The following is a 144,179-nucleotide window of genomic DNA, read 5'->3' on the forward strand; positions in this document are numbered from 1 at the left end:
AGCACTAAAAGCTAGAATAGTAATTCTACCTCTTTCCTGTTTTTATTTTCTCAAACTGAAAAAGGTGTTGGAGTTAGAATAGTGAATATGAAAACACAATTAATGGCACTTTTCCAAACTTAAAGTAAGTTTGGAAATAGAATACAAAATGTGACCCTAAACCTGATTATTTGCACTTCCTCCAAATAAGAGTGGCCTTGGAGTTAGAATAGCAAATCTCCCCCCTATATTTTATGTACTTTACCTAAATAAAAGTGGGCTTTAGAGCTAGAATAGTATGTGTAGCACTTATAATTTTCACTATTTTGTTAAATATACATTATATAATATTATATTATATCATATATTATATTTTCATAAAATATGTATGAATGTATGCAGTCCTTACACTTTTTTTAATTATTCCATTATATTTGGTGTATGCGAATCATGTCTAATAATCATGTCTAATAAATAATATAGTTTGATAAAAATGTATAAAGAGAGAAAGTTGTTTTGTAAATTTTTAAAAATATATACATTTTTAAAATAAACATAAACATTTATTTTTAAACATGTTATTTCAATAGTACTAAATAAAGTTTTAAATCAATTAAACACTTTCAAACAGGTATTATTTCACTGAACATTAAAAAAATAAAAACACATTTTGTAAACAACATAATATTAATAACCTGTTTCAAATAAGTGTCAACAAAATATACTATGAAATAATAATGTTATACATTTTGAAAATCAGTGGATCATCATTTTTAGCAGTCTTTGAAAAAAATGTATAAACATTTGTTTAAAAAAGTCAAACAGTATTTTTCTTTGTAAATTTTTAAAATAAACATCTTTAAAAAGAACATAAACATTTATTTTTAAACATGTTATTTCAATAGTACTAAATAAAGTTTTAAATCAATGAAACACTTTCAAACAGGTATTATTTCACTGAACATTAAAAAAATAAAAACACATTTTATAAATAACATAATATTAATAACCTGTTTTCAAATAAGTGTCAACAAAATATACTATGAAATAATGATGTTATACATTTTGAAAATCAGTGGATCATCATTTTTAGCAGTCTTTGAAAAAAATGTATAAACATTTGTTTAAAAAATTCAAACAGTATTTTTCTTTGTATTTCTGTACATTCTAAATATTTTATTCAAAGTTTAACCACTTACTTCATCAATGTAACAAAAGTATTTTTTATGTAGCAATTTTTTTTCCCTGTGAAGATCATTTCTTTGTCTTTTCTCAACTTTATTTTATAACAGTGATCAACAATCATGGTGACTTCAGGGATACAGCTCTAAATTTCAGGTAAGGAGACATTATTTTCTAAAGCTAACTTCTAGTAAGGTTAGTTTAGCTCACTGTCTTTAGATTTGGAAATGTTGTTCGTTGAAATTAGTAAAGTTGCTAGTGGTTCTAATATACGTCTGTTGAGTCCTCCTCTTGATGATTTTTAATAGTGCTCTCCTTTTCTGCTAGTCTGTTGGTTATATGATTGTATTGTGTACTTCTATGCTAATATATTTCCAATGAAGTTTGCGATAGTTCATAATCTTAGAATTGACTCTTGTAAAAAACAAGGGATATAGAGTTCGGAATTCTTATGGATGCCGCTTTATAAACAAACAAGTGCTATAGAGTTTGCAATCTATATGAATGACTCTATTCTTGCATCATACTTCTCTGATTTCCATTTGTAATTATCAACTTCAAATAAGATTAGATAACAATGTTCCAACTAGACCTGTGCGCGGTTCGCAGAGTTCTACTACACAAAACTCAACAAAGTGCCGGAAAAGCTCCGTAGTGTTCTGTGGAATTCCACCAGCGGCAGAATCTCTTAAGTCATGCGGCTCGCACAGAGTTTTATCAGCAGGATTTTATCCAGGGAGAATGGACTAAGCGCCACATCAGAGAGCCCTGCTGCTTTCTACACCTTGAGTAGATATTCTACTTCGGCAGTAGCTTCCTCAATGTGAGGGGCAGATTTCTCATCAAAAGCAATGGCCACCTGCTGCGACTGCCTATATTGAAACATCTTGCCGGAAGGAGGTCTAGCATGCAATTTTTCTTGCAAGTGCTAGCCAAGTAAACGTTGGCGTGCCAGTAGAGAAAAAATCTCTGCATTGCATCACTTCACACAGTTTTGTGGAACTCCATGTGGAGCGCACAGTGCACAAAACTCTGCAAACTTCACTGGCAGAGTGGAGTTCTTCACCCACCCCTAATTCCAACAAGTCCTAGCTGCAGCAACTATGTAGCATGATTATCTCTCAAGTGCATATGACCATGAGGAACTTACAATCTGGGATTTAGTGTGCCTGTCATCTTCGACGAGTTAAATGATATTATTATTCACAACATTCACTAGATGGAAAGAAAAGCATTCTTCAAATTACTAATGAGTATTGCAATTCCCCCAAAACAATGTAAGGAAAAAATAAGCAATGGAGTTGGGGAATGAGTGGGTGATGGAGGTGCAAGTTATAGTTTGTTGACTAAAATTTAACTGGTGAATTTCATTGGTTTGGGGTTTTTTCGTGTCAGTTCTGCCTCATTTCAACATCTAAGTATAAGTTCACTGCAATGTTTGCTTTTTCAGTAAATTTATATAGGTGTGTGTGTGAGTTCCAGCAATGACAATGAAAATAAATATGGACTAATACTGCATACTATTCGGAGCAAGTGTATTAAATTCACACAACCACTCTTTTTCTACTACAGTGCAAAGATAATTTTCCATGTTATTTCCACAGTATAAAATAATTGAACTGAGAACACAAACTGTATTATCTCGCAAATTCCATTCCAGAATCAGTTCATTAAACACAAAAACTATAACCATATCCACAAAGAATAGCTATTGCAATTGATCTCATTGCCTGGATTTTACCTTGTGATCTGGATATAGTTATAGACTTTTGATTAGAATTACAGCACATGACAAAGCAGCATGGCGTAGACCACACAGAGAGATCTGCAGTATAATATGCTTTTCATCATCATCATTATTAACTTTATTTTGATTTAAGATATTAAACCATAAAACTAAAGAATCATCATGCATATACAATATATGCTATTCCTTATTATTGATTGAAGCTGAGGCATCGTGTCCCTCTCCAAACTTCACTTCTGAAGATTCATGGACCTTCTCGACACCCAACAATGGTACAAATAGTATAATAAAGTCTTCACACACAACACTCACTCAAAAAGTAAGTAAACCTATATTCATATGTGTCTCATGAATGATCGAGTGGTTCTTCTATAGAGCACAGCTATTTGAAAGATTGTGCCGGCATGTGCCGGTGTTTTAGGCAACCAGAGACTGAAAAGAAACATGAAGTAGCACAGGAGTTTTACCATCACTAAAGTTTGAATAAAAATGTTTTCAGTTCTTTCTTAAATTTTGTTTCCTCTAATGAATCTCAGATGGCCAGGCATGTGATTTTAGATACTCATTGTTTCAACTGTAAAAGAGGAGCCTTCTCTGCCTTGTTTTTTAAATCAAGGAGCTAAAATTAAACCATCACTGCTGGAATGCAGGGACCTCCCTGGTCTATATTTCTTGATCTTCTCATTTAGGTACATAGGCCGTTTGTGGTGAAGAGCTTAATGTGATAATGTCAGAGGCTTGTACATTATGAGTTGCCGGACTGGCAGCCAGTGTAGTCTCTCCAGTAATAGAGATACTGATGTGTAATTTGATAAAGTAGCCAGCCTGCCATGTTATTAATTATTTGTAGACGCTGGACCAGATATTCAAGAAGACCAAAGTACAGAACATTGGCATAGTCCATCCTAGAGAGAATCAATACCCTGACCACAGTGACATGTGCATCATATGGAAAGAGGTTAAGAAACTTCCTCAGCTTGCAATAAATCTAAAAACATGATCTCACAACTGCTGACACCTGCGCACGAAAGATAGTTGAGAGTCAAACATAATACCCAGATCTCTGGCCACCTCCAATGGAAGGGTTGCGGGAGAAAGCTGTTAGGACATGCTCCAGCCCATCCTGGGAGGGGATTCAATTTGAACAATAAGATCTCAATTTTTCTGTGCTGCCCTGCAATTTATTGGCTGCCAGCCACTCAAGCAGCACTTTCGTGCAACGCACAAATACATCTATAGTGCTATTGCTAATGTGATAAGTATTCTGACCTGTAATATTGAATATATATTTTGTAAATGTATCAGTCAGTTTATTTGCTGTACAGTTACTGGTTTGGATGGCTGTGTGCACGTTATGTATTATGGAGCTAAGCATAACTTGCAAATGTCAGTGGTTTTATAGCTTTAATTTGTAACAATAACTGTACTTGGCGTTTTTCAAATGAATTTTATTGGTTCTTAACATATGTTAAGGTGTTATAATCACAGCAAACTATAAGTTAAATTTAACCTTGATTTGATCACCACATAGATAAATAGATAGATAGATAGATAGATAGATAGATAGATAGATAGATAGATAGATAGATAGATAGATAGATAGATAGATACAAAGATAGTTTGATAGACAATTTCTTAGAGATCTTTACAGCATGGGTAAAGTGGGCAAGTGCCCAGGGCCTCCACCTTCTAAGAGCCCCCCTTGTTAAGTGATCATTCTCAGTTTCAATCCCTCTGTCTCACGTCTATTCATTTATTAGCAAATCCTTTCTCTTCCTGCCTATACCTATGACTACATCTCTCTCTACCCAGTGCCATTTTAAGGATTTGTTGGACCTTGGGAAAGACATATTTCAGCTGTTTGTATGTGAAAGTTTGAGGTTACTATTGTTTAATCGGGATCATGTGGCCTTGTTTTATCAGAAAATAGGTAGGAAAATTCGAAATTGCTCTGGACAGGGGGCACCAAACTATGGGCCTCAGTTTGATGTCGGTGGGACTGCCATCGACACGCCGTCAGTGGCGGTCCCACTAACATCCAGGCCATTAGTTCAACCACCACATTAAAATGTGGACAGTCAGACTGCAGCTGTCCGGGAGTCAGATCCCCACCTTCGATAGGCTCAAGGAACCCATTGGGGCAGTGGTCAGACACTAATCCCTACAATGGAGACGGTGCCTGCGCAGGCACATCTGTAGGGAGTTTGGGGGCCCCAAGCAGGGTCCCCCATGGGTCACTACTATGTGGCCTAGGGGCACATGTGATGCCCCCCAAACATCCATGTACCGTGTGCCAGGCACCACATGATGACACCGCCATCGTCCATAAAAACACCATTCGCATCACGACCAGTTCCGATGACAACCTTGCAACCGCCGAACACCTTCACTTCCAGATTCACACCGACCCTAAGACCACACTCAGAGGCACCCTCATCTACAGACCCCCAGGACCCCCCCACACAATTCAGCGAAGACATTGCAGACTTCATCAGCCCACACGCCCTCCCCTCCGAGGACTACATTCTACTAGGAGACCTCAACTTCCACCTGGAAAAGAACAACGACAGCAACACCACCACCCTTCTGGACAATCTCGCCAATCTCGGACTCAAATAACTGGTAAACACCCCCACCCACTACGCCGGACACACGCTCGACCCAATCTTCTCCTCCAGCAAGTACATCTCCTTCAATCACGCCACAGGACTCCATTGGACGGACCACAGCTGCGTTCACTTCAACTACAAAAAAACCACGACCCACCACCACCCACAACCAATCCCCCGCAGAAACTGGTACAAAATTACCACCGACCAGCTCTTCACATCGCTTTACAAAAACCCTCCTGCCAAATCATTGGACCCAAATCAAGCAGCCATCAACCTCACACAATGGATCACTCACAGCTCAGATGAATTAGCACCCTTGAAAAACCATCTAACCAAGCAAGGTAGCAAAAAAGCCCCCTGGTTCAATGACGACCTTAAAAAATCCAAAAAGATCTGCCACACCCTCGAGAAAGCCTGGCGAAAAAACCCAACCACTGACAACATGACCACCTTCAAGAATGCCACCCGCAAACACCACCAGCTGATCCGATCCACCAAGAAATCAGCATTTAAGGATCGACTCGACAACAACGCCCACAACAGCAAGGAACTATTCAACATCGTCAAAGAATTTACCAACCCCACGGCCGACACCAACGACATCACTCCCTCTCAAGACCTCTGCGACTCTCTAGCCTCGTTCTTCCACAACAAAATCACTGACATACATAACAGCTTTGGCGACCAGTCCACCCCCCTCACCTCCGAACCAAAGCCCCCCTCCGACATCCTTTGCACCTAGAACCCAATCAGCACTGAAGACACCATCCGCTTGATGAACTCCATCCACTCAGGATCGCCAACCGACCCATGTCCCCACCACATCTTCAACAAAGCAGACTCCATCATCGCACCCCATCTCCGAGATGTCATCAACTGCTCCCTCAACACTGCTACCTTGCCGGAAAGCTGGAAACATGCCGAACTAAGCGCTCTCCTGAAGAAACCCACAGCAGACCCCACCAAACTTAAGAACTACCGCCCCATTTCGCTCCTCCCATTCCCTGCCAAAGTCATTGAGAAAACCGTCAACAGTCAGCTCGCCGCCTTCCTCGAATCTAACGGCTCCCTCGACCCATCACAGTCCAGCTTCCGAGCCAAACACAGCACCGAGACCGCCCTCATCGCAGCCACAGACGACATTCGATCACTACTTGACAACGGAGAAACAGCTGCCCTCATCCTACTGGACCTCTCCGCAGCCTTCGACACAGTCTGCCATAGCACCCTGATTCAACGCCTCAGCAACGTCGGAATACAAGGAAAAGCACTGGACTGGATCATCGCGTTCCTCGCAGGAAGAATCCAGAAAGTCCACCTCCCCCTTTCAGATCGGAGGCCACTGAAGTCATCTGCGGCGTACCACAAGGATCTTCACTCAGTCCCACCCTCTTCAACGTATACATGAGTCCCCTCGCATCCAGCGCACGCCAACACAACCTCAACATCATCTCCTACGCAGACAACACCCAGCTGATCCTCTCTCTCACCAAAGACCCAAACACCACCAAAACCAACCTACACGAAGGGATGCAAGAAGTAGCCGAGTGGATGAAGAACAGCCGTTTAAAACTGAATTCAGACAAAACAGAAGTCCTCATCTTAGGATAATCCCCCTCCACTTGGGATGACTCATGGTGGCCACCGGCCCTGGGCATCGCACCCAAACCAACGGACCACGCACTTAACCTGGGCTTCATCCTGGACTCCTCCCTCTCGATGACCAGACAAATCAACGCCATCTCATCATCATGCTTTAACATCCTACGTACGCTCAAAAAAATCTTCCGCTGGATCCCCACCGAAACAAGAAAGACGGTCACCCAAGCACTTGTCACAAGCCGACTGGACTACGGAAACACCCTTTACGCCGGAACAACAGCCAAATTACAGAAAAAACTCCAACGCATTCAGAACGCCCCAGCCAGACGTATCCTAGACATCCCCCGCCAAGCTCACATATCCGGTCACCTGAGAGACCTCCACTGGCTCCCCGTCAACAAGAGAATAACGTTCCGTCTACTCACCCACGCACACAAAGCCCTCTACGACCTACGACCCAAATACCTCAACACGCGCCTGACCTTCTACACCCCCACCCGCCAACTACGATCGTCCAATCAAGCCCTCGCCGCAATTCCACGTATCCAAAGATCCACCATGGGAGGAAGATCCTTCTCCTACTTAGCGGCCAAGACCTGGAACTCTCTCCCCACCCACCTCCGCCTTACACAGAACCACCTCTCCTTCAGAAAACAACTCAAAACGTGGATATTTGATAAGTAACGTTACCCCCCCCCCCCTCCCTCAAGTGCCTTGAGACCCTCTGGGTGAGTAGTGCGCTATACAAATTCTAACTTGTCTTGACTTGACATGGTGTGAATTGTGGTTTGTGCTGCAGCACTTTCCCTGGGCCACAGCGCAAAGTGCAGTACAAAATGGCACATACCAACCGGCGTTCTGGCAGTCCTATCCTAATTGAGCAGGTGGGACAGCAGACTCATTGTCGGATAGACCTGCCCACAGGGATGGTGGTTGGACCCCGTACGACTGCCATCGTAATGAGATCCTATGTCTTGCTCGGGACCCCAAAAAGCCGTAAGATGAGACTGCGTAACACCGTAGCATCATATCATGACATGGAAATCCTGAGGTGTAAAGCGATACAGGGACATGTGCCCTGTTAGTCTAAATGTGAAGTATGCTAATGTGAGCAGCCAAAGACTGGGTCACAAAAAATGGGAAGTCATGGTATGGCTGCTTCTAGTACCCTTTCTTGTCTATGTTGCTATGCAGCCTGGTATACCACTCTGCAACTACGCCTTCTGTGTCTTGAGAAAGAACAGTTGCAAAACGAAGGAGGTGACAGCATTCATTAGCTTTAGTGCCAAAAAAGCATCAAACTTTTTACATGGTGGCTGGGAGGGAAATCAAAACAACATGACTGCAAAAATAAAATCATAAACTGGAAACATTTTGAGAACCTTGTGTGTTGAAGGTCTCTTGATAATAACTTACATTTACATGGGAGAAATTCAATACTTTCTCAGTTTGTAAACAAACAACTCTTAAATCAACGCCAGGTTTCGAAGAGAAAACACAGACCTAAATTGTGCATTTTTATAGAGTTTGTCTAGATCAGCAAAGTCCTTTGCCAACCACCTCCACCGTATGTATTTAAACCATACATTCCTGATGGGCAGCACAATAGTTGTAATCAACAAGTGCAAACATATCGGAGATTTCCCAACATGAAGGCCTCCATTGTCTATTGATCAGGTATCTGATGTTGGTTCTAAATAGCCGACTTTTTTAAGTTATCCTAGATACATATTTAATCTAACTGATCCAAATGGGAGTCATTCACAGGTTACTTTAGCAGAGTATATGTCTGCATTCCAGCTTCTGTGCAGTCAACTCTGAACTCAATCACTTTGGAGAAATTGACTTTTTTTGTAGATCGCTGTACAACTTAGAGCACTATGGTATAGACCATAGTGTTTGAAACATTATTTTAGGGGCACAATTTGATGCCATGTTTATGGACAGTGCAACCTTGAACTTTTTTCAAACTTTCTAATTAGTTTCTGTCAGGTCTTATATGGCAAACTTCAGATTTACAACCCTACTTGTCAGCACATTTTTTAATTTTTGGAAAACACTGTTTTTAAATAATGATTAACTCTTGTCAATTAAGCTATAATTTCACTGATTGAAACTATAACCTCTGATTAGTTCGCAGGAATGCTATGGATCGGATATTTTTAACTTTAAGTCAGGTATGTATTTATAACCTTCATAATGTACCTACTTGATGTTTCTATGTGTGCATAGTCCAGCCGCATGCAATGGAAAATGGACTACACATTTTTTATTAGAGATATTTTAAATTTTGACACAAAGAAAGAAATCAGTAATAAAAAATATCCTGAAATGTGAGGTAAGGGACAGGGAGTGTCTGGTGCTGGATGAAAGAGGCATGAGGTGAAAACAAGATTACATAACCTTGATATTCGGCACCCCAGTTATTCAATATTGCCTGCCATTCTGAGCAGAATGTTGGTCCTGGAATTTATTCTTTTACAAATTAAGCATTGGGTCATCCACATTTCCAGCAAGGCAATATTGATTCTACTGTTGGTTATGTAAGTAAGGTTACTTTTGGTGGTGCTTGTGATGGTGGTTTAGTTTGTGATTGCTACGGTAGAGGTGTTGGGTTTGTGGATTTCGCAAAGGATTCAAATCAAGGTTTGTAGGTGATCTGGACCTTTATAGGTTGTTGTGCCTCAGTTGAAACCGTTTCCTGCCTTAGGCATATAAAATTGACACTGGCACTTTTTTGTTTTTGCCTCTATTATCTTCATGGTCAAAGCATGTTTCCTTACTCTCTTTCCTTTTGCCATGACTTGTTATTATTTCACAAAGCTATCCAATGCACCGACCAGTCTGCTTGCTAACCTGCTGAGGGAGTACTTTAATGTGGAACCAAAGGTCTCACATAGAGTCATCCCCATGTCACTGAGGTTCCCCATACAGTGGACTACTCTTAAAAAAACGAACCATGCCAAACGACAAGATTTGGCCAATGCCAACCCCCCATCCACCAACATGCATGGCCATCAGACATGGCCAGCATGTTTTCCACCACAGAGAGGGTTGTTATCTGGGCTATAGATTGATCAAGCAGGAGGGATCCTCCTCACCTGCCTCAGATGAAGGCAAGAGGACAAGAGATGCACGACTGGAGTGTATAGGGGAGTCACATCTGGTACCATTAGGTTAAGGGCTGTGTGGAAGTGAGTCTGTGGCTTCATGCTGGGGGGTAGGAACAAGCAATCTTCAGGAAAAGATTTGGAGGAAAGCTGCTGGCTGGCTGTGAGGGGGTCTAGGCTGATGGTGTCTGTTTCATGGCTTCTCCACTTTTTCTTCCTTCTCTCCTGCTCCACCATCTCCTGCTCTTCCTACTCTTCTTCTTCTGCAGTGGCGGTGCTAAGATAGCTGCTTGGAGGAGGATGATTATCTCCTGCAGTTTGCCCACAGTCTTCTTCTTGTGTTTGGAGCAGAATCATTGTCAGACTTAGGGCCTGATTCCGATCTTGTAAGGAAGGAGTCCGAGTCGTGTACGTAATTGCCAAACCATGACAGAGCCCTTGTCCCCGACTGAATCATCCCCCATTCCGAACAACCAAGTACGATGCAAATATCACTTCCGCTTTGACTGAATCGTTTACGAACCCGATCCAGTCTGTACGACTCATGCGGAGTTGATTCATACAGCTCTTCGGACTCTGTTTACAAGCAAGCAAGTACAAGGAAGGATTCGGACAGTCTTCACAATATGGAATCGTTCTTTGGGGGCCCGTATCAGGCACCCCTTCACCTGGACCCATTGGTTCCCCCGATCCAAGCATACACAGTGTGGCGGGTGGGTGTGCGCTTTTCCCCAACCACCCCTTTTTCCTATGGGAGCCTGTGTAGGCGTCTAGTATACAGGCTCCAATAGAGTTCAATGGGAGTCCGAGCGAATCGAATCCATTAGCTTGCGGATGCATTGTACTTGCTCGGTCGGACTCCAGCACACTGAATTGTCTGGAAAGCATTCCAGATCCGATTCGGTGGGGATGCTTTCCCTAGGATATTGGACTCGGTCCCTTAGTTTCCAAATACATGCAAGAGCATGAAGCTTGTACTTCAGCATGCTTGATTAACAATAGATTTCAGAAAGAAGTATTATTTTAACTTAAACTTAGTGGCATGGAGAGAATACTGGAATATATGAACTTAAGGGTGATCTGTGCACATATATACTATATATATGATATGGCAACTCACTGCACCTGCTACAAATATTTACTTTGTAAATAGACGTCTTGACATCCACCACTGAGCTAGTGCCCTTGAAGACTGTGTTATTAAGGTATCTTCCCATCCAATCTAAGTAAAAGAGTTATGAATCAAAGGATAAAGGTGGCCCTTGTCACAAATTATGGTTTTGCAGAGAGGCATACATGAAAGACAACCAACAATCCACAGCAAATAAATAAAACATGAAAAGCAGATATTTGAAACAACATATGCTAAGGAAGCACAAATGATGAGACATAGTATATGTTAGACGTTGAGAGACTTACCTGATTGACAGATGGTAGAGGGCCAAATTGCTGCTGCCAGGTTGAACTCTGAAGTCATCTGCTGTGTTGGTTGTAGTCATCTGTTGTGTTGGTTGCAATACAACAGGTTTTGTAGACTCACTGTAGCTGACAGGAGAGGCAAAAAGAGAGTAATAGGCCATACAAAATATTCTTTCTCATGTTATAGCAATCTAATGGACACACAGTAAAGCAAACATAAGGGGTCCTCAGCTGGATGTTACCAACAGGGCTCAAAAAAATTGTGCTGTAATATTAAGACCATTGTCAAAGGGCATCACAGTCAATAAATAAATAAAATGGGAAGAGGGTGGATATAAACATGTGTTACAGTAGACATACACCTATTCCGTTACTTTTCAAGAGAGATATATGACTGACCCAAAACCAGAAAGGCAGACTATATACTTATCATTCTCTACTATCTATCGGCTGTGCGTAGCCAGGGCCAGTTTTTGTGCAGAAGTTGAGGTGATGACAGGTGGTGAATATAAAATCAACACAGGCTTTTAAATGTGGATTAAAATAGGAAGAGGGAAAGCATATTTGTGTTAAAAACCATGACAAAATAAATTATAGTTAAATTAAATTGTTCAGCAAAATGAAACAGTAAAAAATTAGTAATGGTTTGACAAACAAAGGTATCCAAATCCCGTATAGTGAGTTAGAGACAATGATAGGCGAGTGACATATCTTTGTGTGTTGTAGGAATGCTTTGGTTAGAGGCATCACACTGTTGCATTAGACATTACTACTGCCCCAGTTGTCGCAACCAAATTATTTGTAATTGTGATTGCCTTAGAAGAAGCCTAAAATGTAAACACTAGAGTATTTAAGGGTGAGTGTTAGGGTCTGTGTATGATGGATATGTGTTTGAAGTCTGCATAACAGTGCAGATTGGGGCAAGGATATAGTTGCATGTGTGGTTGCAGGATAATTCATAGGAAAATAATTTAGTTCTTAAACTGCCTTACTTTAGGGTTGTCTGCACCAGGTAGGCTATATTGCAGGTCATAAGTGGTACAAAAGGGGGTGCTCATGGACGGATCATCTGAATCAATCGAACACTCACACCCAGTCAAAAGATCTGGGTTTAATCCATCACCGTTCTTTAGCCCACTCTGCCACCCCAGTTCAGACATGGCTATATGCAAATCAGTCTGACCCTGTGCCTCATGGGAACAGTCCAGCCCGAACTGCCAAGCCATGTCTTCCCTGGACTGGAAACAAGCTTCCGAGGACCGGTTTCTGGCATTCCAGCCCTCTTCAGTATGGCTTGCTTGAATCCAGTGGCAAAGTGAGCAAGGGACTCATGTCTGAGCATACCCTGCCACACTTATGGCGGCCAAAAGCTGTACAAGAGGGGGTGGTGATAGCAACTCTGGTCGCATGCCATACACTTGAGACTTATGTCACTGCCTCAGCAACAAGGTTCTGTATAACATCACTCCCTGACGATGACAGCATGTGCACTGCGCACGTAGAGTCACTTCACTTATTCTTGTATGTATTCTGTTTCTAAAGTATATTTTTATCTTTTTCTTCATAGGCAAAATTGAGGTTTAATGTAAAGGCAAAGTATTTAATTGTCCTGATGATGGTTTCTATGATTTTTTGATGAAACCGAAACGCCGTCGACTTGCTTATGCACCCGATACAAATCTGATTACTTGATTTTATGTAATGGTGCATTTTGTTATTTTCTGTACAAATTTATATGTAAACAGAAAAACGTTTGTTTTGCCTTGAACCTTTCCTACTATCTTCACTTGTGTTCACCCCGTCAGTGTCGGGCACAGGCTTGTGTACCACACAGGGGTATTGTGGAAGGTATTCCTGAGATCTTATTTGTTGAAGAACTGTGTTTATTAAGTAAACCTGGAAGACCTCTGTCCGGCTGGACATGTCCTTCTGAAAATATAGAAACGATTTCGTCTATATTTATTTGTTCTGTTGTATCATATAAGCATGGGACCACTGTTGTTTCAATAAAACTGTTCCCCGAGGTCCCTGTTTGACTTGATTGGGGTCCCTTGTTGTTTAAGAATTGGACTGTTCCCATGAGGCACAGGGTCAGACTGATTTGCATATAGCCATGTCTGAACTGGGGTGGCAGAGTGGGCTAAAGAACAGTGGTGGAGTAAACCCAGATCTTTTGACTGGGTGTGAGTGAAACAAGAACTTAGAAACCGTGAGCTTAACTATTCTATGCTCTTTTCAGCAAAATTCAGGGTGGAGGCAGATGAAAAGGCATGTTTTTTTACCACTCCAGAGGAGCCACAAGATTGGCTGGAGGGATGGCGCCTGGTCCTACATCTGGTAAGACCCGGTCGGAACAATGTGTGAGATCACTCAACACAGCGATCCATAACTAAGACAGCGGACTCGTCAGAAGCGGAACACCGGCCAGAGGAGGACTGACCTACTCCTGCTGAACACTTACTTTGGGACAGGTTCTGCATGATCCATTATTCATTAAAGCCTATCCAACGTTAAGGGAGGGGGGAGGGAGTTGGGATGTTCTGGGACAGTTCATATTTCTTCATTGTGTTTGTTTTTATTCTCTCTTTGGCACATGATCTGACCATGCCTACCATTCATGCAATGTTTGACTGCAATCTAAGAGAAACTGTGCAAGCGACACAAGGGCCCCATGCCGCAGTCACGTGAACCCATAATCCCCATGACATTCTCCAACAAGCCTTTACCGCTCATCTCCTGGAATGTCAATGGTCTTCAGGAAAAACTAGAGAGGGGCTAGTTCTACAATATCTGAAACGTAAGGCGCCAGCGATTACCCTACTTCAGGGTAGGGTAATCGCTGGCGTGAATTTAACGTCTAGTTTGAGGGGTGTGGGAATCCTCCTAAAGAAACAATAGCCGATCATAGTCCAGCACACATACACAGACGACCAAGGCCGCTTTGCGATTTCGTATCAATGGGAAGGACGAATAATCAACATAGTCTATGTATACATTCCGCCTGTGCTCCACTCCTCAGCTTTGGCAGCACTTAGCGATTTCCTTCTATGCCTCCCACATGGCTCTTTAATAATAGGTGGCGACTTCAACGCCACTTTGAATGACACTCTAGATCGCACACCCCCACGGCAACAACACCGCTCAAACTCAGCACTGACTGATTTCCTAGACACAATAGGTATGGTGGACATTTGGCACACCCATTTCCCCTCGATGAAACGATACACTTACTACTCAGGGGCCCACAACAGCCTCTTTAGAATCGACTGCTTACTGGCACCTGCAGCTCAACTTGGGAACTTCCAATCAGCAACACACTTGCCAAGAGGCATCTCTGACCACTCCCCGATTAGCACTCTCTACACTTGGCACTGCACAGCATAGAACCATATATTCCCCATTTATCCAGGCTATTTCAAGTCTCCAGAGATAGGGAAGGTGCTAACTGACACTACAGAGTACTACTTCACTGAAAACGTACCCTCCATCTCCACGCCAATCGTTCTCTGGGAGGCATACAAAACAGTGCTTCACGGGCAAGCCACCTCACTAATCATCCACCATAAGAGGGAGAAAGTCAAAACTATAGAGACACTGGAAAAGGAAGCGGAAGACCTAGAGAGATCCGACAGTCATGATCCCTCTGACGCAAATGCCCACCTACTGCAGCTAAAGAAACAGGAGTAGAGGGAATTTATTTGGGAAGCAGCAAGAACACGACTCTCCAGAACCCAACATACCATTTATGAAAATGTGGACAAGGCCGGAAAACTCCAGGCCTGGCTCAATAAAAAAGAAAAGGCGGATAGGTGGGGACAGAACTCCAGCTCCCCACAGGTGGTTCAATTCGAGATCCCTAGTGCATACTTGACTTGCTAGCCGACCATTTTGAACAGGTTCATGTTTCCGCGATAACGCTCATGCAAACGGACGCGGAAGAGTTCCTCCGAGACATTAAGCTTCCTCAACTGGAGGAAGCAGAGGCTCAGACCTTAGAGGTAGAACTATCCATGGAAGAAATCATGCTGGCAATCGGCAAATTACAGTATGGTAAAGCGTTGGGACCCAACAGTATTCCCATCGAGTGGTATAGGCATAACAAGACAACACTCACATCATATATGGCGGCAATGTATAAGGACTGTTTGGAAAACGGGGAATTGCCCCATGACCAGAGGATGGCGATGATAGTGTCCTGCGGTAAACCCAGAAAACCAGCGGAAGACTGTTCCTCCTACAGACCAATATCGCTGATCAACACTGAGGCCAAGATATTGGCAAAGGCCTTGGCTAACAGACTTACAACGCAGCTAGCAAAAATGATGAAACCGGATCTATCCAAATTTATGCCAGGGAGAAACACAACAATAAATCTTCAGCGCCTTCATAATGTGCTTGGCCGTAGTCATACTATTCAGATAGAGGCTATAGTGCTGTCTCAAGATGCCTGCATGGCTTTCGACACAGTCGAGTGGCCGTTCCTTTTCACTGTTCACCACAAACTAGGCTTCAGACCCAAATTTTGCTCCTGGGTCCATTTAATATACACTGATCCAGTGGCCCAGGTAGTGCCAAATGGGCGTAGATCAAGGGATATTTCACTACAGCGTGGCACAAGACAGGGCTGCCTCCTATCGCCCCTCCTCTTCGTCTTAGTTCTGGAACCTCTGGTGGCCTGGGTACATCAAGAACCGGTCATCTGGGGACTTAAATGGACTGAGGACCAGGAGGACCGCATATCACTATATGCGGACGATATCCTCTTATACATGGCCTCCCCGAGAAGCTCACTGGCTTGTCTTTTAGATATTTGTAGCTCCAATGGCCGTTATTTGAGGGTATATGATTAACTGGGCAAAGTCAGGGCTATACATCCTGAAGGGACCTCCTCCACTTCTCCTGACTGGCTGCGCAGTAAAAATGGTGGTTGACACTTTTAAATACCTGGGGATCCACATCACCCGAAACCCGGAATTATTCATGACTCTAAATCTTCAGGCTCCTTTGAAACGAATGCAAAAAGATACAAAGCACTGGCAATCACTGCCTTTATCGCTCCTAGGGAAAGCGGCCCTTTTTTAAATGATGGCACTCCCCCAGTTCCTTTATGCCCTCCAAAACACGGCCTTCCTAGTCCCACAAACATACTTTTGGGCCATTGAGGCAGAAGTAACTAAACTCTTATGGGACAAAAAAACCAGCTCGAATAGCTATGTTAAAATTATATGGCTCCTGGTACAATGGGAGCATTGCACTCCCTAACATACATTATTACTATTGGGCCGCCCAACAAATAGTGGTGAACCAATGGATTCACATCCCCTACACGGACCCTGCCTATGCCCTCAATGGGCTACAGCTAGGACCAATGGGGCTACATCGAGCACTTTACAACAAACCCTGTTCAATGATGTGCCCGACAAACCATAAACTCCAGACTTGGAAACCAGTCTACAAAAAGCTGGGGTGGCTCGACACACTTACATGGGCGACACCCCTAAGGGTTACAGACAGGCTGGGAAGACTGGAAAAAAGTAAGGGCTTCCACAACTGGGAACTTATCGGGATATCGAAGGTGGGTGACCTCTGGGTTAAGGGAAAAATTATCACTTTTACACAACTCCGGATACAATGAAAATTGTGACCAACTGAACACTTTCGCTACCAACAGATTAAACACGCTCTTGAAGCGGTAATCCCCCCAGACACCACCCTGCCAGAAGACTCCCCGCTGGAGGACAGATTACCAACTGACTACTTGGACAAACGAGCAATCTCCTTAACATATAAAAAAAAATTAATAACATGTCAGACGCAATGATGAAGCTTAAAGACAAGTGGCAGACAGACGTGGGCATGGTGGATGACTCACATTGGCAGGAGGCACTCGCATCTGCCAGAGAGGTAGTGCCAAAGTCAAATGTAACTTTATTTGGTTAGATTAAAACCATCAAAGTGCATAACACAGAGCATTATGATTCAACAGTACATTAATACATAATTTGGTAGTACAATTCTTCACACCTCAGCAAAATATTTAATAAACCATCATATGTTAAGCACTCCTACCCAACACAATATTTCCTCAGGGATTAAATAAATAGATAGAATAAAAATCTACACTAATCAAGAATTTACTATCTATATAGCATACTATTAAAAAACACATAATAACATCATTTAAAAGCATAGTCCACTCTATAGTACCATGAGCCTATTCCTAGTCCTGATTACACCTATGATGTGGCTTGCAACCCCTAAACACTACATGTGAAGCCAACATTTGTAGGTATGCCAGGGCTGGTCGAAATTTCTCAAAATGTTGGCCTTTTAGGAGGGGGATAATACATTTCCTACGTAACAAAACAGAAAAATCACAGAAAAATATCATGTGAAGAGTGTTCTGTTCAGAGAAGTTGCCACAAGGACATGGACTTAACGATCCTTCTTTAAAAAACCCTTTCGGGAAAGCTAGTAGCCAGGGAACCATATTGTGCTTGAATCTGATTAAAATAAATAAGTGATAAGAATTATTTATATATGTTAAATATGGTTGCAACTCTCTACCTAAGCTCAATGTGACAAAACTTCTCACACTAGGTTTAACTAATTCCTTTTCCTCCCTAATCAGCATTGATCTATCCAAAAACTACCGCTTCAGGCTGATTTGCCCAGAGCTCTGGGGCTCGAGAATAACTCAGGACAGTCATAAGAATCCATCTGAGACTTGATATAACTTATCCATGATATGTCTAGACCCTTGTCTAGCGAAATGGAGTGTTGTATAATCAGCTGATTTAAATTGGGGGACGATTGGGCCCAAATTCTCAGCCAGCGCACTATGGGGGCAACAGCAATCTGGTCCGAAATAAAGCCAGCTCCAAGATCCTCGTGAATGTTAAAAACAGGGGTAGAGACCGGAACCGACAGTAATCTACGAAAAAAGCTATTTTCAACCGCCTGGATTTCACTCTTCTCTATATATACCCATATATCACTCCTGTAAGTCATAATTGGGAGACACTTGGCATTGTAAATTTTCATGAGTGCCGGGAGCGGTTTGGAGCCGATTCTTTTCGTGAATTCAACAATAGCCCCCAAGGCTTGAGCTAAAGTGTTCCTTTTATGCACACGCTGCGTAACCCACGAGCGTCTGTCATCAAAAAGAACCCCTAAGTAAGGGAAACGGCGACCTTTGTTAATTCCATATTCTTACAATAGAATTTGGGCTTCCTTGCTCTACCTGAGCCAATAGACTTAGAGTGGGACTTTTAAAAATTTGTGACCAAATCCAGAGAGTCCATAAAATCAATAAAACAATTTAAGAGAGTTTCAGCCATCTTGAAGTCCTTGCCAGCAAAACCGCATCATCTGCGTAAAGCAGTGCAGGAATCATTTTAGTGCCGGCTCTTGGGATGTCTTTGCAACTGGAAGTCAGGGCGGCCCCAAGGTTATTAATGTAGAGTGTAAACAACAGGGGTGCTAAAATGCACCCCTGTCTCACCCCTCGTTTGACGGCCCAGGAATCTGTGAGGCTACCATCTTTATTGTAGCGCACTACGGCTGTGGAGTTCTCATGCATGGCCGACAAGAAGGAAATCAAATTTGCATCTAAACTCATGCTATGCAGGGTCGCCCATAACTTTGATCGATTGACAAGATCAAAGGCCAAGGTTAAGCCCATACAGGCCATGTGAAGATCCCCGTGCTTTGCAACCGTATTATTTCCAGTTATTAAGTGGAGATTAAGACATTGACCCACGGTACTTTTACCCAGCCTAAAACGATATTGGAGATCTGAAATAATACTATTTTGATCTAACCAATTCGTTAGGTAGGCAAGGAAACCTTTCCCCAAAATGTTGGCCAAGTCCAAGAGTGAAATTGGCTTATAACAGGCTGGATCATCTCTGGCTCCATTTTTAAAGATTGGAATAATAACTGCTTTGGCCCATGACAGGGGAAAGCCGACCTGGGCAGCTGCATTAAAAACCTGTGTTAAGATTTTAGACATAAGATAGGATCTGCTTTATAAAGGTCAGCCGGTACGCCATCGGGCCTTGTCCCAATCGCCTCAATGACTTTGTCCTCAGTAAAGGACAAAGGATTCGAAACATAGCCACTGTCCACTGTCCAAAGCAAAGATCCATGACTAACATCACTATATATGCCACCAAAATGTTAAACCCATTTCTCAGGGGGAATGAGACAATCTTGGACGGAGTTGGATAATTCATCAAAAGTGGGACTATTCACCACACTCCAAAATCTAGTACTTTTTGATGAGACACTTACTTGGCTAAGCTCTTCCCATGCCATTTCTCTTAAGTGTTTCTTCCTACTTCCCGTGGCGGCTTCATATACCTTCCTGGCATCCTTAACCCTGTCTGCAGATCTTGGTTTCCCATTGAGCTCATCCATGAGCGTTTTATGGGCACTTATGCAGGTATCATCGAACCATTTTTTTATGTTTTAAAGGCCTAGATTTACAGGGTACTGTCAGGTTAGCCGCAAATTGTATTGCGATTCGATCAAACGCACCCAGGACTAATGATGGGTTGGAGTCCTGATCCGTACAGATACCAAACTCCTCTGCACATGCTCCGATTAGATTTTTACTAAAGCTGTTGGGGGTAATTAGGTCCTGCGTGCTTGATCTTTTGGGGCAATATTAGTATTACCTATGTGAACTATGGGTCTAGTTTTGTCAGTAGCACAAATATTAAGATCCAGTATCAGTGGGTTATGATCGCTTGGCCTTGAACAATATATGTGGGTATGGGAGATGGGATGTACCGCTTAGTTGGGCAGATCAAGTTATGGTCTGATAAAAGACTCTCTAGAAAGGTCCCCGAAGGGGTATGTTCAAAGTGCATTAGCCCCTGCGGGCCAAAATCCTCATCTATTTTTTATAAACAATTAGTGGGACAAACATGAATATTATAATCTCCGAGGACTAGTATGTGGTAGTGCATGTCAACCTTAGACTCATAATCAGTCAAAAAGGTAGTGAGGGATCTTAAGTGATCTAAATCATCACCTCTCATAAAGAATTATAAAAGTTAATCACTAACAGGGCCGGTAAATTCTTCCCTGTTAGTTCAACTGCCAAAATGTTGGGTGAGCATGAGTCTATTTGCTTAACTTATATGTTAACTTGAGGTTAAGTAACAACAAGAGCCCCCCACTAGCTCTCCACATACGAGATGATGTGGCATGTTTGCAAAACGTTAAAAATACATCCAGGAAATTGAATTCTTTTGAATCCCATGTTTCCTGGACGGCTATAATATGAAAGCCAGCGAGAAACTACTTCCAATTACTATCTCCCCTTTTGTTCTTGACACCTGCTATATTCCAAGATAAAACTTTTGAAAAAGCATCCTTGGATATGCACCTGAAGGAATGAGGTTGAGGGGGTCAAGTAAAATGGGACTAGGCTCCGGAGCCGGGGGTTGGGGGGGACTACAGGTGATACGCTATGGACAGAAATTGAAATAGCTTCCTCTGCCATTGCCTCTAAGTTTAATGTATCCACTAAAGCTGTATTAGTGGTAGTTAGTCAGTCTTGGGTGTCTAGACCGGACAAAGCCTCAAACCTGGTATAAATGAGACTGTCTCATTCAAGATTCTCGGGGAGGGTTTGTAAAAATAGCCGAGTGGCAGTGCCCAAATAGAAGTAGCAGATAATGGACAATGATCCTCGGCCTTTAGGATCATTTGAGCAACAGATGGACACCGAAAATTAACAACTACACAATCCCCCCCTATATTTTTTGGGGACTACCCCACCCACGCAACTCTACTCACCATTATAATGTTGTTAAACATGGCTGTCCTAAAACCTTTGTGTCTAGTTAACCAATCAGCTGTTTTATTCCACAATTGTGCCCAAGATTCAGTTTTGTCAGTTCTTAACGAAGGAACACCAGCCAGGACCACAACGAAGGGACAAGCCGCCAGTGGTAAAACTAAAGTATCACAGGCTGGCTTGGTAACCACAAGATGTGAGGGTCTGGAGCCGTCTCTATGTTGCAACAAAAAAGGGGGTTTGTTCCTTTCTGTGGTTCCTAAATCAAAGCGCGAAATACTTTATGGAATAAGACACCAAAAAAACTTTTCTGAACTCAATGGTATATATCCTAACGTGTCCCAAAATTATTTCAAAAAAGCATAATTTTCATTAAAATCACATTTATCAAAAACTTAATCAAAAGCAGCATGATATAAGCAACAGTTTTGCATATAAAAACACAATCACATTATATTGATATTCAACACATTTACATTTACACAATAATTAAAAGTAGCCAAATTGTCGACGCGTTTCGGTGTTTAAGATCGATGGTACACCTTCCTCAGGACTACAGTGAATTTCTTCAATCTAAAAATTATATGGAACAATCAATTAGTATACATTCATTGAGGGATTTCATTTACAGAAAGTTTTTAGTCTAATGGTGTCTAAACTATAAATAGAAGATTCCTTACACAATTCGCAGTATTCAATTTGCGGTGCCAGTCTAAATCCTGGGGATAGATAAATCTTATCCACTGTTATAATTCTGGTTTGTTCCTTTGAGTAACCTGTGTACACACAATCATATTTGGTGTACAGTTAGTGTGTTAATTTAAGACACAAAGCTATCACTCAGCCCCTTACAAAATTAGATGATCTTATGCTTACTCTGTACTTTGTAGTGGGAGCATTGGGTTTTAGTTCTTTAAGTTGGTTTGAAAGATTTGAAAGACTCTTATCCACTGTTGTAATTCAGGTTTGTTCCTTAGAGTAACCTGTGTACACACAATGATATTTGGTGTACAGTTAGTGTGTTAATTTAAGACACAAAAAATACCAATAAGCCCCTTACAGAACTAGATGGTCATATGCTTACTCAGTACTTTGTAGTGGGAGCGTTGGGTTTCGTTCTTTATGTTGATTTGGATGACTCAGGGTATTCATCAGATAAGGCGTCTTTCCACTCCTCGCCCTTGCATTAGCGTAATTGAGACGGAGCACTTCTTTTTTTATAATTGAGGAAAGTTCCTTTTATCTGAATAAACAATAGTTGTGGAGTACAAGTATTACACATTACTGTATTCCATTAAGCCTGGTGATAAGGGTGGTAGTATTGTAGTCCTTAACACCAAAGACTACGACCAAAAAATGTACACCCTACTTAACAATAAGGCCCATTACAAAAAGTCTAACCTTGGGGAATGGAGTAGACTTAAAAAGAAGGTCCAAAATATAGTTACTCTGGCCAAGGAAGACTGCATCATCTGTGAAGATGAATACAAATATCTATTCAATAGTCATCCTAAAATACCGGCTCTGTACGGGCTCCCTAAAGTCCATAAGGACATTAGGGACCCACCCATGCGACCCATAGTTTCAGGCATTGAGTCAATAACGGAGCCACTCAGCAAGTACGCTGATTGTTTCATTCGCCCCTTAGTAGAGAGACTACCATCCTATATAAGGGATACTAAAGACATGATCTCTAAGATAGAAGGCATTAGCTTTAATAGCGAAACTCAGTGGTTGGTGTGCTTGGACATTGAGTCCTTGTACACCAACATACCCCAACAGGATACTATTGCAATGATGAGGGACATCTTGAGTGATGCAGAAGGTTATCTTTCTGCACACAATACCTTTATTGTAGAATGCATAGAAACTGTTCTCCTGAACAATATCTTTTTGTTCAATAGTGACTTTTTCTGCCAAATAAAAGGCACCAGCCTGGGGGCCACCTGTGCGCCGAGCCTAGCCTGTTTATATGTGGGCAACTTTGAAAAACTCCACATATATAATGAGCTTAGTCCCTTCTATGAGAACATCAAACATTGGTCTAGGTTCATAGACGATGTTTTCTTCATATGGGAAGGGACAGAGGAAGATCTGGATAAATTCTTGGAGTGGCTCAACTCTGGGGATGTGAACCTCAGATTTACAGCCAATAAGAGTCAGGTGGCAGTTGACTTCCTAGATATTAAGATTAAGGCTGATAACGGAAAGCTATGTGTTGAACTGTATGTTAAACCTTCAGACCGGAACACCTTGCTCCACCATGAGAGTTACCATCCTAAAAATCAGAAGGATGGCATCCCTTATAGTCAGTTTGTCAGAATAAGAAGGAACTGCACTAATAAAAACTCTTTCGAGAAACATGCTGAAAACCTAAAATTTAAATTACTACAACGAGGCTACCCCAAGAGGTTAATAAGAGACAGCTACAAAAGAGCCAAGTACCAAAGCAGAGAATCCCTTTTTGAAATTGGCAATAAAAAGAAAGAACCTGAAAATAATATTGTCATGGTCTCAAATTTCAATGGTTTAAACTGTAAGGTAAAAAACCTCATTGCTAAGAATTGGTCAATTTTAAACAGAGAAGGTAAAATTCCCCTACCCAAACCTATTTTCTCCTACAGGAGGAATAGGACTATTCGAAACTGCTTAGTTCAGACCTACAGAGAGCCCAAAAAGAGGAAACAACTAAGCATTGATCAGGGTAAGCCCATTAGAGGCAACCAACCATGTGGATCATGCACTCACTGTAAGTCTATCATCCAATCTGACAAAATTGAACTGAGAGGTACATCACATTGGGTGAACGAACATGTCAACTGCAGAACCCCTAATGTGATCTACCTAATAATCTGTCCATGCCAAAAGGGGTATATTGGCGAAACTGGGCGTGAAATCAGATTACGCTTATCTGAACACAGATCTGCCCTGAAAAACCATAAGAAAAATGCCCCATTGGTAGATCACTGGATCACAGAGAAACATAAAGAGGATGAAATAAAATGGTGCATAGTAGAAAAAATAAAAACCACTATGAGAGGAGGAAATTTGGACGTTAAACGTAAACAAAGAGAACAATTTTTCATGTCCAAATTTTGCACCTATACCCATGGTCTCAATAGCAGAGAAGAATGGGAAAGACTGGTTAGATAACTAGCCCAGTACCACTGTAAGCTTCCTTAGGTGTACTATGCTCAGTGTAGAGATGTTTTGTATACAATTAGTACCATATTCATTGTTTAAATAAATTAAATGACAAGGTATATAAAATGAATATATGCATGTGTAAACACCTGTCTGCATAAATAGATGAATCAATGGTATCTGAAAAAACCAGATACACAAAATGTGAATTCCTTACTATAATAGAATATTTGATCTAAGTCTGTGATTTGTCCAAGAACTGAACATTGATCAATAGAAAATGTGATTTTATTTCTAAAGTAGAATGTCAAGTCTGTGTCTTTGATTCGTCTATGATTTGAATAATAATTAAAAATGAATACCTTTGTGGTTAAATGAGAATGTAAAAGGACGTCTTGTGGTGATAACCCGGAGCATTTTCTCTTATCCATCAATTTTTCTCTAATCCATCATTTATTTCTTCATACAACAAATTGGGCGTAATAAATTGTAGTCCTTTACCTTAAATTCGTAAATTTCATTCAAAATGCTCCGAGTTGCATACACAAGTGAGCCTTAGGTACAATTACGTGTATTTGATGTGGACTATACTCCTTGTATTGTAACAACAACTAACAATAACATGATCTAATCTTGGGTGTATTCAGGTGTATCATTATGAATTGAATATGGGGCTTGGTGCCAAAGTATAGTAAACACAAGCCCTATACAACATACATCCACGTAGAGACGCCCAAAAAACTACCAAAATAAACTACCAAAATGGCGGCTCAATTTATCGGTTTCAGAACGGCAGCATGCCCCGATACATATCCACATAAGTCTGGGCTTGAATGTTACATAAAAAATGTTTATGTGGTGTAAACTCCGTAAAAGTCAATATACTGTGTTAACTAACTAAAAGCGAGTGTCTCGTAAAAGTAAAATGCAATTCCGCTTCGTAATCAGTCCCTTTTCGCGATTAGTCCCTCGTCGTTTGTAGGCACTATTATGCAAGGATATGTATAAAAACTACCAAAATGGCGAACACACCATGTTTATCTTAACGACCGGCACAGGTGTAGTAAGGTAATCAATTAGACAATATCGCCGCATAACATAAAAAGACCCGTCTCATTCCAGCTCAATAACTGACGCTGGAGACCGGGTTACCAGGCAGGCGGCGTGTAGCTCCGACTAAGGAGGTAAGAGACAGGGGACGACCGGGCGCGGTGCACTCTCAGACGTTAGCCCGAACCGAGATATTAAGACTGACTTGGCGGAAACTGTCTGGGCTTAGTATATCTCGAGTCCTGGCAAGCATGTACCCTAGTATAACTGCGCGAACCCGGCCCATCAGCCTAACTTTAAGCGGGTTTTGAACATTATATCATGCTTTGTTCCAAATAAAGCACGCCAGATTTTTTCATGCATTTTAACGCAGTTTAACATGCTTTGTTCCAAACAAAACACGCTTTAATTTTCTCTGCAATTTAAATGCATTATGAATACCTAATAGTTTTATCCACACAAAACGGAATACAGTAATGTGTAATACTTGTACTCCACAACTATTGTTTATTCAGATAAAAGGAACTTTCTTCAATTATAAAAAAAGAAGCGCTCCGTCTCAATTACGCTAATGCAAGGGCGAGGAGTGGAAAGACGCCTTATCTGATGAATACCCTGAGTCATCCAAATCAACATAAAGAACGAAACCCAACGCTCCCACTACAAAGTACTGAGTAAGCATATGACCATCTAGTTCTGTAAGGGGCTTATTGGTATTTTTTGTGTCTTAAATTAACACACTAACTGTACACCAAATATCATTGTGTGTACACAGGTTACTCTAAGGAACAAACCTGAATTACAACAGTGGATAAGAGTCTTTCAAATCTTTCAAACCAACTTAAAGAACTAAAACCCAACGCTCCCACTACAAAGTACAGAGTAAGCATAAGATCATCTAATTTTGTAAGGGGCTGAGTGATAGCTTTGTGTCTTAAATTAACACACTAACTGTACACCAAATATGATTGTGTGTACACAGGTTACTCAAAGGAACAAACCAGAATTATAACAGTGGATAAGATTTATCTATCCCCAGGATTTAGACTGGCACCGCAAATTGAATACTGCGAATTGTGTAAGGAATCTTCTATTTATAGTTTAGACACCATTAGACTAAAAACTTTCTGTAAATGAAATCCCTCAATGAATGTATACTAATTGATTGTTCCATATAATTTTTAGATTGAAGAAATTCACTGTAGTTCTGAGGAAGGTGTACCATCGATCTTAAACACCGAAACGCGTCGACAATTTGGCTACTTTTAATTATTGTGTAAATGTAAATGTCTTGAATATCAATATAATGTGATTGTGTTTTTATATGCAAAACTGTTGCTTATATCATGCTGCTTTTGATTAAGTTTTTAATAAATGTGATTTTAATGAAAATTATGCTTTTTTGAAATAATTTTGGGACACGTTAGGATATATACCATTGAGTTCAGAAAAGTTTTTTTGGTGTCTTATTCCATAAAGTATTTCGCGGTTTGATTTAGGAACCACAGAAAGGAACAAACCCCCTTTTTTGTTGCTATATTTCCCAGTCCTTTCTAGGTTTGTTTGGGAAAACTCTCTCTTTTGTCCAAGCCGTCTCTATGTTGGACTCGTTCGGTGAATTGGTATCCTTTGTGGGAGCTCTGGGAAAGGAGGAATCTGGACACCTGGCTGGACCACATTTTCCGGCCCACCCATTCCTTGGGAGCCTATACTTGGTTGCGGAGTAGACCCCCCTAGACCTGACGGAGGATGAGGGACTTGCAGATGGTCAATGCGCGCATAACCAGCACAATGTTTGGCCACTTCCTGGGCCATATCCCTACTTCGAGTTTCATCAAGCCCAGTGGCACTTATCCGGGAAGGTGCCGCCAATCCCACCCCCCCCACTAGAGGCAGTGATCACATCCAAACTGCGTTTAATACAACTAAATTTCTTCATAGAATTTACTACAATAGAACTACCCTCTGCAAAATTGGTAAAATCAACAACCCGCTATGTTAAGATACTGTGGGAAGGTCGGCACATTCTTTCATACTATCTGGGCGTATCCCATGGTGGTAGTGCACAGGGAGTCAGTCATGTCCCTGATCATGAGAGTGAGTGGAAACTTTGTTCCCAGGGACCCCAAATGCTGTCTACTTTATAGCCGAGATACCCGCCACCCCCTCTCAACACAATCCCCAAAAGGAGTGAAACCGGAAACAGTTCTTGAAGTTTTTGGAAGTGGGATGGAGTGACCATCCCGGCCGTATTTATTAAAACAAAATTAAAACATTAAACGTTTCATGTTATGTACAATTTCATTACCATATTGCGATGTTTGGCTAACCTTAACAGATTCTCTAATACAGAGGTTCTCCTAGCCGAACTAGCAACCTACAAAACATTTCTTGACATATTGAAATTGTACAACCTAACGTTTAAGGGCCAACGGCAAGGTCATAACCGGTGTCAAGATCCCTAACCGGACTTACCCCTCCCACTTGGGATGGGCGACAGCACGGAGGCGTACCTCAAGTGCAACTACTACCAATTTCCCTTGACTTGACGGGGGCACCTAAAACTCGACGCCAGTTAAAGGTCGTTCGAATACTCGTGTGAGGTATCTAGAAGGTATCGTGGCCCTTATCCCAACCCCACACAACTTACCGCATCTGCCGTCGCAGATGTCACTGGCCCCGGGAAATTCCCCAGGAGGGGGCTGTAACCCCTCCTACAAAGGAAGGGGCCTTGACCGCCTTTCCTTTACTTCCGGCGACCCATCCTTAGAAGGGACCGCCTCCCCATTGAGGGGCCAATGGCCACCTCTCCCGAGCGCTCCCATCCGTGTTGGGTGACGCCCACTCATAGGGATCTACTAATTAGTGCTCACCGATCATGACCTTACCGCCTACCAAAATAAATACGACAGTGCAAATTAACCTAAGAATACATTGGCCACTATGACCGAAAGAGCATAGATCAAAATTCGACACTAACTGAATATCTTTAATGGCAAACATACTCAAAACGAACATTCTTTATTAACTCAAAATCAACATGGCACTACAACCTGGAAACGAAAACAAAAACAAAATTAATCAACTTTATTATACACAACTGGCTGTCTTCAGGGGCTGGTGGGTGGGTCAAAATTGGCTCTTCGTTCTGTCCCGAGCTCACGTGCAGCGAGGAGGTGCAGCTTCAGAGCACAAGAACAAGAGGATGTCTTCTGGTCTTGCGTCCCTTTTTATCCGTCTTCAGGGCGGGCGTATACCCGCCCCTGCCTGCCCCTGAGGGCGTGGCTGGCTGCGTCGGTGTCTAGGCCAGCCCACTCTAGGGCGGGAACGAGCGCGCCCCAGCTACGCCGCTTCGGGCATACCAGCTGAGACGCGCCTCCCGCCCAAAATGGCTTCCCGGGGGGATCGAGGCACTCGGCCATAAGTTCGGGGGGACCGATTCGGTCGCCCCTTTCCATATAGCCGAGATACCCGCCACCCCCTCTCAACACAATCCCCAAAAGGAGTGAAACCGGAAACAGTTCTTGAAGTTTTTGGAAGTGGGATGGAGTGACCATCCCGGCCGTATTTATTAAAACAAAATTAAAACATTAAACGTTTCATGTTATGTACAATTTCATTACCATATTGCGATGTTTGGCTAACCTTAACAGATTCTCTAATACAGAGGTTCTCCTAGCCGAACTAGCAACCTACAAAACATTTCTTGACATATTGAAATTGTACAACCTAACGTTTAAGGGCCAACGGCAAGGTCATAACCGGTGTCAAGATCCCTAACCGGACTTACCCCTCCCACTTGGGATGGGCGACAGCACGGAGGCGTACCTCAAGTGCAACTACTACCAATTTCCCTTGACTTGACGGGGGCACCTAAAACTCGACGCCAGTTAAAGGTCGTTCGAATACTCGTGTGAGGTATCTAGAAGGTATCGTGGCCCTTATCCCAACCCCACACAACTTACCGCATCTGCCGTCGCAGATGTCACTGGCCCCGGGAAATTCCCCAGGAGGGGGCTGTAACCCCTCCTACAAAGGAAGGGGCCTTGACCGCCTTTCCCTTACTTCCGGCGACCCATCCTTAGAAGGGACCGCCTCCCCATTGAGGGGCCAATGGCCACCTCTCCCGAGCGCTCCCATCCGTGTTGGGTGACGCCCACTCATAGGGATCTACTAATTAGTGCTCACCGATCATGACCTTACCGCCACAGGCCCGGATAGTTGACCGGCTATCCGGGCCCCCCACCAAAACTCCTAGCTAAAGGTCATGTTCCAACGTTTTTAACCATGCTAAGAAGTCTCCTATGAGTAACTCATTTCCCACCCGAGACAAATGCACACCATCCCCCATATACATGCTGTCATCATTAATACAACCGTGCGAGATAGAATGCAATGTCCTGGAACGGAACAACCCACTCATTTTGTTATTAAGTTTCCTCACAGAATGGTTCAAAGCAGGGATCGAAATAGCCCCCCGCCACACTTTTCGTGGGATCATATGAGACCACGCAATTATACACCCCGGAACTTTCCTCGCCAACCAACTTACGGTGGAAAGCATTGCCTCCAGGAGAAGTCGTCTACCGGTGGTGACCAAATCATTGCCCCCTAAATGTACTATGATTATAGACGGCGGTGACCTCATCCGCCCTAACAAACCCTCAAAGTAAGCTTGAAACTGGTCAATACAGAGACCGCCCCTTCCGTAGAAGGACATCCTGTACCCGTATTCCCCAGCTACGTGAATCATGTCACCTGCTTTGAATACGTCTGCGGCACGCCTCACGTATGAGTGGCCCACGACCCACACCTCCTTTCTCACAGCCGGTGATGTCTGACCGCTGGCCCGGTGTTGGGTCGACTGCATAGTCCGCCCCGCCTCGAAGGCTTGCGTAACTGAAAACCAAACAAAAGACAAGAAGCGTGAGTACATTGTTACAGCTTCACAACATGTGCAACCGCACATACCTCTTATAACAATTGGAGGACCAACGCCCCACTCGTTTTACTTGTTCCACATTAAGACCCCTGGCTGCAGCTTCAGTGGCAGCCCCTATCCGAAAGGAATGGGTCCCAAACTCACCCGGGTCCAAGCCCGCTGCGGTAATTGACATCGCGAGCACCCGCTGAAACTGAAACCTTGTCAGTGGGGTGGCGTCCGCGTGTCTCAACATTGTCCCCCCCCATGATGCCACCCTTTGTGCTAGGTAATCCTCTAAACACCTCACCGGACACATGGAGGACCCTGGAATCCTGCGAATGACTATGCAGTCTCCCACCCCACTTTGATCGGTTTTTGACTTGACAAAGGATACCGTCATAGTCTCACCCCTGATCTGAACGTGTTCCCGGCACAAACCCCCCGCCACATCCCGCTTGCTCCTCGCCACCAGCTCACTTATCCTCATAGCCCCGTGAAATGCAAGCGTAAAAGCGGCTCGGAACAAACAGGCCTCGAACTGAGACGAGCATGTGTCGGGGAGTGTGGCCAGCAACTGGGACAACCTATCCAGACCTATCGGGCGCCTCTCATCTACTCTGCGACCCTCAAGGCGTTGCCACCCACGCAGCGCTTTCTGTACAGCAAAAGACGCTGTCGGGTCCTGGATATTATGAGCCCTGGCAACAAAGGAGATGGCAGCACGATGCCTCTGGGCTGTAGCCACCGACTTCCCAGCCTTACGCAAGGACATCAGAAAATGTACTACCCAATCCTCGTGCCCCCAAAGTCCCCCTCTCTCAGTCCCCAAAAAGGCCAAATAAGCCCGAAACGCCCCTTCGTATGCCTTCCTCGTCCTTGGTGCTAGACTCTCTCCCACGAGGTAACGAAGTTCGGGGCACCGAGAGACCAGAGAGCTTCGGGAAAGGGTGCTGGCTCGGGGTCCGCTGAGGGAAGGAAACCCGAGAAAGCCTGCATTTGAAAACGAGACAGTGCATCAGCAGCCTGATTCATCACCCCCGGGACATGTTTTGCTCTGAATACCACGTTCAGTTGCATACACAGTAAGACAATTTCTTTAAGCAGCCTCAAAATCATTTTACAACGTGCTGCCTGACTATTAATGCATTCTACAACGGTCATATTGTCAGACCAAAATATGACAGAATGATTTTTGAAACCATCGGGCCAGGATCTGAGGGCCACCAAAATAGGAAACAGCTCAAGGAAAGCAATATTACTCGTCAGCCCCTCATCGTGCCACCATGTTGGCCACTTTTGTGCCGACCATTTTGTGCCGAAGATGGCGCCGAAACCCATGCTTCCCGCTGAATCCGTCCATAGACCCAGCTCTTCAGAGGACAAGGCCGGTTTGTTCCAGACGACTCGACCATTGAAATCCGCCAAAAATGCTAACCAAATACGCATGTCTTGGCGGACCTCGGCCGATAACCTCGTGCGATGGTAACCCTCCTTTAGGCCGACCATCGCCTGTGCAATCGAACGGGAGAAGGGGCGGGCCATCGGGATCACCCTCAAGGCAAAATTCAACTTCCCCACCAATTGCTGCAATTGATGCAGCGTAACTTTAGATGCAGTGATACACATTTGCAGGGCTGTCTTGAATTTCGATACTTTGGAAGCTGGTAAACGAAAACAACCCTCACTAGAGTCCAACTCGATCCCGAGGAACTCGAGGCAAGTCGTGGGACCCACAGTTTTACCTGGTGCCAACGGCACGCCAAATTGACTCATTAAAACACAAAATTCAGTCAAGGCCCGGGCACATTCATCATCCCCAGCGGCCCCAAGGAACAGAAAGTCATCGAGGTAATGCATCACATTCCGAAAACCTGTTTTCTTCGTGTAAACCCATTGCAGAAAACTACTGAATTTCTCGAAATAAGCACAAGATATCGAGCACCCCATTGGCATACACCTGTCCATGTAATACAAACCTTGAAACATGAATCCCAACAAACGTTGGTCATCTGGGTATACCGGGAGCAAACGGAACGCTGACTCGATATCTGATTTCGCCATCAGCGTCCCGGGCCCCAGGCGATTCAAGATGGCTACGGCCTCATCGAAGGATGCGTACCGCACCGAACACATTTCTGGATTAATTGCATCGTTTACAGAAAGGCCATGAGGGGCTGATAAATTGTGAATCAATCGAAACTCACCCGGGTCCTTCTTGGGGACCACCCCTAAAGGAGAACAAACAAAGTTCGGTACCGGGGGGACAGGAAACGGGCCGGCAACCCGACCTCGGCTAACCTCTTTCCGGATCTTATCCTGTACTACAGTAGTATGCTGCAAGACGGAAAGTTGATTTTTGCACGTCCCGACACCCTGAAAGCTACCCACCGGGATGCGGAAACCATATGAAAAACCGTTTCGTAGCACCCCAGCAGAAGTACGATCTGGGTATTCGCTGAGCCAGGGAATCATCGCCAGGGTATCAATCGGGGTTGGTAAAGGCGCCCCTCGGACTATATTAGACCTGTTTGGCGCCTCCTCTACCCCCATTCTCACCCGATTTGGCTCTGCACGAGGACTCAGGATGGGGTGCCCCACAACCACTACATTCGTGTTTGAACTTACAAGATCCCGGGGGCCTAGTACATTTGCTTCTGTTGAAATTGAAACAGAACCCCCTCTTCCCTGTATTGCCGGCGGGTCTCGGGTAATCGTCTGTACCCGTACCCGACCGAAAGGGCGTCCCCCCATTTTGGCGGGAGGACTCACTAACAGCACTCCCCACCAATGGCACTTTCAACATTCCCGACTCTTTCATCTTATTCCATGTTAAAGAATCGTAACAGTCCCAGGTTAAACTTTTGTTATGCTCCATCGCTTTCCTGAAAAGGTTGTCATAACAGAACCATTGGTTACCTTGGTGTGATGTCGAGTACCCCATAATTCGTGACTGATATACTGGAAATTCAGGGAGCAAATCAGGCCTACGTTCCCCCAAAATTGCCGTGAAAATTCCCCAAGCATTACCCCAGTTACCAATATTTTCATTCACTTTAAAGGCGGCCATTTTTGCGCGCCAAACACTCGGATGCATCAGATCCTTTTGACCTTTAACAGTTTCGACCTCATAGTGATCAACGAGCAGGGAGAAAATGTTAACGTATTCCCCCGCCCAAATCTTTTCCTTTATTGGCAAAGGAACATGTTGCCCCAATCTTTCTCTACGAGAGGGTGTTGACTCATCCCTTGCAATCGGCAATGGCCGCTTACCTGCACCGGACGCTGCTTCCGTCCCTCGTGGCTTGTCTATCGCCGCATCCGGCGCGGGCACCTTGGCTGTATCACGTTTCTCGCGCAACTGCTTTATGAGAGCTTGCGCTTCGGTAGCCATGGCGCCCCCATTACTGTCCCCCAACCTTGCTGCTAACTGTGCCGCCAACTCGGGAGGCATATCTCCGGCAGACGTCGGGGTGACTATCACGGGAATCGGATTCCCCTCATCCGGTACCGGGGCCGGTACCGGGGCTGGCGCTTCGAGCGGAGAACAGGGAACCGGGACGTCTCCCCCGACCGGCCCCCTTCTTGGCCTCTTTGGCCTCCCTCCGGCCGGTGGACGCCCCGATCCCTCCTCGCCGTCTCGCTCCGCCAACCGCTTCTTAATTTCGGACATGTCCTTCATGAGTGCCCGAACCAACTGGTCAGTCGACATTCTCTTTGCTCCTTTCTTGGGCATCCTTTCGACGAAGTATCTAAAAGACAAAGAGAGAGATTAAAACGCTCAAAATTGGCTCTTCGTTCTGTCCCGAGCTCACGTGCAGCGAGGAGGTGCAGCTTCAGAGCACAAGAACAAGAGGATGTCTTCTGGTCTTGCGTCCCTTTTTATCCGTCTTCAGGGCGGGCGTATACCCGCCCCTGCCTGCCCCTGAGGGCGTGGCTGGCTGCGTCGGTGTCTAGGCCAGCCCACTCTAGGGCGGGAACGAGCGCGCCCCAGCTACGCCGCTTCGGGCATACCAGCTGAGACGCGCCTCCCGCCCAAAATGGCTTCCCGGGGGGATCGAGGCACTCGGCCATAAGTTCGGGGGGACCGATTCGGTCGCCCCTTTCCAAATACCTGGGACGCAACACATTTAAATTTAATACAACAGACCTGGGCCACTTTGGGTATCCTGATTGCTAAGAGAAACATCACCAGCCACTGGGGTGTAACAGCCACCCCTACCCTAGCAGAATGGTTTAAAGATATGGATAGAGTTATGGTGGCGGAGAAGGCGGTGTATGTGCATAGGGGATGCCCCCAAAGTGGATAAAAAATGGGGAAAAGGGAATACCTATTGGGAAGATATTTGCGAACTGCCATCAATACCTCGAGAATGTGAATCATTAGAGGGGTTCAATACTGCTGAAGGTAATGCTGTATAAACCAAAACTCGAGCAGAATGTTTTTTTGTGCTGTATATATATCAGATATATAACAGTGAATGAGTATAAATGGAACAGATCATTCAATTATAATGTGTATTGAGATACATTGATTGTGACTTTCAACATAAGAATAATTTTTTAAAAAACATTGTCTACAGAACTATTCACCCTCCCAAGTGTTTTCCCAATTAATTTTCCTAAGTTAAACTTCCCAACGTTGCTAAAAGTTTCGATATTTGTGAAGTTCTGTGAGGAAAAAGTTTGAAATTGTCAGAGTCTTAACAAGTACAAAGATCTTTCAGTGATTGTAGGACAAAATGCAAAAAATGAATCAATTTTCACTGAAATCAACATGCGATTGTAGTCATTTCTAAGAATCTTACAGTAAACAGGAGAAGCAATATACGAAGACGTACTTGAGCCCATTTGTTTCAGTCATCATAAAAAAAGTGAACGTAGAAAAAATTGATGCAGAAAATAACTAATATCAAAACCCAGCAAGTGCCAAGATAGCAACAGCGAAATCCATTGGATAGGAATGCCAAGGCTCATGCCCTGTGTAATAGCATTGCCATAAAGTGAATGCACATGTAAGACTGGTGTTTCATTTCTAACAAACTCAGCAGCCAAAAGCCATTTAACTGTGATGACTAAAACTACACTAGACATTTCGCTTTCTACCTCTGAATCATGCCAAACCACTATCCAGCTCATCAAAGTCTCATGTGAATAGCACGTCTCCAATTTTTCTCCCAGGGTATGACCCTCCCTTAATCAAAAAAACCTGCTCCAGCCCAGAGGTGCATAACGTATTTCACTGCCATTTTGCCATTGATCAATACTCTTGTTGCTATGAGCAGCCACCACTTGTGGTTCCTCTTTAAGTGGGAAGTTTGGCTAAGATCTTTCTACTGAGACTCTTTGACATGTGTATAGCATGGTCAGCGAAGGGCAAGTTTTAAAATGTGTCAGTCAACTCCCTTCACTTGGGGTAGGCGTTTATGGGATTACAAAGAACAAATTATTATGCCAGAAAGTTTAGGCAAGTCTTGGATTCTTGGAGTACTGCCATGCATTTCATTTGCGCATGAGTGTTTTCCACTAAGTGAAAAATTCTGCATGAGTAAACGATGCAGAAAAGTGCAGCTGCATGATGAAACAAAATTGTTTTATCCTTGTGAAGACCTCCCTGACTACATGACAAATGATTCCACATTTTAGAAATGCGCTTGTGCTTGCGGTGTGTTCCTGGCCATAACCTGACTCCCATTGCAAGGACAACCTGCTGCCTGCATACAACGCTGACCTTTCGCGACACCCGCTTCGCGGGTGCCGCTCATCACCTGCCTGCCTCCGTTCTCCCTGGTGTGAGCGCCAACAGTCGGTGGTAAGCCATCTTCGCTCCCAGGTTGAGTACAGCGGAGGTCAAGAGAGCGGCAAGCCTACCGGGGGACTGCGAGTACCAGCAGCCTTAGCTCACCACAGCTGCTGCCTCTTCCCCCGGCGGCCACGCCCCCAGCCTTCGGCCTCTTGAAGCGCTGAGCTGCGCACACAGAGTGGTGTGTTCCTGGCCATAACCTGACTCCCATTGCAAGGACAACCTGCTGCCTGCATACAACGCTGACCTTTCGCGACACCCGCTTCGCGGGTGCCGCTCATCACCTGCCTGCCTCCGTTCTCCCTGGTGTGAGCGCCCACAGTCGGTGGTAAGCCATCTTCGCTCCCAGGTTGAGTACAGCGGAGGTCAAGAGAGCGGCAAGCCTACCGGGGGACTGCGAGTACCAGCAGCCTTAGCTCACCACAGCTGCTGCCTCTTCCCCCGGCGGCCACGCCCCCAGCCTTCGGCCTCTTGAAGCGCTGAGCTGCGCACACAGAGTGGTGTGTTCCTGGCCATAACCTGACTCCCATTGCAAGGACAACCTGCTGCCTGCATACAACGCTGACCTTTCGCGACACCCGCTTCGCGGGTGCCGCTCATCACCTGCCTGCCTCCGTTCTCCCTGGTGTGAGCGCCCACAGTCGGTGGTAAGCCATCTTCGCTCCCAGGTTGAGTACAGCGGAGGTCAAGAGAGCGGCAAGCCTACCGGGGGACTGCGAGTACCAGCAGCCTTAGCTCACCACAGCTGCTGCCTCTTCCCCCGGCGGCCACGCCCCCAGCCTTCTAGCGCAAAGGAAGAGGGGCCCATCCCGCAACGCGGGACGCACGCGGGACGCAGGCCGGGGCGAAGACCGGGCAAAGAGCGGGCCGTTTGAGGCCGTTCGAGATCGTGAGAGTCCGGTCCGGCCCATATCCCTAAGCACTACACACTGGTCATCCCGACACAGATAACCATCATCTCTTTGACCTCTACAAAAACCCTGTCAGACAGCTTAGAAAGATCTCCTAGCAACATAACACGGAAAAATGAATACGAGATCCAGCAAGCAGAAAAAATCTAAAAAGAACGGGATAGGAGAAAAACTGTTAGGTCCAATGGATGACTTTCTAGCTAAAGCAAATTCCTTCATAGACCAAAGCATAAGTCTAATGGAGGGAAGAGTTTCATCCGAACTTGCAATAGCATGCAGCTCCTCAATGGGGCTACTAGCAACCGCAAGAACCCCAGAATTACAGTCAGCACCAAACCAAACCTCGGCGACTGCAAATAGACTCAGCCTTCCAAACAATGTAAACCTTTCAGCTTCCCAACTATCCATAACTTTTACAGAGAGCGACTTAGAGAAAACCCCTGACATCTTCCCTGACCCAACCCCAGAAGAAATAAGGCAAAAGAGAGGGAAGCGGGAGGGCGCCATAAAGAAAAGGAAAACTAGGAAAACTCCAGAGCACACTGAAAATCTCAAACCGTCCGAACACATAGTTTTGGTCGGTGATACAAACCCGGCAACTTTATCCCACCCCACGGTTCCCCCAAACAATAATATTGTAACAATCCATCATGTACCACAAGATTTCCAAGACTCCTTAATACCAGAACCCCTTATACCACACCCATCAGGCAGAGACAGGGAATCAGCGAGGCTAATTAAGGAGATAGCCTCCCTCCTAAATTCCTACATTCGCCCTTTAGAAACCAGACTCAGCAATATTGAGAGCCAATTAATAAAAATCTCTAGCTCCCTCAAACCAATACTCCCACAACCCCAGCCTAAACCAGCCCCAAATCGCACGACCACACTTCCCGTACATAAGAAACCCGCAACTTTACCTCCACCACAGACCAAAAAACAAATTGCAGTAAAAGTTCCCACAGTAACAAACCCTCCCACTGCACAAAAAACAATCCCAAAGCCTCTGACCATTCCCTCACAAACCAATTCCCACCCGACACCAACAGTAAATACCCCAACAATAAATACAACTGTTCCTAAAACTCCCGCTACAACAAATGCAAATGCTCCAAAAACAAAAGGTCAACAGGGGGGGATTACTGATCACAGACCTATTTTAAACTTGCCCCCTGAGGCATCCCCATTTGTGGTAGTTATGACAGGGGTCCCCGAACTTACAGGTGAGGGGACAGAACCTAACTGGTCGTTAAAGAACAAAGTCCAGTATTGGTTGAATACAAATCGCCCCGTCCCGCCACCCTGGAAAAGCAAAATAGCATCAGTATCCCGTACCTCGTGGGTAGGTCACAGGAAAAAAACCATCCGGGGGGATTGCATAGTTATCACGTTTGAGGACCCCAGCATAGCCGATTATATCTGCTCCTGGGAATACAATAACTCCTCAGGACTGATTGCAACAAGATCTCTGTCGTATTTTTATCCAAAAAGGTTCAACAATAACAACTACCTACGTGATAATGATAACATCTGGCGGAAACCAATCCCACAGCCATGGGAGCTAGACTTTACTGGTCCCAAACTACCACCACAACTTAATGACCCGAATAACTCCTGGTGGCCAGTAAATCAGAACCATCAGCAGAGACAGGCCCCATGGCAGCTCATCGGCCCACAAAATAGATTCAGAAACTGGGAACAATGGGAGAGACCACCCCACCAACCTTATGGACCCAGTTACAGAGATAACATCTACGGACAAAACTGGATGGGCATACCAACCTCGAACAGGTTTAGCGGCCTGGAAATGGTCGATTGACCAACAACTATACCCCCGGAGCCCCCACAAACAACTGTGACCTCCCCCGTCCTTATCACAGTCCCCCCACAAATGGAAAACACAGCTTCAGAAAATATGTCCACCCAGCTTTCTGTGATCTTCTGGAACGTGGCCGGCCTCCGAAACAAGATCGAGGATGGTACGGCCGCTGGCTTCCTAAAGGACACTCAAATCATTTGCCTACAAGAAACCTGGGCAACGGCGTCCCTCCACCTTGTAGGGTACAGGACTTTTACATCCCCCGCCCTTCCCAACATTTCAGGCAGACCAAAAGGGGGTCTGGTAATCTACCTGGCAAATACAATCCCAGGTATGAAGATTCTCAAGGTAGATTTACTACCGAATTTCCAGATCCTCACTGTCATGCTGGGGAAAAAACTCTCTATTTCTATAATCAACATATACAATAATTTGGAGGACGAAAACTTTTTGCGTATTCTTTCTATAATTCAGGAAAAAATAACCGAACACTGTCACTCTAAACAGAAAACGGAAAATGCTCACATATTATGGGGAGGAGATTTTAACCTACATCCTTGCCCCAACAACGATACCTGTGGTCTGGTGGACGAGCACGACAACCCCTTAGTCCACTTTATCCACTCAGGAGCAGGGACAGCCATGAATAAAATACTGTCTGATTTGGATTTGCAAATTTTAAATCCTATCCATCAACCGAATAACACACTGGAACCAACGTACAGAGGAAGGGGCCATAAGACTACCGTGGACTATGTAATAGGCACAGAAGCTTTGAAAGCTCAAAGTAACAATTTCAAAATGTTGGAAAACAACCTCAGCGACCATTCCGCCATAAGCCTAAACCTAGAAATAAACCAACCAATAACATTGATGACAACTATGGCATCCGCACTAACCCAGAATCGGCTTGAATTGGGCAAAAGGAACGGATTTACCATAAGATGGGAAAAAGTGGACCCTAACATCTTGACAAAGCAATTAATAACATCTGCATATGATAACATAATGATCTGTCTCGATCCCTGTGCGGAACCAAAACAAATATTGGAAAACTTCAACATTATAATAGAACAAATTAAAAACTTTTTAACTAAAACATCTAACCGAAATAGTTCCGCAGGATGGTTTAACCGAGACTGTACCAAAGCGCATACTAATCTGAGGAAAGCTCTCGGAAAACCAAACAGAGACAAGTTAAATATCCAATCACTTCGACGGGAGTATAACTCCGTCAGAAAAACAAGGAAAAAAGAGCTTAAACAATCCTTGTGGAATGCTTTGCACCGGAGTGCACTCACGAAAGACAGCCAGGCATTCTGGAAAATAGTTAAAACCCCATTCCTAACCGATTCCAACGGCCCAAAAATCGACGTGGCTATTGATGAGGACACGTGGGTGAATTATTTCTCGAAAATCTTCAACTTGACATCTAGCACTGAAGAATCCCAGTATACCACCACTGTAGTAACCTATTCTATACCACTGGAAGTGGATTTGCAGGACTTTGAACTGGCGCTATCCCTAAGCAAGACCAAGAAAGCCCCCGGCCCTGATAGGGTCCCAGTCGATCTATTCAAACATCTTCCTGACCTCTGGGTACCAATAATTACAAGAGTTTGCATGGCAACAACCAAACTTGGTCTGTTAGATTCATGGTCCTCCTCTACCATGGTACCAATTTTTAAGAAGGGGGACCGACAAGATCCTAAATGCTATCGACCAATATCGCTTCTTGACTTTTTGGGCAAAGTTGTGGGCCGAGTCCTCCTTGAAAAACTACAAGACTGGGCAGAAGATTAAAAGATCCTCTCGGACCTGCAGTTCGGGTTCAGAGAGGGTTTTGGAACCATCGAACAGGCCTTAAATCTAAGCTTGTTAACATCAAAGTACACCCACGCCAAACCTGGTGCCATCTACATGGTTTATGTAGATTTGTCCTCCGCATTCGACTGTGTCTCGCATGCTAAGCTTTGGTCACTGTTGAGCGAAATGGGGGTAGATCCCCCTCTTCTGGACTTTTTAAGAAAGCTGTACAGTGAAGCCACGGCGAAAGTGAGGTTTGGGACAAGAGGCGAACTAACGAGGCCATTCAAAATAGAGCGGGGAGTGAGGCAAGGCTGTGTTTTGGCCCCCTTCCTCTTCTCCTTGTACACCAATGGGTTAGAAGAGACCATGTTGAGAGGAGGAAGGGACCTCCCTAGAGCAAAAGACCGCCTGATCCCCGCCCTATTATACGCGGACGACGCTGTCATACTAGCGCGTACCCCCATTGAACTGCAGAAGTCCTTATCTAAATATGCAGATTTCATGGGTGCTCTGGACTTGCACATCAACATTAAAAAAACTTTCGTCATGGTGGTCGGTGGACCAAGAAAAGCTCCTAAATCCATTTACTTGAAAAAACAAAAAATAGAAAAGACCTCACAATATCCCTATCTAGGGGTTATGATTGATGACGCCCTAAATTGGAAAGCGGCGGTTGAGGCTAGGAGACATTTATTTAAACGTGCAATTATGGCATTAATGAAATTCTCAAACAAACTTGGGAAAAAACCCCAGGTAGAACTACTACAGATCTATGCTGCGAAATGCCAATCCATCGCATTATACGGCGCAGGGATCTGGGGTCATACTGCTACTGGCTCTATTCAAAAAGAGGAAAACACTTTCATAAGATTCCTTCTATCAACACCACGAGGCACCTCCGCCTATGCCTCACACATAGAACTGGGAATATCATACATTGAGGATTTAATTAAAATCCAACCTCTTTTACTTTGGAGGCGAGTCTGGCTGTCAGAAAAGAATACTCTGACCAAAAACATCGTACAGGACATTATGGAGTTGGACCACGCCCACAAAATAGCTTGGCTCTCCTATGTAAGACACTTCTTTTCCGACATGGGTCTACAACAATATTATCATAAACCAGAAGACCTAAAAGACATATCCAAAAAAGAACTGAAACAGACTGCATTGAGCCATTTGGAATCTTTGAGACTGTCTTCATTGATCTCAAAAAAATCTACCATGCATGCGATTTTAACACAGCAGTCTCCAAAAATCCAGCTCTATTTGACTTTAGAGATCACCGCATACGAAAAAATGCTTTTAACAAGGTTCAGAATGAACCTCTTCTTCAGACTTGTGACATTTCCGGAAAAAAATAACTGGAAAACTCAGCTGGACCTCTGTCCTTGCGATGATCTTTCTCAACAGTCCACCATGCATACAATATTGTTTTGCAAGTTCTTCCACACCCACCGAAAAATATGGCTTATCCCCTTACTAAAAAAATGGGGTTATAGACAATGTCGTCCAGCTATACTAGCACTTCAATCTCTGGACTCTGAAACCATTGTGTATCATGTGTTGAACTTTTTAAAGTGCATTATGAGACATAGAAACAATCTTTAAACTAAAAAGATAATTCTATATGTCACGTAAATTCTAGGCACTTTCTCTTCTTTTAAATGTATATTCAACTGCAAATTTTTACTGTGAATGTTTAAATGTCATCTTTTATGGTTTTGCAAATGCTAAAAAACCGAATAAAGATTATTATTATTATTATTTATTATTAAATGCGCTTGTCAGTATCTGTGAGCACACATATGTGCTTCCAAGGCAGGACATTATGTTATGTTATGTTATGTTAATGACTTTTATTAGGCGCACAGCTGCCCCAGCGAAGGGGCGTCCTGGCGCCTGATCAAGTACCACAACACAACAAATCAATGCTGAAAAGAGAGAGAATCAGTCAGCAGAAGCGAGCAGATGCTGAGAAGAGAGGGAATCAATCAGCAATAGCGAACAGATGGGTTTTTATGGCGCGTCTAAAAAGAATCAGGCTGCTCAGGGCACGAATATGGGCAGGGAGAGAGTTCCACAGTCCAGCCGCCAGAACTCGAAAAGAATGACCTCCCATCCTACTTAGTCTGAACCTGGTCTTGATCGCCAGATGAAGAGATTCAGACCTAAGAGCCCGCGTGGGAACATAGGGGGAAACAAGACCCACAAGGGCTGGAGGAGAGGAGAGTTTCAAGATCTTAAAAGTAAGACAAAGAGCCTTGAATTTAATTCTCTGTCTGACCGGCAGCCAGTGAAGGGAGGTCAAGACAGCAGAGACAGAGCAACGTTTCGGAAGGCCAACAATGGCCCGCGCCGCGGCATTCTGCACCCTTTGCAGCCTAGTAGCCTCTGCCTGATTCACTCCAAGCAGCAGTGCACTCCCATAGTCCAGCCGAGAGAGGATAGAGGCTTGGACCACCAGTTGCCGAGTAGGGGGGGTCGAAGAATTTGAGGATTGGTCTCAGTCCTCGCAGAATACCATAGCAGGTAGCTGCAGTCTTCTTTGTGTGGCTGGTAAAGGAGAGGGTAGGATCCAGCCAAACCCCCAAGTTCTTAACTTCGGCAGCTGGGATGGGAGTCACCCCCAATTCTGGAGGCCACCATTGATCTCCCCAGAGTTCCGCCTGCTTCCCTAGGATCAGGACCTCGTTTTTTTTGGCTTTTAACTGTAAGCAGTTAATGCGCATCCAGTTTGCCACGGCTATGAGTCCTGCGCGGAATCTGGGAGCAGTCACCTCAGGGTCCCCACTGAGTGTCACCGCCAGCTGCGTGTCGTCGGCATACGATGTCATGATTAAGCCGCATTGTCTGACGACTGCAGCCAGCGGTTTCACATACAAGTTGAACAAAGTGGGGCTCAGTGCAGAACCCTGAGGGACTCCCAGTCCCAATGGATGGAAGGAGGACTGACCAGGTGGAATGGCTACTTTAAAAAACCGGCCCGAAAGGAAGGGGCGAAACCAATGGAGAGCCGTCCCCTCAATTCCCACCTCCTCCAGACGCCGCATCAGAATGTCATGAGACACCGTGTCAAACGCGGCGCTCAGGTCTAACAAGAGGAGCGCCGCTGTCTGCCCCGCATCCAGCATCGAACGCAGATGCTCAGTCATAAAGAGCAGAGCAGTTTCGGTGCTGTGTTGAGCACGAAAACCATTCTGGCTCTCGTCTAGGATGTTATTACGAGAGAGGTGGGCAGACAGGATGGAATTCACGTGTGCCTCAGTGACCTTGGCGGTCCAGGGCAGGAGGGAGATGGGACGATAGTTCTCAGGTAGCAGGGGATCAAGATTAGGCTTCTTCAAAATGGGGCTAACCACTGCTTGCTTCCAAGAGGAAGGGACCACACCCTCAGTGAGTGAGAGATTAATCAAATCCAGTATAGGCTCACGACAAAGGGGCGGGAGGAGTGTAATTAGCTCTGGCTTCAGCGGATCTAAGGGAGAGCCAGATTTAATTTTGAGGCTCAGAGTGTCAAAAGCCTCGACGGACATAGCAGGCAGAGAGGACAGAGTTTCGTGGACCGTAGCCGTCACCGCACTGGGTCCAACCCCGGGCACAGATGGCATAAATCCTCGGTAGATAGCCTGCACCTTCTCCACGAAAAAGGATGCCAAACTTTCACAGTGAGAGTCCGTGCAGATTTCTAGCGAGGTGGCTCGTTTTCCCATCAGGTCTTTGAGAACCTTAAAAATTAATTTAGATGGGTTAGGGCTGCTCAAAAATTCCGAAGCATAATATGCGGCCCGGGTTCGGCAAATTGCCCTATGGTAGATCTTAAGCTGGGCAAAATACAGCGATTTTAACGTGGGATCAAAGGACTTCCTCCAAGCCCTCTCAGCTTGCCGGCATGTTCTCTTAAGCTCGGCAAGCGTATCATTATACCATGGGCTGCGCGTTTTAGCGTGACATTTCGACCAGCGCATTGGTATAAGAGAATCAAGGGCAGTTAAGACCCAGTTACAGAACTGCTCATATCCCTGTTCCACATTCGGCAGATTGCCAGGGGCTGCGCCTCCAAGATCTTAACAAACTCCTCCAGTTTGAGCTTGCGCCAGTTTCTTTTAAGGATCCGTCTGTCCACAGGTTTAAATTGTGGGTCATCTAAAGGGCATGCCACTTTAACCAACAGATGATCAGACCAACCTACCACCATCGGGTCAGATGCCTTAGCCCGAGCCAGGGTGGTAAAGAAGGGGTCAAGGGTGTGACCTCCTATGTGGGTGGGGGAGGTGACCAGTTGGTTCAATTACATGGCTTCAAGGTCCGCTAACAAAGAACTGATGGGAGAAGATGACGTCTGGTCCAGATGTATATTAAGGTCACCTACGATGTTAAAGTTAGCACATCTAGGAGCTAACGAACTGACCACATCAGCCAGAGCGGCCTTGAAAACAGTGTCGTTCCCTGGTGGACGGTAAATAAGCAAGCCGCTAAGAGTGAACTGATGACTGAACGTGACCTTAAAAGAAGCGCTCTCACACATCGGTAGATCAAGAGCTTTCCAGTCAACCGGAAAGCAAGATTTTGTCACCATGGCTATGCCACCTCCCCTAGACGTGCGGTTCAAGGTAAACACAGTATAGGTGGAAGGAAAGCCAAGATTTATAATAGCAGTGTTGGCGTCCTGAAGCCAAATCTCAGTGAGAAAAATGATGTCAGGAGAGTCCTTATCGATCATGTCCCGTAGGGACTGATGGTGCTTGACCAATGATCTCACGTTCAGGCTCCATATGCTGAGTACTCGCTCAGTTCTGTCAATACGAGTACTAAGGGTAATCCTATCAACAGGGCGCACCCCAATGGGGGTATCCAGGGAGAATCTGCCACAGACACAGTCAAAAGGCCCCGATAGTGGGAACAGCGAATCAAGGCCGCACGCCGGAAGACCGTCTCTGATGGAGAGGAGATCGGCGCGAGTGTACCTGTTGGTCGCGATATTATGCATGGTGGTATGGTGGCAGGGGGCCAGAGTCCATAGCCCGCACCCGCTACCTCGACGCGGACGAGCGCAGACGGGCAGGACTCTGGCACGACTCCGGCTAAGCGACGGCGTCCCGCTGCGCGTACCCGCTGCGCGGGAGAGGACGACTTTAAATAGGCGTCTCAATGGGCAGCTCGAGCGTCGGGACGCTCCAAGATGGCGCCCGCGAAAAGTATTACTCACCCAATCCAAAATGGCGCCCACTGGAATCCAACCCCAGGACCCGGACCCGCCAAATGGCGGTGCGTGTTCCAGAAATTATATGTGAGTAAGGGGACAGGAGCCCAGACAGAGCGACGAGTTAAAAACAGGGGATAATTCAAAGGAAGAGAACCAAAATACAATAAGGGTCAAGTTAAAAATGCAGCGCACTGGCAGCGCGACCTGCGCTAATGCAGCAGTTGATCAGAAAGGGAAGTGCACGAGTCCGCCTTAAATAGGCGTCTCAATGGGCAGCTCGAGCGTCGGGACGCTCCAAGATGGCGCCCGCAAAAAGTATTACTCACTACTTACTACTAAGGAACATACATTTGTGGATTTTGCTGCTTTCTGGCACTCCCACAATACTGCACCTAAACCTAAGCCAACACATGCAACAGATTTAGAGTACTTTAGAATTTTTTACATTTAAATCAGCGCTATGAAAGTGCAAAATTTCACCTGTTGTGAAGTTTACATTTGCACACTGCTTCTTTTTAGATCCAAATACAAGACCATCAACAGGGACTGCTGTTTGTCTTATATTTGTTTTAAAAAAAAGGAAAAATGTTAACACTGGCTTTTCATGCTACAATATTAGAACATGGAACTTTGAGCTTCAAAAGAAATGTTAGGGTTAAGTGCCTAATATATATATAAACAACTTTATTTCGGTTTTTTTGGACAAACCATAAAAGTACACATACAATAATAGAACAATTTAAAACACATTAATTGTAAACATATATCAGATAAAGTGCCAGAAGTGCAGGAGTGCGGTATCTTCCATACAATGGAATCAAAGAAAGAATGATACATTCATCACAAAGGACCTTTACCGGTCCATACAATTTCTCAACTTAACAGTCAATTTGAGAATGCTGTCACTACGCAAGAGTTGTAAATACATTAAAGCCGGTCTGATCTGGGTAAAATTAAGTTTTTTTTAAAAGGGTTACTAGATAGCGCTTGTGTGGGTATTCATAAAACCTACATAAAAATATAAAATGCAGCATATCCTGCGGAGACTTTCCGTCGCAGCCGCAGGGTGCTGCAAGCCTATTAAAAACATCAGTTTTTGGCCTAATCAGCAGCTGATGAAAGAGATTTAACCTAAACCTTGTTAGCAGGAACTTTTCATGAGAGGTCAGTGAGCCCATCAAATACGGCTTTGTAGTTTCACACGTTTTCAGCATGACAAATTTTCTCACGCTTTGTTTCTGGAGCTCCACTTCTTCCCTCTGGATCTTGCTATCCGTAAGGAAGTCCTGTTTAATTAACTCCAGATCACCCTTTACAATCTGACTTGGGTGTTCAAACAGTTCCAAACGACCAAGCCTAGCAAAGCTGGATTTCAGATATTTTATCCATGGGGAGCCCATTGCCTTATCCTGGACCAAATAGTCCCTCACAATCAAATGTGTCAGTGGTATATCCTGATTCAAACACAGTTTTAGCCAACAGGTCAACGGGTGTAAAGAAAAAATGTCACTTAAATATTGCGTCCCTAGCTCCTTGTGTACTGCAAGATTGGACGTACCTTCAGGGACACACAGGAGACGCTTCAAGAAAAAGTTTTCAGCAATCTGCAACTGCTCACCGGGAACATACCCCCAAATTTCACTGCTGTATATAGCAGTTGCCACTGATTTTGCATTATAAAGTTTCAACATGGCACTGGTAGGTTTTTTTCCCCAGTTTCGATGCAAAATAAAAAATGGAGGCATTAACCCTGACCAATTCTCCCTTCTTTTTTGCAAGATGAGGACCCCAATTAAGTTTAGAATCAAAAAGAACCCCAAGATACGAGAACGTTTTTGATATGGGGATTACTACTTCATCAATTTTAAATGAAAAGTTCCTTCTTGGATGTTGGCCAACATGCATGACAAATGATTTTGAATTGTTGACCATAAGGTCTCTATCCGTCATGAACAGTTTAAAAGCATTTAATAAAGCTTGAAGACCCCTCTCAGTCCTTGAATTAAAACTGCACCATCTGCATATAAGAGTATGGGAATTCCCCGCCTGCCGACTCTGGGGCAATCAGCCGGTACATTCTGCAACACACTATCTAGTTCATTAATATAAAAATTAAAAAGGAAGGGGGCCAGGATTCAACCTTGGCGAACTCCCTTTCTAATGTCAAAAATATTTGTTGTGCTCAGATCTTCAGAATATCTCACATTTGCTCTAGTATTACTATGTAAATCAACAAGAAAATCAACAATTCCCCTATCTACACCCTTCACCCTCATGGACTGCCATAGCTTTCCTCTGTTTACGCAGTTGAAAGCTGAGGACAGGTCCATGAAGGCGAGGTGGATGGTACCTCTTTGAGCAACAGTGTATTTACTCAATATTAGAAAGAGGTTAAGGCACTGAGTTACTGTTGAGCAGCCACTGTAAAAACCGTACTGCGAGATGGACATAATATTATTTTCCAGCGCCCAGTCTGAAAGTCTCTGCAGTAGGATTCTTCCTACTATTTTAACCATAGAGTCTATTAATGAAATAGGTCTATAACAATGTGGGCTACCTTTGTCCCCCTTCTTAAAGACCGGGACAATAGTAGAAACACCCCACAATTGTGGACAGCCATTTTTCACAGCAGCGTTAAAGACAGACTCGAATATGGGTGCCCAGAAACTTGGCTCAGACTTGAATAAGTCTGGAGGAATCCCATCGGGACCATGAGCTTTCCCGGCTGTTAGTCCCGCAATACCCTCAGAAACCTCACCTCTATCAAAACCAATTATTTCACCATTAATACAAGAGGCGGGATTGGGAATTTCATCCTTCAGGCAGCAATATAATTGCTTAAAGTGTACTTCCCACTCCTCCTTTGATATGTAGCATTCCAGGCCGTCACCCGGCTCCTGGACCAGGAAAGGTTTCTTTATTACCACCCAGAATCTAGAGCTACACTGCAAGATAGTAAGATCAAGAATCTCTTTCCATGCCTCCTCTCTTCGGGATTCCTTATGTTTGGCAATGGTAGATTTATATTCTTTCCAACACAATTGACCTGTCGCCTTTATTCTTGCTTTAGCTGCCAGTGCCAACCTTAATTTTCTAGCTGCTTTAGAGCAATCATGGTTGAACCACTTTGGTCCCACAATCTGTTAGTTCTTTGCTGGTGCCGACAGCAACTGGGACACCTTGTCCGACAGACTTTGAAAGGCATTGAGAACCTTGCTCGGCTGTGACCCTTCTTGCATACAAACCATGATTTCATCTGCACAAATGGCTTTAATGTCTTTGTACAGCAAGTCTTGGGTGTTTTTAGACCATCTTAGACGGCGTCTCCCATCAATTGTACTCACCCTACCAGGGATGAGATTCGGGCCTTCTTTGGCTATCCATGGACCTCTCAGTTGAACAGTGAGCGGGTTGTGATCACTGAATTCACTGTCTTCGATAGCGAAAGAATCCACAAAGGACTGAATTGAAGATGTTAGTAATACATAATCAATGAAAGTTCCCCTCCCATGCCAATTAAAAGTCGAGATCTCAAAACACTTAGTAGGATCCATCAGTGCCATGGTCAGCGTCAGATCCAGATCATTCAATAGGTCATTAAAACGTTCTCCCTCAGGCGTGTGTTCCAAATGCATGCCCTCGGATCGTACACAACGCAAATCCGAAATACTTTTCAAAAAGGGGTCACCACAGAGTTGAACATTAAAATCACCTATGATCATAAGATTGTGGATACAATCCTTCAATAAAGTACTAATAAAAACATTCAGTGCTGATATCTGACTGATAACTGAGCAAGAATTGACAGCATTATAAAAATTGACCATACCAGCCATACAGTTTTCTCCAGTTAAAATTAGACCAATAATTCCAGAATTGCTTGTTGGGACTCTGCGTATTTTACATGATAACGCAACAGAAATGAATGTAACCATTCTCCCCTTTGGTCTTCCCCTGATGGTTGCTATTGCAGGGACATAAAATGCCTTATACCCTTCAAGAAAATGGTCACATTCAACTGACCAAGTCTCCTGCAAACAAATAATCTGATACTGCTTAATATACCTAGTCCAATTGCAGTCCTCCATCTTAGCACCCAGCCTCGCAATGTTCCAAGAAATTAGATTGTTTCCACTCATTTTTGCCCGTGTGATTTCCGTACATCCCACTTCAGCCAATTTCTCCTTTTCCTGTCCCTCAGATTCCTCACGTCAATCGCACGCCTCCAGACCTGAGAGTAAATCAAATCTATTCTGTGTTACAACATTGAACCCATTCATACAATGGTTATCAACATTATACAGATATGCTACTTCAGGGACCGGAGGCTGAATAGGAATAAATGGTCCAATTTTCCTAGGATTGAGAGGGGCTTTAATTAGGTGGGTATAGAAGTAACCAAGTGGGCGTACACATACACTGTTCACATTGTAGACTAAGGAGGCCGCTCTTAATAAAACTGTTGCAATATGTTGGGGATATTTAAAGTTGACAATAATACAATCCCCACTAGATGTTTTTCTGGACGGGCCAATCAAGTTCACCCTTCTTGTTGACAGTATTTGATCAGAGAATGCGATTGGAAAGCCACATCTTTTATTCAACCATGATACTGTTTTATTTTTTAATGATTCATGGGATTCCTCATAGGGCTGAGCAGAGTGACAATCAATAGGCGGGACATTTGTTAGAAAAGCTACATAAGGTGCACAGTCAGGAGGAAGGTTAATGTAGCGACTTTTCTTTACTTGTCTAGTGTCCGGGTTACCCTCTGGGGCTACTATAGCCTGTTTATTCTGGCCAATTGGTGGTGTAAGATCAAGTGAGGCAGTTTCAATTACAGTTATTTGCTGGCTAGTTTGCTGTGAGTTCATTCTACTGGTACCCTGCCCCTCTCCAGCATGACCCTTGTCCACAGCCTTAAATCTTTTGGCCGAGACCGAGGCCAAGTGTGTAGCTATCAATCCACCTAATCTATTATCTTCTAGGGCCACAGTATCCAATTTAGATGTCAGGGGTTTCATCAACTCTTCTATCTTTGCCTCTATCTTGGCTTCAATGGTGTGAACCAATAGGGCAAATTGCTCCGGATTTATATTTGTAGCAGCTACATTTTTGCCTTCATGTAGATCAGTTCCAGTAGCATGGCTATTTGGAACTGAGGCCCTTCGATCGCTATTAATTTGATTCACCTTTTTTACCAAATAATTGTCCATTGTGCCCGACCCAAGTGCGGCCGTAACAATTTTAGATTTACACATCGTCTGAATTTGCTTTAGCACTTGGGTACTGTATGGGAGAACAGAACAAACTTCAAATGCACTTTATCCTGATAAAAAGTCTCACTTAGGTGTACGAAGCCTTTGATGCAGGACCTGAGTCCGTGGCCCAGCCCAGCCTCTTCCGGCCTCCGAGGGCAACAGAGGGCCCGCCCTTTGTTCGGGCTTAGCCCGGTGCCGCCCGCGCGCGTGCTGCGGGACGGGAGGTGTTCCGGACTTTGTTGGCACCTCCTGTCGCTGCCTCTGACGTCCCAGGTGCGCCTCTGCCACTGGGGCACCTTGGAAGTGTGGTCCGTGCTGGGGCTGTGCAAAGGCCGTTTCCCTCACTGCGCTGGAAGGGCTGCAGTTAGCTGGTGCAAGGTAAGGGGCCAAGCCGCGACCCTCTCGGCATCTCAGCGTCTCAAAAGCTACCCCCTCAGAGTGCTCGGTGCTCCGGGCTTTGTTGGCGCCTCCTGTCGCTGCCTCTGACGTCCCAGGTGCGCCTCTGCCACTGGGGCACCTGGGAAGTGTGGTCCGTGCTGGGGCTGTGCAAAGGGCCGTTTCCCTCACGGCGCTTGATGGGCTGCAGTTAGCTGGTGCAAGGTAAGGGGCCAAGCCGCGACCCTCTCGGCGTCTCAGCGTCTCAAAAACATTAGTGCCTAATAATGATCAAGAAAAGTAGACATAGCTCAGACCCAGATTGGACCTTCGCTAATTCATACAGATGTTTATAATAGTGAATAAGAGGTATAAACTGTGTTCTAGCACCTGCATATAGTTAGTTGCCTTCAACACGATGGTTCCATGTTTGACAAGAAATTAACACATGCTCCTTGAATGACCCAGAAGCCCCCAGTGCATCAGGTAATAGTTCACACATCTAACAACGCTCATCCAGATCAAAATATATCAAAATGAGTCAATCCATTTCTGAAAGCACTGACACTCCACAGAACCCCTGCACACAATGGCTTCCTAGGCCAGAATTCTTTCTCTTCTTTAAACTGGGGAATCAAACCAGATTCAAGCCTGCCCCAAAATATTAAAGCATTATACTTGTCAATAGAACCATGCCCAACAGCTAGTACAAAACAATCATTTTGGAGCACGAGGCAACGATGACAAGCTTGGTACACATATTCTTTTGCAAGGGACTTCTCTCTGACCTCACTTTTAAAGAAACCAATAACAAATCCTCAAGAACTGGACAGCAACATATTAATTTTCAACTTCACTATCTCAGCAAAATATTGCTGAAAGGAGTGGCTTTAATAACCGAGGCGAAGTAAGAACTGCACTAGAGCATATCAGGGTAGACCTCCTCATCCTCTTACATGACAGCAGGTCAGCAACCCTGAAAACCATTAACGTCTTAGCAGACAATATTTTGGCTGATGAGATTCTGCAGGAAAAAAATAAAAAAATGTTTTGAGATGTCTAACATGTTCTTGAACGTGGTCTTCTTCCATGAACAAAAGCAGAAAGTATGCATTAGACATAAAAGCCACCCTAACAAACAGTGATGTGTGTTCAGTTTTACTGCAGGTCTTGCTGGATCGGCCTAGTGGCATATATAATAAAGTGACACGGGCTTGTTTACTTTGTTTACTGGCCAAGGAACACCACTTGTTAATGTTAATGTTAATGTTAACTAGAGTTATATAGAGCACAGCTGCCTTAGCGAAGAGCCGTTCCGGCGCTGAAAGCAGAGTAACATAGAGGCTAAGAACTAGGCGTCCCGGCGCTGAAAGTAGTGAACATATAGGGGAGAAACTAGGCGACGGGCAAAAGGTATGTCTTAATGGCTTTTCGAAAGGCCAGCAGGCTATCCAGACTCCGAATCTGAAAGGGCAGAGAGTTCCACAATTTGGCTGCCAAACAACGGAAGGACCGTATGCCGGCATGGAGAAGGTTCACTCGAGGGCCAACAACCAATTATTGCCCCAAAGAGTGCAGCTGGAGCATAGGGACATAAGGTACCAGCAAGTTGACTAAAAGCCTGGCAGGAGACGCAAGCTTTAGAATTTTAAAGGACAAGCAGAGAGCCTTAAATTCGATCCACGTGGCCATAGCCAACCAGTGTAACCGCCGATGTCCCCGGCTGTTGAACAGCTTTGCGAGAGCCCCAGCAGGGCTCTGGCTGTTGCATTTTGAACTCGCTGCATGCGCACTACCTCTGACTGATTAGCTTCTAAGAGGAGCAAGCTGGCAGAATCCAGTCTAGAGAAGATAGCCGCTTGAACGATCAACTGACTGGTGGGTGGATCAAAAAACCCCAGCAGGGGCCTAAGTCCCTGGAGGAGTCCATCCATACCCCTAGGTTGTTTACCACTGCCTTAGGGGAGGGTGCACTACCAAGGGTGATGGGCCCCCATTACTCACTCCATAGTCCCTTGTCTGTCCCCACCACTTACGTTCCCAGCCACTTTTATTACTCCCGGCCGTGCCCATCCCACACATATTGGTGGGGTATGTTATATTCACACCCCTATGTATTTTCCTTAACACGGAGTGGTCGGCCCTCAAACATAACATTCCTCTATGCAGACATTAAAATAAAAAGCATTATCATTGGATAACACTTAAACAAGGCACAATGAACATAGTGCATAGCATTTCAACGGAATGACTCAGTGAAATAAATGGATAAAAGCAAATAAGAAAAATGGTAGTAAAGATAAAAAGAAAAAAGAGATATATGGTGGTGATACACAACTTTTGCTAGCGTATAGTGTCAGCACACTCAGATAAGTTTACCACAAAGTCTGTCAAAGGGAGGACTTTATAGGCCATGGTCGGAGATAATACTTCTCAGATCCTTGCTGCCTGGGAGTTTCAACCCTACTTCAAGGTCTTTCTTGCAGCTGACAGGTCGCAGGATCAGAATGTAGAATTAAACTGTCTCTACTTGACCCACTGCTGGGATTGGACAGGCTCACTGGCACTGGATGTGCATTGGAGGGTGTCAGCAGGGGATATGAGACTTGGCTCTTCAGGCATCCTGACAACGAGTAATCCTCTTCCGGGACTGATATACTATGGTTTAGTGTGGATGATTGGTCAGCCACAATGGCAGGTTGCTGCCAACAGAGCTTAAAAAAAGACACATTTCTTGTGACCGTTTTGCCTTGCTTCTGAACAGATACCATAGTTCCTTTTATAAATGTAACCTTCCATGGGTCAATTTCAAATGTCAGCTGGTATTTGCTACAGGGTTTCTGGTTCTTGACTAGCACCAGATCACCAACACAAATAATTTGCCTCTTGGCATGCCTTGTTCAAGAGATGTGGTCATTTTGAGCCTGATCCTGATGCAGTGCTGCATCGGCTTGGTGCTGTAAGGCTGTAGGTACTTCCACATGGAAATGGTGTCATTCACAGCCCGATACATGCAGAGAGCACTGGGGCTCACCTTGGACATAGCATGCGGTGTGACCTGGTATTCCCTCAGAAAGGCATAGAGAGCACACTCCATGTTCTGACCGTTGGCCAGAGCAATTCTGAAGACTTTATTTAAAGTCTGCATAAATCATTCAGCCAAGCCATTGGCATGTGGCCAGCGTGGTGGGATTCTCCTGTGATGGATGCCACAGGATCCATCACAGGAGAACCCCTGACTAGAGAACAAGGGGCAATTGTTTCTACAGAGCACACGCACCAAACCATGGATTGCCATGACTTTTCTTAACCGGGGGATCGTTTGGCCAGCTGTTGTTGACTCTATTATCTCAACCTCAGGATATTTAGAGAAATTGTCTATGACTACTAACATATGTCTGATATCAGGCAGACTTACAAAATGAGCACTGGCCCCTTGCCAAAGGATTGGCGGTATGGTCTACTTGATGATGGATGCTGATGACTCCGCAGGTCCAGCAGCTTGGCACAGTGGGCATTGCTGGACAGGGCATTTTCCTAGATCATTCAGGTTCGGGAACCATACCCTGAACCATAGTTTAGACTTGGTACTGACGATCCCCTGGTGGGCTATGTGAGCAAGATGAACCACCTGTTGCAGCATGGTTCTCTGGAAAGCCAATTTGGAATCTCCCATGAGCCATCCTGCCGGAGAGACAGCTAGCTCCAGACGAACATTTTGGAGGGATCCCAGGGTCAGCCTTGCTTCCTCTGTACGATGGGAGGCCTTTTGTGTGAGAGTGTACCACTGTCCCGATGCTATCGTAGAGATGGCCAGCTGAAGGCATTCATCAGTGGTATTGGCCTTAACAATGTCCACAAGGGTGATGGGGAGTGGCCTGGATCGTTCTACCACCAACAGAACATATTCTTCTCCCTCCTCAGCATCTGATTCCTCTACCAAGGGGGCAGGCCATGCATGCCTGGATAAATAATCAGCAGGGTTTTATGATCCAGGGTAATGTACTACAGAGAATTGGTATGCTTGAAGTTGGAGCATCCATTTCTCTATTTCTGGAGGCAGTTTGGAGGAGGACCCAGTGAAGAGAGGGACTAGTGGTTTGTGCTCCATTTGGACTGTGAATAGTTGGCCATACAAATAAATATGAAAATGGCAGCAGCCCCAATGCACCGCTATGGCCTCTTTTTCAATGTGAGTATAGTGCTGTTCAGTTTCTGTCAGGGCACAACTGGGGTAAGCCACTGGAGCCCAATCACCATTGGGTTGTTTTTGTGATTAGACAGCTCCCAAACCAGTAGGGCTTGCATCCATTGATAGCTCTGAATCTCAGCTGGGGTCAAAATAAACTAATGTGGTGTCCACTGACAGAGCTCGTTTGGTTGCTAAGAAGGCCTCTTCCTGCAGGGGTCCCCCCAGTTTCATGTTGCAGTAGCTTTGGTCAGTTCTCGAAGTGGGGCAGTAAGGGCTGCCCGGTTCTGGATGAAACGCCCTCAATATGTAACCATCACTAGAAAACTGCACACCCCAGTGACAGTGATTGATGCAGGATCAGACTTGATGTCTTCAACCTTTGCAGGACGTGGCATAACTTCTTCCTCTGAGAAACGGAATCCGAAGAATGCTATCTCCTTCTGGAGAAAAGCTATTTTTTTCTGTGTAGTGCAAGACCATTGCCTGTTAGTCTCTGGAACATGGCTCTCAGATGATCAAGATGCTCTTTCATCGTCTGAGCATGGACCAGAATGTCATCAATGACAATTATTTACACTTGGAAGGCCAGCTAAACCCCCATGATGGGATCTTAAAATACTTCCGCTGGACTCAACATACTAAAACTGAGGCACTTGTACCTCCACAATCTTACAAGGGTAGAGAATGTAGTGACTGCTCTGGATTCCAGGGCAAGCATTAATTGATGGTAACCTGCTCGAAGATACATATTGGAAATCCACCTGGAGCCACTGACTTCAGTCACAATGTCGACTGTGGGGGTGTGGTGCCTGTCAGGTTGGATGGCCAGATTGGGTAAACTCATGTTGACACAAATCCTGACCTCTCCCGGATGTTTGGATTTCCAGGCCACTATTATTGGGGACACCCAGGGTGTGGGGCCATCAACCTTCTCGATGATGAACGCTTGCTCCAGCTTTTGCTGCTCAGCTTCTACCTTGGGGTGAAGATGAAATGTTAGCCGTCGATGTGTTAGTGCAACAGGCTGGTTAGAATCAAAGGCATCTAGGTGTTATGAGATGGTCCTTGAGACATCCTATGTCCCCAAAAAAGAGATGCAAAGTCATCCATAGATCATTCAGACTTCCTAAATCGATATTGCATGCAAAAGTAACAAGCTGAAGACATTGTGCTGTCAGAAAACTCAGCAACATTTCTGAACCACCTTTTGTCACGTATACCTTGGCACAAGTCAAGTGAGACTGATGCACAATTTCTGTTGTGAAAACTCCTGCCAGTGGGAGTGGTGTGGATGAGCCATATGCGAAGACCCGGGTTCAGGATGAGTGTAGAAATGGTTGAACAGGGGGTGTCTTTAGAGCATTTTGCACCAAGATATTAATTGAGGCTTGTGTCAAATAATGTTGGCAACTGATGGCCAGCCAGAAGAATATTGCACTTATGAATGCATCTCCGTGGATATCCACCTGATTGTAGTGCATGGATGATGTGAACAGTGTTGTAATCATTGTCCATGTCCTTTTCATCTTCTACCATGGTGGGAGACTCTATCACATTGATAGCTTTGGGTTTCTGCCCCTTCTTAGGTGTGGAAGAGAGGTATACCTTGGCAAAATGGTAGGGTTTGCTGCATGCCGAGCACCATTTTCGATGAGCAGATCATGGTACTTGGCGTGGATATGAGCCCCCAAACCTGTAATATGTCTTGGAAGTGGAGCTACATTTGGAGTGGGTTTTCTTTTGTCTGTAATTACTACAATAACCAGTTCTGTCTTCACCTGGCTTTACAAAACCTTTTCCATATGTGCTTCGCGCACTTTGGAGAGTTCTTTGGAGCAACCCATCGTCAGCATGTCGGCTATGGACATCCCTGGAACTTGGAGGATGCTCTCCCTGAGATTGGCATGGGAGCAACCCTGTATGAATGGGGTGCAGATTTCATCATCAGCGTCAGCAAAGTGCAGGTGCTGGCCATATCTTTGAGGCAAGCATAAAAGGTGTCCATGGATTCTTCAGGTAGCTGGCGGGCCTGGCACAACAAAAACCTCTCATAGTCGGGATTTGCAGGTGGTTCGAAATAGACTATCAAAGCTTCTTTCACCATGATGTAGGTAAATGGCAGGCCAGCTTCAGCAACAGACTTTCCCAGTTTATGGATGGCTGCCCCTCCCAGGTGTAACCGTATGGGACGCCGTAGATCATTTCCAGGCCCATCGGAGCAAAATAGGTCTCCAGCCACTCGACCTAGTCCTTCCATTTTGCCACTTGAGCAGGTGCGGGCCCAGTCAATCCAATCACTTCTAGGTCAGGCACAGAGGCCATGACGAGGGAGGCAGCAACTAGTGTAGATGGTGCAGGGTGAACTCCAACAGGTTAGCTGGGGAGGCACAGGTGTAGGGTGGTGCAAAACGGTGTCAACATATACTGTGGTAACATATTTTGGCGTAGCGCATGTGGTCCGGGGCACTGTAGTTTGGACTGCCGACTTTCTGTGCTTCAGGGAGGGCATGTCGTGGTGAGTGTGAGTGAGGATCATATTTATTGAAGGCAAGATGTGGCAGAAATATCCTGTAGGACTCACCATGCAAGCATGTGTTGAGAGGAAGGTAAAGACACACTGTATTCATGCACAATGGTACCACTGTGTAATGAAGGATGTTGTTTGCTGACAAGAAACAGACACCCTTCCTGTGAGGCTCCAGATGAATGTTCCACCGGGTAATGTAGGAAGGTCCTGCTGACAAGAAGAAGGCACCCCTCCTATGAGGTTTCAGACAAGGGACCAGCAGCGGGAAATGGCAGACCCTGCATAGGGGTTGCTCACTTGAGGCCAGTGCAGGTGTACGCAACTGTTGGGCCAGAAGGATCGGGCCACCACAAGCATCAGAGCAGCAGGAGATGCTCTGCGGCAAAAAACGAGCAGTGGTTGGAATGCCAGACATGCGCCTTGATCCCCAGCAGGAGTGCGGTAAGCACCGCTCCCAGGAGTGAGATACCAAGGATAAGTAAGCCAGTATCCCCTTCGTCGCCAGTTGTTCAATTTTAGTGTAGTGTAGGCCCTGCTATAACAGCTTTGCAGCACATATAATAAAGTGATTTGTTTATGTTGTTTACTGGCCAAGAAACACCAATTCTGTTCACGGACACTTTTATTACTCCTTTCTCTTACGTCATGGCCATGACCAGCCCACATATATTGGTGGGGTATGGTATTAGCACACCCCCTACATATTTTCCTTAACATGGAGTGGTCCACCTCAAACATAAAAATGTGTTGTTGCAAATATGTGTTCGATCTCACACCTTTTGTTTACACATTGATTCATGTGTTAGAACATACACTGGAACAGCAACAAAATGCATGCTGATTACACCAAAAGTGTTACAAAAATGAATCACAAATCGGGGAGTCAGAAAAATGTCTTTTGATGTATAGATTTCGTATGCCAATTGATGAAAGAAATTTCATTTGCTTGAATGGAGGTGTAGCAAATTCACCTTTTCTGCATGGTCATGTCAGGATCTTTCTGCAACCTATTTGTGCTGACATTGAGACTCTGTGCACTGTGGCATTGCCATTCAGTGCATTTTCTTTGGCAAAATGTGTGTACCCCAATCAGTCTGTTGAAGGTTCTTGTAAGGCCACAGTAGATAGAGGAGAATGTACACCAATGATTTTGGAGTTTAATGTCAAACGGGGCTGCAGTGGGTATTTGTACCCCCAACACATATTACAAATATATTTCTGCCAGGAATGCCCTTTGCTCGGGCTGGGATGTAGTTTCAAGGCACTGATGTAACACATGGGAAGGGAAGGTGTCTTTGCAATGAAGGAAAAGGTGTATTCATACACTAATGGCACCTCTAAATTCTGCTATGTCACTTAACTTGGCAGGGTGCCTAATATATAAAAATGTCACAGCATGTATTTAAAAAGTGTACATTCACAGTGCTCGAAGCCTCAAAGCTTTTTCTCTGTGTATGTCCATCTATATTTTCCATAGGACATGCTTAACTGTGATTAAAATATTTAATATTATATCTGTACCCGGGACAGTCTTAGCAAAGTGCTTCAAGTTTATTTATTACTTTATTCCCAAAATCTGATTTAATAGCGGAATCAAATTTTGGTGTTTTAAATTTTGATTATTGAAATTTTGCCTAAAAGATAACCATTGACACAGTACATACAATGTGTCTCTAGAATGTCATTCATGATATGGGCATCATAAAGCAGTAATAAGCAACACAAAAAAACACAGGGGCAGTGGGCCCGAACTGCGAGGAGATGATGCAGCGAGTTAAGAGGTGCACAGGGAGGGTGGTGGTGATCCTGTGCTATGCTGCATGTAAAGACGAAATAGCACCCATATGTCGCGTAGTGCGGTTAACTGTTTCAACATATTGCTCTGATATGTCTTGGCTGTTAGCAGTGTCCCAAAGCCACCCCCTAACAGATGGCACCCTCCTCTGCATCCACCTCACAGCCACACACCTGTTGACTAGGACAAGTAGAATGGAGGTAAGGCAATGATTAAAGGGGTCACATTTGAAGTATCTCCCAGCAAAGCTGTCTTAGGAGTGGGGTCATTTGGAATCTCTACAATATCAGAGACCACGAGAATACTTTCCTCCAGTATGTGGTGAGCTTAGGGCAATCCTGGACATATGAAGAATATGTGACTTAGGAAGGTCACATCTAGCACATTTGGTCTCAGTGTACCAGCCAAATTTAGTTATTTGGTCAGGGGTGTAGCAATATTGATCCATATATTTAAAATGTGCGAGTTTATGTTTGTAGGAGAGTGGGGTGTTCTTAACCTGTGCACAACAGTATGTCCATACTTTATCAGAAAAACGAGTGTCCCAGAGAAGTCTCCCACCTAAGTCTAGCTTTTGGAAGCTTGTCCAACATCCAGCTAGGAAAGACGAGTATAGGCACGATATTGAATGTCCTATTTTGGCCCTGCCTATGTATGTCGTAAGGAACTGCATGTCTGGCAAGTGGACAGGGTAATTCGAGTGGCTAGTCTTAGCCATCAATTGCAGCCTGAGATAACAGTATGATGCCAGTGAGATTGCTCCGATGCATGCCCAGAAGCTATGTGAGATTAAAAAAAGGTTTTCGAATCGAACCCCCATGGTGAGTATAGTTGACTCTCACAGCAGCTCTTTACAGCTTTCTCATTGGTAGGAGGCAGTAGGGGATTATCAGCAATTTCCTGGCCAGTTCCCATCATGCATGGCTCGTGATTGCTCAGCACTGATGTGTGTAGGCATGTACTGTGTTAGTGTCCAGTATTTCAGGTTGTGGGCTTTAGTCACCAGGTAGTACATATAAATGTGAGGCAGTGCCAGGCCTCTGAACTACATGGGTCACATCATCACTTCCCAGCTCAATCATTTAAAAATGTAAAGTTGGAAGTAAACAAGGATATCTGTGAATAAGTATAGGAGCTTAGGCAATGACGCCATCTTTATTAAGGAGATCCTCCCAAGGAGGGACAATGGGAGTTGAATCCCTATTTCAGTGCTTGGCTAAATTTTCTCTAGGGTGCTACCAAAATTACTATGGATCAGATCATCAAAATCCCCTGTGACCCAGATGCAGAGGTGTCTCACACCATTGGGGCTCCATCTTAAGGACCGGCTACATTTGCTCCCTGCAGATACTCAAAAAATAGTGGTCCATGCTTTCGGAACATCTCACGCGGAATATGCCAACAGCCTCCATCTGGATCTCCTGGTTTACTTGATTTACACTCTCCAGATCATACAAAATGTGTCTGTAAGGCTAATATGGTGGGTCCCTTTTCGCCAAAACATTTCACCCCATCTGAAGCAGATCCACTGGCTCACCGTGGCAAAAAGGACTCAATTTAAGTCCCACACACTAGTTTTTAGAGCACTGAAGGGCAAAGGCCCCCGTTACCTGAGAATCAGACTAAGCAGGTACCATCAGGAGACATCCTTGAGATCTAACCATCTACAAATTATGCGTATACCCAGGTTCGCTAAAGTCCGTTGAGGTGGGAGGTCTTTTTACAGTACTAGCGGCAAAGCTTTGGAATTCCCTACCAATCAAACTTCACATGGCCGAGTCCGAACACGGCTTCCGGAAAGAATAAAAAACCTGGCTGTTTGACCAAAAGTAGTCAAGCTAAACTGGATATCATCCTCAGTCTCTGCTTTTGAGTGCCGGAATGTGTTGGTCGCCCACAGAGCGCTTAACAAAGGCCTTTGATTAAGTGATTCATCATTATGAGGTTTGAGCAATTCTGTAATGGCTGCTTATATTGTGGATTGTGGGACGCTCTCTAAGTCAAAGGCCTTGGTATACATGTCACTGAGATTTTGGGGCTAGAATACTGATATATGTTTTGTAGAACTCAATAGGAAGGCCATTGCCACCAGGACCCTTGCCACTAGGGAGAGTCACCATAACATTCTTGAAATCTGCTAGGGTGTTTCGGGACTTTAATAGCTCCCTGCCTTCACCGTCCAGCCAGGTGAGTGTGACCTGGTCAAGGTACATGGACGGATCAACGGGATTCACTTGGGATATTCAAGTACGTAAGTGCTCATCGAAGAGCAACAAATAATGCAGTAAAGTGGTAGGATTAGTGGTAATGCCCGTCCCCTCACAGTTGTCTTATTAAGTGTTATTTTGTATATCATATTTGTAGTGTTTGCAAATATATGTTTCATAATATTATTTCTTTGTGTTTTTAGGAAGATAATTCATTAATTATGAAATTGTTGAAATAAGTATTTTTAGTTGCTTTCATGTTTATAAGTAGTAGATTTATAGTTTCTTTGGCAGCAACATATTGGGTTTATAAGAGATGAGGGTGGGAAGAATATTAAAAAGTGGATAATATAATTTAAATGTCATGTTAATTATTTTATGATATGCAAATTTGTTTTCATAAATGTATAACTTGTTGTTATAACACTAATTTTAATAACTAATCGTTCATAATATTTTTCATAAGTATACATTATACTTAAAACCTTTTAATGTAAAGTTTTAATTAATAATACATTTATAAAAAATATATAATATATATATAAAAAATAATGTAATAATGTGCAATAATTTTACATTACATTACATACATTCTTTTTATAAAAAATACTTTTTTTCTAAACTAAAATATTTATATTTTCTTAAAGTAGAAAATATGTCAATGTAAATGTTTTGGATTTTTTTACATGTGTACAATTATTTTAAACATTTTTGAAATATTTTTTAATTATAATATATATCGAAATAATATGAATATGTATTAATTAAGATGCATACATTTAAATGTTCTTAATTTATATGTTAATGGTTTATTTTGTATATTGATTAGCAAACAAAATCAGAATGTTACTACATTTAATATTTTAACAAGATTTGTTGTTAGGAAAACATTTTATAAAAATGTAATTAATTAAATTGAACAAAAAAAAGCATACATTTTTCAAAAAAGTTCAATTAAAATGTGTATTATTGTTAGTTTTGGATTATGATATCATTTTGTATTTTGTGGCTAAAATTTTCGGAATGGTATTAAATGTTTTTGTAAATAGAATAATTATTGATAGTTATAAGTTATTCTATTATATTTAAATGTTGAATTATGGATATTTGGTTTGTAGTTTGGGTGAGTGTGTTTATGAAGTCATTTTTAATGTGTTTTATAGTAGAAAGTTTCTGGGTGAGTATGGACTCTTGATTGTGTATATCAAGTATTTAGGGCCTTATTACGAGTTCTGCAGTTCGTGGACGGTTGACACTGCGGTCGGACGATGGTGAGCCATCTGCTATAATATGAGTTGCACAGATTGGCTGGACCGCTGGCACTGCTACCACATAGTGGTCAGGGGAAGTCAGCCTCCATTGAGTGGTACAGAGGCACACCACCGCCGTCTGTATTACAAGTTGACTCCCCTACGAGCTGACCGCAGCGGACGGACCATCGCCTAAAGTTCAGGGGAAATGAAGGATTCGGGGTTCATATTCACACCTTTGCAGCTCTTCCCAGCAGATTTCAATGTGGATCCCTTTCTCCAGCTCCCCCCTACAAAGGGACATCTTCACCCCAAACAATATGACCCCTTTTTCGGTGAAATGCCGGTAAGCACTTTGGTACCATGTACCCATTACCAGGACTGCCCACATATGGGTCAGATTTCAGCAATGGGTAGGTGGTATTTTCCCACATAAATCATGCATATTTGTTCATCCGACACATATGCAGTTGGAATGTACACAAAGGCATTGATATATATAGAAATACATTGCCCTACACCGCAAGACAGCCGCAGCCACACTGCAGGCTCCTCTGGAACCTCATAATATGGAGATTAGAAGGTCACAGGTCGGAGTAGCCGTGCGCTATAGAGATAAATTTATAACATAACATAACAGGTGCAGCGGTCACCTAGCAGACACAGTCCTTTGGTGGTTGGACCACTGAATTCATAATAAGGCCGTTATTGTGTTGCCTTACATAAAACATTAAAGAATGTCTTGAAAATAGTACATTTCACCCCTTTCCTGTCCAACACCTTCCCCAAATTGGTATTGATTGGAGTGGAATTAGTAAATGTCTCTGCTTTAGTGTCCAACACCTTCCACAAATTTATATAGATTGGAGTCAGAATAGTAAATGTCACCCCTTTAGTGTCCAACGCCTTCCCCAAATTGGTTTGGATTGGAGTGGGTATGGTAAATACCCATAGTTAGTGTCCAACATCTTCCCCAACTTGGTTTAGATGGAGTGGGAATAGTAAATGTCACCAATTTAGTGTCTATTATCTACCCCAAATTGGTTTAGATTGGAGTGGGAGAAGTAAATGTCACCCCTTTAGTATCCATTAGAAAAAACAAGGGGAACCCAATGGGTATCTAGGGACCATGGGTATCAAGTATTATAAAGGAAACAAGCGGTCCTCAGCATAAAGGAATACATGCAAACAATGTTATATAGACCACAATAGGCTGCTATATATTTTCAGTCCCTTGTCCAGCCGGACAGGGAATTTAATAATCAAACAAATCGTTCAAGGTAAGGGTACACATTAGCAACAAGCATTATGGTTACAGTAGGGCACAGTCCTGTACCGTACAGGGGAGGGGAAAGTGAGAAAGTAATGGAGTGAAAGATTATCAGGCAAACAAGGTGAGCTAGCAGGCCACTGTCATGAGTCAGAATTAGCAGTGTGTCCTGGAGTAAACCATACATACAATAATCTAATAGGGTGAAACGTATGTTTACTCAAAGGAGTCGACGTTTCGATCCCGCCCTCAATTTATAAAGGGATCATCTTCAGGACTTAAAGAATAGTTTTTGCCTGAATGGGATTAAACGCCTGTTGAGGAAAAACAGGGAAGAAAACAAAAAGGTAGACAGATACAGTCAGTTTTTGAAAGATTAAAAATTAACATCAACTCCAGCCATTTACTTACAGTATTAGGATCCGCAGTGAGAGGTGTTGCCTGATGGCGTGGGCATTCAGTGCAAAAATATTTAAAGCAAACCAGTTACCAGAGACCGCACTCCCCAATCGGGAACACTTGCGTCGTATTTAGGATTTTTTAAATTATTTTATTTTATCAGGAAGTGTGCACAGTCGTAATTCCTAACCCTCAACAATTGCACCAGTACTAAACTGCACAGCCATCACAACTCCACTGTACTCCTTGTATTCGTGGACCGTTCCAAGATGGCGGCTATAAGAAACTGAAGCAGCACTGGCTCCCCCTGGGCTCACGTCATGTGACTGCCGTATGCCCAATAAGACACCAGCATTTCACTTGTGTGGTAGCGATCCGGCAAGGCACAGCTCGCAACCCGCGTCCCAACATCCTCTCAACAACTGGTAAGTGTCTCTGCCACTGACCCCTTAGCAAACAGACTCGAACTCTGTTTTAACAAGTCTGTCATCTTCCTTTAGAGGATTAGTCATTGAACTGACCGCGCCTCCACAGACGGCGCCAACGCTCACGCTGACCTCTTTGGAACTCTATTTACTAAGACGCGTTTGAACAGCCAATTGAAGCAAGAAACATAAATGGTAAAACTGCGTTCCCTATCACTCGCGCTTAATTATAATCACCTCTCAGCTGGTATTAACTACCTCCTCCACCCCCACAGCGTTGTAATTTCTGTCTGCATCCCGAACCGTGCCAATGGAAGTCTGCACGGAACCGTACCTCCGGCTGTGCTCCCACAGACGGCATCAATGCTCAGGGTGTCCTCATCGGAACTCCGTCTATCCAGACGCCCCGAAACACCCCTGGGAATCAAGAACATAACGGTAAAATTATCAAGAACATAACGTTAAAATTGGATGCCCCATCACTGTCGATAATTAAATCCCTCCTCACTTGGTATTAAATATCTCCTCCTTTCCAACAGGGGCGCCCTATCTGCACCACAACTTGTGCTAATGGATGCCTGCATGGAACCATAACTCCGGCCACCCCTTCAAGCCACGTTGTATCAGCCGCAAGGATTCTACAGTAAATTCTGGCGCATCAACCTAAAACCCGCCCCCTACCTCCAAAAAATTCCCCCCTCCCTCGCCGACATGCCCTTGTCCTAAAATTCCGTCCCCTTTTACCCGCAGTGCTTGACAACTGAAGCCCATATTGAGCTGGCCAGCCAGCACTGCTGCAAACCTATCGGAAGTCCTCCAATTCGACAGCAACTGGTAGGTCCACTCCCCCTTGGAATAATTTCCTTCCACCAGAAACATGTAACACCGCCGGATAAAAGTCTCAACCGGTTTTGGAAAGGGGCGACCACCCGGTCCCCCCAAACGTATGGTAGGGGACCCTGATCCTCCCGGGAAACCATTTTGGGCGGGGGCGTGTCTCGGCTGGTATGCCCGAAGCGGCGTAGCCGGGGCGCGCCTTTTCCCGCCCAAGAGGGGTTGTCCTAGACACCTACACCGTTGGCCATGCCCCGTAGGCGTACCAGGGGAGGGTACACGCCCTCCCGAAGAACAATAAAAGGAGCAACGATCCAAAGAAGCATCCTCTTGTTCTGTGCTTGGAAGCTGCACCCTCTCGTTGCACGTGAGCCCTCGACGGAACAAGGAGCAATTTTTGAGAACTTGTCATTTTTTGTGTTTCTCTTCCAGGAGCCTTCTCTTCACTTTGGACCTCCGGATCCAGGACCTCGTTGAGCAGCTAAGCAGCAAGGGTCGAGTATCCGAACAACGATGCCTGGCAAGAAGGTCGGAAAGAAGGCTGGGACGGAGCAGATGCTCCGCATGCTGATGAAAGATATGGCGAGCATGAAGAAGCAAATTGCGGCAATGAACAGTACGGGCAGGCCAAAGAAGGTCATCGGACCAGCATTGCCGGGAGTAGTTCCCACAGGGAGAGGTAAAAGGGCCAGGAATAGGGCGGCAGGGGGGGAGGCCCCAGTTCCCGAGTCACCCCCGGTAAGCCCAGTTAGTCCGGTCGAGGCCCCGGTACCGATCCCGGATCCGGGCCAACCGATTCCGGTTGTAGTTACGCCCACCAGCGAGGAGGACATGCCTCCGGAGTTGGCAGCCCAGTTGGCCGCGTGGCTTGGGAAGAATTCCGAGGGCGCGGCGGCACCCGGGGACACAGCCAAGGAGGCAAAATTGCTAATGAAGCAGTTGCGGCAATCGCGAGATGCTGCGAAGGCGAATCTCCCTCTTGTCCCCTCACAGATTCCTTCGGAAGAACCAACGGCTGGCGGTGAAAAATCAGCGGGACCAGCTATGGAGTCTGGTAAGCAGCCACTGCCAATGGCAAGTGGGGGGTCTTTGCCCTCAAGGAGGGAAAAAGTAGTTCAGCATATTCCACTGGCCACGAAGGAAATGATTTGGGCTGATAAATATGTAAATATGTTTTCACTTCTGACTGACCATCACGGGATTGAGTATGTTAAGGCTCAGAAGGATTTGTTGCATCCGAGTGTGTGGCGCGCAAAAATGGCGGGCTTCAGGGTGGATGAGACGATCTCTAATTGGGCCAAGGCCTTTGGGATGTTTACAGCCATTATGGGGGAACGTAAACCAGAGATTTTAAGTGAATTAGCCTGTTATCAGACACGCATAATGGATTTCTATGAGACATATGAGGGCGATCAATGGAGGGGTTATGATAGTAAGTTTCGTAAGGCCAAGGAGCACGATTCGTCTCTCACGTGGGACTGTCTCGACTCCGTATCTTGGCAGAAGCAGCTCTTGCCGGGCACGACGAAGTCGTCCTCGCTCGGCGAGTATGGGTCGGCGCCTTCCCGCCATCAATCGGCGGCGCCCTTTTGAGCAAACCCCGCTGGTGATCACCAACCCAGGAGTGGTGGGAATGGGGGTAGAAGGGGGGTTTGCTGGAATTTTAAGTGCACGAGGCCACAGGGCACATGTAAGTTCAGGCATGAGTGCGCAGGATGCGGACACTCTTCACACCCGGAGAGTTCGTGCAGAGCCAAGAATGGGGATACCGGGGGTAGAGGAGGTGCCAAACAGGTCTAATATCGGCCAAGGGGAACCACTTCCTACCCCCGTATATATCATGGCAATGATCCCCTGGCTAAACGAATACCCTGATCATGTCTCCGCTGGGGTGTTACGGGACGGCTTCTCGTATGGGTTCCACATCCCGGCGGGGGATTTTCGGGGGGAATCACTGTGTAGAAATCAACTGTCTGTTCAGCAGCACCCGGTGGTTGTAGAAAGCAAGATTGCAAAGGAGGTTGCCCGGGGCCGGGTCGCTGGCCCATATAGGCACCCGCCGGTTCCTAATTTCATTTGTTCACCATTGGGAGTAGTCCCCAAGAAGGACCCAGGTGAGTTTAGTTTAATTCATAACTTGTCGGCTCCTAGGGGTCTTTCGGTAAACGATGCGATTGATCCAGGAGTCTGTTCGGTGCGGTACGCATCCTTTGATGAGGCCGTCGCCATGTTGAATCGCCTGGGGCCCGGAGCGCTGATGGCTAAATCGGATATTGAATCAGCATTCCGGTTGCTCCCGGTACACCCTCAGGATCAGCGTCTGTTAGGTTTTGTGTTTCAAGGACGCTATTACATGGATAGATGTATGCCAATGGGTTGCTCCATCTCTTGTGCTTATTTTGAGAAATTCAGCTGTTTTCTGCAATGGGCATTCACCAGAGCTACGGGCTATACACAGGTGATGCATTACCTAGATGATTTCCTGTTCTTGGGGCCAGCCGGTGACGCGGAATATGCACAGGCTTTAATGGAATTTTGCAATCTCATGAAACAGTTTGGCGTGCCATTGGCACCGGAAAAAACGGTGGGGCCATCCACTTCACTCGAGTTTCTTGGAATTGAGCTCGATTCAGTGGAGGGATGCTTCCGTTTGCCCAAGGACAAAGTAATGAAATTCAGGGCATCGCTAGAATTGTGCATTAGCAAAGAAAAGGTAACTCTCCAGCAGTTGCAACAAGCGGTGGGCCAGCTTAACTTTGCCCTCAGAGTGATACCAATGGCCCGCCCCTTTTCCCGCTCTATTTCACAAGCCATGGTCGGTCTCAAGGAAGGACACCACCGCACGAGACTGTCGGCAGAGGTTCGCCAGGATATGCACATATGGTTGGCATTTCTGGCGGATTTCAACGGTCGAGTGGTATGGAGCAAACCACCAGCATCCTCAGACGAGCTGGGTTTGTGGACCGACTCGGCAGGGAGCGTGGGATTTGGCGCCATCTTTGGGAGTCGATGGTCGGCGCAAACATGACCGACGTGGTGGCACACCAGTGGGTTAACAGGTAACATTGGGTTTCTCGAGTTGTTCCCCATCTTGGTGGCCCTAAAGGCATGGCCGGACAATTTCTGTGATCGCTCAGTGGTGTTTTGGTCTGATAACATGACCGTAGTTGAATGCATAAATAACCAGGCAGCACGCTGCAAGTGGATTTTGAGATTGTTAAAGGAAATTGTGCTACTATGCATGAGACTGAACGTACAGTTTAGGGCAAGGCACGTGCCGGGTGTACTGAACAAGGCGGCTGATGCACTCTCTCGTTCCCACATGCAGGCCTTCAGGGGTTATCTACCTTCTGCAGATCTAGTGGCGGCACCATTTCCCGAAGCTCTATGGTTGCTCGGTGCCCAGGATTACAGGACCTCGTGGGAGCCAGCTTAGCCCCCAGGATGAGGATAGAGTACGAAGGAGCGTTTCGTTCCTATTGTGCTTTTTTGGGTCCAGCAGGAGGGGATAAGTGGGGGCAGGAGGAGTATGTGCTGAAGTTCTTAGTAGCACTCCACAAGGCAGGCCGATCGGCAGCGACGGCCAATAGGCACAGGGCCGCCATTGCATTCATGGCGCAGGCGTATGGTATCAAGGACCCTACATCGTCCTTTTTGGTAAAGAAGGCACTGCGAGGGTGGCAACGCCTCGAGGGTCATAGAGTAGGAGAGAGGCACCCGATTGGGTTAGAAAGATTGTCCCTGTTGATGTCGGTGCTCCCCAAGACATGTTCCTCCCAGTCCGAAGCAGTGCTATTCCGGGCCGCTTTTGCATTAGCATTCCATGGGGCTATGCGGGTAAGCGAGCTGGTGGCAAGAAATGGGGGGAGGTCTGTGTCGGGAGCACGTCCAGATCAAGGGTGATTCAATGGTAATCACAATCGCCAGGTCGAAAACCGATCAGGGTGCAATGGGGGACAGTATTGTGGTCCAGCGCATGCGAGGGTCCCCCATGTGCCCGGTGCAGTGCGTGGAGGAATACCTGGCGCAAAGGGCGGCAGCATGGGGGGAAGCTTGCTGAGACACACCGACGCTACCCCACTGACAAGGTTTCAGTTTCAGCGGGTGTTGACTTTGGCAATCGCGGCAGCGGGCTTGAACCCGAGCGATTTTGGGACCCATTCCTTCAGGATAGGGGCTGCTACAGAGGCTACAGCCAGGGGTCAGAGTGTTGAAATGGTGAAACACTTGGGGCGATGGTCCTCGAATTGTTATAAAAGGTATGTGCGGTTGCACATGTTGTGAAGCTAATGTCATGCACTCACGCTTCTTGTTTTTGTTTGGTTTACAGTTTCGCGAGCTTGCGAGGCGGGGCGGACTGTGCAGTTCACCCGACACCTGGGGACCAGCGGTCAAAGAACACCGGCTGAGGAGAGAGTGGTGTGGGTCGTGGGACACTCATACGTGAGGCGTGCCGCAGACGTATTCAAAGCAGGTGACATGATTCACGCAGCAGGGGAATACAGGTACAGGGTGACCTTCCACGGAAGGGGCGGGCTCTGTATTGACCAGTTTCAATGTTTTGTTGAGGGATTGTTAGGGCGGACAAGGTCACCGCCGTCTATAATCATAGTGCATCTGGGAGGCAATGATTTGGTGGCGCTCGGTCGGCGAGTACTCCTCGAGCGTGTTCTATCCACTGTTAGCTGGTTGGCAAAAAGGGTTCTGGGGTGCACGATAGCATGGTCACACATGATTCCAAGGAAGGTGTGGCGGGGGGCCCTCTCTGTATCGGCTTTGAATCATTCAGTAAAGAAAGTCAATAACAAGCTGGGTAGATTGTTTCGTTCAGGACAGTTGCACTGTATTCCACATGGATGTATTCGGGGGGATAATATGTACCTAGAAGATGGGGTTCATTTGTCCCGGGAGGGGAATGTCTTACTCATAGGAGACTTCATAGCTTGGCTGAGGGGCTTGTGTAATCATGACCTTTAGTAGGAGTGTGGGGGGTCCGGATAGCCGGTCAACTATCCGGCCTGTGGCGGTAAGGTCATGATCGGTGAGCAGTAATTTCAAGATTCCTAGAGGAGGGGCGCCACCCATTATGGATGGGAGCGCCCGGGGGGAGGTGGCCATGGGCCCCTCACACGGGGAGGCGGCACCCACTAAGTATGGGGTCGCCGAAGGGAAGGCGGTCATAGGCCCCTCCCAGGGGAGGAGGCGGCTCGATGCCCCTCCTAGGAATTTCCCGGGGCCAGGATATCCGCAACGGCGGATGTGATGAACAGTGTGGGGTGGGAAGGGGGTCCACGCTACCTTCCAGACACCTCACACGAGTCCTCGGACGGCCATTAAGATGGCGTCGAGTTATATAAGGGGCCCCCACTAAGACAAGGGAAATTGGAAGTTGGCACAGAGGTACAGTCCTCTGTGTGGCCGCCCCTCACACGTGAGGGGGGAGTTCTGGTAGTAGGGATCTGACACCGGTTACGACCTTGCCGTTGGCCCGTAATGTTAGGATGTACAATTTTTATTTATAGAGTATGCATTTGCAGGATGTTTAGACTCGGCTAGGAGAACCTTTGTATTAGAGATTTGTTAAGGTTAGCCAATAAACATCGCAATGTATAAATGGAAAAATTGTACATGATATGAAACTGTTATTTTAATGTTTTAATTTTTTTCATATTTTAATAAATACGGCCGGGAGGGTAACTCCCTCCCGCCTTCCAAAAGTTCAGAACTGCATCCGTCTTCCCATCCTTGGCGATTGTGTTGGGAGGGGGTGAAAGGCATCCCGGCCATATGGAAAGGGGCGACCACTCGGTCCCCCTGAAACGTATGGTAGGGGGCCCTGATCCTCCCGGGAAACCATTTTGGGCGGGGGGCGTGTCTCGGCTGGTATGCCCGAAGCGGCGTAGCCGGGGCGCGCCTTTTCCCGCCCAAGAGGGGTTGTCCTAGACACCTACACCGTGGCCACGCCCCGTAGGCGTACCAGGGGAGGGTACACGCCCTCCCGAAGAACAATAAAAGGAGCAACGATCCAAAGAAGCATCCTCTTGTTCTGTGCTTGGAAGCTGCACCCTCTCGTTGCACGTGAGCCCTCGACGGAACAAGGAGCAATTTTTGACCCACCCACCAGCCCCTTATGGCAGCGATTAGTAGAGCAATTTAAGTTGATTTGCGGTGATAATATCTTTTTCTACAGGATTTTTCGTGTATAATAAAGATTTTAATGTTTGAAGTGCAATAAAATGATTTGCTTTATAGCATGTTTTCTCACTCAGTGAGCGGAGTATCACAGTCTAATTTGGAAATAAGTTACATGTGTAGATAACGGATTATTAGTGCAATGTTCAGTAACCACTTTTCGCTCTTCACTAGGTTCAAAAACGTCGTATTTATTTTTGGTCGGGCGGTAAGGTCATGATCGGTGAGCAGTAATTTCAAGATCCCTAGAGGAGGGACGCCACCCATTATGGATGGGAGCGCCCGGGGGGAGGTGGCCCTGGGCCCCTCACACGGGGAGGCAGCACCCACTAAGTATGGGGTCGCCGAAGGGAAGGCGGTCATAGGCCCCTCCCAGGGGAGGAGGCGGCTCGATGCCCCTCCTAGGAATTTCCCGGGGCCAGGATATCCGCGACGGCGGATGTGATGAACAGTGTGGGGTGGGAAGGGGGTCCACGCTACCTTCTAGACACCTCACACGAGTCCTCGGACGGCCATTAAGATGGCGTCGAGTTATATAAGGGGCCCCCGCTAAGACAAGGGAAATTGGAAGTTGGCACAGAGGTACAGTCCTCTGTGCAGCCGCCCCTCACACGTGAGGGGGAGTTCTGGTAGTAGGGATCTGACACCGGTTACGACCTTGCCGTTGGCCCGTAATGGTAGGATGTACAATTTTTATTTAGAGAGTATGCATTTGCAGGATGTTTAGACTCGGCTAGGAGAACCTTTGTATTAGAGATTTGTTAAGGTTAGCCAATAAACATCGTAATGTATAAATGGAAAAATTGTACATGATATGAAACTGTTATTTTAATGTTTTAATTTTGTTTCATATTTTAATAAATACGGCCGGGAGGGTAACTCCATCCCGCCTTCCAAAAGTTCAGAACTGCATCCGTCTTCCCATCCTTGGGGATTGTGTTGGGAGGGGGTGAAAGGCATCCCGGCCATATGTTTTTGCACGGTCCTAAGTCAAACCCGTTGCAAGTTTTTCCTCCCCCCCACCCTCGGAATCGAAAAACAGATCCGGCTCACTTTCCACATCACGGCTTTACTTCAAATCGTCACTATGACCCCCAGCAGATCACCACCACCTGCACATAGCTACCATTCTTTTAGCACTGCGGTCAATTCACTTTTTTTAAATATGTTTGCTTTAAATATTTTTGCACTGAATGCCAACGCCATCAGGCAACACCTCTCACTGCGGATCCTAATACTGTAAGTAAATGGCTAGAGCTGATGTTCATTTTTAATCTTTCAAAAACTGACTGTATCTGTCTACCTTTTTGTTTTCTTCCCTGTTTTTCCTCAACAGGCGTTCAATGCCCATTCAGGCAAAAACTATTCTTTATGTCCTGAAGATGATACCTTTATAAATTGAGCACGGGATCGAAACGTCTACTCCTTTGAGTAAACATACGTTTCACCCTATTAGATTATTGTATGTATGGTTTACTCCAGGACACACTGCTAATTCTGACTCATGACAGTGGCCTGATAGCTCACCTTGTTTGCCTGATAATCTTTCACTCTATTACTTTCTCACTTTCCCCTCCCCTGTACGGTACAGGACTGTGCCCTACTGTAACCATAATGCTTGTTGCTAATGTGTACCCTTACCTTGAATGATTTGTTTGATTATTAAATTCCTTGTCCGGCTGGACAAGGGACTGAGAAATATATAGCAGCCTATTGTCTTCTATATAACATTGTTTGCATTTATTCCTTTATGCTGAGGACCGCTTGTTTCCTTTATAATAACCCCTTTAGTATCCAACACCTTCCCGAAATTGGTTTACGTTGGAGTGGGAATACTAAATGTAATGCGTTTGGGAGCGCAAATTTTTCAATAAATCACACAGCGCTGCAAGCCACCTTGCTATGGTGCTTGATATGGAAAGGGAAGGAATGCGCTGTATTTCAATATTATACAATGCACTCAAGTCTTTTCCCTGCATTGGCACACAATGTGGAAAATAGTGACCTCCTATTGTGCGGGCAACCCCAGCAAACATGAATGAATCATGAAAAAGTATTGCTGCGGGAAAAGGAAAGCGAAACCTTAATGTGAGGTTCTTTAAAAATGTCCAAGAAGCACTATGGATGCCTTGATGCCATGAGAGCGGAATATACCTTGTTAACAGCAACCAGCAAGACGGCAGTAGTTTCAGTGCTCTTTGCTTGCGGCTGCAAAGTGAATTGATTTTATGGGTAAAGTCTAACGATACGTCAGATCAACATCCGTGTCTAGCGTGCACAGTGCTGTGCAGCACCTAGATCCGACAATTGTTGGTGTGGAGAAAAGAGAGAACAGACTCTCTGGTTCAGTAGTAATTCCTAAAAACACATAGTCGAGGAGTAGCATAGTTATATGACAGAACTGTTTAACCCCTTCGATGCTGATGATGAGCTCAGCTCCTCATCAGCCACGGGGGACGTGTGCGGATGACGAGCTGAGCTCGTCATCTAACGCGGCTTTTCAAAAAAAGCAGCGCAGCGCAAAAATCACCGCAGCAGCGATGCGGTTAAACCTGAAATAAAACTAATGGCATTGGGTCAACAAACTTCAGAGGAATGTACATATTGGACAGAATGGCAGTAACGAAACAAGTTAATCATTTCAGACACTTAAGGGTATAGACATAGAAACAAAATATATTTGCAAATCGGTAAGAACGAATTTGAGACACGTCATACGTTTTGGCCTATGTGTACAATGGACCACCATAGTTCAGAGGAATGTACAATTTAGACAGAATGAAAGAAGAATAACAAGTTAATCATTTCCGACACTTAAGGTATAGATATAAAACCAATATATATTAGCAAATTTGAAACAAATTATACGTTTTGGCATCTTACAGTCTATCGGCCAGGTGGCATGTTTTAAGTTGTTAAAATCTGTAATTTCGGTTGTAAATTTCATGACCAACAAAAAACATAAATTTCCCATTAATTAATTGAAACACTCTAGATAGATTATGAAGGAGTGCACATTAAATGGACACAAAAAACCACATATGCACGCTGGTGGTTCACTGGACAATTTGTGCGCTTGGATCATAACGTTCTGATAATTACATGCCCATCAGTAGAAAACATAATAACTTTACGTTGGCATGGGTGTCATAACAAGGGACATGATATGGTACGCAGTATGGATCTAGTATCATCAATTTCTTAGTTGACCCATTTGCTTATATGTTTTCTCCATTTCTTTCAGGCCAAAGGTAACTGTTTTCAAAGAATAAATTCACTTACATTCTTTTAAATGTTTCTTTTAAACAAAATGTTCGACTAAGGGTGCCTCTTGAACACGGTATCTGATCCTGCTAATGTGTTGCAAAATCCTGCATTTGATTTTCTGGGTAGTTTTTCCCACGTATAATTTGTCGCAAGGGCATTTGATAGCGTAAATTATGTGGGTACTATTGCAATTGGTGAAATGTGCCAATGTGTAGGTGTAGTTAGCACAAGAGTAACTATTTCTTTCAATTGTTAAAGGGAAGGTCTGACAACGACCACATTTGCGGTGGCCAGTTAGTGGGGGTAAGTTCAGTTGCATCCTTAAATCAGGTTGTTTGGGAGTTTCCAGGTAGGCACTGACCACAGAGTCTTTGACATTCAGAATATTTTTTTAATGTGCTCTCCTTCATTATCTAGAGTGTTTTAATTAATATTCGGGAAATTAATGTTTTTTGTTGGTCATGAAATTGACAACCGATATTACAGATTTTAACAACTTCAAACATGCCACCTGGCCGATAGACCGTAACAGGCCAAAACGTATGAATTGTTTCAAGTTCGTTCTTACCGATTTGCAAATATATATTGGTTTTATATCTATAACCTTAAGTGTTCAAAATGATTAACTTGCTTTGCTTCTTTGATTCTGTCTAAATTGTACATTCCTTTGAACTATGTTGGTCCATTGTGCACATAGGCCAAAACGTATGAATTGTCTCAAATTCATTCTTACAGATTTACAAATATATTTAGTTTCTATGTCTATAACCTTAAGTTTCTGAAATGATTAACTTCTTTCGTTATTTCCATTCTGTTCAATTTGTATATTCCTCTGAAGTTTGTTGATCCAATACCATCAGTTACATTGCAGGTTTAAACAGTTCTGTCATAGAACTATGCTGCTCCATGACTACGGGGTTTTAGAAATGACTACTAAAATGGAGAGTCTGTTCTCTCTTTTCGCCACACTGACAATTGTCGGATATAGCTGCTGCACAGCACTGTGCATGCTAGACATGGACGTTGATCTGACGTACCATTAGGCCTTACCCATAAAAGTGATTCACTTTGCGGCCGCAAGCAAAAAGCACTGAATCTTCTGCCGTCTTGCTGGTTGCTGTTAGCAAGATAGGTTCCGCTCCCGCGGCATCAAGGTATCCATAGGCCTTCTTTGTCATTTTTAAGAATCCCACATTAAGGTTATGCTTACCTTTTCCTGCAGCAATCATTTTTCACGATTCATTCATGTTTGCTGGGGTTGCTCACTCAATAGGAGGTCACACCGACCGTGCGCAACCGCCAGAGCTTTGTCAAACTCATAGGAACACCTGGTTTCCTCATTGTCATCAGGTATGCCTTTTTCACAAGTGTTTAATTATAAATGAATATACTGGGGGGCTTATGCTGCAATTTCTTTTCATTACAAAGTCCTGTTCTTCTTCAATTCTATCTTTAGGAGCCACATTTATTTGCTAAATACGTCTAGTTGTATTCAGCCAAATCAAGGTATGAATTACTTTCATTGCTGTGTAGTATGTGCTTACCTCAGTAGAATTACACACTAATCAAGGTCGATGGGTCGGACTTTCATGTCCACCTCAACACTCGTTGACACGTCCATTGACCATGATTAACTTGAGGAATTGGTGAATCACTTTTTGGCATCACTGGCCCCTGTATGCTTTACGATAAGCACATTGAACACATACTTACCCTGAATTCTCTTCCTTCAGACTGTCTGCTCAACTGTCCCAACTTGTAAATGCATTTCCATTGTGTATGTTTTCACTTACATGTACAATACACTGATTCTGTCACTTGGGCATTTTATTCACCTTTTCACTGTAAATAATTGTCACTTGCGCCGTTTAATTAACAGAATTTTCAGACAGCCTGCTCCTATTGTAATTTTGTGGTGAGAATCAAAAAACATTCTGATGAATGTTTAACATTTTAAGTAAAACACCCTCTTCTGAAATTAGGATTTATTTGCTCACTTCGTATGTGTTTGAGCGTCGTCTTCAGTTTCACTAAATAGCACAAATGTTAAGAACTACAAAGAAATTGCATCACCCTACAGAACCAATTGTTATTTATACTATATATGCCCAGGTTCTGAGGGATACTGGGTTACCCCTTTGTTTTGTGTATATACACAAATAAGCACAAGCTTTCCAGCTTTGCATGTGGGCAACGTACAAACAGCATGTATGAGCTCTATGAATTATATGGAAAACAATGTACATAGGCACACAAGTTAAAATCATTATCATCACAATGCCAATAGCTCTACATCTAACAAGTGTGAAAGCAATTGCATTGCAAATGCTTATTCAATTGTTTCTTGACGCTGCTGCGTTCTGTGGTGTACCAGAGAGCTACTCTTGCCACGCTCATTTCTTACCACTGTGTTTGTTATATTGCATGGGGTCAATGGACTAATGCATATTTCTCTGGCCCAAACAAGGTTGGAAAAGGTCGAAGTATTTATGATACATGATAAATTCCAACACAGAGTGTCGTATTTTACTGGGTGCAGAACATAACTCCTGTTAAAGGTTTTTGCATTGGAAAATGAGGCATAACATGTTTCGCTTTTTTTCCAGGCCTTATCCTCTGATAAATTGAGGCAAATTAGGCCTGTCAAAAACTGACAAGATTGCCATAAATTTCATACAAATTGGAATTCAGATACCTGAGCAAAAGGTATCCGAATTAAAACCCCAGTCTGTAATCAGGGATTTGTGTTTCAGCAAACACAAAGTTCTCTGCAAAGTAATTGTATGCTTGGCTGTGTAAGCAGGGGCTTAAGCTGATTTAAGCAGGTTGAATGTTTTCATTGTTTTAAGTAACCCTGGGCGGAGTGGGCGTAGTAGGGCTTCGCGGAGCTACGCGAAGTGGGCGAGAAACTACGCCCACCTCCGCACTCCGCGTAGCCCCACTACGCACCACAGGCCTCCCTCCCGCACTCCCTAAATACGTTAAATTAAAAGTATTAAATAATTGAAAAGGCACTTACCTTGCCCGCCGCTGCCCGCCGCGTCCCCAGGGCTCGCTATCTTCTTTGTTGCCGTCTTGTTTACTAATGCGCATGCGCGGGCGGCCGCGCATGCGCATTTTCTCGTGAGAAATGCGCATGCGCGGCCGCCCGCGCATGCGCATTATTAAACAAGACGGCAACAAAGAAGATATCGAGCCCCGGGGACGCGGCGGGCAGCGGCGGGCAAGGTAAGTGCCTTTTTAATTATTTAATACTTTTAATTTAACGTATTTAGGGAGGGCGGGAGGGAGGCGGGTGGCGGCCAGCTACGCTCCGTCTGCGGAGCTTGCGTAGTGCCGCCTGGCTACGCCCGCTACGCAAAATGCGGAGTAGGCGGCACTACGCAAACTCCGTGCACGGAGCGTAGCTGGCCGCCCACTCTTAGTTTTAAGATTCACAAACGACAAATATAAAATTACAAAAAAATTGGTGAATCACTTTTGGGCACCACTGGCCCCTGTATGCTTTACGATAAGCACATTGAGCACATACTTACCCTGAATTCTCTTCCTTCAGACTGTCTGCTCAACTGTCCCTACTTGTAAATGCATTACCATTGTGTATGTTTTCACTTACATGTACATGGCCTAAACTTACGTTTGATTAGGATTAGGGTGCACCCTCTACTATTTGGAAAGGGTTTATCTGTGTCTTATCAATGCTATTTTAGCATAACCTCTGATGTGGTAAAGAATTTAACATCCAAATGAACATGTTGCCAGGTCCCAGTCAGACATACATATCCTTATGGATGTCAACAGAATTAAACTCAATTGATGTTTTTGTGGATTTCAACAAGGATTTCATAGACACCTACTGGAGCATAGAGTGGAATTCCGCGAAAAGTGTTGTGTGACTTGTATGACAAGTATACATTGGATATCCACGAAATGCATTTACATTTGAGCGTGTAGTGATCTGTGAGTAAGTGAGATATTTAAACTAAATGAGCCCCTGGCTGATTAATAGTAATTTTTCTCTTTTTCCATTTCCTCATGAAGTCATGAACTATTGCATATATTTAACGAGACATAAACCAAAGTTGTGTTTATGTCTGGCTATGAGCAGTTATTTACTGTTTCAGCAAGTAGATGACTGCTTGTATTGGGTATTAAATGTATTACTGGGTTGCACCCATTGCTTTAAATGGAAATAAAATAAGTGCAGGTACTCACCAAATTGAGATGAGGACTAGGGGGGTTGGGCTTGTGGGTGGGGCTATGGGCGCGGGAGTGCGGGCAGTGCTAAGGGACCTGGCCAGGGACACACATTTATTTTGATTGAGATTTATTTGGTGTGCAGATGTGCATAATGATACTAAAGCATTTCTGGTATATTTTGAGTATTCCTTTCACCTTATACATGCAAAAGGGTATATTTAAACATTTAATATTATTGGGGGCTTCTCGCGGTGCAACACTTAGATCACATATGACTTGTACAAGATATTTTCCTTAACATTTTTTAGAAACGTTTAACTGATTATCCCTCTTGTCTCATTGCCACCTAGCAGGCATTACCCATCCCCTCCTAGATGGCACAGCTTTGCCTCAGAGCTCCTTACCTGCTGTAAGTCTGATTTTCTCTTTCTGGAGGTGGGCAAGCTGCGAAAAGCTGGAGCCAGAAAGCCTGGCTCTGGCTCAGTTGCAGGTCCTCTTCCACTCTCAAGCCAAAACTGCACTGAACTTTGATGGTGCATCTGCCTGCCAACCAAACTCTAATCTCATCTGTAAAGAATAAAGACAAAATAGTGACCTTTATTGTAATACCGGAGAGAAAGAACAATATAGCCCTCTAGAGGCTGAATTGCACAAAGTGAGTCCGAAATTCTGGGATCAATCACAGTTTCCCCACATGATCAAACCTTGTGATCATAGACAAATATTTTATCTGACTAACCTCCTTTTTCTCCATTAGAAAATATGATAGTATATTCAAATGCACGAGTTCAGGATGTGTAATGTAAAATGATATCTTGTCTTAGATTTAATACACTATAATGTTGCTTCATTCATGAAAAGAAAATAGGCCATATACAATATACACCTGAAAAGTGACTTGCTTCCTAGTTCATTAATGGTATTGTCGTTATGGTGGGAGTACAAACTCCTCTCAGTGCTGAGATATAAGCTTATTAACCAAGGTGAATTGCTTCCACATGACAAAAATATACTTTTATTTCAATGGTAAGGTTTTCAAAGCTCGACTTATGCACTGGGTTTTATGGCCAATCCAGACTACCTGGTTCAGCTCTGACTGGGCTCGCCTAGTTCATTTGTTGTTCACTCACCTCTACCCCTCCCAGAGCCCATCCTTTAACCCAAGAGAAAACAGCCTCTAAAAAATAGAATACAATGTTGTTGATAAACTGTGGAGAAAACAGATCTGCACTGGAGAGAGAGTGGCCAGGTACTTGCCACAAGCAAACCCTTTCACATGCGCTTCATGGGCAGAGTGTCGTAATGCAGGGAGTGTCAGGCTTGCAGCTATAGATCTGCCGTGCAGGACACTCACTCATGCAAGAACACAGAAGCATTACCGCACGCAGATAGGGCATTCAGTACATGTGTTTTAGAAACACCTACATTCACTGTTGTCAACATTACTAAACCTTAATTCCCACCGGCTGTGCTACAGTTTCACTATCACCACCTTCCTCCTCAATCTGACTCCAAAGAAAAGCTGCCGTACTCTGCTTCGCCAGCAGGAAGCCTTCTCTTAGATTTCCCATGAGTCATGAGATATGCCTGTTAGCAGGCCCTGCTCACACACTTACTGCACTATTGACTCCACAGAGCCTGATAGACACTGTGTCAATAATCACAGTGTGAATCGGCCCCTCCCAAACTTCCTGTCAGCTCTGAATGGATACATACGGGCTGCTGCTCATTTAGCACATTGTAAGGAGAGATTATCAGAGTGCTTCACGAAAACGGACCGACTCGTCAGTTGTGTCATGCTTCTGTTTTTTACATGGCAAATTTCACTGAGCTTGGTTTGCTGCCCCATGAGTATCGGTACTCTCTTTGGACAAGGAGAAGTTCCAGTACTCAAGCGCAGAACATTTAGAATCATCAGTACTTAGTGCTGGTGAGTACAGGCCCAATTAAAGCACTGGGTGCACCTGTATTGTGCACCAGTGGGAATAAAGAGGGGTTAGTATTCTGTCCTATATGGGACTCCTTAAGGGAAGACCCGCTTATGATAACAGCCACATATTCTACAATCAAATGGGGCCCTAAATCAGAGTGACTGGGACAGCTTCCTGGATGGAAAGAACATTTGGTGCTTGTTGTGGGGGCAGGGGATCAGTGCGGTGTGATGGTGAGTGGAAGATGGGAGGAGGGCAGGGAGTTGACAGGGGGCCAACAATTATGCTGAGGTACATGGAGGGCTGATTACAAAGTCTTCAACGGGACCCAATTGAGACCAAATGGGATGGAGGAGCTGCTGTTTGCATAACATTAAGTCAGACAGCTCCCTACTGCACCCCTCAGAATATTGGGCCGGCTTTCCTGGGCTCAGCTTGTACTTGTCAAAGGCTGACCCTCTCTGCAATGTGACTGAATTATCCCAATCACTCATTTTACCTATAGTCATTGTGGTGATGGACGTGTAGAAGCCCTTTGATAAAGGTATTTTCTGCTTTCAGCTTTATATCAATTCACTTTACTCAATAAATGTATTTTTAATGGCACAGATCTATAGGTAACGCCTAGTGCTAGAGTTATAATAAATATACCCTTGTCAGACAACTTTCCTTTACAACAAGGTACAAGGCAAAACTGTTTGATTATCACTTTTGTTGTTTCGTTTGTCAGTTGAGCCTCTGCTGATCGCCATAAGGAATACCATTTGGGTATAAGGAATACAGGGGCATATTTACAATCCCCTATCGCCACAGAAACGTCACTTTTAGGGATGCTTCTGTGGCAATATGGGTTTTGCCTTATTAACAAGGCAGCGTTAAGTCACTTGATAAGGCTTAACGCTGCCTTGTAAATAGGGCACCCAATGAAGCTATACTGAACGTGAAAGGAGCTGGCACTGGGTGTTGTGGTGGGCATTCCACCACAACACCCATTGATTTTGATGCTGCCTCATATTAACAAGGGTGGCATAAATATGGGGCAGCGCCAAAATTAAGACCGGGAAAACCTGGTTTTAGCCTGGCAAAATGTGAAGGAATGCTTTATTTCTCCTCGTTTTTGCTTCTTCTATGTGTGCTGTGTTGTGCAGCACACATAGAAACAGCAAAATGCCATTGATTGTTTATGTGACGAAGTTCAACTTCTATGTGGGCTGCACAAAGCAGCACACATAGAAGTTACAAACCGCCATTTCAGGGTGTTTATGTGCATTTCAGGGACAGCTTCCTGCACATAAACAATCCTTCCCCTCAACGCAGGCACCCTTCCTCTCTTGTGCAAGGCTGCCTGTATTGGTGCTAGGTTGCTAAATTTAGTGCCAATGCAGGGAGAAACGCTCGGCTGCACTGCGTTCTTGTAAATATGGTGCAGCACTTCCTTTCAGAATTAACGCCGCGCGCCGTCAGTTTTTTTGTAACCAAGTCCCACAGTTTGATGTACCCCTTTTAAAAAAATAGCATATTAAAATATGTAGATAACATCCTGCTCTTTTAATCTGATGCCCCATATGTTATACTAGAACTATTACATTTCCAAACCGATGGCAATGTATCAGGATACTCATTGAATAAAGAAATGTTACTTCTTAATGAACTTTGCATCTCAAACTCTTTAAATAGGGTCCTAGATTGCACCCCAATCAAATCAAATATCTGAGCATTTAGGGCCAGATGCATCATGCAAACAAATAGCGAATCCTTAATTGCGATTATTAAGGAATCGCAAATAAGGACTCGCTATAGCCAATGCATGATGTGGATAGCGAAAAATCAATGAATCGCTAAAAATCGCTAAATACTTTAGCGATTCCATGTAAAGTAATCGCAATAGTAAAATAATTCCAATCGCGCATTTTGCGATCCCGCAATTTGCGTAATCGCTAATTGCGATATCGCAATTAGCGAGTTCGCTAAAAGCGGGAGCGTGAAAAACTACAGAGTCGCATTGGGAGCAGGCTGATGACATCACAACCAGGAAGTCAATCAGCCCATGCTGCCACCTGTGCACAGTTGAACTCTGAGGCAGAAGCTGAGTGCAGGGAGTGAGAGCAGAAGCAAACAAACAGCAGGTTGCTAACTGGTGGAGACAGCCATGTCCCAACCAGCCACAGAGGAGGGAGCAGTGGCCAGGAAGCGCAAAATAAAATTCAGTGAGGGTGAACTTGACATCCTCATTGAAGAGGTTGCAAACAACCACGAAAAGTTATTTGGCAAGCTCTCCCTTAAAGTGCCAGAGGCAGACAAGAGGAGAATCTGGACCAGGATCAGGGACAAGGTGAATGCTGTGGGGGTCACACACCGCAGCATTGATGACCTCAAGAAGCGCTGGTACGACCTGCGCAGTCGTGCAAAGGAGAAGGTTGCTGAAAGGCTGAAGGAGGCGAAGGGGACTGGAGGAGGAGGCCCAACAGTCCCAGACAACACACCCCAGGAGGACATGATTGAGGGCACTATTGATCCTGAAGCAGTCGTAGGAGTGACAATCCTGGACACATCTGGGGCAGCCTGTAGCACACAAGGTAAGATGCATGACTATCAACAGCACAAAGCACATACTGATAGTGCCCAAATGTGATTTCACCTGCTAAAATTACAGCTAAAATAGTCCTGCACACATTTAACATAGGGAGCCCAATGCATCATGGGACTTGTAGTCAGTAGTACCCATGTGCCAGTTGGAATCCAACACAGTAAGCCCAAATGCTAATAATAAGCAGTACAGTGATAGATGAGAGACAGTCATAACAGAAAAGTGTCATTTTATTAAGGTTGTAGAACTATTGAAACACATGTATATAACATAGCACTGTTTCACATCACAGATGCAGCTGAAGGTAACACTGATGACAGTGATGTTGAAGAGAGCACACAGCCCAATCAAGAGACTGCGGCATCAAAACCTGTGTCACCACCATCCAAAGGAAAGGCACCAGCAAGACGCAGGGCCACAGTTGCACCACTACAGCCAATGGAGGTAGAACAGCATACATCTAGCACACCTACTACAAGCCGTGAAAGTGCCAGTCACACACCAACACCGCAGGCACATGTCCGGTCAGGATCACGACGCAGACCAAGGAGCCCTACTTTGTCCCAGGAAGTCACAGTCAGTGGGGTGGCGTGGAGTCGCAGATGGTGCGGGTTCAGCGCGTGCAAGCTAGGCACATGGGAGCAATCGACCTGCAGATGACGAAAATGAACAGTAACATCACTGCAATGGCTGACAGTGTGAGGGAGCTCACAACTGCCATAGTGGAGGCTCACAGGGAATCCAACAACGCCCTCCTGGAGGTTGCACGTGTGATGCACGAGGGACACAATTCACAGAGGAAGAGGCATCGGCAGTTTCTCGCATGCATGGAGGCTTATACCAAGTCAAACACCAAGATAAGCACTAGCGTGTCACACCTGTCACGTCGGTCTGTGGGAATGCAGATTGACATGGCCCATTGTTGTGGGGATGTGTCCAAGGCACTGGGGCAAATTACTACAGCTGTGGAAATGATGCAGGCTAGCACTAGTGTTCAGGGCGACGTTACAGGGGAAGAGGGTAGTGAGGCTTCCAGCCTGAGCAGCATCAGTGCGCCACTCAACACTGTCAGGAGGAGCAGTAGCCGTAGGCAGGCACCTCCCGCAGCATCTACGAATGCAGATGCTGAAGCAGGAGAAAGACATTTGGGTGTGAGAGGGAGGAGACGGTAAAACAAATTGGAGGGGTGTTAGACCTCATGGTGACGTAACCATGTTCAAGACATTCTTAGTGACTGCATGACAAGTCCTTAGTGTGTCTCCTCTGTCCATTGGTGCATGGGGTTAATGTGCTAATGGACAGCATTTCAGGTTGTATTGACACCCCATACCGCCAGCCGTGATAATAAATAGTTAACCTACAAATGCAAATGAGTGTTGTGTGTCATTGTTACATACCTTAGAAATAATGCTGGGTGATGTCTGCACGTTTCCTCTGTCCCTCCGCTGAACTGGCAATATGTGCACGGCGTGGTTGTGCTGGGGGCTGGTTGCCCTCTGTGTCAGATTCCTCGATGGGGATGCCTCTCCTTGTTGCTATGTTGTGCAACATTGCACATGCAGCAATTATCCTGCAGCAGGTTTCCGGTTGGTACAGCATAGCTCCTCCAGTTTTATGCAGGATGCGAAAGCGACTCTTGAGCAATCCAAATGTCCGTTCTATAACGTTACGTGTCCTGATGTGGGCTGCATTGTACCTCTGTTGTTGTGGACTGGCTGGGTTCAGGTAGGGAGTCAAGATGTAATGCCTCTCCGCGTATGCACTGTCACCTACAGAGTAAGAGGCAAGATGTCAGAGTCACTTATGCATTGCCATGACTAAGTCAGTGATGTGTATAGTATTGCACTTACCTAGCAGGTGTCCATTGCCAAAATCTCCCCTGAGCAGACGTGTGTGCAAGCCGCTATGGCGGAAGATGTATGAATCGTGAGTGCTTCCTGGGTATTGTGCGACAAGGTCGGTGATGATGTTTTCCGCATTGCACACTGCTTGAACATTGATTGAGTGATATGCTTTACGGTTGCGGAATATATACTCATTCACGGCAGGGGGACATATGGCTACGTGGGTGCAATCAATGCATCCAATCACGTGTGGGAACCTTGCTACTTGGTAGAAGTCCTGTTTTGTTTGGCTCAATTCCTGTGGGGTTGTGGGGAAGGAGATGTGGTTGTTGATGACAGTCATCATGGCGGCCAGGAAGGATTTGAAGAACCGCGAAAGGGAGCTCTGTGATACCCCTCCTGCTTCTGCCACTATGTCCTGGAAGCTACCTGAGGCAAGGAGGTGGAGGCTACATAGCACCTGGACATGAGTAGGTATAGCCTGGCTCTTATGTGTTTGGCGCTGCAATAGTGGGTCCAATTCATCTATTAAGTCCAGTATCATAGCAGCATTCATCCTGTACTTATCATAAATTTGCTCAGCTGTCTGTCCTAACAATGTGATGCGCAGACGGAAGATTCTATCCTGGATTCTCCTTCTGGCCTGGCCTGCTGCAAGTATCCTTCTCCTCCTCGCAAATATGTAGAGTCCTGCCATTGTGGAAGGCCACTGGGGCCTCATGGGAGTGTTTAAATACACCTCTGATGTCAGGCAGGTGAGTGGGAATTTTTTTTTTTTTTTACCACCTGATTGTGATTCCCTGTAAACTGCTCTTGCTAAATAGCGAATAATGACGGAATCGCAATTTGCGATATTACATGCATGGGAAAATGCGATTTTATAGCGAAATCGCTATTTGGATATTGCGATTTCGCTATATTTATCGCAATTTCTTGGTTTCTCGCTACTTGCGAGTCGCAAATGGGGTTTGGCTTTGATTCTGCGATTATATAGCGATTTCGCAATTTTGCGTTTGCGAATTTGCTTTTTCTAGCGATTTCTCTTCATGCATGCCGTTTCTTTCCATTGCGATCGCAATTGGTAATTCGCACCAGTTGCGCTCGCAATTTTGGTTGATGCATCTGGCCCTTAATGTAGTAATGATCTCCAGAACCATTTTACACACAATGAAAAAGTCCACATGTAACAACACACAATTGCTGGAGTTTTGGGCCTTTTTTGATTCATCAAGTGTGCGGTAGACTTGAGACAAATAAAATGATGATTACTCTAGAGATTAACTTTGTTTCATTTATGCTCCATTTAAGAAATTCAAATGATTTCTTCAAAGTAATTGATCTGACAATCTTCAATTTCTAAGTGCCAAACTGCCCACTTAATTCACCAAGATGCGGAAATCGCGGTTAGCGCTACTATTCTGGACGCAACGCGGGCATTGATAACAGGGAGAACTTGTCTTTGCGACTGTTTCCCTTTACTGTTACTGAGGAACGCCTACTTTGCATGTCATTAGCGATAAATATCACTGACATGCAAAGCAGCAAGAAAACAGGAGCTATTGCCAGTGAACTGTCGCTAACAGCTGTTAGCGACAGCTTGCTAATAGGGTGATAAAAATATCACTGCTTTCGCGGCAAAAAGTGCCCCTAAGCGGCGATATTGCCTATGATAATATGCCCCATAGGGCCTGACTAATAAAGGTAAAATAAGACAAAACTCTAACTTTACGACTTTCCTTATTCACAAAGGGCATTTACTTGAAGTAAATGCCCTTTGTGAATGTAAAGTTGGTATTCACAAAGGGCATTTACGAGTAGTAAATGCCTTTTGTGAATACCAAAAGTCGTAAAGTCAGAATTTCGTCTCAGTTTACCTTTGTGAATCGGGCCTAAAGTAATTATTTGTAAGTGCCCCTAAAAAAAACAAAAATTGGAAAAAAAGCATACAGCTGTAACTTTAGCCAACTATCAATGAAGCCTCCTGTGTAATATACAGCAGAGAAAACTTCTGCTGCCCTGCCGAGGAATGGTTAAGCCCTCTACAAATTAAGTGGTTGCTCACTCAGTGTCATAACTGAAAGTAAATGGTCTGCTAACATAAACTTAGCTAAATTATGTCTTTTTAGGTTTTGCGCCTAGCGTTGTAGTGTGCAGCAGTGTCGCGCAGTGCAAGACCTCTTGTATGGGGTTTTAAAAAAGCTGACCACAAGCTTGTGCATGTGATCAGGCTTTCGCTGGCTGCCATTGGCTTTTGAGTGTTTTTTATACAAAAATAAGGCACACAATTGGGCAAAGGCGGTTGCATGTCCCGCCTTTTCCCCAACAATTCCTTTCAGTGTCTAGCACATGCATCAGCGCGGCACAGACGACAGGCTCCCTTGCCCCCGCTCCTCTGTGGTATGCGCGCACCACTAGTTTCGATTTCCGCCCTCGTTTGCTGTCTTCGTGCTTTTTTTGATTAAATCTCACAGATCTACTGCAAGTACAAAGTGAGGACACACCTGACTTGAAACCAAGAAGCCAAAAAATAGAACACATTCCCACTCGATACAGGCAGCCACGACCTGAATAATGCCAAACCGCTAAAACACACAACCAGGAAATACGTGGCTCTTTCATCCGTCGTTCGTTTTCAATCATCCCCGCTAGCACCACAATGTGCACGCCGTGCGTTGCTTGTTTAAAGAGATTCCTAGTCAGGATCACGCCACGGCTCACCTCCCGGTCAGCCTCGGAGGTTAATGGTTCGCTCTTTTAGAAACTGCACGTACTTCACTTCCTTCATCTGCGAGGCTGGTACTTCGGACCGGACTCCTGAAGCTGTGACTATGACACATGAGCCCGACCTGTGAAGCTGCACCAACTCCCCTCAGCAGCGACCCTTCCACCTGAGCCCGACTTATCTACATGTCTGACTCTCCGCAGCAGTAGCCCCGGTACCAAGGATTGATTTTTTTGCCATAAATTGCATTTGATCTTTGTCAGGGGTGAACGGGTTGCAGGTGCTCTTTCTAAACAAAAAATAAATATAACATAAGACTTGCCATATTTTCGGCGCTGTCACTAGTTCAGTCCTTCATGCCGTTCTGCTTTCTGGGTCCCAGCCCCGCTGCCTCTGCTGAAAGCCTCCTCCACTCCAGTCACTTAAACATAATATCCAATCTCTCTTCCTTCTGTTGTTAACTGGCTGCTGTTTGTCTCTGCTGCTGTTCTGCTCTCTCCACCCCAGCCCCGCCACCTCTGCTAAAAGCCTTCTTCACTACTGCCACTTAATCCCAATATCCGGCCCTCTCTTCCTTCTATTGCTGACTGACTGTTGTTTTTCTCTGCTGCTGTTTTGCTCTCTCCACCCCAGCCCCGATGCTTCTGCTGGAAGCCTTCTTCACTACAGCCACTTATTCCTAATATCCGGCCCTCTCTTCCTTCTATTGCTGACTGACTGCTGTTTGTCTCCGCTGCTGTTCTGCTCTCTCCACCCCAACCCCGATGCCTCTGCTGAAAGCCTTCTTCACTACAGCCACTTATTCCTAATATCCGGTCCTCTCTTCCTTCTATTGCTGACTGACTGCTGTTTGTCTCCGCTGCTGTTCTGCTCTCTCCACCCCAGCCCCGCCACCTCTGCTAAAAGCCTTCTTCACTAGAGCCACTTAATCCTAATATCCAGCCCTCTCTTTCTTCTATTGCTGACTGACTGCTGTTTGTCTCCGCTGCTGTTCTGCTCTCTCCACCCCAGCCCGCAGCCTCTGCTGAAATCCTTCTTCACTACAGCCACTTAATCCGAATATCCGGCCCTCTCTTTCTTCTATTGCTGACTCACTGCTGTTTGTGAGGTGGGCAAGGGGGCATGTTTAGCAAAGGCAGACATTGAATCTGCGTTCCGCTTGCTACTAGTGCACCCGAGCAGCAGACACCTGCTGGGTTTCAGGCTAGAATGCTGGTACTTTTTTGACAAATGCATGCCCATGGGGTGCGCAGTCTCCTGTGCTTTCTTTGAGGCATTAAGTTCCTTCTTGCAATGGGCTTTACAGGACACCTTTGGGGTGGAAGGGGTTTCCCACTACTTGGATGATTTCCTCTTTATTGGGCGGGATGGCACGCAGGAATGCAAGGCTGCACTCTCTAACTTTCAGTCCCTTGCGAGTCATCTGGGGGTCTCTTTAGCACCGGGGAAGACAGAAGGGCCTGCGCAAGTGCTTACGTTCCTAGGAATTGAACTGGACACTGTGTTAGGGGAATCCAGGCTGCCTGCAGACAAAGTTCGGGACCTGGGACAGCAGATTCGGCTAGCCATGGGGAAGGACAAGGCACCGCTGGCTTTCATTCAGAGCCTCATGGGGAAACTCACTTTGCTGCCAAGGTCATTCCCACAGGGAGGGTCTTTGCGCACAGGCTGGCCAGAGCCACTGCGTCAGTCAGAAAAAAGCACTACATGGTGAAACTGAGCAGATGCATTAGAGAGGATATGCTAATGTGGGCAGACTTTTTGGAAAACTTTAATGGGTCTCTCATCTGACGCTCACCCTGGGCTAACAGTGCATAGTTGTCATTGTTCACCGATGGAAGGGAAGGGTTCAGGGTTATCTTGGACAGACTAACTCTTGGCAGAAGAAAAAGATCACTTCAAATATCACTGTGTTGGAACTCTTCCCCATAGTAATAGCTCTCCACCTTTGCAGCGAAGAAGGTTCTGTTCTGGTCAGACAACCTAGCGGTTGTACAAGCGATCAACTCACACTCAGCGAGCTGCCCCCTGGTGTTGTGCCTATTGAGAGAGCTGATGAGGGCATGCCTGTTAAATAATGTGGAATACAGGGCTCGCCACATTGAAGGGGTTCAGAATGTGGCTGCTGACGCTCAATCTCTTAATTTCAGTGGTGCCGTTTCCGGGAGACGTGGCCGAGAGCAAGAGAGGAGATGACCCATTTCCCACCACACTTATCACATCTTCTGAAGTGGAGCAGCAGATGAGGGGTTTGGGTGAGCTGTTGCTGGCATCAAGAATGATGAAGCGCTACAGGACCTGTGTAGAAAAATGTTGTGCGACAATGGGAACGTGGGAGGACGAGCGGTCTTCTCTGGATCTCAGAGTGCAAAAGTTCATCCTGTGGGCCAAGGATGGTGGTAAATCACACCCTTGGATCTTGGGCCATTTGTCGGCCATCAGTCATCACGCCACGTTGAGAGGACAGGAGGACCCTACCAAATCCTTTGTAATCAGAGCTGCACTTAAAGTTACACAATCCTACAAGGGATGCTGGGCAACATGCCCAGGGCCACCCGCTCTGTGTATGAGGCAACCCTATTCTCTGCTAGTTTCGCGCTGGCCTTTGTCGGGGCCTTTAGGATTGGGGAGCTAGTGGCGCGATCTAAACAGGACACCTAGGGGGTGGAATTGAATATCAAGGACATTACCATTAGCACGTCCTGCCTCAGGATAGTGGTGAGACAGTAAAAAACGGATCAGGCAGGGAAAGGGAGAGTAGTCCTGTTACAGGGGCTGGGGGATGCTAGGTATTGTCCTAAGCTCTTGGTACAGGCTTATTTGGGTCTCCGCCCTGGGATTGCGGGGTACTTCCTGGTGCACGAAGACAGGTCTCCGGTTACAGTTTCAAGTAGAGCACACCATGCAGGCGTGCTTACAATTGTAAGGACAGACAGGGGTGGGCAAGAGATTCAGAAGCCACTCCTTCAGATTCGGGGCAGCAACCACAGCCTTCCTATCAGGGATGCCGCCAGAGCAAATTAAACAGGTGGGAAGCTGGGAGACTCAGTGCTATAAACGACATATAAGGCCTTGAACAGAAGGGTGTGGCGAGAGACATCTTAAGTACAATGTTCCAACCAGCATTTATGTGTATAAAATTGTACAGTTCTGGCCTGGTCTGCCAAGTAATGTTGCAGTGATATGGTTTGTTGTGCAATTGTAGACTTTTAGGGTGTATACGTTACAATAAATAAGGTTTTCAAACACAACATCTCTATATTTACCAGGAACCAAGGTCTGGGTAATGGGCCGATTAAGCATCGTTAGAGTGGCACGGTGGGCAGAGATCAGAGAGTGGCGGCATGGCTTCCCTGCCACCGAGATAACATGGCTAGGCTACATTGGTATGCACTGGAACGAGTTGGTGAGGAAGCCACAGCAGAGACTTGGGGGTGGGGATCGCTCCACCTCATATTCTGGTCATACACCTGGGAGGGAATGACCTGACTACACTGGAGAGGAGATGACTGCTACAAGACATGAGGGACACCATGTGTCAGTTGAGTATTCAGCTGGGGGCATGTGAACTGTGGTGATCGGAAATTTTACCTCGCTCAGTTTTGCAAGGGGCCTGATCGGGGGACGCCATGGAGATCTTGCGTAGGAGAGTGAACAGCGCCATGCAAAAATTCATGGAGCAAAGGGGATTTGGCTTTATCAGACATGGTTTGCTTCATGCCAAGTCCACTGGATGCTGGGAGGCGGTTGGGGTTCACCTCTCAAGGGTAGGCATGGACTTATTTTTGCTGGACCTTGGGGAGCCCTTGGGAGCAACAAGATGTAGATAGGAATTTCGGCTTTGGTGGGGAGCCCTGGTTGTGACGGTGGCCACCCCCAGAGCTGTGGAGGAGTTACAGGGCAATCCAGAGTCTGCAAGGTACAGAAGGGTACTACACTGCAAGAGAGTGCTAAGCCAAGGATACCCAGGGATGTCATAGCATGTCCCCTGGAAGAACTACAGTGCCCCGTTAGTTCTACGGGCGGTTGTGGGCCTGAGAAACTGGGGGCTGCTTGGAATGCTCCGCCCACCTTTGGGAGGCGTGAGTAAGGGAGTGGACTGGCGGTCCACTGATGAGAGGGTTGGCCCCTCCCAATGATTGGTAATCACAGTTTGGCGACAGCCACGGTGCAATTTGGCTCATCAGGCGGGCAGGCGGCATAGGGGCTGTCCTGACCTGGGATCGCCCGTAAGATAACCCACCATGTTGGCATATTTGTTATGCAAATAAACCTGCAGCAAATTTCTCCACAAAGAAGGTGTTGTGTGGTTTATGTATGTATGTTGCTGTATGAGAACAGATGAATGTTGCCGATATTGGCACTATGCCACATGCTGCTAAGGAATTATTGAAACCGCAAATGATTGCCATAGCGATTCCACTCTATGCATTTTTTTTGTTTACCTATCAGTCCATCTGGTCCCCCTGGAAATCTGGGGATATAGGTAACTTCCAATACAATATTGTTATGTACTGTTGTTTTTTCCTTGTCAAAAATCAATAAAATAAATAAAACAAACATTTGCAATACAGTAGGCCTCGAATTACTGAAAGTTTAAGCAATTGGCTTTGCTAATAATAATGCAACACCAATAGCTCAAATGTTTAGTAATGCAAGACCTATTGCATAGTAAATGATTGTTGTGTTTGGAGCCAGAGAGCCCTCTTTCACGTCTCATCAAAGATGGGAGATTTCTTACACTGGATACGATACTACATACCTCTGGAATATCTTGCTGATACATGTTTAACGGATTTTTGTTGTGTAGCAACAGTGAAAAATATTGTGGCCAAAATAAAATATAAAAAAGAAACAAGGTAAGATTTGTTGGAACTTGTTTCTGTTCACAGGTATACACTTGTGTTTAGCAAATAGTAATGGAATGAGCACTGACTACTCACAGGCAACCCAGAGTATGATGTACTGCATGATATACTATTCTGCGAGTGAGGATGTTATTGCTGTGAGTTGTTTTATTCTACCTCAGAGAAACCGCATGTGCACTCAAAATGGCCGCCTTAGCTCAGGACATATAGCACACAAAGGGCAAGAAAATGGCCTCGGACACGGTTCCTTCTTGGATTCAGTCAAATGAATCTAAAACCAGGCCGCTTAGGAGAAATATAATCTTTCACGTTGCATTTTCTGGTTACCACAGGGCAGCCTCAGTGATTAGACATGCCGATGAGTTGACATTTCCTTGTGTTATTCAGTACGAACGTAAATATGTTGCACATGGCCCAAGGAGGAGGGAAAGCTGATTTCCTCTTGCTGCGAAATTGGGGTATTGGTTTTCTGCCAGGGTCTGTTTTTTTCGTCTTCCAAATATGTTGGCTGTGATGAACCCGAGACTAAAAAAGACATCAACTGAAAAGTAAAATATTCCATTTTGTAAGTGAACATGTTGTAAATCTTTAACACGTGCACGTTTTTCTTTTTAGTGAGAGAACAACAACGGAAGCTATTTGCGTGCATGGTAGGTTTGTGGGTTTTATGTCCCTCCAGTTTTTCATTCCTTTAGTTTAAGAGAGAAATAACATCCTATTCGTGGCTTCAGGAAATTACAGTAGTGTTATTCATTTTAAGTGAAAACTACTGGTTAAAAAAACTGTCTCTTCTTAAACAAGACAGAAAATTAAACAGCCATTATGGTTAAGAGAAAGGATAACACAGTTCCATGCTTCCGGCCATGAACGTTTTATTATCACGAATCAGGACACAGAAACAACGTAAAACAACGTAAAAGTGTTTTATTTTTTTATTTTTACAGACCACTCATAACACTTTTGAGATGTTTTAGACCACTCAGAGAACCGGGAGGGTGAGGGTACAAGTGTACATGGTAGAGATAAAGATGGCCTTGACATTCTTTTCTAAGGGTATGTCGGAGAGTTATTTTGTCCATAGCCAGGCCATAGGCCGTATTAAATAGGTATTTTTTCAGAGGTCTTCTAAACCTCCAGAACCATCTTCAAGAATCAGGGGAGGGCGAATAAGTCCCAGTGGGTTAAGGGTTGGAAATGGAGGTCTCTCTCTTCAGATTGTTAGGTGGGCCGAAGGCTGATGCGGTGCCAGAGGCAGACATGAGATACACAGTTAGCTGGTAGTATTTGAGTGTAACCGGTAATGTGATCCAAAATGATGGGGCCCGCCACAGAATGTGAAGAGGGGCCCTTAAGTCTTACAGATATTCATAGGCTTTAGCCTGAATGAGGCGTCCATGAAGTTTGGGAGCCCCCATGCGCTGCAGTGGCTGTGGGGTTCTGCATTACAGCACTGAATGTAACCATCGGTTACATCTGCCCTACACCTCTGTTTAGAATGAGGGTCACAGTGCAGACCATATGTCTTTGTCCTCATGAGGCCAAGACAGCATTCACAAGCATGGAGACTGCAATCCAAGGGCCCTATGTAACTATCTTCACCAACAGCCCGTTGTAACAAAGTGTTTTAAGCAATCCAGGTACTTCAAAAAAGTTCTTCAGCAACACCCCAAAGGAACAAAGACTCATATACAAGGTGGCAACAATCCTATTGTTCGGAGGCTTACCTTATTATGGGAGCAGGCTGCATTCCCACAAGGCAGCCCTCTTGAAGCTGGTCTACTCTGACCTTCAGGGTACACTCACTGGTCATGCAAAAAACTACTAGGGGTAGAGATATGGCACACACACACACAGTACTGGTGGCTTCTTCATATACTTAGTGTAGCTTCTATATTCCCAATATGCTCTGCGCATTGGAAAAATATATCCTATAGATTTGACGTAGGACTTAAGTCGCCTAGGTCTCTATCGAATATACTAAACTTAATTGTGTGTGTGCCAGCTAACTCAAAGGTCACTAGAAACTTTCTTGAATACACAACAAGGAATTAGTTTCTGATAACTGCATAAACATGACAACTTTGTTTCCCAAGAATAAGAAATGTATTTCTCAGAGTCGCGGAACCAATTGATAAGTATTTCACTCAGTCAATCGTGCATGCTTCGTTTCTACAGAGTTGCAGAGAAATAGTGAGACAGGCGTTTTCAATAAAAAAGCTTTATTGAACAGTCTTCTTTCTCATGCAAGAGAGGTGAACTGCTACAATCGTTATGCAGACTTCAAAGTATAAAGCGTACAGCTTAAACAGTAATATGAAATAATACTGTAATAGCATTGTATGGTTTCTAAGCCATATAAAGATACATATATAAATAACATAGACTAAAATACTCAACTGGTGCTTCTAAAATACGCCTACCCCAAGGTACCAAACCTAAGTCTAGTACGAGGGAAGAAGTAAGTATTGTGTAGCATAGGTTTAGTTGTTTTTGCCAAGAACCTACCAAACGTTTCTCTAGGTTCTAATCAGCTCCACACCTTTGTTTAGAATGAAGGAGGTCTGGTATCTCTGTCTCGGACTCAATTTCCCAACACCTCGCAAGGGGAGCTTGGAAACACTGGAGCTGGATTCTCGGCAGGAGAAGGGCAGCCTCTTAATCAGTGCGTCAGCTGGAGAGTCGTCTTCCTTCGGCACTTGCTGTAGAGAGCTGCGTCGAGCAAGTAGATAGTCAAACTGCTCCGAACCACCGTAGTTTGCCATAGCACGTGAAGGCATTTTTATACCTTGAAGGTGTTTAGGAATGCCATAGCTTGACATAAAGTCAAGTATATAAACGTCAGGAAATAACCCCTAGGGAATTGTTGTTCTTTGTAAAGTAACTGAGTTCGAGGAAAAATCAATATTCAAGCAATTGGAAGTCCCTGACTGCTTAAGCTGGCTTTCCAAGAAGTCGTTGTGACGTTTGGTACGGGTGGGAGTAGCCATGCCGGTATTTGGGTAGCATGGGCTATGCCTAAATAAGGGCTTTATTTCTATGCCTATATAAGAGCATGAATCGGGAAAATCCACTCGGAGCTTAAAACGTCACACAACACCCTCTCCACTTTCTTATGTAAGACATTACTAAGTTCTAAACACATAAAAACATATCTAAACATGAGGTGTTAAAAACCCACCCAAAATACATAAAAATTCTTTGGTACTGGTTGTACACAAAAAGCATTTGTGCTGTACGCATTTAAAGCAATGTTTCATTCAAAGCATATAGATGACATTTGAAAATGCTATCCGAATGAATCACAAAAATACATTTATGAAATGGCTCCTAATTACAGAAGAAAAAGTCGAGACCATGTCATGGCAGATTATATAAACTGTTTGATTGTGGACAAGGTCAAATATTGTCTCCTGGAGGTTTTTCAAAGAATTCTAGTTCTATATAAATAGTTCTACTGTAAGCAGATTAATTTGGCCCAAAAAAATTAAAAAATACAAATTTGGGAGAAAAAAAGTTTGATCATAGAAAAAATAGAGTTCCAAAGTTAGAAATTTTGTTTTGAAAAAATGAAGGTCGAATTCACAGTCACTCAGAGCACCGTGTGCCAAATTAAAAGTCAGTGTCATTAGTTGGAGAAAACATCAAATCTTCTAAGACTTTAAAGAATTTGTCCACCATTATAGGTGAAAGTTGGATTACCTTGTTAAGAAGATTAATTGCACATAGATGTGAAGCATCGCCGTCAGCGTTGGTCGCATTACCAATGTTCGAATTGGAAGGTACCTGTGTGCCGCTTTCCTCTAGTACCTTACCGTCAGCATTTTGCGTCTGTGACATCTCAATCAATACCGTTATCAGAATTGGTAGCCGCTGGGAACAACACAGTGCATGAGCCGTCACTGGTCCAACCAAAGTATCAACCTCCGTTGGCATGACTGATGGGGGGTGTGAGACATATGCCTAACACACATTTCTCTCCACACAGCAGGCATCGTAGAACAGGTAAGATGCAATCTTGACAGATTGGTCTGAATTACATAAACCATGTGGTATTCAGTTCTCTTAAACAAGTTAATCCCAAAATTTGAACTATGTGTTCACGACACTTCATCGCCAGAAGAGTGTTCTCCATGGTGATCTGGGTAGCATTGGTGATTTGGCTTGCCATATCCGAGCAGAAGGAGCAAACATAATATCCCTGCTGCGAGTCCCAAAACAAGAGGCAATCCCCCAAACACAGAGTGCACGAAGTTTGGAAATATTCCTAGGACTGCTGCAAGGGGTCCTAACAGTCCCGAAAAAATCGTCTTAAATACATGTACAATACCTCTCCTATCAGACATGTTTGAGATACAACCTAACATTTCTGAGAAATCTATAGGGCAGTTTGTAATTAAAAGGGTGTGTATCTCTGCAGAAGTCCTTGTGACTTGCAGATCATACATGTCTTTGGCCGAGGTCAATGGTACAGTTTTTTTGTAAAAGAATGGCTTTCATTCTGCTTAAAGTATCAATTCGTATAGAAGAGATGTTCAGTGAAGGCCAAAGTGGCGACTCCCGGTCTGTCTTGGTTTTTGGAAACAATAATTGCATACAGCAAGTGACCCTGGCTTACACAGTTACGAGATAGGCTAAACCTGGCAACATGCCACAGCAGCTGTGTTCATTCAACATAATGTAACTCCCATTAGAAAGTTGCCAAAAAACTGGATCAATCACTGCAGCTGGTGAACCTTGCAGGTGGCAGGATAAATTGTTAGAGGAACCATACCATGACATAGGAGAGAACGGCTCAGTGAGTTTTCACAATTCTTACCACTAAGAAATACTTCTTTCCCCCCACTCCAACATCTGTGTGTGTATGGTAATTCCCAGGATGTCTTGATGTATTCTTTACCCAACCTTTCATATAGGCCTGCTAGTATACGTTTAAGCAATACTAAAAATGGAAAATTGTCCTGCTTATTATCCATTCAACGGCTGTTTTTTCAGCTACTGTAAATGGCAATCTTTCCAATTTTTCAATGCTCAGCACCATATGGTCTGCACCCCTCTGTGCCAATTTGATCTGTTTATCAGTGAGATTGAATTCTGAAAACAGTGACGTAGTGTTGATTAAACGCCAAGACACATAACCTGAAAGAAGGTTTTGTAACGTCCAGCCTAATAGCATTATAGAACGTGATTGCAACTGACCATGTCCCAACATTACTAAGCATGGGCGAATTTTGCGAATCTGGCGTTCGCAAATTTGCGTATTTGCGAACTCGCAATCCGCAAAATCCGCGAATTATCGCGAATTTGCGAATTTTTTTTGTGTTCGCAAGCGTTTCTGACATTTCGCGAGGGTTTTGTACCAGTTCGCAATTGCGAACTTACTTGTCGGCTCGCAACGGTCGCGAATTTGTTGTTTCTACGTCTGGTTCATCATCACAGGTTCACAGCACCCTCTGTTTCACCACTGCCACCCTCTGATTCACCCATGCCACCGTCTGGTACATCACTGCCACCCTCTGATTCATCACTGTAGATTATGGGGGGGAAAAGCAAGCACACCTGCCCTGCTTCAACTGACATGAATTAATTTGGGGTTGATTAATGTGTCACTGAATGTAAACTTCCTGTCTGGCACCTGCTTCCTTATCTGTAATTTGCTTTCTGTTGCAGTGCAATTTTTTTTCCCAGGACCTTTGTGGCCTACTTGTAGCTATTCTATGAGCCTGCTGTGAGGGTCAGAGCAGGGTCATAGAATAGTTGCAAGTAGGCAACTGAACTCTGGAGGGGCCCCTCAGGAAGCACTACAGGGAATGGTTACTAATGATGAGTTTGAACTTTTGCACCTGCTGAGTGCTTACAGTTTTGCAAAACTCGTTTTTTTGCAGAACAGCAACTGTACGTAGGCAACTGAACTCTGGAGGGGCCCCTCAGGAAGCACTACAGGGAATGGTTACTAATGATGAGTGAACTTTTGCACCTGCTGAGTGCTTTCAGTTTTGCCAAACTCGTTTTTCTGCAGAACAGCAACTGTAATGCCCCAAACAAACTTACTTGTGAAAGTTGATTTCTAATCCAAAAGTGATCCAAAGAAAGTCAAAAAGGCCTCAAATCTAAAAAAGTGCAGGCAAATGTCAACCTGAGGAGTTATTCTGATAAAAATCATCATTTTCAGAAGGTTTATGCTGCTTCCTGGTGGATTTCTTGTGCAGAATTGCAAATTTTGTAATTTCGCGAGTGCAAGATTGTTGCTGCCTGCCGCATCTACATGTTCGCAATTGCGAACTCTCGCGATGCGTCGCCAAACTCCCGCGGGATCCCGCAGCAAGATCCAAAATGGCGCAGCACTCGCAAAATATCGAGAAAAACAACTCGGCAAACGCTGAATGACGGTAAGTGAACGCCGCACGCCGCAATATTGTATCACCAAGCAAAAAAATCCGCTGCGTGCAAATTTGCGGATTTTTTGTAAATTCGCGAGAGTTCGCGGATTGCGAATTTACCGAAAATCCGCAAAATCCGCGAGCGGAACGGATTTTCCGCCCATGCTTAAACATTACCAAGTCCGGTTCCATTATGTCAATGGCAGAGGATACTAGGCTGTCCAAAGAATATATCCTGGACGACAGAGTCATTAACCCATTGTCAACTACAGAGAGAGATTTCTCTAAATGATTACAATCAATTTCTCGTATTCGTTCTGCAGTCTATGCTTGCATAATCTTCCATGCTTCATTATACATGGCATAGATACCGGCGTATATAAAATGTTTATGACGCGGTTTAGTAGGTCCCTGTAAGAAGTCCCTCAGATCAACGCCATCTTTAAGTAAATATAAGTCTTGTTTTACTTTCTTTAGTGTAGACTTGTGTAGCCATTAAAGGCACCATTTCTCTACACTGTATGTTGTTACTATTCCTGGATGCTGTCTCTAAACATATCTTGGATCTGGCCTAGTGAATTTGAACCCTTGTGTCTTATTCAGGAATCTGTCTTGACAGTTGTTTGTGTCTGTGGGCCAGATCCGGGGGCAGAGTCAGCACCAGTTGGAGGAGAAAACTCACATGCGGGTCTGCGCTTAAGGAAGCGGATCCCCCGAGAGAGACCACCAGCTCTCCTTACCCAGATCCTGGAGAGTAGATCTCACCAGAAAAAAGTATTCTGTGGAAATTGATACTGCACAAATCGTGTGAGTACCCATACCAGTGTGTAATTCCTGACGAAAGCTCCACAGACCCCTAGGGCCTAAGGAGCTGAAACATGGCGACAAATTTACAGCAATACATATACTAACAAACCCAGTAACTCGGTCTGTTCTAAGTATTACATCATTTTTAACCTATTGGAAATCCACCCCTTAATAAACCATTGGGGCTCTTTACCATTTTTTAATATTTTTTCACTAATTTGTTTTTCACGTTGTTTGTGGGGAAACCCTCAATCTCTGGACACTGCACTTGAAACCAGAGGTGCCTCTGGATGAGGCTGGCAGCCAAGTCAAGTCAAGTCAAGAAGATTTGTATAGCGCGCTACATACCCATAGGGTCTCAAGGCGCTTACGGAGGGGTTGGGAATTACTTGTCGAATATCCAAGTTTTAAGTTGTTTTCTGAATGCTAGGTGGTTCTGAGTAAGGCGAAGGTGAGTGGGAAGGGAGTTCCAAGTTTTAGCTGCCAGGTAGGAGAAGGATCTGCCTCCCATGGTTGTTTTGTTGATGCGAGGTACAGTGGCAAGAGCTTGGTTGGAGGATCGTAGCTGACGGGAGGGGGTGTAGAAGGATAGTCGTGTGTTGAGGCTTTCAGGTCCAAGTTCGTAGAGTGCTTTGTGTGCGTGGGTTAGGAGGCGGAAAGTAATCCTCTTATTTACGGGGAGCCAGTGGAGGGTTTTCAGATGACCAGAGATGTGTTCTTTACGCGGGATGTCTAGTATGAGCCTGGCAGAGGCGTTCTGGATGCGTTGGAGTTTTTTCTGGAGTTTTGCAGTGGTACCGGCGTAGAGGGTGTTTCCGTAGTCCAAGCGGCTAGTGACCAGTGCGTGGGTGACCGTTTTACGGGTTTCGGTGGGGATCCATCGAAATGTTTTTTTGAGCATGCGAAGAATGTTGAAACAAGATGATGAAACGGCGTTGACTTGTCTGGTCATCGAGAGTGAGGAGTCCAGGATGATGCCCAGGTTCCGTGCGTGGTCTGTCGGGATGGGTGCCTTTCCAAGGGCCTCTGGCCACCAAGAGTCATCCCAGGCGGAGGGGGAGGAGCCTAAGATGAGAACTTCTGTTTTGTCGGAGTTCAGTTTCAGACGGCTGTGCTTCATCCACTCGGCTACTTCTTTCATTCCTTCGTGTAAGTTGGTTTTGGCGGTGTTAGGGTCTTTGGTAAGTGAGAGGATCAGTTGAGTGTCGTCAGCGTAGGAGATGATGTTGAGGTTGTGTTTGCGAACGATGGTCGCAAGGGGGCTCATGTATACGTTGAAGGGGGTGGGGCTGAGAGAAGATCCTTGTGGCACGCCAGAAATGACTTCAGTGGACTCTGACTTGAATGGTTGGAGGCGGACTCTCTGGGTTCCTCCGGTGAGGAATGAAGTGATCCATTCCAGTGCTTTTCCTTGGATTCCGACGTTTCTGAGGCGCTGTAGAAGGGTGCTATGACAGACTGTGTCGAAGGCTGCAGAGAGGTCGAGGAGGATAAGGGCGACTGTGTCTCCGTTGTCCAGTAGAGATCGAATGTCGTCAGTTGCAGCAATGAGAGCGGTCTCAGTGCTGTGTTTGGCTCGGAAGCCGGACTGTGAGGAGTCGAGGGATTTGTTTGTTTCGAGGAAGGCGGCGAGTTGATTGTTGACAGCTTTCTCGATGACTTTGGCAGGGAATGGAAGGAGTGAGATAGGGCGGTAGTTTTTGAGTTCGGTGGGGTCAGCTGTGAGTTTCTTCAGAAGGGCGCTGAGTTCGGCGTGTTTCCAACTTTCCGGGAAGGTGCCGGAGTTGAGGGAGCAGTTGATGACGTCTCGGAGGTGCGGTGCTATAATGGAGTCTGCTTTGTTAAAGATGTGGTGAGGGCATGGGTCTGTGGGGGATCCTGAGTGGATAGAGTTCATCAAATGGATGGTGTCCTCAGTGGAGATAGGCTTCCAGTCGTTGAGGATGTTCAGGGGGGGTGAGGGTCCTGAAGGGGGTTGGGTGGGTTGGTCTTCGGGTCGGTTGTCGAAGCTGTTGTGGATGTCTGCAATTTTGTTGTGGAAGAATGAGGCTAGGGAGTCGCAGAGGGCTTGAGAAGGGGTGATGTTGTTGGAGTTGGCCGAGGGGTTGGTAAATTCCTTGACGATGTTGAATCATTCCTTACTGTTGTGGGCGTTGTTAAATAGTCTGTCCTTGAAAGCGGCTTTTTTGGCAGTTCGGATCAGTTGGTGGTGTATGCGGGTGGCGTTTTTAAAGGTGTCCTTGGTGCTGGTGTTTGGGTCTTGTGGGGCGGATGTAACACATATACCGCACTCCGATTAATATTGAGTTTTTGAGGGTATTCTTATTTCCTTGAACCTAAGGTTGATAAGTGTAACAAGTGTCCTTTTTCATTTTTGATTAATTTAAGTACCTACCCTGGGGAAAGAAACAGACACTTTGATTCCTCATCCCTCCCTGTTGATAAATTACTGTGGGCCAGATTAACCATTTTTTCCAATCTGGATCTGTTGTGTTATTAAGCAAAATAGTATGTATGTCGACCACCCCCTCTGAAGTTTTACTGCTATCAGGTGTAGGTGTAGGTATGGACGGTTTGTTTTAATCTTTTATCTTGGTTAACCCAAGACAAGATGTCTGCTCTAATTAATGCTTCTAAGCCCTGCACCTGCCAGTCTTTTGTGCCCCAGACAGTTTTTGTCTCAATGTTGTCTTTCCAAAAGTTGAAACCTAACGAAGACAGCTGAGCATAACAGGCTGCAGAATAAATGTGCTTGGTATTAATCAAAATACTTTTCATTCCTGTCCTTTTAACATTTATAAAAGTAAAATGATTCTGGATTTGAAACATTAAAACCTGAAAAGTATGGAAATTTGCCATAAAATGTTTTTGAGCTATCCTTTGGTGGCATAGGACAATGTTCCCGAGTAAATACATTTCTAGGATTTGCAGATTTATGTAAGAAATGATGACCATAGTGATTATAACAATACATTTGTTCATAATCTGATGAACCTTCCAAATATTCATGATTAGTACATTTTGCAGACATTTCTAAGTCTGACATCATATTATTAACAGTCTTGAAGTCCGAATCATCAGAAAAGGTACTAGATGAAACAAAAACATTCAAGGAAATCTTGAACTGGTGTGGAATCTTCAACAGCTCCGCCGGATCAAGAATGTAATATTCAGTTCTGTCCCAAGCTATACCACCAGGTATAGGAACGGCTGTGATGTTCGCTGATAACAAGTCTCTTTGTTCACGATGAGATGATTTGTGTGGTTTGAGGAGTAAGTTGATGTTCTTACTTGGTGTGCCCTTTTTAACATATCTTCCATTTATCAGCATTCCCAAAGTAAATACAAGAGTCAACCAAAGTAGAAGAAAAAGTACACCCAATACAATCCATAGTTCAATCCATGGTGAAACCAGATAAGTCATTTCCAGTTACTGAAAAAGTTCTGTTGCTTGCTCTTTCAAAGTTCTTTTAGCTGGCATCGTTTCAGGTTCGCTGGGATCCTCGGAAAACTTTATCAAAGTTAATGAAATAGCAAGAGGCAGTTCAGTCAATTGTAGGGATTGCTTCGGGATTTGTTAGATCACTTGTTACATTTGTACAGTCAGATGCTATTTCATTGTAGACACGCGTTTCTTGACGTACTGTTATTTGGGTCTCAAGAGGTACAAGCTCCATGGCTTTGTTGCATAGTCCTTCTTTTCACACTGCAGATTCTTCAAATGTGATGAGTCTCTCAGTTTGAATCTCTTGGATAGTAGCCAGATTCGGGCGTCTGCTACATCTTTGGAGTCCACTTATCCTACTACTTATGATCAACCACATGATGTGGTTTGACCAGGTCCATGGACACAAACCTGTTCTCTTTTTTACCAGCAAGGGGCGGCAGTAATACTGTTCTTGATGCCTGGATGGCTAGGACAGGTACTGGTTGTCTGTAAGAAGGTCCAAATTCCTTCTTGTCTGTGATCTTTTCTCTGACTAGATCCCCAATCTTTGGAATCCAGACAGGTCTTGCTGGGACGGTCAGTTTCTCTTCAGTGGTTGTTGGTTTCAGGAACCCATTGCATTGGCTTTTTCTTATTTCATTTAAGTCCTACAAAGTAGCCAAACGATCTTTGATATCAAAGGGTTTTTGTTGTACCACTGAAGTGTGACAATCGAGATTTGAGATAATCATTCTTGTTCCAAAAAGGATTTCATATGGAGTGATTCCCCCCTAGAGAACTTCTTGGCAGATTATTAAGACTATATCCTGTTTTTTACTCTCCACTACCGAATTTCCCTCAGGATGGAATGGACTAGAGTACCGCAATACAACGCCCGATTTGGCCAAGGCTCCTTGTAAGCTCGAGAGCTAAACGCAGGACCCTGGTCAGAATATAGCTTGCCAACTGCATATGTGCCGATAAAGACTCGCAAATCTTTTATAACAGTTTGAGCATCAGCCGAGCGCCGAGGCCACATCCAAATGAATCTTGAGCATGAATCCACTGCGACCATGATATATTTATAGTTACCATCCCTTGGTAAGGGATCGCAATGATCCAGGTAAACGCAAGTCAATGGTTTGTCTGAAATTAACAGGGGCATCTGCGCAGGTCGTTTCACTGAGGAGACTTTCATCTTTTGATAGATTTCACATTCCGAAACATAGTTTCTGGTTTGTCCTCATGCGCGGCCACCAGTATCTTTGTTTTAATAACAACACTGTAGTGCAAACACCTGCGTGTGCAGAGGCAGCCCTTCATGTGCTGCTAAATTTAGTCCTAATCTATATTCCATGTTTGGGATTACTCTATGCCCCACTCCAGGGATTCGAGCAAACAGAACATTATTTGCATCAGTTATGCATGAGTATTTGAGTGGAAAGCCTTTTGGTAATGTTTTACCAGTGTCTTTGCTTGAAGCAATGACAGCTTGCATTATTTTCCTGTCTATTTTTGTTTTTGAACGAGTGATCGCAGCTACGGAAGATGTTTGCTCAGTTGCCTTCGTGGCTTCATCAGCCAATGAATTCCCTGCAACGTGAACGCCATCACGTTGATGACTCAGTGTATGTACCACGTGAGCCTTTTGTAGTTCTTGTCGTAACTGAACTACTTTTTCTCACAGCAATTCATGCTTGATTGTGCCACCTTTTGCATCTTTGAAACCGTTTTCAATTTAGTTCTGCAAGTATTCATTGTAAGATTGAACGCAATAAAATGAAGTGCACACTATTTGTGTGGGGAATTCGCGATCAGCATTTTCAAGCGCCATTTTGAATGATTGTAATTCAGCTCACTGAGCTGTACAATCTCCTAGAGATTGAGTTTTAGTGACCATTGGTCGGAATTTGCCATCTCACCAGAGACCTTTAACGATCGCTCTTGCAGCACTATAAGCTTGTTTAACCCCAATAGCGGGCTGTGCTGATACGTCAGTATAAATTAAACATTCATACTGTTTTAGAGGAACAATCTCAGTTTGCAGAGGACATTCTTGTTCATATTGTAGAAATTCTTGTGTTTTCAAATAAGGGTCAAAAACGTATTCAACGTCTGTTGCAGCAAGAGAATTATCCCATTATATCCATCTGGGATGTAAAGCTTTAGCATTCAGAATGCTCCCTTTTGTCCCTGCCTCTAAGGCAGGTACAGGTGTACCGACCATAATGCACTTACCCTGGGCGAGGGCTCTCTCTTTTGCTACTGCAGTTTGAACCGCTGTCAGAATTTTCTCTGTTGAAGTAAATTTCATTTCTGCTTGTGTGTACAAGTGTGATTTGTAAGCTATTGGTACTTTTTCTCCTTCAATAAAGGTTAAGTACGTGAATCCGCATCTTCCTCGAATTATTCGGATCCTACGTTCCGTACATTTACGCAAGTCTGTAAATGTTTTGTTGCTAATATGTCTGTTTGAACCAAACGCAAAATTTCTGTATGTTTTTGTGTCCAATCAACTGTTTTAAAATCAAGTTTGATTAAATCGTAGAGAGTTTTAACCCTTTCTGCATAGTTTAGAATGTAAGTTCTTACGAAATTTAGGAAACCTAGAATTGACTGTAAGTTTTTCAGCAATTTTGGAGGTTGAAGCAGCGCACATTTTTCAAAGTTGGCTGCCAGGCTTTTGCCTTCACTTGATAATCGTATCCTAGAAAAAGGACGTTGAGGTGGGCAATTCTTGATTTCTTGAAATTGAATTTATACCCTTCAGAGGCGAAGCCCAATATTATGGTGTTCACCCTGTTCAAGTGCCTATCCAAGTCATCGTCTGTTAGATAGATGTCATCGACATATGATAATGACTCATCAGCATAGGTTTGTTGTAACTCTGTTACTCTGGCTGAAAATAACCCTGGACTATTCTTCAATCCCTGGGGGAGACGACAGAATTGACTCTGTGTCCCCCTATTTGAGAAAGCGGACAAATACCTACTTTCATGTGCAATGTTTTGACAGAAGAAACCGTTAGAAATATCTAATGTGGTTTTGTATTTTTTACGCGCAATGCTATTCATTAGTGCTGCACTGTGTGCATATTGAACTGCAGACGTTTTGCAACAAGAGTTTAAATGTCTGTAATCCAAAACTAGACAATAGGTATTGTCTGGTTTAGAGACAGGAAACAAATGATTGTTCATGGAGTAGGTGCATGTTTCAACCACCCCTTGGTATTCAAATTGATCTAATATCTCCCTGACTAGGTCTCTATTGAATATACTAAACTTAATTGTGTGTGTGCCAGCTAACTCAGAGGTCACTAGAAACTTTCTCGAATAGACAAGAAGGGATTAGTTTCTGACAACTGCATAAACATGACAACTTTGTTTCCCAAAAATAAGAAATGTATCTCTCAGAGTCTCAGAAACAATAGATAAGTATTTCACTCAGTCAATCGTGCATGCTTCATTTCTACGGAGTTGTAGAGAAATAGTGAGACAGGCATTTTCAATAAAAAGGCTTTATTGAACAGTCTTCTTTCTCATGCAAGAGAGGTGAACTGCTACAATTGTTATGCAGACTGCAAAGTATAACGCATACAGCGTAAACAGTAATATGAAATAATACTGTAATAGCATTGTAGGGTTTCTAAGCCATTTAAAGATACATATATAAATAACATAGACAAAAATACTCAACTGGTGCTTCTAAAATACGCCTACCCCAATGTACCTAACCTAAGTCTAGCATGAGGGAAGAAGTAAGTATTGTGTAGCATAGGTTTAGTTGTTTTTGCCAAGAATCTACCAAAGGATTCTCTAAGTTCTAATCAGCTTCAAACCTTTGTGTAGAATGAAGGAGGTCTGGTATCTCTGTCTCGGGACTCAATTTCCAAACACCCCACAAGGGGCGCTTGGAAACACTGGAGCTGGATTCTTGGCAGGAGAAGGGCAGCCTCCTAATCAGTGTGTCAGCTGGAGAGTCATCTTCCTTCGGCACTTGCTGTAGCGAGCTGCGTCGGGCAAGTAGATAGTCAAACTGCTCCGAACTACCGTAGTTTGCCATAGCATAGCAAGTAAAGGCATATTTATACCTTGAAGGTGTTTAGGAATGCCATAGCTTGACATAAAGTCGGGCATATGAATGTCAGGAAAGAACCCCAAGGGAATAGTTGTTCTTTGTAAAGTAACTGAGTTCTTGGATGAATCAATATTCAAGCAAGGGGAAGTCCCTGACTGCTTAAGCTGGTTTTCCAAGAAGTCGTTGTGACGTTTGGTACGGGTGGAAGTAACCATGCCTGTATTTGGGTAGCATGGGCTATGCCTACATAAGGGCTTGATTTCTATGTCTATATAAGGGCATGCATCGGGAAAATTCACTCGGAGCTTAAAACGCCACACAACAATACAGGTCTCAGCAAGCCAGTGTCAGGATGTCATCCAAAATCCCAAAGTAATTTTCTCAATGGGCAACCTATACTACCCTGACACCTACTCCTTCGGGCTCCACAAACTCTCAAGGCTCCAACTATTGAGGATAATGGAAGGGCTCTCTCCTGTCCGTTGTCTAGGGTAGCTAGTCAGAAAATGGGCTGCCTGCTGCCACTCACTAGGATAAATAGGCAATGGTAGGCTGCGGTGGAGAGCACCAAAACTAGAAAAGACTGACAGAGTCCCCGACCCACCCATAGAAGTGGTGGTTAAAAGCTGATCTGTTTTCTCACCCATTTAGGTTCTCTCCCATCAGTCACAAGCATGTACAGCAAATATGATCACCAGAATGGCAAAGAGGAAGAGGCCATTGCCAGGTATCACCTGCCAGTGACTCACGGTGAATCAGTGCCTATGCCCAGCTCTTACATACCTCCTCTGCACATGTCCGATGGGAAAGAGACACTTCCTGAGCAGAGCTATCCCCAGAGGTGCATCCTGCAGGATGCTTCTTTCCCACCTCACTAGACAGGTGCTTATCGACGAAGCTCTATGTTATCATTCTCTCTTTTTCTAAGCATTAGAAAAGGTCCGACAGGGTGAGGGATACCTTTGGTGGCTTTCCTTAACATGGCTGCCACATTGAGCATGTTTCAGCAGCGTCCCCTTCTCAAGCACTCTACAAATCAGAATTGCTGCTGTCTGAGAAACAATGAATTTGAAATGGGCTGCAGACTGCCGGATTACACCAAATACTTTGTGCATGATCTAGAATACTTTTCAAGGCTCCCAGACTTTCACAAAACCTACATTTTTAGTTGCTTCCTTCTTCCTGATCTTGACTGATTCTACCCAAGTCCAGCCAACCTTTTAAAAACATAATAGTGTCATAATAGCAGTACTTGTCTGTATAGGAGAGCCACCCTAACCCTGGTCTCATCAGACATTTGTACTAATCATAGAAAGCCCCTCTGTTAGAAGGAGGGGTTTCTTCTTTCCACTTTGATGTTTGTTGGAAAACAATGTGTTTTCCTTCATCATCGGGTTCTTCCCGTTCCACAGCACAACTGGGCGTGCCGTGACGTACGGGTTTGTTGGAGCACTTATAGTTGGTACTATGTTTTTGGATGAAGTGTTGAGGTGTGAGTGGGGGGAAAAAAGGATATTAAAAATACCTGGCTGGCAGGAAAAGATTATTTACTATTACCTCTATCCGGTATGGTTACAATATGGGGACACAAATGGTGTTCTAAGACCACTTCGCAACATCACTTGTGATCCAATACGCAATTGCTGATAGGCTTGGCTATAGAAAGCCTATACACTAGCCTCCCTCGTGAAGAAACTATGAATATCATTGAGAACGTACTTTTTGAAGTTGAATGGAATTACCAGTCCCCTAGAAACATCATAATGGAGTGCTGCAAATGGGCCCTGTTCTCCAGTATCTTAAAATTTGAAGAAATGGGATTCAATAATGTGTTTACTCTATGGGCAGACCCTGCACCCAAACCTCACCCTGAATGCCGAGGCTCCTGTGTGCGTTGGATGCGCTTGTTGTCTCTGCAGCTAACAACCATGGTGCTAAGATGAGGAGCAACCAAGATGGCAGTCCACTGATCTAACTTCTAATGCAGTGCTTGCTGCCTGCCCCCTCAGGCCCCAACAGTGCCCGTGAGAAGCACCAGGGGGTGCTCTCTTACTCGAACACCCTCCCGACCAGAGCTGTATCTCCCATGGGCCTCCATCACAGGGAACATAACTAAGGTGAACAGCTGCTCTGATCGCAATCTGTGTAGGTGGTGTGTAGTCACAGTTGATCCCCTCCGATGCTGGAGGCCCTGCAGGAGAACAAGTGGACACCCCTCAGCTCATGAGGTATGTGGGCTTTGCTGCAGAAGAAGTGGTGCGACAGGGGTGGATGCAGGACCCTGGATCTATTAGGAACATTGGTCTGCACTAGTAGGAGGTACTGGGTCACCCTGCAGGAACCTGGGCCACTGACAGTAGATGCTATGAGCAGGGGAGATGCATGGATAATTCACCTTCACTGCTGTTGACTGAACCTCCACATGCGTGCAACATACTTGAAACTGGATAAGTGGGATACTGATCATCCCTTTCCTCTCTGTGGAGTGGCAGACTGGGGCATCTTGGTAATCTGTAGGTGATATCCATATGCATTTGATTGGCAGGGTGGTCTAAAAGTGGCAGCACAATGCTCCTGGTGCTGCTGACAGATGTCAAGGCCACAGTTAGGCAAATATTATGTACTGGTAGGCCAGCAGCTTGGGGGTGGAGTGAAAACATTCCTGCGAGCAGTGAAGATAGGCAAGATATGTGCACCAGTGATGACTTTGACTCACAAACAAGGGAGAATCAAAATCCTACTCAGCAGCTCGGAGGGAAGGAGGCCGTGATGGTGAATTCTAAAATTGATAAAGGCCAGGTCATGAAAGAAATACCAGAGGCAGTGGTGCAAGAATGAGGAATCAATGAGCCCTCACTCTGGAGCCTAGAGACCACAATAGAGAGTCAGGCAGAGCCATTTGGGAAAATCATGGTGCAATCTCTGACACGAGAGGGACATGAGGCTAAAATTGATACACTAGATGTGGGTCTGCTCAAGATGGATCATAGGATGCTTGTGGCGAGGGCCATAGACACCGAAAAAGAATTTGTATCTATGGTGCCTGAATTTAAGATCATCAGCTGCAAGTTAAAAGCTTGAAAACTACCATACTGTGGAAGGGGCATATCAGTTGCTGGGGAGTCCCCAGGCTTCAGGGGTTCAACATGACCCATGGGCACCAATATGCTTCATTTCAGAGGCAGAGAAAGCATCCTTCAAGTGGCTCACACACACAGCCTATGAGTAGTGGAGGCACAGAAGGTCTACCTATTACTTTCCAGACTACACAATCTTAGTTCATCTTCCTCAGCGTCAATCTCAAACTGAGACAACTGGGACTGCTGTATGCAATTCTATACCCTTCAAAACTCTATACAGTCAGAGACAAGGACTCCTTATTTTTTACTTGTTGCTGCAGGAGGTCTGGCAAATGCTATAGCAAACCATAAACCCGAGGTCAGAGAGGGATGATTAGCAGAAGGTAGAACCAAGATAACAAAGATGTGCTGCAAGGAAGGAGTCAGAACCCGCATCCCCCAAATGGCTCACATGTACAGACTATGGGTGGTGAAGGTCCGCCTATTACCGGACGACATAATCCTAGTGCAATGAAAGAGAAACTCCTTCCTCAAGGTCAAAGGCCAAGCTAAGACAACTGGTTTTGCCCAACGCAAATCTATACCCTTCAAAACACCATGCGGTCATAGACAAGGACTCCTTCTTCTATGCATGTTGCCGGAGGAGGTCTGGCAATGGCTATAGCAAAACAGAAGCCGGAGGTTGGAGAGGGATGATTGGTAGAGCAAGATAGTGGAGTCGGATACGATGAAGAGTACTGGAGCCCTGTGCAGGCCATCAAGACTTCAGGCAGAATCTGAAAGGGCTTGCGTGGTGGGTGATATCGAAAGCTGTGAACTTCTTGGGAGATTGTGTCATAAAGCAGTCCATAGCCTTCCAGTGATGATTCAGACTCTGAGGAAGAGGACATAGCAAATCCCCTACAGCAGGGAACTGATGTGACCCTGATGACTGTGGCAACATTGTTTGACTCCTGTGGACAACCATACTGGAATAAAGAGCAGCAGCTCTGGCCTGAAGGATTTTCTGATAGGTGTGCTGTGAGTGGGGAGGGTTGGGGAAGAGACCAAGGTCAAGATGACATATGTGCTGGGGCACAGGGCACAAGATGCTCAAAACCTAAGTAAAGAGCAACTTCATCCCCCCATTTCTGTACTGCAAGGACGGACTACCTAAATTAGCGAGAACAGATATACTTAATTGGTCATCTCTAATTTTCTTATGCAAGGTTTGGGTGGGTGGTTGACAGGCCTATTCCTTAGTTGGGGTAATAAAAACAATTGTACAGTGGAAAAGTGGGGTCAAGGGTGGTTATAGGACAGTTCCAATTGGGATATTCACAAGATACACAAAGACACATGGCTACAATGGCAAGAAGGGGCCTGGGAGGGGCTGTAGGTGGCATTATGGGGAGGAAGGAGCTGGAGCAATGATGATGGCATATAGATATCTGGAGAGGCTCAAAATCTCTCATGGAATGTGAATGGCCTTGGTAACAAAATCAAATGTGTATTTTGAGCGCAATATATCCAGAGGCACTCTCACCATTTTATACTACGCCTGGAGGCGCATTTGATGGGAATGGAATATACAGTTCTAAGTAGAGGTAAGTAAGTCTAGCTGACATATTCGGGCTACACCTGAGGACCGTAGGGAGTGGCAATACTAGCTAAGATAAATTTCCAAAATGTTACCTACCTTCCACTGAGTGCAAGAAACTAGGGCAAACTGTCACTATCATTAACGAATAAGCACCGCCCAACTACAGTAATGTCATGTTACCTGAAAGAGATAGGACAAGGTCACTTACTGCTTGTGTGCCCCAGCTGTCAAGATCCGACTCACCTGAATATCCAGAGGGTTTTGTTGGAAAGCAGAAGACTATTCGTACCCTCCCTCTAACCTATGATCTTGCTGCACTGAACTAAGAAGCAGTGCGCAACGAAAAGAAGCTCAAGGGAAGGGGAAGTAGATAAAATAACAAAAGAGAGAAACACAGCTCCTCAACTTGCATCAATGGAAGTGCGCTGATAACTGGCTGTTGTTACCTAGCAAAAGACATAAATACAAACATCACATTACTGTTCAATTCTATTATGTCTGCAATAATTCCCCTAGACTGAGAAAGATTTTAAAATAATAAGATTCACTAAATACCTCTCTGATTCTGGTCTCTTTGTTCACCAGATATTGACCTTCTTGAAATGAAAAAACGATTATCTACCTATACTAGAACAAGGGTGCTTAACATGTATCACTGTCTTCGGTTCATAACACATATATCAACAAGATGATTTGTATTCAACTCACTTGTAAATTGTGACTTAATAATAGTACTGTTATCAAAAACTCGTTCTGCTGTTTAATTCACAGCATGTGTCAATTATTCGTTAGCTTTAGAGTCTTTGTCAAAATTAATGAGAAGAATATTGTCCCAAATACACACTGTTTCAATGCCAAGAATATTCCAAATAAAACTATTCTTTAGAACAACTGTCTTTATGTAGTCGAAATGTCAAGTAAAATAGTCTGTGCCTTATTCCGCAGGTTTTCTTTACCCAAAGTCTTGACACTTACTTGAGCTGGAGTGGAGCGTTAGCGCGCTAACCTTACTGTTTATTTTCTTTTCTTTCTTGCAGGTTGTTCCGTTCTGCGGCGAAAACCGGAAGCTGGAGTGCCGGAAATGAGGGGATCGAGTTCAGTACTGGACAGGGAGCCGAAAGCAGGAAGATGCCTGTAAGCCGAGCGGGATCGAGGATGCGGAGGAATCACTGAGGCAGGATGTTCAGGTAAGCTGGATTTCCTCAGATGAGCACATGCAATTGTGAGCGTTCCGAGGATGCTTTTATAGACAGAGGCGGTGGGGTTCATTAGCGCTGCACGTTGGCAGGATGTTCGTTGAGAAACGTGCAGTGCTTCATTGTGTATGCAAGAAACTCCTTTACAGTACAATACAAACAGACAGTAAGAGCTTGGAAAGGAATAAACAAACCTTGGCAATACAATACCCATTTACTTGAGAACTAAAGTAAACCTGGAAATATTAGAACATATTCTTCGTGTGCCAATCAAATCATACTACATATTTACTTAGAAAAGAGATCGCATATTTCAGGTTTAGGTTCAACTAATGCAAAGAGAGAGGACTAGCTCTTTGTTTTGAACAAACCCTAACAGTTGCTCCCCTCAAAAGCCCCCTTACTGGCCGTGGTTTTCCTGGATTCCTTAGGTAAAACGATCTGAGCAACTGTGGGGCATGTACAAAAGAATCTGGCTCCCATGAATTTTCTGTGTCATCATAACCCTTCCATTTTACTAAATAAAACAAATGTCCACGAATTCTTTTCGCATCTAAAATACTGCGAACTTCATATTCAAGATGTCCGTCAATTGGGATGGGTGGGGGTGGAGGTTCAGATCGAGTATGAGGGTTATAAGATTTAAGCAAGGATACATGAAATGTGTATTGCACAGGATACTCATCTGGGAGATCTAATTTTACTGTTACTGGATTGAGAACTGCTGTAACACAAAAAGTACCAACATATCCTGGTTGTAACTTTCTAGGCCCTTTAATTTTCAGATTCTTTGTGGAAAGCCAAACTTTGTCTCCAATGCAATAGAGCGGTGCTTCATGCGCTCTTTGTACCTAGTCAGATGTTTTGTCGCCTTTTCTTGAATTTCAAACAAATGTGTTAATCTTTCAGCTACTTTTGGGAGAAGGGATTCATCTATAGTGACAGGCAAAGCCTTTGGATGATATCCCTGCAGAAAGTAAAATGGGGTACAGTGAGTCACTGAATGTTCAGAATTATTGTACACAAATTCTGCAATAGGTAAAGCCTCTACCCAATTACTGGTATATTCTACTAAGAGGCCCCGTTATCTGAAGCAATATCTGGTTTAATCGTTCAGTTTGTCCATCTGTTTCTGGATGGAAAGCAGAGGACAACGCTGTCTCTATCTTTAATTTTTTACAGAGTGTTTTCCAAAATCGGGAATTGAACTGACTACCTCGGTCTGAAACAATTTTGCTTGGTAATCCATGTAACCGAACTATTTCTTTTAGAAAATCTGGAAATTCTCCTGCTGTGGGTAGTTTTGTTAGAGGTATAAAATGTGCCATTTTAGACAAATAATCTACTACTACAAGGACTATGGGAAAATTTTGTACTGAGGGTAGATTCACCAAAAAGTCCACACTTAGGGGCCGATTAGGATGGCGGACAGACTTGCGTCCGTCCGCCACCCCTGAGTAGGAGGGACCATCCGCATGGGCAGCGGCGGTCCCTCCATGGCAATTAGGATGTGACCGCCACCCTGGCGGTGCCTGCCGCTTCGTGCAAGCAAAGGCAGGGGGGTACCATAGGTACCCCCCGTGTGCACCCCCCACGCAACCTTCACCCAGGGGGCCCGCAACGGACCCCCAAAGTGAATGTCCGTATGCTTTTCCACGGCGGAAAAGCCGCCGCGGAAAAGCATTACTTTCCCTACATCCTAATATGGCTGGCGGTGTTTGATAGACACCGCTAGCCATGTTAGTGCTTTTCCGCCGTGGTCGCCTTCCGACCGCGGCGGAAAAGCGGAGGACAGATTGTGAGACCCACCAGCCATCCTAATTTGGCGGTGGGTCTTTCAAGCCTCCTCTGCGGATTTCCCACATCCTTCGGGCCGGTGGTGGCTTCCGCCGGCCCGGAGTATGCGGGAAATCCGCCATCATAATGACCCCCTTATTGTGTGCCAGGGACTAGTGGGAGTTGGCATAGAAACCAACAAACCAGCAGGTACCTGGTGAGATGTTTTCTGACGGGCACATATAGGACAAATTTCAACATATTGTTTAACATCAGTACTCACAGTGGACCACCCACAATGTTTTCAGACGTTTTGTAATGTTTTTACCCAACCTGGGTGTCCTGCTAAAGGTGATGCATGATGCCATGCTAGGACCTGCTTTTGTAGATCACTGGTGGGTACATACAGAAAAGAATTGTGATATAACAATTCTTGATGAATGGTGTTTAATGAACCTTTCAACCAATCCTGTGTCTCAACCTGCAAGTGTGCTGCATACATTTCTTTCATAAAATCTTTTTGCTGTATAGGTGCTACAATGTTATGTGGTGCTATGATTGATTGTCCTTTCTTTTCTTGTTTTGAGTCTTCAGTATGTCCATACCTAGACAAAATATCTGATTGGATCTGTTGTGTACCTGGCCTATATGTTATAACAAAATCAAAGGTGCTAAAAAAATTTAACCACCGCATTTGACGTGGTGTCACTGCTTTAATGGAACTAAAAAAATGTAGATTTTTGTGGTCACTAAAAATGGTGACAGGGAACTTAGCCCCCATTAGATGATGTCGCCATTCAGAAAAGGCTACCTTTATGGCCAGTAATTCTCTCTCAGCCAGAGTGTAATTCTGTTCTGCTGGTAGTAACTTTTTGGAATAGTAAGCTATGGGATGTAACTGACCATCCACTGGGTTGCGCTGTGAAAGGACTCCTCCCAAGGCCACCTGTGAAGCATCAGCTTCCACATAAAATGGAAGATCTGGATCTGGATGTTGTAGTATGGGCGCAGAGATGAATGTTTGTTTTAGGAGCTGAAAGGCTTGAGAAGCCTGGTGATCCCATATGAAGCATTGACCTTTCTGTAAGAGTTTGGTAATAGGTGCCGCTATGTCTGCAAAATGAGAAATAAACCTTCTATAAAAATGAGCGAAACTTAACATTTTCTGTACTTCCTTTAAGGAAGTAGGTTCTTGCCAATCATTGATTGCACTAACCTTTTTTGAATCCATGGTGATACCTTGGGGTGATAAGCAGTATCCTAAGAAGTCTACTGAGGTGGTATTAAAGAGACACTTTTCCAATTTAGCAAAGAGATAATGTTCTTGCAACCTGGCTAAGACTGCTCTAACATGCTGTGTATGTTCTTTTGAATAAATAACGATATCGTCGATATACACTATGACGCAAACATCTAGAATTCATGCAAAACCTCATTAATAAAGAACTGGAACGCCAGAGGGGCGTTGCACAATCCAAAGGGCATCACAGTGCATTCGAACAAGCCAAACTTAGTTTTAAAAACCGTCTTCCACTCGTCATTCTCTTTTACTCTTACTAGATGGTAGGCGCCTCGTAGATCTAATTTTGTATAAATGGTGGAATGCCGCAATTGATCTAAGAGAACCAGTATTAAAGGGAGTGGATATTTATTTTTTATTGTCGCCTTATTGAGCCCGCTATAATCGATGCACTCGCGCAGAGACGCGTCCGGTTTCGGTATAAAAAAAGTGGAGATGACACTGGAGATGTTGAATGTCGAATAAAACCAGATTGTAATAAGTCATCCAAATAAGTTCTTAAATATTTAGTCTCTTCTTCTGTTAGGGCATACACTCTGCTGTTAGGCAAGGGAGCCACAGGGATTAGGTCAATGCGACAGTCATATGACCGATGTGGTGGTAAAACACTCGCTTTCACTGGATCAAAGACGTCTTTGAAGTCTGAATATTCTGATGGAAAACTACACTATTCTTTTATTACATTAGCACAATGTATAACCGATAAATGGTCTTGTCCTGCTTCTAGATAACAACTGTATCTAAAAAAAGAAGAACCCAGAGGCACTGTTCGAGAAACCCAATCTATCTTTGGGTTGTGAGTAGTAAGCCAGGGTACTCCCAAAATCACACTAAAATTTGGAGTATGTATTAAATCAAAACTGATGTCTTCCGTATGTCCATTCTGACATACCATAGTTATGGGTCCTGTTTGTCTCGTGATGAGACCTGAAGACAATTCAGAACCATCACCTGTACATATGGCTTCAGGATAAGTTTTTTGAATGATAGGTAAACCTAATTTTGAGGCCAAAGTATTATCTACAAAATTTCCGGTAGCTCCTGAATCCAAAAGCACTGGTATAGTATGTCTTAATTTGGTGCTCACAATTAAGATCACATGAATCAAAAAATGCTTTGGAATATGCGGTACAGTATATGCTGCAGAGTAAGAGCTCTGAGGATAAATACTTCTCGAACAAGTGACCTTTTCCCTTGTCGAGTTCATTTGTTTCCCGACTCCACCGGTGGTGCAGCTAAAACATTTACCTTCCCAGGAGTCTTAGGTTTAATGGGACATTCTCTAGTGAAATGACTTGCCTTTCCACAGTACAGACATAACTGCAACCTTCTTCTTCTTTCTTTTTCTTCTGAGGATAATGGACCCTTGAGTGTGCCTATTTGCATAGGTTCTGGTTCTGGTAATTTTGTGTCCAGGTCTTTCTTTTCCTGTCTTACAAAAGTTAACCTAGTTTCTAGTCTGGCTTTATCACCTTTCCTTTCTCCCAAACGATGATTTAACTTTACCACCAGGTCTACAAAATCAGAGTAATTCTCTGGTAAATCCACTATATGAGCTAGGGCATCTTTTAAATCTTCTCTCAAACCCTTATAAAAAAGAGGGACACGCTTCTCTTCAGGCCATTGTGTTTCAGTTAAAAGACGATTGAAGTTAGTAAGATAAGTTAACAGGTCTTTATTCCCTTGTTTGAGATTTAATAATTCGTTATCACTTGCTTGCATATAGGTAGGTTTAGCAAATAAGCGAGTCATAGTTCTCTTAAAAAGATTCCAGTTATGAAGCATTGGGTCATCTCTATCTACTTAGGGGATAGACGAATTTGCTGCTGTACCTCCTAAATAAGAAAGCGCAAACGCCATCTTAGTAGCATCTGAGGGAAATTGTTGAGGCTTAAAAACAAAATGCAATTGACACTGGTTTAAGAAAACATGAAATGTGTTACTATCTCCATGAAACAGTTCGGTGGCAGCTAAAGGCACCACATTAGGGACATTTACTGTTAACTCTGCTGGGGAGGGGTTAATATTGCTTGTTCTGGGCCTTGTACTTGTTTCAGATGAATCCTTATTAAAAGTTGTAAAAGTTTTCCCCCACAAACATTCTCGAGGTTTATACTGAACTAAATCCTGTTTTAAGGCTTCATTTCCTAAATTTAATTTTTTCCAATTCTGTTTGCATTTGCTGAAAAAGTGTTGCCACTGATTTGTCATCAGTCAAATCCTCACGTAAAGCCTGCGCCAAAGCAGCAGTGTCTATTGCATCCATTTCGTCCCCTGAATTTATTGAACCAAGGTGGAGCATCTTGTGCTTCTGTCAAGATCCGACTCACCTAAATATCCAAAGGGTTCTGTTGGAAAGCTGAAGACTATTCGTACCCTCCCTCTAATGTATGATCTTGCTGCACTGAAATAAGAAGCAGTGTGCAACGAAAAGAAGCTCAACGGAAGGGGGAAGTGGATAAAATAACAAAAGAGAGAAACACAGCTCCTCAACTTGCGTCAATGGAAGTGCGCTGATAACTGGCTGTTGTTACCTAGCAAAAGACATAAATACAAACATCACATTACTGTTCAATTCTATTATGTCTGCATTAACTCCCCTAGACTAAGAATGATTTTAACATAATAAGATTCACTAAATACCTCTCTGATTCTGGTCTCTTTGTTCACCATATATTGACCTTCTTGAAATGAAAAAACGATTCTCTACCTATAATAGAACAAGGGTGCTTAATATGTATCACTGTCTTGGGTACATAACACATATATCAACAAGATGATTTGTATCCAACTCACTTGTAAATTGTGACTTAATAATAGTCCTATTATCATAAACTCGTTCTGCTGTTTAATTCACAGCATATGTCAAATATTCGTTAACTTCAGAGTCTTTGCCAAAATGAATGAGAAGAGTATTGTCCCAAATACACACTGTTTCAATGCCAAGAATATTCCAAATAAAAAGTCTTTAGAACAACTGTGTTTATGCAGTCGAAATGTCAAGTAAAATAGTCAGTGCCTTATTCCTCAGGTTTTCTTTACCCAAAGTCTTGACACTTACTTGTTTAAATGCTGGAGCATTAGCGCGCTAACCTTACTGTTTATTTTATTTTCTTTCTTGCAGGTTGTTCCGTTCTGCAGAGAAAACTGGAAGCTGGAGTGCCGGAAATGAGGGGGATCGAGTTCAGCGCTGGACAGGGAGCCGAAAGCAGGAAGATGCCTGGAAGCCGAGCGGTATCGAGGACGCGGAGGAATCACTGAGGCAGGATGTTCAGGTAAGTTGGATTTTCCTCAGACGAGCACAAGCAATTGTGAGCGTTCCGAGGATGCTTTTAAAGACAGAGGCGGGTGGGGTTCATTAGCGCTGCACGTTGGCAGGATGTTCGTTGAGAAACGTGCAGCGCTTCATTATGTATGCAAGAAACTCCTTTACAGTACAATACAAACAGACAGTAAGAGCTTGGGAAGGAATAAACAAACCTTGGCAATACAATACCCATTTAATTGAGAACTAAAGTAAACCTGAAAATATTAGAACATATTCTTCGTGTGCCAATCAAATCATACTACATATTTTCTTAGAAAAGATATCGCATATTTCAGGTTTAAGTTCAACTAATGCAAAGAAAGAGGACTAGCTCTTTGTTTTGAACAAACCCAAACACCAGCAGATAACTCTGAATCAGTTTGGCAGAACACTGGGGCTCATTTATCTTTGGAGTCAGAAACATCCCACAAACAGGAAACACACTTACTTCTCCTGGTCACATGGAATAGGCCCATATCTTCATGCCAGCTGGTGATACTCGCCTATACTTAAAGTTTAATTACCTGCTGCAATATATCTCAGATCACTTACCATTAATAGTTGTCTTGGGAAATCCCCATAGAACAGTGGCTCACTGAAGAGTCAATGCATGGCAGTTGAAAGACACAGAAACTATGACATCACTAAGGATGGATTTGAATATCTCAGAATCTTTGGCCCAACTGGTTCCTTGAAAGGAACATGAAGAGAAGCTACTAGAAGGGTTTCAAAACGATGTGAGTGGAGAGTGTTAACTGCCAGTAACTATCCTGGAACAAGCAGCAATTATCAAAATGCTAACTCTTCAGATACTGCATATAACACAAAATACATTATTTCCAATACCCAAGACCATCCTCTTGAAACTAGTGAGGGAGATACTCCTGCTATTATGGGAGGGGGCCGAAATTAGAGTGGCTTTAAGAGTTTTGCACAGGCCTACATGTAATTGTGGGTTGGCATTGCCACACTTGAGGGCATACTATTGTGTTTCCCAGCTGCCTGCTTTGAGCAACAGGATCCATGCCACTGCTGGTGATCCGCTGGTTCGGCTGGACAAGCATAGCATGATAATGCCACATGAGTGCATTACCTTTATGGGTAAAAGGGAAACAGAATCTTCCTGCCCCCACGCAGACAGTCCTGGCAGCTTGAGATAAAACAGTGGTCTACCAGAGGTTGAGGGGTAAGGTCAGCATGGAAACATCCCGATGGGAAGGGAATATGTAAAGAGGTGAATAAGCTTCAAGGTTCTGCCCACAGGAATTTAATTGGCATCTCTAAAATTGGAGATGTGATGGGGGATGATGCCATCAAAACTTTTGAGCAACTGCAAGGGGAGTATGAGATGTAGCATGTATTGCTTTACAAATTCAAACAACTCAGACTCTCTCTGAATCAAGAGGCCGTTGATTGAGTAGATGTACCAAAGAATGACATATTTTGATCAGTGAGTTTGAAAAGGGTGCAATATCCTTCAAATACAAGACTTTTTTTAACAATACACCCAGTAATCTGATGGCTCTCAGACAGAGTGTGTAAAGGGATCTCCGTAGCCTCAAGGACATTCACTGTGAGCAGCATTGATGCGTCACAAAGAGGTGGCCATTACGGCAAGGTTCCGCCTGCTACAGTTTAAAGTATTACACAGGGTTTACTTTGATGGATCCAAACTTGAGAAAAATGGGGAAGACACAGATGTCCCCTTGTGGGAAATAAAACAACTCTTATTGTGCAAATTTATAAAACTTCAAAATTAATGGAAAATCATACTGCAGAGACTTATCAACATTCTGGGATATGACAGTGCCTTTAATACCCAATTGGTGTTCCTGGGTACATCTGGAGAAATAGGTCTTTCACGGAAGAACTTCTCTTCGGCATGTTGGGTCTGGTGGTAGAAAAACAAGATATTGCACAAATTTGGTGGTCCTCAGTGATGCAAACAAGAAAGCAATGGCTCACTTTCTGCCGGGCTTCCCTGAATTTGTTTTTCCTTTTGCTAATCTCTATTTTTCCTGCCCGTTAACCACTGTGCACTTTAGCATTTACCCAGTGGTAAAGTGTGTGTGCTCCTCCTTTCTACATAGAGAAATTGGTATCCTTCTGATTGGCAAATTTAATTGAATTACAAGTCCCTAGTATACGGTTTCAAGGTGGACCCAATGCCTATAAGTTAAATATCACAATTCAACTGCAACACCAATTGTGCCATCCACTACAGTGACAATATAAACATGACTGTATGCCTGCCACCAGTAGCCTGGCTCTGCGGGTTGTAACTGCAAATTGAACCTGACAAAATACACCCTTTTAAGAAAAAGCAGCTGTGATGCACTCAGTAAAACTGGCTTAATAGACTATGCAATTACACTGTGGGAATTCTCCTAGTAAACTACTCGCGTGCACCAGGTGAAAGGCCCTGCAAGCCTTTATACAGGAAATGGTGAAATCTTCAGATACCTACCTCTAAAACCCAGTGCCCTGCTCTAGTCACTCAAACAAGTGTATAATCGTTTCAACAAATCTTAACTAGTTATGAACAACATTGATAATAGAAATATTGTATTTACACAAAAAATTAATCAACATAAACACAATAGCATGTGTTCCGAAAACAATATCGAGCAACTCAATCTGATTAATCCCCAAAGTCAATTCACTCACCACATTGATTCACTGCACATCCCGTTTTTGGATGTTATGCTTACTGTGTCTAATGGCATTATCGAGACTTCTATTTTTACTAAACCCACTGATCGCAACAACGCTCTCGGGTATCAAAACTTTCATCCATGGTCACTAAAGCGTCACCTACCCTTTTTGCAATTTTTACGAATCAAATGCATAAACTCCAATCAGTCTACTGGCGCACAGGCAATTGATGTATTCAGACAAAAATGCATGCAAAGAGGTTACCCCGCCATAGTGTTAGATCAGGCAGTTAGCAGGGACTCTGCCCTGAATCCTGAAGACTTACTGAAAAAAAGCAGCAGGCCTAATTCATCTCAAAGAGAAGTATTTGTCTCGACGTACTCCACCCAGTCCAAACTGTTAAAATCCATCATATTGAACAGGTGGACTCTTTTACAATCTGAACCTGATTTCAAAGGGATGTTTTCTGAACCCCCAATGTTTGCGTACAAGAGATCTCAGAAGCTCAAAGAAATTTTGAATAAGCCTCAACCCAAACCACCAGTTACATTTAAAGGCATGATGAAGTGTATGAATTGTTGAAACTGTAACAACGGCATCACTGGCAAATTGATACATCATCCTAGGTCAGGGAAACCGATTTCCTTGAGGTTTACTGCCACTTGTAATAGTCGCCTTGTAGTGTACTTCATCAAATGCCCTTGTGACTTATTTTATGTAGGCAAAACTGAACGAGCCTTGCGCACTGGCATCACTAAACACAAGAGTCGCATTAGAACCAATACAGCTAGTTCACCAATTGCTCAACATTGGCACACGCTTAAGCATAATATTGCCCAAGTAAGATTTGGCGTGCTCGAGCTAGTTGAACACCGCCCGGATCGTGACATGTCTAAATTTCTCTCTCAACGAGAATCATACTGGATATGGTTCATGCAATCTTTGGCCCCATCTGGGCTCAATGACAAATTAAATTAGCTTGTTTTTTGTAATGTCAGACATTTACATGTACTTTGTGCTCTTGTTCATGTTTCTAATATTTGTATGCTGTTTTGCTAATCTCATATGCCGCTTTTTTTTACATTTTTATTACTTGCTCATGTAATATTCATGGTTGACTGTATCATTGATTGTATTTCTGTGCTAAAGCTTCCTCAGATGTTTGACATGTGTTTCTTAATGTCGTTATATGAAAATGATTGTTTGCTTTGTGCTGGAAGTATCCTGTAGTGCTGTGTTTATTTGCAATCTTATGTCAACAATGCTCTTATCACATTCATTTCGGTGTTTCAGTTCCTTTTAAGGTTTTTTGGTACTGGGTTTCTTTTACCGTTTTTTCCCCACTCTAATATGGCCGCCACTCCTCGTCACTTGTTAGTCCGTTTTCAATTTCCGCTCTTTTGTTTATACGCCGGCTTGCGGTATCGGGTCGTAGCGTTTTGACCATTGAGACCATTGCTTTACCTCATGCTGTTGAGTTCTTTAATTCTTGGTGAGTACTTTGAGTTTGCACACCATTAAGATGTAGCCAGCAACTAATTGTTCGACAGTTCGTTTAGTAGTGTCCTTTCGCTTTTCAGGCTGTTGACACTTTTCGAATTCACCACCTGACGCCGAGGTTTCTCTCAAAACTTTGGGCGGATGAGTCTTTTGAGATTTTGTTTCCCTCGTTTCCTGTTATTTTCATGCTTATCTTTCATCTCATGTCCCCTTCATTTTGCCATTTTACAGCTTTGCCCAATGAGTACCGCGGACGCGCTTGTGCATGTTCCGACAGTGTTTAAGCTGTTCTCCACTAGATTTGTTTACTCAGCTTTCGAGTAGAGTAACGATACCCGATTGGGTAAGGATTCTTTTTTTTTAGTCTTCTTTGTTCCTTTTTCACTCACTTTTGGTTTATCCGTTCATTCGGACACACGCTTCTTTGCATGTTTATTTCACTTTGCGATTCGTGCTCTTGTTGGATTCCGGTTTTCTGGTGGTTTGGTATCTATGCACCTTGTGCTTTTGAATCACACCCATATGTTGGTTTCCACTCAAACTGTTGACATTGTTGTCACTACTCAGTGCTTTCTTAAACACTGTTGTAAGCCTATGACTTTCTGCTGTACAATATATAGACCTTAGTAATGGTTTGCACAATTATCCCACCGATACCCCTGACGAAGGCCGTGTTTTGAAGCCCGTAATGCATTGGGATTTTTAAGTTTAACCTATGAAGCTGTTGTTAAACATTTTTGTTCAGATTTTGTGACTTATTGCAACCATCTCCAAGAACAATCAATAAATAAGTATCAAAACAACGTTTGAAGACTTCGGAACACATGCTATTGTGTTCATGTTGATTATTTTTTGTGTAAATACAATATTTCTATTGTCAATGTTGTTCATAACTAGTTAAGATTTGTTGACACAATTGTACACTCGTTTGAGTGACTAGAGCGGTGCACTGGGTTTTCCAGATAGGTATCTGGAGATGTCACCAAAATACACCCTTTGACAGGCCTAAAATCCTCCTTTGAAATATGTACAAATCGCCCCGAAGTAAGCCTTACTGCCCATTAAGACAGTGTGCATGGTATTTACAAGTAGAACATATAAAGGTTAATGTTAAACTTGTCCTTACAGTGACTAGCACCTCAAAGCTATTTCCACTGTAGAAGGGTTAGCTGTTCCATAGGAAAGCATTGAGATACAATTTTAAGTTTAATAAATGTTATCTATGCCTAGGAAAGGCTGATTGTAGGCAGGACAAGTCCTCTGCATGTTAATAGGCGTGCACACCTGCCCTGAATGCCTAATTGTGCTGATGTCTGATCTCTATCACTGATTTTTTATTATCAATAGGCAAACATTATTCAAAGTAAAAAAAGTCAAAACTCTCTTTATTTGATTGTCAAAGACAATCATACAAGATAAACATAAAATAATTTGAAAAACATACATATGGCAGGCATTAGCAGCAATATGAAAATACATTAATTAGAAATAAAGACTTTTCCTGTAAAACACAGCTGCCTTAAGAACACTGGTCACTCTAAAACAGACATCACTACTTAGAAATAATTGTTGTTGGACTTGGCCCTTTTTGCAGGGTCAACCCTGAACTTTTTGCCTTCCTCCTGTATTTTGTCAGACCTGTTTTTGTTGGTTTTATGACTCTGGGCACTTTACCACTGCTGATCAGTGCTAAAGTGCATATGCTCTCCCTATTGTAAATTAATGTATGAATTGGTGATTCCATGATTGACTGGTTTGGTTTACCTTTCAGACCCTAGTACAGTGCACTAGGAGTGCCCAGGTCTTGTAAACCAAATGCTGCTGGTGGGTTTGCAGCACTGGTTGTGCCAACCACAGAAGCGGCTTTGTAAAATGTTTCTAAGGTCTGCCATGGCAGAGCCTGTGTGCAGTCTGGTACTGTCATGCTGACTGGGCAAGTGCACCCACTTGCCAGTCCCTAAACCTTCCCTTTTTTTCATATCAGACACCCCTATGGTAGGCCCAAGGGTAGAGTGCATTTTAAGTATAAGCTATGACATGCCCTGGTGTGCCCTGCATGTCCTAATAGTGAATTACAGCCATTTTCGTTTTTTACTATTGCAAGGCTACCTGTTCTCCATAGGCCAGAATAGGCAGTAATATTATTACATCTTATAATCCTAACTGACTCAGGGAACACAGTCAAAATTCGAGTTTAGTATGCCTGAACTCAGAATGATAAAATGCATCTTTTAGTGAAGATGGTTTTAACATTCTGTGTTTGAAAATACCACTTTTAGAAAGTAGGTATTTTCTTGTTTAACTTTCCAAATCCTGCCTCTGCTAGGTTGTGTATTCCTTGTCTGGAGTTTGAATGACAGGGCTGGGGGATTCCAAGAGACAGAATGAGTATGCCTAGTGGTGAATAGAGAGATCTGCATCTAGATGACTGGGAGGACTTGCAACTGGGACCTGAATACGGCTGTGCCTGCCTTCCACAATGCCGGCTCCACCCCCTGTGGTACGTCTGATGTCTCTGCCCTGCACCGTGAAAGGAAAGAAGGAGTCATGCAAACTGAGTGCCCCAGAACTGGTTTGGACTGGGCAAAGGCCCCTTTGCCCTCAGAGGACAAAGGAGTTTGGGGTATAAGTATTGGGACCGTGATCCCACAAATTTAGATCACTTTTGGACTACAAGAAGAAACCTTTGCTGAGGATACGGACTTGAAGAAACTGACGAGAGACTATCCGTAAGCTGAAGTGCTGCTTGGGGGATTGGCCTGCAGTGGTTGCCTGACTGCCAAAGGAAGGAGAAAGAAACTTTGTGTGTTTTATTTCTACTTGTGAAGGATCTCCAGGGCCTTGGAAGCAAGCTTGCCCCCGACCGAAGTCTCAGGATCAGTAGACTTCACCAGCCTTTGTGGATTGCTGCTGGAAATGCTGTTTCAGTGGCTACAGAGGCAGGGAGCCATGACCAACTCTCACTACCGGCCCAGTGTCCTGTAGACACCGCATTGAACAACATCTGCATCGAACAACGCAAGCTCTGAGCTCACCAACTCCATCCTGATGCCGTCACTGAGCCGTTGCCTGCACTGCGACTTGTGGACACTGCGATGTGCAGCGCCTCGCTACACCAACTCGTACTGGTCTGACCGACGCCGTCACTGCTGCTGACTTCGAGTCCTGTGAACGCATCGGAGTTGAGCACAGCTTGCACGCTTCGCGACACACCGCCCGACTCGTACCGCTGTCCGGACTGATCGACACCAGCTCCAGAACTCTGGCTCTGTCACCACACTACAAGCTGCAAGCACTGCATCGAAGCACTGTCTCGCCCTGCAACGTATGCCTCGGACCCACAGACTCCGTCAACAGGCCCTTGCCTGCACCGCATCGAGGGACAACGCGTCCTGCAACGCTTTCTTTTCTGCAATGCGACGAACGCCCGAACCGGCTTGCACGCCGGTGCCTGCAGCATCAAGTAAAGATACTGTGACCAAGTCTGTCGACACTTGAGTGGGCCCGGACCGACGCGGTCCGCTGGATTTGTTAGACTCTGCGTTATTTCAGCATGCTGTAGCCGGACAGGGCTCCCGACTCAAACAGAACTTTTATTTAAGCCTTTTTAACAAGAACTCTTGATTTTTAATAGGATTGTGGATTGTTTTTGTCGTTTATGGTCTTGTGGTAACTCTATATAAAAGATACTTATTTTTATAAATATACAACCTGTGTGGTGTCCATTTGTAGTGTTGTCACTGGATTATTGTCTGTGTTCACAAATGCTTTACACACTGCCTCTGAGATAAGCCTGTCTGCTTGTGCCAAGCTACCAAGGGTGTGAGCAGGGGTTATTTTAGGAGTGTACCCCCTTACCCTAACTAGAGGAAAGGATCCCTATTTGTCACAAGTACCTACCTGTGTCAACAAGAGACCCCTGTTAGAAATAGGATTTCTGGTTGGCTGAGGCTTGAGCCAAAGCCAGGCAGAAACCACCATTCTAGTTAGGGCAAGGGAGTTACGCTCCAAAGATAACCCCTGCTCACCCCCTTGACAACGTGACACGAGCAGTAAGGCTGATCCTGGAGGCAATGTGTAAAGCATTTGCGCACGCACCCACCAGCAACAACATCCCAGGCCCCCCACAAAAGGAACTCCACACAAGTTTATATCAAAAATAACCTTCGTATTATCACAACAAATCGGAATAATAATCACAGGATGTACATTGTGCCAACTGGCACGGGCAATATTTACAAGGGATTATGTACACCTGACAGGGCCACATGGACCACTGTCAGGATCATCACAAAGTGAACTTGGTAAAGGTGAACTATAACACACTAGTAAAATAGGTCATAGAACGTACAGTCAGTAAACACTGATAATCACTGCACTTGCAACAGTCTGTGCCATGAAATCCATCATACACTGTAACCCACCAGTCTAACTACATTAGACCATCTCCACCTAAGTAAAACCTTACACTAGGGGCGTAAATCACACAGGGAAGTACAATCTCCCTAACATAAACCTAAACAGGTAAAACAACCTCCTATGCAGAAATCATATCTAGAGGCATCAAGCACAGGGTGCGCAAAACATACTGCACACAGTACATTTACTAATACCTGGAGCATTAGCACATAATTCACATCAAGGTCCAGGTTGCGCCACTACGCCAGAACCTAAACGTAGCAGCAGCCCACTACTTGCTGGGCAGCTAAGGACAAGAGCAGGGCCTAAACGCTGCAGCTGGCACTAAGTGCTGCGCAGCAGTGGAAGGCCAAGGTAGGGGAGAAGGTCTGCGACTCACTCCTGAGTCCATAGACAGGTCCCTAGAAAGAAAACCTACATGGTGCAGCTGCCCACTACTTGCTGGGCAGCTGTGATTCAAAAACTGCGACATAGGCTCTCACTGGCCCTTAGAAGCACAACTGCACGAACTGCTGGAGCCCTCTGGCTCTGTAGAACTCTGCACAGATGGTAGAGCCCTCTAGGCTCTGAATCAAGACATGCCCATCATGGAGCGCACTAGTGCTCTGAAAATAATCATGCCCCCAAACACTGGGGCGTTGAAGGACTGGGCCCCTGGAGGGAGAGAACTTGCCGCCAAACGTTGGAGCAATCAGGCTCATGAGCAACTTAAGGCGCAGGCTAGAGCCACATGCGGCTTCTGTAAATAAACGCTGCCTCTGTGGGGGCCACGTGAGCTCTATGTAAGGATAGGAGGAACACTATAGGAGCGGCACGACGGGGCCACTCAAAATACCGCACTCGCCCGGTGCTTCAAAGGGCACGAAGCAGCTTGGAGCCTCCCCACTCACCGGACTGCACCTGGGGTGCTCCTTCCGTGCTGCGGGTTTCTTTGGGAATGGTCGAGGCCTCCGCTGGGCTCTCTCCTCACTAGGAGAGCCCAGCACACCAACAATAGCAGGGACCGCCGGCTTCCCTGCCGACCAAGATCCCGCGAGGCTCTGCTTGGCTTCTCCCCAGCCGGGAGAAGCAGAAATCGAGCCTTCACGGCTTCAGCCAACATCTCCTCTGTCGGCGCGTGACTTCCCTCCTTCATCACGGTAGCCCAGCGCTGCTTTTGGCGGCCTTGGCCATGGCTGCACCACTTATCCCGGGCTTCCTCCCGGGACCCGGGGCTTTCTCCTGGGCGTGGTGCAATGGCTTCCCCAGGCAGGGGGAAGCGGAACAAAGGGTGCACCAGGCCCGCCCACCTCCAGGGTCACAGTAGGCAGCAGCCCGGCAACAGTTTAACAATCAGCTCGGACTGCGGCGGTGATTCGTGGGGTGGGCACCCGCTTGGCTACAACGAAGGCGGGCAAAGTCGCAGGGTAGGGACCTGCACACACCACTAATTAAATAAGTGGGGTGGGAACCTGCGGGGGGCCACAAAAGGTCAGGAGTGCTTCCCCCTGAGGGAACACGACAGCGCTCTGCCCATAAAGGAAAAATAAAGCACTCACCAGGCGCTAGGGGCACATGAACTACAAACCCCCCCAGGAAGGACCCCTAGAGCAAAGGGTCCTAGCAGTCCTGGGCATCAGGAGGGGCAATGCGGGGCCCAGGGGCCAGCACACAGGGCACTCCAGCAAGGAGACAGCCCCCATGGCGGTCCCTCCTGGGCCCCACTAGCAGCAAGCCCCCTCCTGTTAGTATCCAAGCAGGAACTCCAGGTATCCAGGCATCCAGGGGTTGGGCAGGGCCCAGGGAGGCAAGCCATCCCCTGGGCCCCAGCAGCAGCACGCCCCTGGTAGATTCAAGTTAGGAACAAGAACATTTTACATGAGGTCACAGCCTCTTTTTATACACCATTTCCTTCGTTTCCAAAGGTGCAGGCAAGGGGCGAACCAGACGCAACTGGTTCTTGAGCAATTTGTTTTGCTCAGCCTCTCTGCCTATTAACAGGGTGGATCAGGGACATCAGACACACCACAGGGGGTGGAGGCAGCATTGTGGAGGGAAGGCCCAGCCCTTTTCAGGTCCCAGGTGCACTCCTCCCTCCCATCAACATGCAGATCTCTCCATTCACCACCGGGGCAGACCCATCCTGACTCCTGGAGCCAGGCACACCAGCCAGCTCCAGCCAAGCACAAGCCAGACAGTCAATTCACATTCACTGCACAGACATGCCAACTTCTAGAAGTGGCATTTCCACACTAGACACAATAAATCCACTTACATCATCGCGCAGCATTTAATCACACGAGTCCGCACATACCAAACTTGACCCTGCACTCCCCACACATCAGGAACTACCATGGACACACATATCCCCCATGCATTCCTATGGGAGGGCAGGCCAATCTCACCCACGCACTCAGAGAGCGCACGCACTTTACACTGGGACACAGTGTCAAAGTGCGCAGAGACCAGAAATGTAAAATGAAAAGGCCAAAAGTTCAGGGGTGAACCTGCCAAAAGGGCCAAGTCCAACAACCCCCAATTCTAACAATTGTAGAATCCTAAGGGTGACTCTACATTGTTTGAAATTGTAAGATTTAATAAGCGGTAACAGATAATGTATCCTAAAAGGTTTATAGAATGTGCAAAATATCATAAAGTGCAATGAAGTTAGGGTGGAAACATTGTCACAGGCACATTTCTCATCAATTAAACTGATATAAAGACCAACTGGAAAACAAAACATATGATATATGATACCCGCCCTGAGATTTAACAGTAGAACTCTCACCTAATTATTAGTCCCATATGTTAAAGAAGGTTCTAGACCAGCATTGATTTTCAAAACGGAATAGTTAAATACAAGTGGTTTTCTCAATTCTAGATGTTCCCATTCAGTACAACATTTGTCCAGAAACATTTGTTCCTTATTGATATTATCAGTCTTTCTACAGATGCAAGATTGTCAAACAGGATTGTCAAACAAATTAGCTTTTTTCAGAGTTACAAAAGTATGTTTGACATAAACTAGCCACAGAATATCCAAGCCCCGAGCGCAACCTATGTAGTCATTGATAATGTTCTGTGAAAAAGAGACTTTGTGATTATTTCATATGTGTTTGCCATGAGCTAGGCCTGTCCCAGGGATTTCGGTCTTGTTGGACCAGAAGGGGTGCCCAAAGCGCTAGTTGTTGAAGGTTACTACATTCACCAGGATTTAAAAGATGCACAATTTATGGACGGAATGCAGAACAAATCTAAACATTCACCCCCAGTCAAGAGATCTGGGTTAAATCCAGCATTCTTTTGCTCACCATGCCACCCCAGTTTAGACCTGTCCATATGCAAATCAGTCTTTACTCTGTGCCTCATGGGACCAGTCCAGCCCAAACGGCCAAGCCAGGCCCTCCCTGGACCGTAACAAGCATCCTAGGACTGGTTTCGGGGTTTCACCTCTCATCAGCCAGGATAGCTTGAATCCAGTGGCACAGTGAGCCCATGACTCACGTCCGGGCATACCCGGCACACTTTGGGTCGAGAAAGCAAAAGATACACAATTGATGGACGGATTACAGAACAAATCAAAAAATTCACCTCTGGTCAAGGGATCTGGGTTAAATCCATCATTCCTTTGCTCACCAAGCCACCCCAGTTTAGACCTGGCCATACGCAAATCAGTCTAGACCCTGTGGCTCATGGGGATAGTCCAGCCCGAACTGCCAAGCCAGGCCCTCCCTGGACTAGAAACAAGCATCCTAGGACCGGTTTCAGGGTTTCACCCTTCATCAGCCAGAATAGCTTGAATCCAGTGGCACAGTGAACCCGGGACCCACGTCTGGGCATACCCAGCGCACTTGGGGCGAGAAAGCAAAAGATACACAATTGACGGACGGAATGCAGAACAAATCAAAACATTCACCCCCAGTCAAGAGATCTGAGTGACATCCATCATTCTTTTGCCCACCATGCGAGCCCAGTTTAGACCTGACCATATGCAAATCAATCTTGACCCTGTGCCTCATGGGAACAGTCCAGCCCGAACTGCCAGGCCAGGCCCTCCCTGGACCGGAAACAAGCATCCTAGGACTGGTTTCGGGGTTTCACCTCTCATCAGCCAGGATAGCTTGAATCCAGTGGCACAGTGAGCCCGGGACTCACATCTGGGCATACCCGGCACACTTTGGGTCGAGAAAGCAAAATATACACAATTGATGGACGGATTACAGAACAAATCAAAACATTCACCTCTGGTCAAGGGATCTGGGTTAAATCCATCATTCCTTTGCTCACCATGCCACCCCAGTTTAGACCTGGCCATACGGACGGCCGGACGGGCCCAGGGCCAGGGCACCCCCTTACCTCCCTTGTCGTCTCCAGGCTGGCTCTCTGAGGTATACTTCTGAGGAGCTGCTTGCCCTCAATACTTACAGCTGCGATGCCGCCAAACACTGGGAGGTTTTAGATACTCTGTCCCATCGGAGCCCAGCAAGCGGGTTCAGCTTTTTGAATCCACAGCCCTCAGTCGACGTGACTAGGAACAGCTCAGAGGTTATAAAAGCGGGCCTGATTAATGCAAGATCAATGGTCAGACACGCGGCCGACATATTTGAGCTGCTGGATGAGAATGAGCTGGATCTCCTTTTCTTCACTGAAACCTGGCTCACCGAGTCCTGTTCGCCGGTGGTGGAGCTTGCTATACCACGGGGCTTCAGGATTACTAGGACTGATCGACCCTCTGGTAGGGGTGGCGGCCTGGCGGTGATTCATCGGGATCACTGGGTAGTTGTCAGTGAACCTCCTGACCCATTGGGTGAGACGGAAATGATACACTTTGTAGTGGTCCTCTCCCCCCATTTCACCTTGGGAGGCACCCTTCTCTACCGCCCCCCGGGACATGCGGGCAGTTTTGTCGCCAATATTGAGGAGGTCATCGTTCCCCGAGCCCTGAAATTCACCCGATATCTCCTCCTGGGGGATTTTAACATTCATATAGACGCGGGGGATTCGTCGGAAGCGGTGCGCTTAGCCGAAGCCTTCTCGTTGGCTCACCTCACGCAATGGGTGAAGTTTCCCACCCATGAGGCCGGCCACTGGTTGGACCTGGTGTTCTCGAATTTTGAGATCACTATGTCTCCCCCTAGGGGGGTTGCATGGTCAGACCATGCCCTAATTCAGTTCGCCTGGCCCCTGAGCAAAGAAGGGTTGAGGGGACTGCCCCCCCTCAAGCGCATTCTCAGCGGATCAACCTGGCCCCCCTTTTCGGACTCCCTTATGCTTAACCGCCCGACTTTGCCGTCTGAACTTGATTCAGCGGTTGAGGCCTTCAACTCCTGGGTCGAACAAGGCTCCGCCTGTCCAATAATAAAGGTAGCAGCAGGCGGACTAGGTCCTCCCCTTCTAAACCCTGGTTTTCCCATGCTCTTAGGGAACTCAAATCCGGCTGCAAAAAGCTGGAGAGAGCTTGGCGCCTTGATTTCCGGCCAGAACTGAAGAGCAAACTGCGGAGGGCCCAGAAGGCGTACTATGCGGAGATTAAGGTTGCTAAAAGCAGATATTTCGCAGGGAGGATTGAAAAGGCGGACAACAATGGCAGAGAAATCTTTGCCATTGTCCAGAGCTTCCTCTCCCCTTGTGCTGCTCTACCAGCTCTCCCGGCGTCCGATCTTTGGTGTGAGGAACTGTCCTGTTTTTTTGACAATAAGATTGCCAAAATTTAAGAGGAGCTTCAAAACTCCTGCGGTCTCCTACAGCCCCTACCGGCCGCCACTGGTCCTGGGCCGACTCCACCTGCTTTCCAATTCTCTAACTTTGAGCCAGCTCAGCAAGCAGATGTGTTGGCTGTCCTCGAAGCTCTAAAGTCTGGATCTCCCTCTGACCCGTGTCCTGCAAGGGTCTTAGGGGGAGTGGCGAGTCTAGTCTATCAGGAGGTTACCCAGATTGTGAATCTGTCTCTGGCCTCTGCCTCCGTGCCCCTTTGCTGGAAACAGGCGCAACTTCTCCCCCTGCTAAAGAAGCCGGGCTTGGATCCTCTGGCCACTTCCAGCTATCGTCCGATCTCGCTGCTCCCGGCCCTTGCGAAAGTATGCGAAAAGGTCGTATTCAGGCAACTGAACAACTTCATTGAGTCCTCCCGGGCCCTGCACCCGGCACAATTGGGGTTCAGGGCTGCCTTTAGCACCGAGACGGCACTGGTTGATGTATCGGAGGCCATCAGGGAGTGACTGGATGGGGGCGGCAAGGCGGTCCTGGTTCTGTTGGACCTCTCTGCCGCCTTCGATACAGTGCCCCATACTCAGCTACTGACGAGGCTGGCAGAGGTAGGCCTGTCGGGTGCGGTCCTTGCCTGGATCTCGTCGTTCTTGTCTGATCGGACGCAGCAGGTATGGATGCCACCACACACTTCGCTACCCAAGAAGCTCACCACTGGGGTGCCGCAGGGCTCTACATTGAGTCCTCTGCTGTTTAACGTTTATATGACTCCGTTAATCTATCTGGCTGAGCAGTGGGGAGCAAAAATAATGGCGTATGCTGACGACACGCAGCTGTTGTTCACCTGGCCAAAGGACTGTCTGGATGCCTTAGTGGTCCGTACTTGTCTGTCCCATGTCTTTCGCTGGCTTGCCTCAGCTCAGCTCAAATGTAACGAGGACAAATCTGAGATTTTACTCTACGATAACTTCCCGGCCAATTTCAGAGATCTCATCTGGCCGACTGATCTTCCGTGTCCCAGTTCTTTCGGAGGCCCGGCAAAAAACCTGGGGGTATGGTTCGGACAGGACCTCAAGTTTGAAGTCCACCTAAAAAAACTTACAGGGACCTGTTTCGCCACCCTCAAGTCACTCAAGAGGTTCTTTCCGCTTCTCTCTAGGGAGGCGAAAGAGACTGTTCTGCGGGCCCTGATTTTGGCAAGGCTTGACTATGCCAATGCACTGTTTAGTGGTCTCCCCGCATACCTCATAAAACTGTTGCAGATTATTCAGAACGAGGCTGTGCGACTCCTGTTTCATCTCCCGAGAAGAACCAGTGTGCCTGCCCATCTCCGAGACCTTCATTGCCTCCCAGTGGCCCATCGCATTTCGTTCAAATCGCTGGTCCTGGCCTATCGCGCCTTGCACCAACTTGGTCCACAATATCTGCATAAAAGGTTCATTTTGTACACCCCTCGCCGCGCTCTCCGATCGGCTAATCTGCATTTGATGACAATGCCCAAAGTCAGATACGCAAGATTGGGCGGTCAATCCATTTCTGTTCAAACAGCTCGATCATGGAATTCTCTGCCGCTTTCTTTGAGAGCATCACCCACACTGGCGGGGTTCAAAAAAGGGCTCAAAACCCACTTATTCAATCTCAGCATATAATCTCCCCCATTGACTGATGTCTCTGGTCAATCTCACATATCGAGCCAGGATACTTTGCAGTAGCAGAGCGCGCTACAAAACATTTTATAACATAACATAACATACGCAAATCAATCTTGACCCTGTGCCTCATGGGAACAGTCCAGCCCGAACTGCCAGGCCAGGCCCTCCCTGGACCGGAAACAAGCATCCTAGGACTGGTTTCAAGGTTTCACCCCTCATCAGCCAGGAAAGCTTGATTCCAGTGGCACAGTGAGCCGGGGACCAACGTCTGAACATACCAGGTGCAGTTAGAGCGAGAAAGCAAAAGATATATGTTGGACTTGGCCCTTCTGGAAGGTCCACCCCTAAACTTTTTGCTTTTTAACTATGACTTGGTGTTAGTGATTTTTGGCTTCTGCGCACTTTCCCACTGTGTCCCAGGGTAAAGTGCTTGCGTGTAGTGAGGTTGCCCTGCCCTCCCATAGGAATGCATGGGGAATGTATGTGTCCATGTTAGTTCATGATGCGTGTGGAGTACACGCTCGAGTTTGGTATGTGCGGACTCGTGAGATTGAATGCTGCGCGATGATGTGCTCGGCGTGAATGTATCTAGTGTGGAAGTGACACTTCTAGAAGTAGGCCTGTCTGTGTAAATTATGTGAATTGGCTGTCTGGCTTGTGATTGGCTGGAGCTGGCTGGTGAGTGAGCAGGAGTCAGGATGGGTCTGGAGAAATCTGCATAAGTGATGTGAGGGTGGAGTGCACCTGGGACCTGAATAGGGCTGGGCTTTCCCAACACAATGCTGGCTCCGCCCCCTGTGGTGCTACTGATGACCCTAGCCGGGCCAGTGAATAGTGGGAGGGGCTGAAAAAATCAGAGTTCTCCAAAACCAGCTGTGGCTGGTTTTCCCCCCACCCTACAGACACAGACAAAGGGTTAATGTGTATAAAAAGTGGCTCTGACCCCTTGTAAAAGGTTCTCTTGCTGATCCTACCTTGAGGGGGGGGCTGCTGCTGCTGGGCGCCAGTAGGACTGCCACTGGGGACAGCCTCCCTGCCTGGAGGGCCCTGTGAGCTGGACCCTGGGCCCAGCCTTGCCCCCCCTACCTTTCTAAAGGATTTTTATTGGACTGTGCCTCTAAGTGCCCTGGGAGGGCTATACCCTTACTTCTGAAGGGCCCTGCTATTTGGTGATTCCCGTCCTGAGGGATTCCCCCGGTGTGGGGATCCCATCCTTTTGCCCACGTGGCCCTGTCCCATGTCCATAATCCCCTGTAAATTCTGCCCGTGCCAGTGGCACATTGTAAAGTGTGTGTTTATTATCTAATGTGTTTGGTATATTACAAAGGCTATTTTTATATAACCTTGTGTGGAGTTTCCTTTGTGGTGGGCCTTGGGTGTTGTTGCTGGGTGCCTGCACAAACGCTTTACACATCGCCTCCGGGATAAGCCTGACTGCTCGTGCCAAGCTACCAAGAGGGTTAGCAGGGGTTATCTTGGCGGATGACTTCCTTGCCCTGACGTAGAGTGGTGGTTTCTGCTTGGCTTTGGCGCAAGCCTCAGCCAACCGGAAATCGCCATTTCTAACATTGGTGATCAGCAGTGAGGATAGGACTGGTACCGCAGCAGCAACTGGGGGTTATTGTTTTTTGAAGTTCCATTATTTCTTCTCCTAAGAGTGTCATTTTTAGATTGTGTACTCTTGCTTCAGCTCAGACTGTTAGGTCCCCTGTGTTGCACGTGTCGGTGAGCATCCTGCCAAGATGGAGTCTACTTTTTATTTCTGTGGTCTGTTTAGATACAGTATGCATGAGTTGGTAGAGTTTTGTGAAGAGAGAGCCATCGCAGTGAATGAGTCAGACCACCAGTCCAAGCTTAGGGATAACCTAATCCAATGGCAGAAGGAGGACTGGGAACGTGCACGCAGTGAGGAAGAGAGGGCCCGGGCCGCACGCCATGAGGGTGGTGGGTCTTTGGGGAGCCCTGAAGAGTCTGAAGAAGAGGAAGAAGATGACAGTACCTGGACGCCAGTAGGTAGTGAAGACCCCATAGATAGGGAGTCCCTTGCTGGGTCCAGTGTAGGAGGCAGCGCCTCATCCCTTTCCCGGTCCCTGTCCCGAGAGGAGTGGGTAGATAGGAGGGAAGAGAGGGAGCACCAGCAGGCTTTGGAAAAGCTCAGGTTAGAGCACGCCAAGGAGATAAGGAGATAGCGCAGCTGGGTGTGCAGGAGAGGATTGCGGAGGCTGAGAGGCCCTTTGCCAGGGAGAAATTAGCCCTAGAGGGTAGATTATCCCCTGAGCGCAATTATAGTTTTCTGGAATCCCCAGGGAGGGTGAAGTCCAGTGGTGGCAGCAATATAGAGTTCAGTGCAGGAAGTCCCCTTCCCAGTTCCTACAGAATGGTACCTTGTTCCCAAGAGGAAAAGTACAGGTTGAAGTTCAGGGACATTAAGAAGCTGTCTTACCAGGATTGGGGGGATTTTGCGGATGATTGTCATGATGCACTGGCTGATTGAGTGGCGGTTCCCGCGGTAGAGGATTTGGAAGGACTGTTTGATCTGGTTTTCAAAGAGCAGCTGCTCAGTTGTTGTTTCCCCGAGTTGCGCCAACATCTGTTGGAGTGTGGGTTTGCTAGGCCTTGGAAGCTTGCAGAGGAAGCAGACCGCTGGGAAAGTGCCAGAGTTTCTGAAGAATCATTGGTGAGTGATCCCAAAAGTAGTGGTTCAGGTATCTTCCAGCCCAGCGTGGTGGAAGAGGTTCAGAGTAGCCCAACTAGGTCCCAGTGTAGCGAGAGGGGTGTAGAGGCTCATGTCCTGTCTCAGTGGAGTAGGAGTGAGTGTGGGACTGAGTGTTAAATCACAAAAGATCTCTAAGGACAGAGTTCAGGAGCCTAGCTATCGTCTATATTTAATCCTATTCGCAACACTCACTGGGGTTGAAATAGTGTATATAGTAATAGAAAAATAGAATTCCTCTTTTTCTTGGTGTCCCCTCACTAACCAGGGTTTCCCCACAGTGACATGCTTCATCTTAGGGGCCATCCCAGTCTGCTGTGGGCTGGGGCGTGCTGTGACTTGCGAATTACGTAGGAGCACTTACAAATAGACTATGTGTAGTGCGAGAGTTGTGATGTGATGGAGTGGGGTTAGTGTGAATTACTAAAATTACCTGCCTAGTAAGCTTTAAATAATTGTATTCCTGCTCCCAGGTGGTAGAGTTAAAACCGGGGTAGAAATAGTAGGGTGCCTAAATGATAATGTGTTTAGGTGTACCTATCAACTTCTGTCTGTCAACATGTTTCGTGCGTCCCCCAAGCACTTCCTCAGGACTACACAGGGACCAGCTCTGTATTCGCCACTCCTAATAAATGCCCAATAACCTAATAAAGGGAAAAAGTAGTGATAAATAGATAAATGCTGCAAATAATAAAGCATGCATCCTGTACCTACGTAACCAAAATTAGTCATGTGGTTCGTGTAAGAAAAAGAACATAATGCAATAGTTACGGGGTATCCAGGCCCCCAATATATGCACATACATTGCACACATACTACATGAACCAAATAGACAATGGTTGTATTCTATGTGGCCCGACATAGTGCATAGATAAAAATGTTTTCTTGCACAAAAAACGGTTAGCACCTCGTGGTAAAACAAGCACACACCCTACTTGCACACTTGTGTACTTAGTTTTTCATATGTACATCATTTTTACATACATGCGATAGGGCCTAACTGTGCCCCATGGACTCGGAGGGGTTTAGTATCCCAGCAAATCTAATGGAAGGGAAAAAGTAATGCAAAGTTATAGTATAAACTCGATCCGATCCTCTGCCTGTTTAAGAAAATGCGGTAATGGTCGGGGGCCCGTGTCAGCTCTGGCAAAGCTTGAAGAGATACTCTGACAGCCCAACGCGGTCCCTCGGGATCCGCGATCTTTCACTTACTTGCAAGATGGATACCTCCCTCAATTTCACCTATGGGTACTTCTCCGGTCCGAATGTTGTGGGACCGGAGGCAGTGAGTTGTTTTAACTTCTCTCGTTCCTCTCACTTCCGTGTTGACAAAGTGGAAGAATGGATCGTGCACCCGGAGGGCGCGTCAGCTATGGGGGCCATATCGGTTGTATACATGATATGCATATGTATATAAAAGTGATATACTACAGAACAGCTACAGGTTACTCCCTAATAAAGAATTTAATGTACAATGCTCATCCGAGCGGGTATTGTCATTCTAATTATGCAATTTCTGTGAAAATTCATAAAAATTCGAAAAACATACACATGATGAGGCCGCGTCAATTACAAAACATCTCCGTGCAGTAGATCGAGTTCTGGTAAGTGTGCTCTGTGTTAATTTATCGCGCTAAAAGCAGTATAGTGATGGTATCTCAAAAGGGCAGATGATTCCTGCCAGGGAACGAGGAGTTATTTTCTCTTTTTCATTCAGTTGTTATGTGGTGCTTCAGCTATGATTAATTTTCACTCAATGATGATAGTGTGTTATGTTACATCTCATAAGACCTAGGTGTCCGACTGCTTATATCCTTATGCCAAGTTCTTATTCTGCAGATATAAGGAACCCATGGCACGGGTCTAGCTATGTAAATTGTCCCCATGGGATGTCATCATTCAGGCCCAAAATGTGAGAACGGAGTTTGAAAACCCAACGTTGTTCTTTTTCCAAAAGTTTTCTCTCCATATCAGTGTGTGACTGTAGTGTTTCCAGGACCACCCATTGCATATCGTTGGGGTGTGTCCTTTCTCCAGGAAGTGTGTAGTCATTTTGGTGTTGGAGTGTTTACACCTGAAGTTACTACGGTGTTCAATCATACGTGTACTGACCTTCCTGGTAGTCATACCAATATAGTGCAGATTGCATGTGCAGGTGATCATTTAGACTACACCTGTTGTGTTGCAGTTTGAGAAAGCCCTTAAGTCCCAGGTTACCCCATTGTTGCAAATCACTTGTTTTGTTGCCGTAGTCAAATGACAAACACTGCAACTCGAACACGGGTAGTGTCCGGAAGGTAAGGGGTGCAAAAGACGTACCGGGTTAACTGTTTCTTTTGGGCGTGTGTGCACCAGTAAGTCCTTCAGATTCTTCCCTTTTCAGTGACTGAACATTGGTTGGGCCAGGTTTAGACCCCCACTATTGAGCGTTCTCCAATGTTTTTTTACAATTTTGGTTACCTTTTCTGAGGCCACGTTAACGGTTGTTATGCAGATTGGTCTCCTTTTATTGTCAATGTTAGGTTCAATCTTGGATTTTGGTTCCAAAACGGCGTCTCTATTGTTATTTGACGCTCTCTTTTTTGCCTTAGACACGATATGTGGAGGGTAACTCCTCTGCATCAGTTTGGTGCTCAGGTATTTTGCTTGTGATTCATAATCCTGTTTTTCTGAGCTGTTGCGCCTTAGGCGTAAGGACTGCCCGAATGGCAAATTTTCCCTCAGTTGTCTTGGGTGAAAACTGTCAAATTTTAACAAGCAATTTCTGGCCGTGGCTTTAACATGCATGGTAGTAGCCAGTTTCCAACCTTTAGCTTGGATGTTAAGTTCCAGAAAAACAAGTTTTGATCTGCTCAGTGTGGATGTAAACTTGAGAAAGGGGTCTTGTAAGTTTAACCAGACTAGGAATTGGTTGACTTCCTTCTCATCACCTTCTCAGATGAGAAAACAGTCATCAATATAATTTTTCCACATATGGATATGTCCTGAGTGGGGGTTATTCGGGGTCAAGATTTTCATTTTCTCCAGCTGGTGTACATATAAACCCGCCACACTCGGCGCAAAGGTGCTTCCCATGCTAGTTCCGTGTCTTTGACGATACAACGTCTGTTGGAATAGAAAATAGTTCTCGGTTAGTGCTAACCGGCAACATTCCAAAACAACATGTCTGGGTGTTTTGTATTGGCATGCGCTCTCAAATAATACCTCCTCTAGTATTTCTAGGGTTTCTTTGTGGGGCATACTGGTGTACACACTCTCCACATCGAGTCCAACCAATATTTGCGTGGTTGGGTCAAAATCAAGGTCTTTTATCAGGCATAGTACTGCCTTGGTGTCTTGCAGGTACATATCGGTTTGTTGTATTAGAGGTCGCAAGAAAGCGTCCGCAAACTTGGACAGAGGATCTAGGATTGATCCTATTCCAGAGACGATAGGTCTTCCTGGGGGATTTTCCATTCTTTTATGGATCTTAGGGATCGTATAAATGTACGGTGTCCTAGGGTGTTTGTTATCCAGAAAGTCTGCTTCTTTTTTAGACAGCCAGTCATTGACTAGGGATTCCACCACCATACAGGCAATCTCAATTCTTAGACGTTCAGTAGGATCCTCGGCTAAGATCTCATAATTTAGTTGGTCAGCTAAAAGCTGGAGGCATTCAGAGTTATAGTCATTTGAATTTTGCACCACAGTGGCACCGCCCTTATCAGTGGGTTTTATCGTAAGACTAGTGTCATTTGACACCAATTATCAAATGACAATTATCAAATGACACCAGTCTTACGATAAAACCCACTGTGGTGCAACTGAGGAACCTAGCCTGGCCAGTGAATAGTGAGAGGGGCTGAACACATCAGAGTGCTCCAAAACCAGCTGCAACTGGTTTTCCCCCAACCCTACAAACACAGACAAAGGGTTAATGTGTGACCCCTTGCAAAAGGTTCTCTTGCTGATCCTACCTTGAGGGGGGGCCTGCTGCTGCTGCTGGGTGCCAGGAGGACCGCCACTGGTGACAGCCTCCCTGCCTGGAGGGCCCTGTGAGCTGGCCCCTGGGCCCAGCCTTGCCCCCCCTGCCTTTCTAAATGATTTTTACTGGACTGTGCCTCTAAGCACCCTCGGAGCGCTATACCCTTACTTCTGAAGGGCCCTGCTATTTGGTGATTTCCGTCCCAAGGGATTCCCCCGGGGTGGGATCCCCTCCTTTTGGCCATTTGTGGCGCGGGTGCCCACCCCGCTTATTTGCCGACTTTGTAGTGCCTATCACGGGTGCCCACCCTGTTTTCATTCTTTGTTTGCCGGGAGCTTACCCCAGATTGCGGCCGTGAATTGCTTTTCCCCTCTCCGGGCCGCCTCGCTGC

Source organism: Lissotriton vulgaris, chromosome 2_1, assembly GCF_964263255.1.
Source record: "Lissotriton vulgaris chromosome 2_1, aLisVul1.2, whole genome shotgun sequence".
Taxonomy (NCBI): domain Eukaryota; kingdom Metazoa; phylum Chordata; class Amphibia; order Caudata; family Salamandridae; genus Lissotriton; species Lissotriton vulgaris.